This window comes from Dasypus novemcinctus, chromosome 18 (genome assembly GCF_030445035.2).
Source record: "Dasypus novemcinctus isolate mDasNov1 chromosome 18, mDasNov1.1.hap2, whole genome shotgun sequence".
Lineage (NCBI taxonomy): Eukaryota > Metazoa > Chordata > Mammalia > Cingulata > Dasypodidae > Dasypus > Dasypus novemcinctus.
Genome location: NC_080690.1, coordinates 53469088 through 53585160, shown reverse-complemented (window position 1 = coordinate 53585160; position 116073 = coordinate 53469088). Strand labels below are relative to the sequence as shown.

Here is a 116073-nt window from a genome sequence, read left to right as displayed (position 1 = left end):
TAACATAAGGCAAAGCATCGGCAACATCTGAAAACATTTCTAATTTAGGCTTAGTAACAGAAAGCAATTCAGTAGGTGCAGAGGGTTGTACTGGATACACAGAAGATATTTCATTAGGACATTTCACTGAGCTTTTATTGATGAGAGGGTTAATATCAGGATGAGGGAAAAAAAACCATGATGGTTCCCCTCAACCTCCTGTTCTTGTTCCAATTTACTTTCTTTCATTTCAAATTTACTTATGGGCTTAGAAAATATAGTAATTTCATCTTTCTCTCCTTCTTCAGACAGTAAAGGATCTAAGGTGGCAGCAATTTGCTGGCACAAAGCCAACACAGATAAAGGAATGGATTCCCCTCTTTGATATACTCTTCATAAAGCTTTCTTTCTTTTTTTTTTTTAAGATTTATTTATTTATTTAATCCGCCCCCCCCCCCCTTCCCCCCTTGTCTGTTCTCTGTGTCTTTTTCCTGTGTCTTGTTTCTTTGTCCGCTTCTGTTGTCGTCAGCGGCACAGGAAGTGTGGGCAGCGCCATTCCTGGGCAGGCTGCACTTTCTTTCACGCTGGGCGGCTCTCCTTACAGGGCACACTCCTTGTGCATGGGGCTCCCCTACACGGGGGACACCCCTGTGTGGCCCGGCACTCCCTGCGCGCATCAGCGCTGCGCATGGACCAGCTCCACACGGGTCAAGGAGGCCCGGGGTTTGAACCGCGGACCTCCCATGTGGTAGACGGACGCCCTAACCACTGGGCCAAGTCCGTTTCCCCATAAAGCTTTCATTACACATTTCCACTGTTTCAAATTTAAAACATTACACCCCTGAGGCTGAAACCAGTAACAATGTTTCTGAATTAAGGCAAAAAGCTCAAGTAAATCTGCTGTTTTTATTGTGACACCAACCGTATATAAAAGCATTTTTAAAACTTGTGAATATTCTTCCAAGTGTCCTGGCTGATTACCCATACCCTGATGCTAGCGGAAAGCAAAACTTAGTAATATGAAGCAGCAATCTACCCAGGTTAACTAATTTTGATGCTTCTTACCTTAAAAAAGGCTTTTCAGCTTTCATGTTCCCGATCCAGAGGTGGAAGATTCTACGCTGCCATGTCTTGATGAATCCTCTGCCTCGGGCCTCACGTTTGGGTGCCACCTGTCGGAGTCAGAGTTGGTGACCCAAGGGTATCAGGAATGAAAGACAAAGAAAGATTGGGTTCTCTACTTCTGCATGTATTGGTGCACTTGATCATGTTCAATCCATAGTTGTCTGTTTGGCTTCTTTTAGGAGGCACCACAGATTGAACACAGGACCTCATACATCGGAAGCAGGCATTCAACCAATTGAGCTACGCTGGCTCCTCTTTACTTATACCAGAGGGTCTTAACCTTTTCTGTTCCACAGACCCCTTTGCCAGTCAGGTGAAAACCATGGACCCCTTCTCAAAATGTAGTGGCAGATAGTTTTATGACATTCAACATCAAAATGTCTTTACATTAAATATTAGGATTATTCAAAATTAATTCAAGCTCACAGACCATTGGTTAACTGTGGACCCTAGTTATGAACCCCTGACTTAGACTCTCATATTGCTCATCCTTTGTTTTCCTTATACTCTTTAGTTCTTTCTCCATACTTTCCTTCATCTCCTTTAGCATATTTTTAAAGATTTATTCTATTTTTCCCCACCCCCTTGTTGTTTGTGTTCACTGTCTGTTGTGTGCTCCTCTTCCTTTTGTGAGACACTGGGAACTGAACCTAGGGCCTCCTATGTGGGAAGCTGGCACCTAATCTCTTTAGCCACCTCCACTCCCTGCTCTGTTGTGCCTCTCATTATGTTTTACTCTTGTGTTTCTTGTTGCATCAGCTTGCTGTGCCAGCCCATCACATCAGCTCACTGTCTTGCTCGTCTTCTTTAGGAGACACAGGGAAGCCAAACTTGGCACTCCCATGTGGTAGGCGGGAACGCAATCGCTCGAGCCACATCTGCTTCCCCCTTTATCATTTTTAAGATGATTTTTAAAAAATGATTTGTTCAGTATGCCCACATTCTTATCCTCTTAATTGCTGTTTTCAGGATTTTTATCCTCCTTTGGACCATAATTTCCTGTTTCTTTGTCTTGTACTGTTTTATTACACACTGTACATTTTAATATTTAAAAATGTTAACTCTGGGATTTGTTCCCTGAGATGTCTGTTTCTTGGTTTTGTAACAAGCTGGTTGATAAGATGGATTTTCCTGAGCTTCAGTCCTCCTATCAGAAAATTTTGCCCAAGGTCAATGCAATATGCAGGTTTTCTCTTTTTGGGCCTCTGTCTTGTCCTGGGCTTTTGCCTGTTACTTGTTTTGTAGTCCCCCTGTTTACAGGAGTTTGGTTGTCCCATCTGTTTCCTAATAGACCTCCCTTTCCTGGGTGTTTTAAGCCAGCAGTCTGTCCCTATAGTGTTTTACATTCCTTTTGTTGTCTCAAGCTGCTTTGCCTGGGGGACAAATACTGGGAGAAAGGCATAACTGAGAGCAACTTCCCAAGTCAGTCTTTCCCAGCCAAAACAATTCCAGGAACCCACTGATGGAGTACAGACTGGCTCCAAAGTGCCGTGAGGAGGGGATCAGGAAGGGCACCAAGCGTTATCTGACAGCTCCCCAAAGCTGAGCTTTCCTGGTCTGCCCAACAAATGTAGCTCTCCAAATAACTTTCTCCCTTAAGCCTGAGGAAGCGCTATGCTTTTAAATCTCCACTGCCTTCATCCCTATCCAGAGCAGGTTGAAACAATAGCTGCCTCTGAGCTGGGCTCCCTGTGATCAGAATTTACTAATCAAAAGCTGAATCAATGGTAAGCTATGCCCACCCCTGTTGTTAGGGAAGAGAATTTTCTGTCACCAGACCCCAAGCTGGCCTGCCACGACAGGGGTATGAACACCAGTAGCCACCATAGGGAGAGACATTTTACTGTTCTTTATCTTAATTTATCAGCTGCTGCCTCCTGCTTCTCTCTGGACTCTGCAGCATTCTTCTGGACTCTAGAGTTTCACAATAGTTGTTTCAGATGGTTCCTACCTGTTCAGTAGTTCTGTGGTGGAAGGACTGAGTCTGGGGCTCACTACTCTGCCATCCTCCCACAATCCTCTATCCCTTTTTATTTCTTTTCCTGACCTGATTACTTTGGCTAGAACTTGCAGTACAATGTTGAATAACAGTGGTAACAATGGACATCTTTGTTCTCTTCCTGAGAGAGGGAAAACTTTCAGTCTTTCACCATTGAGTATGATGTTAGCAATGGGATTTTCATATATGTTCTTTATCATGTCAAGAACATTTCCTTCCATTCCTGGTTTTTTTTTAAGTACTTTAACTAAAAAGAGTGCTGGATTTTGTCAAATGCCTTTGCTGTGTCAGATGAAATGCTCAGGTTTTTTCCTTTTTTCTATTATTGTATTGTATTACAGTAATTGATTTTCTTATGTTGAGTCAACCTTGCATACCTGGGGTAATCCTACTTGTACATGGTGTATAATTCTCTTAATATACTATTGGATTTGGCTTGCTGCAATTTTGTTGAGGATTTTTGCGTCTATATTCATAAGGGGTATTGGTCTATAATTTTCATTTCTTGTGATATCTTTACATGACTTGATATTAGGGTGATGTTGGCCTTATTGAGTGAATTAGGGAGTATTCCCTCTTCTTCAATTTTTTTGGAAGAGTTTGAGCAGTTTGCTGTTAATTCTTGTTGAAATATTTGTTAAAATTTACCAGTGAAGCCAATCTAGTCCTGGACTTTCCTTTCTAGGAAGATTTTTTTATTACTGATCAATCCCTTTACTTCTTATTGGTTCCTGAGATCTTCTGTTTCTTCTAGAGTCAGTGTGGGTTGTTTCTGTACTTTAGGAATTTGCCCATTTCCTCTAGATTATCTAATTTGTTAGTGTACAATTGTTCATAACATCCTTTTATGATTCTTTTTATTTCTGAGGGGTCTGTAGTAATGTCCCCCCTCTTATTGCTGATTTTAATTATTGGCAGTCTCCTTTTTTTTCTTTGTCAGTCTTGCTAAAAGTTTCTCAATTTTTTTGATCTTTTCAAAGAACCAACTTTTTATTTTAATTCTCTCTCTTGTTTCATTTTTTATGACTTACTTTCCTTTATTTTTCTTTATTTTCCCTCCCTCCCCCAGATGATTCTCTTGTCTGTCTGCTCATTGTTTGCTTATCTTCTCTAGGAGGCACTCAGAACCAAACCCAGGACCTCGTACATGAGAGGTGCGTGCCCCATGGCCCGAGCCACATCTGCTTTGGGTTTTCTGTTCTTTTTCTAGTTCCTTCAGGTGTGCTGTTAGTTCTCTAATTTGAGCTCTAAATTCTTACAATAACAAGAAAGAGGTCAAGTCAAAATCTTGACTGGGCTCTGTTCTTGATTCTGAGAATTTTTTCCTTTCCTTTTTTTAGTTTGGAGGATGGGTTGCCCATGAGCAAATATTTGGGTTAATCCTAACCTTTGTTCATTATCCATTCTTGCCATTCATAGAGGCTGTTCCATTTATTAAGTAACAGTGTAATAAGTATTGAAAACACCCAAAACAAAAGCTATGACTTTAATGAAAACTGAAATCTCACGATAATCTCCTCTCCATCTACTCATCCTGTTGACCTTCACTTGATTTGGTATCTGTGTTTATTGCTCTCCTGCTTTCTTTTTTCAAAGCAGATTTATTGAGGAAAGAAAATAACCTACCATATAATTCACCATTTAAAGTTGTACAATTGAACAGTTTGATAGTTTATTCATAGTGTGCAACCATCACCACAATCAATTTTAGAACATTTTCATCACCCACAAAAGAAACTGTATGCCCATTAGCAATCACTCCCTATTTCCACCCAACCTTCCCAGCTCCAGAACACTACAAGTCTACTTTTGTCTCTATAGATTTGCCTATTATGGACGTTTTACTTAACAAAATATATGTAAGGTTATCCATTTTGTAGTATGTATCAGTACTTTCTTCCTTGTTATAGCTGAATAACCACACTTTATCCATTTATCAATTGATATGCAATTGGGTTGTTTCTCCTTCCTGGCTATTACGAAAAACACTGTTATGAATATTTGTATTCACGTTTTTTGTGGACATACGTTTTCATTTCTCTTGGGTATATACCTAGGAGTGGAATTGATGGGTCATATGGTTACTCTGTTAAATATTTTCAGAAATTTTGGAGAATGTATTCTAAAGAAGTTGTTATATTTACCTTCTTATCAGAAATATATGAGGGTTCTTATTTCTCCACATATAACTCACCGACACTTGTTATTCCCTGTCTTTTTTATTATAGCCATCCTAGTGGGAGTGGGGGAAGTGGTCTCTATGGATTTGGTTGCCTATCCCTAGTTACTAATGATGGTGAGCATCTTTTCATGTGCTATCTCTCTGCAAAGTCTTTGCCCATTTTAATTGGTTTGTCTTTTGTGGGTTTTTTTGTTTTTTGTTTTTTGTCTTTATTTTTTTAATGTTACATTCAAAAAATATAAGGCTTTCATTTTGATGAAGTTTAATTTATTTGTTTTTTTGTTTTGTAACTTGTGCTTTTGGCACTGTATCTAAGAAGGCTCTGCCGAACCTAAGGTCATGAAGATTACTCTTGCATTTTTTTCTCTAAGATTTTGTAAATTTGTTCCTTATGTTTGGAACTATAATCCACTTGATTTCATTTTTGCCTGTGGTATGAGAAAGGGGTCCAACATCATTCTTTAACTTGTGGATATGCAATTATCCAAGCACCATTTATTGAAAAGTCTTTCCAATTCTTTTCCATTGAATTAATTTGGCACCCTTGCAGAAAATTGCTTTTGTTTTTATGTAGTTTTCTCATATCTGTATGTTTTGTTGAAAAGAAATTTCATTTGCTTTTAACTCTTTGAATATATTACATGTTATGTAATGTCTTATGAGGTATGTAGTCTTTTGAGACCCTCTTTCCTCCCTTAATATTTGCACCAGCTTAGTGGTGGGTGTGGGTTTGAATTGGCCATCAGAGTCATCTCATGGCTTTAAGTACCACCTCTAAAATGGAAATGTCAAAGTTTTAGCTGAGAACAAGTTGGTAGGTGGTGTCACAGGTCCCTAGCTTAGAAAGGGCTTCAGGAAGGAAGGGGCAGTCGGCCAAGTCAGTACTGCTGAGAGAGGAGGACAGGGGCTTGAGCCGTGGTATTGTAAAGAGAGCTCACTGGCAACCTTGAATAAAGCCGTCTTAATGGAATAGTTGGGGGAAATATCCAAGCCCTTTGATATGAGAGGAGGGAAGGAAGAGGAGATAGCAAGAGTAGGCAGCTCTTTGGAGTTTGTTGGGAAGGGATAGAGCAGCCGAAGGTGTCTTTTGGGTCAAGGGAGTATTCTTTTTGGGTGGGTGAAGCCGAGGCATGCCTGGGGCTCATTTACCCTGCTTCTCTGTGTCATGACACCCACCCACAACTTGGGTAACCCCAAGATCATCTTCCCTATGAGACCTCACCCTCCTTAGAGCTGAGGCTGAGGCAGTCGTCACTGCTGTGCCCAGCCCCTTGCCCAGCACCTGGCTCCTCCTAGGGACCTGGTAAGGAATGGTTAAATGAATGATTCAATACAGGGAAAGCACCTAGAACACTGATGGTTTGTGCTATATGCTCCAGAAAAGTGAGTTACTGTTATTGTTTAGATGAATAAAAGTGGGAGAAATCATCTGTGCCATTTGTACACTGTCCCTGTGTGGGACAGTGTCACTTCAGCAAGGACGGGTGTGACCCTGCGTTTGCCTCACCCCCTATGTCTATGATATGTATCATTATCCACCCAAGGTCACCAACTGAGGTGGGTCACACATCTCAGGAACAGGGCCCAGAGCGTGAGAACCCCGCTTCATGTCCCCAGGTGGGTGGTCAGGCGTCTGTCTGGCTTTGAGGTTCACAGCAGTGTCCCCAACTCAGGGCCTCCTCTTCCCCAGAAGGGGTCACTGAGCCAGCCGCACATCCTCTGCATGGTGCTCCCCAGAGCCTTGTCCTTGTTGAAGGTGGATATTTGTGGCTAGGACCCTCTGACCAGCCACGCACCTGCGTCACAGGCTCTTTTCCTGCCTCTCTGTCCTGCTGGGGCTCAGCTCACTGCTAAGGAAAGGGACAGTGTGCTCTCCAACTCCCAAGTCTGCCCTCAGCAGCATTTCCTGGTCCTGGTAACCTCCCCCTCCTCCTAGGCCTGCAGCAAGAACCCCCTGCCTCCAGCCCCTCTACCACAAAGTAAGGAAGGGCCCTGACTGGGGAGCCCCTCTGCTCCTTCTGTGATGGGGTATGATATAACTATGACATAAAGGAAATATTGTATGGCTCTCTGTATTTGAGTCTATGTTTTTGAAAATGACAAGATGTGAGCTTGTATATGTGCAAATGTCCTTTTGAAGTATGATGTTTAGTGTGAGTTGGTTTAGGGTGTAGTTGTGAAGGCACAACCTGTGTGTCGTGGGGCTGCATGGCAGGAAGCGTGTGTCTAAGGGTATCTGTGAGACGGCACGGGACAGTGACGGTGTCTATTGTTGTGTGTGGCCACGTGTGAGTCTGTGAGGATGCAGGATAGTGAGGTTTCAATACATCTTTGTGTTTCTTTGTGGCTGTTTGCAGTAGTGGGCATGTGAGTCTCAGAGGCTTTGTGTGACCGTGGGCAGTGGGTGTGCATGTCTGAGAAAGTCTGTGCTTACAGGTTTGTGTGTTTCTGGATGAGTCTCCTTTCCTGAGTGTATCTGGATAGCGGTGTGTGTTAGGTGTGTGTGTGATCAGTGTGTTTGTGTGGCTGTGTTGTGACAATGTGAGTGTGCTCTTCTAGTGTGAGCATTTGTGGTCATATTAGGTAGTGCATGCCTGACGAGTGGCTCTCTCAGTGAGATAGCAAGAGTGACTGGAAGTGACAGTCAGTGTGTGTTTTACGGTGTCTGTCTGATAATTCCTGACAACCAGTGTCTTTCTGAACGGGCCCCTGGGGCTGCCTATGTCAGGGGTGCTGTCTGTGTGGACAGTGCCTGTGTGTCTGGCACTGCTGGGGCAGTGAGCCTGGATCCGAGCACATCTGGGGGACCCTGGGGCCGACAACCTGTGTGCAGGTGCCTGACCACGAGCTGGGACTGAGTCTGTGTGACTGTTTGTCCGAGGGTATCTGTGTGACTGGGCCGGGCAGTGGGCACTTGTCTGAGTGTGTCTGTGTGACCGCCTGGGCTAGGGAGAGTGTGTCTGTCTGGTTGTCTGTGTCCTGCCCTCTGTGAGGCCGGGGTGCATTTGTGCAGCAGGGGAGGTGGGCTCCACTGCAGCGTGGGCCGGCTGGTGCCGTGGATGCCGTGGGGAGCACAGTTGCAAAGGGGAGGGGTTGGAATAGAAATCTTGCAGCTTGAAGGATTCCGTGGTGTAGTTGCTGGCTCGAACCCTCTAGTGTGCTTTCCAGCCACTGTCTCAGCTTGGAGGACAGGCTCATCTGAGATGCTGAAAAGCCAAGCAGGCATCAGCTGGTGACGTGGGCAGAGAACAGACACACAGACAAGCCTGGTGAGATGCGAGACAGGAGGAGGAGAAGCAGGTGAGGGGGAAGGGCCCAGGGAGGGGCAGGGACACTGGCTGAGGAGCTGCGGGGAGCAGGGGTGGGGGTGGAGGGGATAAAGCCTGGGAGGGGGAGGGAGTCAGTATGAGGACGTGGAGGGACCCCTGCACCCCAGTGCCCCTTTCCGCACCCAGCTGGACGCTCAAGACCAGCACGAGTATCGTAGCACGTGAGTGTCAGCTTCGTGGTGGTGGAGGCTGTCCCGGGTGCTGGCGTGGAGCCACCTGGCCCCTGGAGAGCTTCTGTGTGTCCTCGGACCCGCCCACGCCTCGCTCAGGGCCGCAGAGGACACAGAGCCCAGGGCTGCCAGGGGCAGCAGGGCAGGAAGCCCGGGGCCAGGTGGGAGGGCTGGGCCCTGGCCCTCTCCCTCCCCGTGGCAGCCTCTGGGCTGGGGGTGCACGCTGAAGTAGGTGGGTGTGTTCGTGTGTGCTCGTCGCCTGGAGCCCTCGTCCAGGGAGGGCCTGGAATTCTCACCCCTGGAACTGTTCCCGTCTGTCCCACTCTGCATGACGTCCCGGCCTGCCCAGCAGAGGCTGATCCAGTCACTTGGGGCTTTTCCTTTGGGGGGGGGGGGGTGTTTTCAGTTGCAGGTAACAGAAAACACAACAGATGGTGGCGGTGTTTTCCTCACATATCAAGAATTCCAACATTGTTGGAGCGTATGAAAATTGGAATATAGACTGTCAACTTTACATCAACATTAAATTTCCTCAACTTGACAACTGTGTTTAAGGGGGTTATATGAGTGAATATCCTTGTTCTTAGGAAAAGTGCATAGAAATATTAAATGTCCAAGAGAATGATGTACACAACCTACTCTCAAATGCTTAGAAAAAAGACATATAGATAGACTGGCAGTTGAATGGATAGATGGACAGATAGAAAGATAGACTGAATGATATGGCAAGTGTGGCAAAATGTTGGAACTGGTGTATCTGTGTATCTGGAAATGGTGTATGTTGGAGTTCTTTCTATGGGTTTTGTATTATTTTTACAATTGTTCTGTAAGTTTGAAATGATTTTGAAATAAGAGATAATTAAACAGAAAACCAGAGACTCCAGACCACCCAGAGAGTGCACTTTCCTATGAGTCTGAGGGCCTGAGATTTCTACCCTAGCTTGGCCTTTCTTTGGCGGCATGTCCTCTTCAAAATCCTGGGGGCTCTGTCGATTGTCCTTTCCCCTTCCAATGGGGACTCACGACCCCCGGTGCTCAACACTCAGTGAGCGGAGAGGTGGTCCACCTTGACTGAGTCTAAATAATTCCTGGCATTGACCTCGATCTCCAGCACTTCCTGCCCCCTCCTCACCCCCATGATTGCCACCTGCAGCATTTCAGTGACCCGCTCTGTGCGCGTCACTCAGGTCTTTTCTCCTTTCCCTGCTCCCTGTGAGTGCCTCCAGCTTCCAGTGGTCAAGTGCTGTACCCGTGAAACCTCCGTGTGCTGACAACCGCACCCCTTCCCCAGGGGGCGGGAAGAGCACCTGTGCTGGCCACTGCCCCTAACCTCTTTTCTCTGTCCTAAAAGGACCTTCCCTGGCTGCTTAGGTATCGGCATGTCTGTGGTGCCATGCCAGGTAAAAAAGGTGTGGACGGTCTAGCATCTCACTGGGAAGGTATGCCGTTTCCTCATTCTAAAGGACCATGTGTGACATGGACACGTGAGACCATGGACACTCAGTATATGTGATTCCCCACCGCACCCCCATCAGAGGAGGGTGCATTGCTCCTGAGTCAGGTGCTTCTCCTGTGACCTGGACGCAGACAATGAGGGTCCTTGAATGACGAGCAAGAAGTCTGCATTTCATCCAGAGAGAGGTTGAGCAGGACTCCCTGAGCACGTGCCCAGATGTGGGCTTAAGAAAGGTCACTCTGGCCGCTCTGGCGAGTGACTTGTGGGGATTTGAGCATGGAGGGAGGACCCAGGTGCCATAATCCAGCCATAGTCAACAGTAACATCAAATAATATGCTTATTGTTTGCTCATTTCCTCATCAGAAATTTTCTGAGGATGTCCTTGGAACCAAGCCCTGTGGAAGGGAGTGTAAGCAAGGCCCCATCTTAGTCTGAAAGTGGTTTTGAAGGAGGGTGTCCCTGGAACACACCCTGACAGGCCCCACCTAGTAAACCCTCTCATATTACCTAAGAGGGGACTGAAGTTCACAGGGGCAAAGAGAACCTACCCCAGCCAAGGTCCTGCACAGATCAGGAGGCCAGGTCTTGGTCAAGGTCCCATGTGTCCTTACTTCCTGCCCAGCAATCTTTAAAGTGGACTGTGAGTCTCAACTGGATTCTCATTGTACATCCATTTATCCATGTCCCCACCTACTCTATGGTCACATTCATAAAATCCTACACTTCTACAGGGTTAAAAATCAAGTGTGTTTCTGGATCTCTTCTCTTAGTGTCTGTAGGAGACATCCTCAAGAATCCTCATATGTGTTTTCAAATATTCCTTCTCTCATTCCAGTTATAATTAAGTGTATGATCTATACATTGAGGAAAATAAAAGTTTTCATATCTTCAAATGGATCTACACTGGTCTTTATATTGGTGCATTTAATTATAAGATAATCAGTGAAGCTATAGTTAGTAGTGGCTTAAATATTACAAGGTTATTGCATAAATTCAATTTTATTTAACTGCAATGGTTGATCTTCTATTACTTTTTTTCTTCTTCTATTACTTTTAATTATAGGCTATTTGTTTCATGTAGAAAGCCATGGCTATTTATTTTTGTCCAGGAGAGCAAGACCTGGCCAGGGTAGGTTTCAAAGTGATGACTCAGGAGGGGTCCTTGGCTGGAAGGAGGTTAGACCCAGGCAGAGCAAGAGAGCAGTGGGTGAACAGGAGGGAAGGGGCAAGTCTGCAGTGAATAATTGACAAAATGTGGGCATGACTGCTTGTGGGAGGAGAGAGAAGGAATTATCAAGGGCAGCATGAGCTGATGGGCATGGGGTGGGACCACTCCCTAAAAGGTCCAGAGGTGCCTGCATGCAAGGGCATGAGATTTGACAGAGGATCGCTGGTCAGGGGAGAGGCTTGAGCCTTGTCAGCATATGGAAGGCAATAAAACCAATGAGGATGAAGCCACCAGAGGTCTGGGGTGAAAAGAGCTCTGCCCAGTAGTGATGAGCTTAATACATCTGACCTGAATGACCTGATACCACAAAAAATGGCCACTCAGACCCACAGCCTCACACCAACTCTAGTTCCCAGAGCTGAGCAGCAGGTGTTTAAGGGGAACTCTGAGGTTGTGACTGAGCCTGGTTTTCACAGGCTGGGTTTCCTGTCCTCTAGCTTCAGTAGCACTGGGGAGCCCTGGGGGTGGGGAGGTGTCAGGAGGGACGGGAAGAGCAGGAGAGGACTGCTTGGGGATTTATTTCCTGAACTCAGCACGTAAGCATTTCCAGTGACTTCCTGCTTCTTCCTGTGGTGCCTTTTCTGACTCACTGCAACCAAGTTCTGCGTAAAAAGGACTCCAGCAGTAAGGATTAAGACCCATCCTGATTCAATTGGGACATACCTTAACCGTACATCTTTGGGGGTCCTGTTTACAAATGAGTTCACATCACCAGGAACACAGATTAAGGTTAAGAACGTGCCTTTGGGATACATAATTCTCTATATCACACCAATCCATACAGAGAACATGTTCACAATTGGTGAGGATCCCTCCAGATATAATTTCATTTCTCTCCACATATTTAGTCACACCTCTGAGAACTCAGCTCTGCTTGACCTACTGCTGAGGGAATTCCTTCTCCCCATTCCCTTTGCCAGATCTTGTATTTGATGTCCACGGAACACACATGATCACTGCTACTGGCATTAGCAATTCCACTTCTAGGAGCTGCCACCAGTTGATGTGGATGCTAATCAAGAGTCAGTTTTCTTTTCCAAAATTATAGTTACTTGAATTACCTAATTAAGTTTATATAACAAAAACAAATGAAATGAGTTTTTCAAAAAGATTTCAATTCTATAGTTTGAAGTAAAATGCTTTAAAACATACACCTCAGATTTCACAATGCTCTTATAGTAAAAGGGGGAGTGGGGGTCGTTCACAATGTTTAAGTTTAAAGAACGATACAACATAAGCCTGTGCATTGCAACATGGGTTAAAACATCTTCTAATTTTTAGGCAATCTTGTCTGCAATTTGTAAGTCATATTTGATTATTCATGGTTTATAATAGAATAGGCTATTAGTACTGATTTCTCAGTTGTCTAAAAATATTTGTTCTTGGAGGCAGATTTATTGTAATCAGGATCTCAAATGTATCCTATAGCTTTTAGTAGGTGTGTCTTAGAAGTCTCTTAACCTACAGGTACAACTTTCTTCTTTTTCATTCTTAATATTTGTATGTTGAAGCTATTGGGTTATGTGTCCATTAGAATTTTTGACATTCTAGATTTGGCTTCTTCAATCTCACTGATGATATTTAACAAGCTCACCCATTGCCAAAGTTTCCTGTAAACTGGATACTGATGGCATGTATGATTGAGGTCTGGTCCTGGTGAACAGGTGCAGGACAGTGAGACACACAGGAGGTGACAGTGTTTCGTGCTAACCTGCAGCAGAGCCTGGAAACACAGCAATACCTCAGATCCTATGTGAATAGGTGGGTGAAGGCAACACAGCACAGCACAGCCTAGAGACACAAATATTTCAGGTATGCTCATGACAAGTGTGTGACTGTGACACCCTTATACCCACAGGGTAAGATACACACTAGCACACTGGGACTAGGCCTGGAAACATACACAAATATACACAAACCACAATCCTAGTACATCTGGACCATCTGGACCAGGTGTGTGAAGGTGACACACTTTGACACACCCTGGAGACACACAAGGGACTGTGTGGCAAGTGTGAAATGGTGACACTGTAGCAGTCTAAACACTCATCTTGAGTACCCCATGTGACAGGTGTGTAATGTTGACACAACTTAGCACACCCTGGAAACCCTCCCTTATACACATCCTGGGAACATTCTATACCAAGTGTGTAAAGGTGACCTACCCCAGCATATCCCCATATCCACATATCCACATACCACATCCACAACAGAAGAGGTGTGTGGTGGACATGAGACACAAACAACCCATATGTGCAAAGCACACCAGGAACCTGAGGGACGGGAGTTCGAATTTGCCACAACAGATGTGGTAACCCAAACGTCCAAAGACACTATGGAGATTCGTAAGACAGGTGTGCCACAGTGACCCGCCAAAACCTGAAAGCCTGGTTTGTGGGGTGCGCTGGCAAAGTCGAGCACGGTGCACACACACACACGTACGGCCCCGTGGACTGAGGCCGGAACAGCCAAGTCTGGAAAGACCCCCATCTCTGCAGGTTTCATGCTGCTCTGCTGGGGGTGAGAACATGAGTGCGAGTGTGTGGACGGGGTCCCCATCTCTTTCGGGTGAGCCTCTGCAGACTCTCTAGGCGAGTGTAAAGGTCCTTATAGGGACCCAGTGCTCTGCAGGTTCCCTGCTGTGAGGCAGCCGCCCTGAGGGCTCGGCCGGGTGGGTCCATCCCACTTTTCCTGAGTCTCCACTCTGGGAATGGCTCTGCCACGCAGAGCAGTCCCCGCCACGCAGATGTGGGGTCCTGGCTCGTGCTGCCCACCCTCACCCCCGCATCGAGACGTTCAGGAAAGGAAGACGGAGGTCGGGTCTCCAGAACCCCTCTGCTCGCCTCACCACCTCCGCGCGCATCCTGTCCTGACTCCGTGATATTCACCCCGGAATCCTGCAGATCCCGCCTCGGGCCCTTCTTCAGAAGAGACATCCCTGGCCCATACCGTCCCACCGTGTTCCTGTAATCCTCCCGGGGCGCCGCCCTTGTCCTAAATCGTGGTCTGGGAGGTCTCTGCGCTCGCAGACTGCGTTAAGAGATGGCTCCGCCCGCGCGTGGAGGGAAAACGCCTGTTGCCGGCCCCGGGTTGTGCGTAAAGAAGTTGCGCAAGCGACGTTCCCTCCGCGAATTATGGTGGGAAGAGCAGATTCGCGCATTACTCTTTGGTGGTTGCTTGTGAGCCCTGGACGACACTTGGTGGGAGCAAATCAGCCCCAGCCCGGGGAAGAAGCTTTTAATCCCACACACCAGCCAGGAAGGCCAGGACTAAGCGGTCTGACCCGGGCAGAAAAGGCTTTGCCAGGACTGCAGGAGGGGTCCGCCAGCGCCGGGCACGTTCGGAAATGGTTAGTGCAGGCTGTTTCCAGCATGCAGAGGGATTTATCCTTGAAGGATGGGAAGGAGCAGGCAGGGCTAAGGCCACGCGAAAGAGGGGGAGGGAAGAAGAGCGGCAGGCGACGGCCACGGTGGAGATTCTCCATCCACAGTGGAGGTTCTCACACCGTCCACTGTAGTGACAGTGAGAACTGGGTGACAGCGGAGCGGAGGTGACAGGCGGGAGCGCTATGAGGAGGGAGACCGCCAGGACCTTGGGCACGAAGCACTGCGTGTGGCCCTAAGGGCCAGGATGCATCTGGGGTGATCTGTGCCCCTGCCGCGGTGCCTTCGCAGGCTTCTGCGGTCCAAGGGAAGCTGTTTGCCTGCGAAGCGCTAGGAGGGGCTGCCGCCGCCGCGTGGCGCTGTCGGGCTGTGGCAGAGCAGCGCCTGGGGGTCCGCAGACTGGGCAGGAGAGGGGGCTGGTGCCCGCCTAGAACCCCTGGCACTTCCTGTTCTGGAGAGGTCTGGAGGGAGCACAGCCAGCGGCGCAGAGCAATGGAGGGGGAACCATTTACCCCGCTCAAGCCCCTGGGAGCCGTGCGCCCTTGTGGGAGTCACCCACCCTCCCAGGGGCCTCAGAGCCCTCCTTGGAGAGACGGAATAATAATAGTTCCGGGGGATACTAAGTGAGGCAGTAAGTGAGGCCATCCTCAGGAGCCCCGTCAAAGTTAGCCCCCTGTAAAGATGCCTTGGGGCCACCAGCGCCCAGGGGATCTGCAGGGAGCGCTTAGGGGGCCAAGAGGCCTCCCCGCAGGGAGAGAACCAGAAGGGAGGCGCGTTCTGCAGCCCTGGGGGCCCGGCTGGCAGGAGGGGGAAGCCTAGACGCCGAGCCGCGCTGCCGGGGACTGAAGCCCGGATTCCCCTCCTTTTCTGGAGGCTCTCAGCAAGGTACATCGCTGCCTAGACTCGATTCCCTCCGGTGCAGTAGGGGGATAAGTAGCGGACCTGTCCCCCGGGCTGCTGGAGGCGGTAAAGGGGAGAATCCGGTGTCCTGCGCACCCGGGGACGTCTCCCGCGAGGCGGCCGTTGTGGACCGCGGAGTCCAGGGTTTGAACCTGAGACCTCGAAACCCGGAAGCCGGCGCTCAACCACTGAGCCACTTCGGCTCCCCTGGGTCGTTTTTTTCTTTGTTTCCTTGTTTTAGGAGGCAGTAAAGACCTAATAATAGACCTGCCATGTGGGAAGCAGCAGCTCTACCGCTAGAGCCACATCCTCTCCCCCAGGGGTGTTTTTAGGGTCCTGATTGCCCTGGTGGGAGAGCTTTAAGGTCAGGGCCCTTGGTGGGGCTGGGGAGCCTTTGATTGGGGGGGGGGGCACAGAGAGGATGGGGGCTTTTCACCTCCAGCCCTCTCCACAATGCGCTCCTGTGGTGGCTGGGACCAGCCAGGGCCGCGGCAGCCAGGGTGGCACGAGGGCAAGCCCGGCCCTGGGACGCCGCAGCCCTGCAGGGGGGTCGCACGTAGGCGACACCGAGTCTCCTTCCGCGGATTCTCTCCAGAGCTGCGCGGCGGCTGTGTCCGCGTTTTCTTCTCGACTCCTTTATCCCTGGCCTGAGTGAGAGAGAAATGGAACTTCTCAGAATCTCCCTCACTCGCGCCGCCCTCTGCAACTGCGCGGCAGGGAAATTACCGCCATCTAGTCTGGTGGATTTCCGCCGTGCGGCTTCCCGCGGCTGTGACTCTGCAAGCCCCCTCGCTGCCCTGGGACACATTTCCTGAGACCTAAATGGGGCTGAGGGGACCCGGAGCGGGCACATGTGGGGCGTGACTGCCACAGGGCCCAGGTGTTGCTTGCAGGAAGCCTCTCCCTGAGGTGGGTGAGGAAGGCTCCACTCCTCTACCCATGTTCTTGGAAGTATTTTCAGGGGAGGCTGAATGCATTTACGCCCACAGCTATTGGAGATGCTTTTCCTCTTCATTACTGTGGATTCACCAGTTGGTGATGGGGGCCGGGCGTGGAATCACACAGGCCTGGACCACGGGGTCCTCGGGGTCCTCGGTTCAAATCCCACCTCTGCTCATTAGCCTGGAGGCTCTCAGGCTGACTTCCAGGAGCCCCCTGAGCCTGAGGTCTCTGACTGGACATGGAGGCCTGATCACTCTTACTTGTGGCTGTGGGAGGCTCCGGAAGAGCAACAAACACACAGGGCACTTTCTTTTTCAATTCTCACAACATCTGGTGAAGTGGGAACTAGTCCTGCATTGATGGGGAAATCCAGGCTCAAGGAAATGAAGATCACACAGAAGGCAAGTGTGGATTTAAGAGGCTAAATTCAAAACCTGGCAATGTGGCTCCAGAGCTGGGGACATTTAATCCCTTTAACAAGGCAGGTAAAGGCCTCAGCAGGGTGCAGGCACAGGGGAGGCCCAGCCAGGTCAGCTGCTGCTACTGTGAGCCTTCCTGGAATGACCATGTCTCCATTCTTCTGACATCCCAGAGCACTTGCTCTCAGTGCCATCCAGTGCACACTGGGTTGTCCCAACCTTGTGTCTTTTTCAATGGCTTCCCTCATGAGAGGTGTGTCCCTGCATCTTTACCAGTGACCCACTCTAACCTCTAATCTCACCCAACAACCCTAAGGCCAGCACTACTGCCTCTGTTTGACTTTCCATGCATTGGCAGCATTTGGAGACGTTGCTGTGTCCTTCACTTGGGAAGAGTGGGGGCAGCTGGACCTGGCCCGGGGGACCCTGTGCTGGGAAGTGATGCTGGAGACCCACGGGGTCCTGGTCTCAGTGGGTAAGGCCTCACCTCTCCTCCACGGGGACCTGCAGCCTCTTCCATTCTGTCCTCTTTCCAGGCCTTGCTAGTGGAGAAGGCCTCCGGAGCCTGCCCCCTTCTCTCCACAGCCCCAGTTTCCCTCCAGTCCCACATCCTGCCACCTGGTTCCCTCTGTCTGCATCCTGGATCACTGGGCAAGAACCATAATCCTTCTAAACACAAATTCTCACCTCATTGCCCAGCAGTCTGGCCTCTGTCTGATTCCAGATTCTACAAGAGTGACAGTCCTGGGTAATGGACGCTCCAAGATGACGGTGAGTCAGGCAGGACACCCAGGAGCCATTGGCTACCAGGTATCTTGATTTTTTTTTAAAAAAGGCCCTGGTTCCTACAAGATTGTCCCTCCTTTCCTCAGGCCTGGGCCATACTTTTCCACTGGTGTGGGAGGTTATTTTAGAAGGTGCACAGAAAAGCCATCAAATTACATAGATGGACACCCTGAGAAAGCCATTCCTTTCCTCCTTCTCTTTTCCACTGATTGTTGTCAAGAGAAAGTGTTAGTTCAGTGCTGTATCTTTAACACCCTCCCCACACCTCCTGTTCCTACCCTCCCTTTGCAACACAGGGAGCAGCCTTCTACTCACAGCCCTGAGCAGGCCAAATGAGCTCCCTGGGTTCTAATAGCTTTTTTATTTCATTGGTGTATTTTCATGATAACCTTCCATTTATGGTAAGTGAAACTGGTTTTCCCATTTACCAACAATTTGAAACCCCCTTTTGGAATAAATCTGTTTATTTTTTAATTATCTTTTTTTAAAAGATACATAGATCACACAAAATGTTACTTAAAAAATATAAGATGTTCCCATATACCCCACTCCCCACCACCCCACTCCTCCCACATCAACAACCTCTTTCTTTAGTGTGGCACATTCATTGCATTTGATGAATACATTTTGGAGCACTGCTATACAGCATGGATTATAGTTTACATTATAGTTTATTCTCTTTCCCAGTCCATTTTGTGGGTTATGGCAGGATATATAATGCCCTGCATCTGGCCCTGTAATGTCATTCAGGACAACTCCAAGTCCCAAAAATGTCCCCATATCACACTCTTCTTTCCTCTCCCTGCCCTCAGCAATACCCATGGCCACTGTCTCCACATCAATGATAGTTTCTTTCATTGCTAGAGTCACAGTAATTCTATAGTAGAATACCAGTAAGTCCACTCTAATCCATATTTTATTCCTCCATCCTGAGGACACTGGGATGGCAATGTCCACTCCACCTCTAAATCAAGAGGGAGCTTAGATCCCACATGGCTGATGGATGTGATTCTCCTGCTTGCAGCTGTAGACTCTCAGTTCCCTGGTGTGGTGGTAGACCATCCTCACCTCCCTTTTAGCTGATCTGGGTAAGTCCAACAAACTGGAGAGTAGGAGTTGCAACTCTGCAGATGCTCAGGGCCCAGGTGGCACATGGACAGCCCAGAGATTCAAGTCTCCTGAGTATACACCAACCCCAGCACCAACCACAGGTTCAGGAAAAGTGACAGAAGAGGCATATGTAAAGAGGTCACATCTAAGTCTAACTCCATCACACTCAGGAGCACAATTTCCAGAGTAGGGCCCACTGGCAAGGCACTGAACTCCAGAGCCATCCATCATGACTGTAGGACCTGGGTGTCTCCGTAGCCCTCAGGAGTACCACTACCTGGGGTCGTATCTATTTAAAATAAATCTATTTAGAAAAATAAAATGTGGGTGTGTTTAAAGAGAAGCCATTAGTTGCAGTGGTCAAGGCTAGTGTCCCCTGTGCCGTGACCATGTGCTGGGCTGTTCCCGGCACTGTTCTAGCTTCACCCATTCAATTCTCACAACACGCCAGTCCTCATGAAGTAAGGAAAATACAGCCATTGCAGAGTCTTTCATCAAGTTAGACTTCTCTTCTTTGTGAGAGGCTGTTCTCTGTCTTCTTTGGTGGTACAGCCCTTTCTCTTCTGAAATGCTGGTGAAAGTGGATGATTCGTGATGTCTACAAAATGTCCTTATTAGACCAAATCACTGTGTAGATTTTTTTAAAAAAACATTTTAGTGGTTCATGAAATGCCGAAAGTTGGAAATTACCAAGTCATCACTTTCCTCCAGCCCCACTTCACTGCAGGTTAAATCCTCCCACTCCCCTCCCTGGTGGCCTCCCCTCCTACCCCCAGGACCTACCTTGTCTGAAGCCACTGGCCCCCACAGCAGCCAGGAGCAGTTTCCTGTTTATTGTATTCAGGAGCCCAGCTCTGGAGGCAGGTGGTCTAGTTCTGGATTCCAGCTCTGCCATGTAAGAGGAGTGTAGCCCTGGACAAGTTACCAAAACTCTATTTCAGTTTCCTCATTGCTCAAATGGGTGCTATTGCTAATCCTCATGGCTAACATGGGATAATAGTATCTACTACCCAGGACTGCTGGACTGGTAAATGAGTCATGTCTGCAAAGAACTCAGAAGTGTGCCTGGTGCTCCTGTGCATGGGGGGGGGTGACGACCCTGCTGCCATCACGACTGTTACTGATACCCTCACCAGCACCAGCAGCACAGCAGCTTCAACAGGCCTGGACCCAGCACCTACAGGAGCAACATTTTGTAGCTTTCGAGTTAAACAGCATATATGTCAGAGATCACTAATCAGGGTTCCCATCTTGAATGAACTGCCCATCAGTTTGATGTCCTTCAGCAAATCAGTTGAGCTTCCTGAGTCTCAGTTCCTTCATCTATGAAATGGCGCCTATTATGGCACCTCCTTCCTGGGGTGGCTGTAAGGAAAACCCAAAGTAGAATTGTCACAGAAGATGTTACTGGGCATCAATGAAGGCACGGGCCAGGTTGCTGAATGAAATGACTCAATAGTCATTTTTTTAATTTATTTTTATTTTTTATTTTTTTTTAAGATTTATTTTTTATTTATTTATCTCTCCTCCCCCCCCCCCACCCAGTTGTCTGCTCTCTGTGTCCATTCGCTGTGTGTTCTTCTGTGACTGCTTCTATCCTTATCAGCGGCACCAGGAATCTGACACTTATTAGCTGTGGGACAGGGGACACATTACTGAAACCTCTGGGCCTCAGTTTGCTCAAGTGTACACCAGGGATAATAAATAATAGTACTCACCTCATAGTGTTATTGTGTGGGAAAAAATACACTCAGAGATTAAAAAAAAAAATTAATGGAACAGAATTGGGCATATAGGAACTGATGGACACATATTTGTCACATAAAAAAATGAATCCCCCAAGTGTTCTTGTACTTGAACCTTGGCATTTAGTTTAAAGGAAAAAAAGTCTGAATAGAAACTGAATGAAGGCCCAAGGGCTCTTTGTATTCAGAGGCCCAAATGGCCACCACTGGAAGGGCTCCCTGGCCTCTGACCACATGGGCCTAGTAGGTCAGAGCAGAGGTCTCCACCTCTTATGAGAGTAACAGGACACCTTTCACTAATTTCTATCAGCACTGCCACTATTAGCTGTGTGATATGTTATAAACTGTTCCCTGGCTGAGAGCGTCCATATCTCATCCTCTGTTCTCACTGCTTCTGGAACTCCATCCAGCCAGGCTTGTCCAGCTGCCCACTGGGCATCTCTACCTTGATGTCCCACAATTCCCCTCACATAGAAACCAGCCACTTTCCCCACATCTTTTCCTCCTTTCATCTTCCTTTGGTCCCCAGCCTACTTTCATGTGACAAGCCTTCCTTCAGCTCCTGCTCTGTGGCATGCACACCCATCACTCAAGTTCAATTAGGAAGACAGACATCAATCTAGTAAACACACAGTTCCTTAATGACATCCATGATACACTGTAGAAAGGGAAGTGCTGGGAATTTTAAGAGTATTTATAGGCAGAGGGAGTAAGCTACCTCGGTGCTTCAGAGAGGAGGTCTCAAGTGACTTTGGAGTTGAGACTCAAAGGCTGAGTAAGAGTTAGAAGAACTGGGGAAGAGGAACAGCACTCCATGTGGAAGGATCAACGTGTTCTAAGGCCCTGAAGTGGCTGGGAACTAAACTGACAGAGTTGAAGGAACCTAGGACTCACCTTTTTTTGCTGTCCCATCACTGAGCTTGGGGCCTGGCACGCAGCAGACATCAGTGGACGTGTGCTCAGTGAAGACCCATGAATCCTGGGCTGTGGTTTGGGATCAGTCAGTTGAGCTTACATGTGTCCTGATGTTCAGTCATTGGCTCCTCTCCAGAGTCCTCATGGCTTTTTCCTCTGCATCTGCTGAGATGTGTTTGGCTGCACATAACAGAAAACTACCTGAAACTGGCTTTACCCTGAAGGAAATGTTCTACCTTACCTAATGAGAAGCCTGAGGTGTGACTAGCCTCAGGCTTGGTGGCTGCAGGGATGTCTCTGCTCCCTCTCTGTGGTCCAGGGATTTGCCTTGTCCTCAGGCTGGCTCCCTTGGAGGGGTCACAAGGTGCTGCTGTAGCAAGTGGGGCAGTGGCCACCTGTTCAGGCCTGTCCTCCCACCCCAGAATAAAGGGTTTCTCTTCAGAATGAGTGTCCAGCTTTTGTCACCTGCCTACATCAGACTACTGATGATCAGATATGCCACTTGAAAATTGATTTAGACCAGTTCTTTTGATCCTCTCTGGGCACCAGAATCACCTGGGGTAACTTCAAAAGCTGATGCTAAAGCATCACTGCCAGATGTTTTCCTTCAATTGGTCTGAGGGTGGAATAGGGCAACACAAATGCCTAAGATAAATTACAAAATCCCTTCTGGAACAAGGGTCGCTGTTCTTGTGTTCTAGGGCCGTATGTGAAAAGGCAGTGCAACCTGAACAGTGTTGGAAGTCCAGGAGAATGGGCGCTGTGTAGTCAGCCAGTACCACCCTCTACAGCAGGGAGCCAAGGGATGGTGTTCGTGCCTTTGATTTCAGGTTCCAAGTCTGCATTTCCCTTACTTTGTTAGGAGAAGGTTCATTCAAGGTCTTCTCTCAGTCCTGAAGTCCCAGACTGGTGAAAAGAGGCTTCTTCCAAAGCACCCGTCTAGCTAAGCAGCCAAGAGCCCCTCAGGAGGCATCATCGCAGGCTGCAGACCGCAAGGGGCCACATCTTTAGACTTCCATGGGGAGCTTCTCATTGTACCTCCCTCGGGCTTGGCTGTTTCTTACTCCATCAAGGTCCAGTGAGGTTCAGTGGGGAGCCCTCTCCTACAGTTATCAGGGACTCAGGTGTCTTGTACGCGTTGCTTTAAGCTTGCTCTCTGTCATAATACAGCTGGTAGAGCAGACATGAGAGAAGAAAGGGAGAAGTCATACCCCCTTTCATACATATCCCTTTCTCCAGAGATTTTTCCACACTGGGTGTTCAGTACTGGAAAATGGGGGTAGCTGTGTGAACAAGGAAAAGAGCAAATGGCTTGATTTACGTCACCTTACTCTGCTGCACCCAGACTACTTTTGAAAAATGAGAGTAATATTAGATTCTGTCATTGGGATATTTGTGGATATAATCAGATAATGCATAAAATTGCTCAGTAAATGCAGTGGCTGAATCATATTAAGTAGCTAAACAAAATTTAGCTATTGGTATTAACCATGTGATAATAATAATCATAATAAAAAATGTAATATCACACATTTCCTTCTAGACTCATTAAAAGGTGTCTTTATATCTCCAGATTACTATATTTGTCTATACTCTTTATCTCCCCCTTTCCTACCTTCTCCATCCATTCATCTATCCTCCAATTTACCCTACAGGTACTCAAAAGTGATCCTAGAACATGATGGCTTGGGAAGACAAGATAGTCCACAATCAAGAAACTTACAGGGGAAGCAGATGTGGTTCAGGCAAGTGAGCTCTTGCCTATCACATGAGAGGTCCCAGGTTCAGTTCCCAGTGCCTCCTGGATAAGACAAGCATAACGAGTTGGCACAATGAGCATGCACAGTGAGCTGACACAAGATGATGCAACAAAGGAGACACAAAGAGGAAAGACAATGAGAGACACAAGAAAAGCAAGGTGCTGAGGTGGCTCAAGTAATTAAGCACCTCTCTCCCACATGGGAGGTCCCAGTTTCAATTCCTGGTACCTCCTAAAGAGAAGACAAACAGACACAGAAAGCACACAGCAAATGGACACAAATATCAGACAGTGAGTACAAACAAAGGAGAAAGGGCAGATAAAGAAATAAAATATATCTTTTAAAAAAAAAGACCTTACATGAAATGCTCTCCACGAATGTGGCCCCCACCCGGCAGGTAACGACCCCAGGATCCATGCACAGAAGAAAACCCAAGATTGCAAGGAACACAGGAAAGGGTTTAACACGAACAAGGACCTTCTTTGACATCAGCACTTTCATACTGGAGTGAAGCCCTATCAATGCAACAAGTATGGGAAAGGCTTAACAAGAGCTCAGACCTCATCCACACTGGGTAGAAGACATGCAAGTACAGTGGGTGTGGAAAAACATTCAAACAGGTCATACCTCATGCAGCACTATCAGATTCACACTGGGGAGAAGTCCTATGAGCACACTGAATATGGAAAGGCTTTCACTTACCACTCAAATTTATCTTGTGTAATAAGACCTACAGTGAAGAAAAACCCTTTGAGTGCAAAGAATGTGAGAAAGGCAGAATGTGAGAAGTAGAATAGACCTCATTCGACTCTACATCATCCACACTGGGGAGAAGCCCTATGATTGCATCAAGTGTGCAAGGCCTTCAGATGCAGGTGAGAACTTGCATGGCACCAGCAGATTCACACTGGAACAAAGCCTTGTGAATGCATCCACTTTAGGAAAACCTTTTACTGGATCATATCCCTCCTTCAACACTCCATCATCCACACTGGAGAGACACCACAGAAGTGTATCAAGGGTGAGAAAACCCTCCACTGCAGGTCCCACCTCGTGCAGTATCAGTGGATTCCTACTGGTGAGAAACTCTACAAATGACGTGACTGTGTAGAGCCCACTGGTCCACTTTTTTCTTGCATAATAGGAACTGGTGAAAAGCCCTTTAAGTGCTAAGAATGTGGGAAGGCATCCTGTGACAGATCATCTTTAACCCAATACAGGTGGATTTATAGACTAGAAGCCTTTTGAGTGCCATGGGTATAAGAAAGCCTTCAGCAGCAGCTCAATCCTTAATGAGCATAGAAGGCTACATACTGGAGAGAAACCCTATCTATGACTGTAAGCGATGTGGGAAGGCCTCAGGTTAATGGGCCCACCTCCATAGACATCAAAGAATTGACCCTGGTGAAAGACCTTCTGACTGTAAGTAATGAGGACAAACTTTAGCAAGCATTAAAATATTACTTGCCAGAATTTATGCTGAAGATAAATCTCGTGTCAATACTGTGAGGAAACTGTCTGGAGATCATCACTTATTGTCATCTGAAGAATCGTTATAATTTGACTCAGCTTGCATTTTACTCTTCAAGTGAGAATTCATTCAAATGAGGGACCCATTGGGTTTTGTGAACTAATAAAAACCTTCGGTCATGTATTTCCCCTTGGTTTACACTGGTAAGTCATCTCAGGAAAATTTAAAAAGAAGAGGAAGCTGAAGGGGTGGAGAAAGAGAAAGAGTCATAGAAAATAAAAAGGAATGCATGCGTGAGCTCTTTCAGACTTTTCTGCCAAGCTTATGAAAATTTGTCATCAGTTTTTATTTTATGGCAAGGTGGGGGGGTGGAATGTATGAGAACTAAAATGGCCAATCCTCTTTGTGTGTCTGCTATATTTCACGGCCATCCACAGTCAAGAGAGCTAGACAGTTAAGGGTATCTCTATGAACATGGAAAATCATTTTATTCCAAAATATTGTCTTTAAACATGAGGAACAAGTCTTTGTGAGAAAGATGAAGGCTTGAGTCATGAAATACTTGAACTTTTAAGACATTAGGATACTGAAAAGAGCACATGACACTCATTTCCTATTTTATATCCAAAGAGAGTAGGATACACATACAGATAGCTACATTTTGCTGCACAATTTAAAACTATATTTAAGCCATTGGTTTCTATAAAAGAAACCCTTTCTGTGTGTGGTTTTAAATGTCCAACACTCACTTTTGCTGGATCTCATTCTTCTGTTTTCTCTTTGGCATGGGGATCATTGTATAGGTGTGCAGCCTTCCCAAGTGGACCCTAATTCATTTTCTCATGGGTGTTTCTCAGTTCCTTTAATTCTTTGTGAAGGGCACAAGTCTATCTCAGCAGTTTTATAGCTTATAAAACACAGCTAAGTTAAATTCATCATAAACTCAGAAAATTAGAAAAGGAAGCATGGAGAAGGAATCTTATAGAACCCCACTGATTTTTAAACTTGTGTGAAAAGACTTTCTTTAAAAAAAACTGCCGAGAATTTTGACAGCCAGAATGGCATGTGGACATGCAGGTACACGTGGGTTTCACAGATAACACCATGGACTTATTCCAGAAGTGCTGTCAACAGATGGGGTGTTTTGAAATTCCTCCACTGGGACTGTCTCTGAGGCTAATTTCCAAATTGTATGAGATAATCAATGTTACAAATGTATTATACAGAAAGATATAAAAATAAACCTGTCCTCACTTTCTGCCCTCCTTAGAGTCTTTCAAATGATCACATCCATACCTTATGGTGCCATTGGGGGCACGTACATTTTAGGTGGTGCTTTAACCACATATTATTAAACACGTACCCCTCAGTGAGTCAGTAGAGTCTCTATAATGTTTTAAGGACTGCGTGTATGGTTTTAATTTGTTAGGAAAGGCATTTGCCTCCTGAGGATGCCATCCCCCTTCATCCACTCTCAGGAAGGCAATCTGAGCTGTAGCCATGGCCGTATGTAGCCAAGGCCCGGGGTCCAGGCGAGTCAGAGCCCTCTCTTATGAAACACCTCTTGGTTCAGCACAGGTTCCTTTCCAGGTCTGGGAGGTCTTTGGTACAATGTGTTCCATACGAAGCAGAAGGGAAGTGCATTTAAGAGGGTAAAGGACTGGTTTGTCCCTCACCCAGGTCTCACCATCCCATCTTCACTTCTGTGGATAGCCAGAGGGGCCTATGAGGGGCTTCCTGCTGTTTCATAAAGATCCCTTGTTCATTCACAGAGCCACACACTGGGTAATGGGGACACATGGATACCTGAGACATAGGTCCTGTCCATGAGCAGAATGGGAGCTCACCTTCTATGGTGGGAAACAAAGACCAAAAGGTGCAATAAAGCAACTCTGCTGTTATGACAGAAATGTGTCCAGTGTTCATGAGAGACAAGGCCAAAATACTGGGGACATGGGCGAGGGGAAGTGTGCCTAGTGACCAAGAGCTTGGATTTCTGAGGACAGGTAGGAATTCAAGTCCTTCTGAGCGGGGCTGAGGAGCCAAGTAACTGTGGTCATGTTATTTTTCCCCAGACCCCAGTGTTCTCTGTAAAACTAGGAAGATGGATATTAAGATGTAAACCATAGGGAGGGGAACAGACATAAGTAAATGGTGACATGCAGACTCCTGAAGGATTAAGGAGCCCCAAGTGGATTCAAAGGTGGGGAAGCGAATTTCTAGCAAAGGGAACAGGATGTGTCAAACCCTAAGGTCAGCAAGAGGCCCTGTTGGAGGAACAAGCTGAAGGCCATTGTGGGTGGAGGGGTCAGAGTGGTAGGCAGGGAAATGGTGGCAGGAGTAGAAGCCACAATAAGAAATTTGGATTTTATGTGACCTGCCCTGGCAAGTTATGAGAGGGTTTTTAGCAGGACAGTGAGATGATTGTTTTTAAATCTCCTCTGGCTGCTGTATGAAAAATTTACAGAGACAGGTCAATAACTTACATGGGAGAGAGGGCTGCTGTATAGTCCAGGAGGGTGTTGATTGTGGACTGACACAGGGAAGTGGCCTTGGTGGGAAGAGGACAACCTGGGACATGTTTGGAGGAAGAGCTGACAAGGATGTGTGGGTGGTTCGGAAGACAGGGTGAGGCCCAGGCAACTGCAGTTTCCTCTCACACCTCAGGAGATCGCCCTATCCATCCGTGGGCTGTGGGTCTGGACCTGTTTCCCTGTTCACATTTCTTGGTCAGTCCCCAGCAAATACATGCAGGTAAACAAATGAAAACAAAGTAATTTCTGGGACATATACAAGGCAAATCTACTCCCTATAGTTAGGCTGATTACACAGGTAGCTGGATTTTCCCTGACTGTTTCTCTGACAGAAAGGACCTGCTTTGCCCAGATTACATGAGGCTGGGTGGGACAGTGTTTAGAGGCATGGTCTGTGAGCTCCATTCCTAGCTCTGCCAATTACTAGCCATGATTGCTGCCAATTGAAGGACTTTTGGGGATCTCAGAAAAAGGTTTAAATATATTGTGCAGCCATTTAGAGAAAGTGATGATGGATAGGGCAAGCAGCAGACAGACAGAAAAGTCTAGGAAGTAGGAGCCTAAGAAAAAGGTACATGGTGGAATAAGGTATATGAATGGATCCTACATATAACAAGGAACCCACATGCTCAGGAGAAAAACTAAGAAGGCCCTAAGCAAGCACCCCCAAGTGCTCTGTGGGCTCCATATAAGCAGGACATAAAGGATGAGGCTGAGCTGTAGGTGGCCTAGTGAAGCACTGAAGGGGTACCCCAGCTCAGGAAAGACAGGAAAAGCATTTTGTTCTTTCTCTGTTCTTTTAGGTCTAGGAATCTTTTAAAATTTTTCTGTCAAGATACTGGTTGACCAGGAAGTGGCTGTAGCTCAGTGGTTTGAGCACCTCCTTTCCATGTATAAGGTTCCAGGTTCAATCCCCAGTAACTCCTGGAGAAAAAAAAAAAAAAGACACTGGTTGACCAGTGAGATAATGGAATAGAGACTTCAGTAACCACACGCAAAATGAATACACTTCTGAAAAAAAAAAACAAAAAACAGTTGTCAAAGTCACTAAAATAGAGATAACTACAGCCCACAACAAGCAAACACAGCAAAACCTAGGTAGAATCTTATTTCAAGGGTTACCACATTATAATATTCAAAATGCCCAATTTCAACAAAAACTCACAAGAAGTGAAGAAACAAGAAAGTCTGACTCATTCATAGGAAAAAAAGAAATTGACATAAAGAGTCCCTGAGTAAACACAGACAATGGGCTTACTAGAAAAATTCTTAAAATAAACTTTATTAAGTATGCTTATAGTGCTAAAGGAAACCATGGTAAAAGAACTAAATGGGGAAATGGACTTGGCCCAGTGGTTAGGGCGTCCATCTACCACATGGGAGGTCCGCGGTTCAAGCCCCGGGCCTCCTTGACCCGTGTGGAGCTGGCCCATGCGCAGTGCTGATGCGCGCAAGGAGTGCCCTGCCATGCAGGGGTGTTCCCCACGTCGGGGAGCCCCACACGCAAGGAATGTGCCCGTAAGGAGAGCCGCCCAGCGTGAAAGAAAGTGCAGCCTGCCCAGGAATGGCACCGCCCACACTTCCCGTGCCGCTGACGACAACAGAAGTGGACAAAGAAACAAGACGCAGCAAATAGACACAGAGAATAGACAACTGGGGGAGGGGGGGTATTAAATAAATAAATAAATCTTAAAAAAAGAACTAAATGTCTTAACAAATGGAGAATATCACTAAACAGGCAGAATTTTTTACAAAAGGAACCAAATAGAAATTACTGAGCTGAAAACACAATATCCGAAATAAAATTTTTAAAAATTAGAGGGAAGCAGATGTGGCTCAAGTGATAGAGCTTCTGCCTACCATATGGGATGACCTGGGTTCAATCTCTGGGGCCTCCTGTTGAAAAAGAAGAGAAAGCGTGCCCAAACGGTGAGCCAGTGCCCACATTGAGTGCCCTTATGGTGAGCCAGTGCCCGGCACAAGTGAGCTACACCACAAGATGATGACACATCAAAGAGAGACAAGGGGAGAGTCAAGGTGAAGCACAGCAGAAACCAGGAATAAGGTGGCACAATTGTCAGGGAACTTCTCTCCCCATCAGAGTTCTCCAGGATCAAATCCCGATGAATCCTAGAGGAGAGAAGACAACACAGACAGCAAAAAAACAGGAAAGGAGGAGAAGGGGGGAAATAAATAAATAAATCTTTTTTTTTAAATTACAGAGTTTCAAGAACAGATTTGAGCAGGAGAAGAAGAAACAGCAAACATGAGGATAGGAAAATTGAAATTATCTAGTCTGAGGAGCAGAAAGGAAAAAGAATGAAGAAAAAAATGAACAGAGCCTAAGGGACTTGAATTGTTAAAAGCCAAAGAGAATCTGGAAAGCAGCAAGTGAGATGTGATTTGTCACATACAAGGGATCCTCCAAAAGATTAACAGCTAATTTTTCATCAGAAACCATGTAATTTTACATCAATAAATAACCAATACAACATCCTCCAGGGAGCCTTCCCTACTATCTTCTCTCTCCTACTCAGGCTACATATGTTGTCCCCATTATTAATTTATTTGCTAGTTCCAAATTCACCCTTCAATACCCAGTCTATAATTTATGCAAATTAAAGTGTTTCTTTCTGTCAGGATTTAGTCAGTGAAACATCCTCAGGGTAAGTTTTTGCTTGCGTGTTTTATATTCATAGATTTTATATTTTCACTTCAATCTGTTTTTACTTGATTTTACATTCAACAACGTCATTGGTTTTGTTGTTGGGAAAGGTATTAAGGACAAAAATCAAGTGTCTACTTTAACCTCCTCCCCCAAAACTTATTTATAAGATGGGAAAAAAAATAGATGCTCTTAAATTGTGCCTTCTTAGTTATCTTTTCATATTACGGAGATATGGAATCAACTGACCTTTTATCCAAGTGTTAATTACATCTACTCCAAACATGAAAGTCACTCACCAATTTTCATGTACAATTTTAAACAATCAAAGTTATGTCTTACATGTATATGTGTCCTTTCTTCAATTAAAAGGTCTCGGTGAACAAAATAGAATTTGATTCATGTTAAACTCAACATATGGACACTAACCATTCAGCACTATTAATAGACTTTGCTGATATTTAGCAACATAAACATGAAAAGAACATTTTAAAAGTAGAAATGCAGGGAAGCAGACGTGGCTAAACCAGTTGGGCACCTGCCTACCACATGGGAGGTCCCAGTTTTGGGTCCAGGTGCCTCCTAAAAGATAAGGAGACACTGGACAACCCAGCCAAGCAAGCTAGACGCCATACCTGCTTGGGTGAGATGCTGAAAGCCAGCTGATGCCACAGCCTGTGGGCAGCAGATGTCACTCAGGCCTTTGGGCACTCGCTTCCCATGTGGGAGGTCCCAGAGTTGGTTCTTGATGCCTCCTGGAGAAGATGAGCAGACACAGTGAGCAAAAATAATGAGCAGACAGACAAGGAAACCATGAGGGCTCAGAAGTGGGTAATAACTTTAAAAAAAAAACATAAAAATCAACAACAAAAAGAAATGCAACAAATAATTGCATTAGAGTAGATTTCAATCCAAGAGTATTCAAGCACTTTGAATTTTTCAGTTTTCTTAATCAATTAATCAGTTTCTTAAGTATCGTCACATTATAGGAAGCACTCAATATATAACAGATATAGTGCCAGACCCCAGGAACTCATAAACATACAACAAAAGATTCCCTCCCTTTCAGAAGTTTGTGGGCAAACACAGAAAAATAGCAAATATAAGACATTGCAAGAAGTTTGTAAAAATCAAGCACAGGGTGCTAAGCCAATACAAAGAAAGTCACCAAAACATTCCTGGAGATTCCAGGAAGGCTAAGTAGAAGAAGTGATGCTGGAAGTGATGCTACAGTTCTTACCTTAGGCTTGGATAGAGTCAGTAAAGAAAGTGAAAGGACATTTCAGGCAGGTGGCACAGCCTATGCCAATGCACAGACCTTAGCATCAGCCTGAACTGGCCCTGCTCAGCACAGTCTCTGATCCCAGACTCTCACCATCACAGTCCTCTTACTAAAATACTCACACAATAGCACTTCCTGGACTTTACCTAAATTTTCACTTGGCAGACCCTTCCTCTGTTTCTGCCCATTAGCTCTATCCTGTTTTCAGATGTTTCTTTCTAGACATGGTTTGTATTCTTTATCATGTCAACTAATATTTTGGCAAAGTCCTCAATTCCGTCCTTGTGTGCCTGCATCCCACCCACATGGAGAAACAGCGAATGCTGACTGAGCCTGACTGTCCACCTCCCCTAGGCCTCTGCTGAAGATGGCTGCCTGTGCTGCTGGATTCCATCCTACAAGCAGGCAGGTGCAGGCCACCCCCTCCCCACCACACATCCCACCTTCTGTTTTTAAAATCCAGCATTCCCATGTTTCAAAGCCCCTCTTTCAAAGTTTATCCATTACCCATAGCCCTATGAATGAAAATGAATGAAATTTTAACAATTATAGTAATGATTATAGTAATCATTATAGTATAATTAACAATTATAGTAATGATGGCATTAGCAAAGTTTATCATCAACAGTTAACTAATAGTGATGATGATGATGAGTCCATTAAATTATAAATGTAATATAATTTATCATTTATAACAACTTTCTGAGGTGCTGCTCATTTTTTCCTCATTAGGCATGTGAGAAGACTGTAGCACAGAGTGAATACTTTCTTGAAAAACTGAAGTTTGAATTATAGTAGCCAAGTGTTAAAGACACTTGGAGCAGACACTGTTTTTTTAATCACCTTCCTATTCTGCCCTTCAATCCATCATCAGGTGTCAGACTGCTCACCTTCCTGACATGAAACCAATATGGCTATCCTCCACCAGCATCCAAACCATCTCCCTTCCCTGAGGAGCTTTGCTGGCAAGGGCCCTTACCAAGAGAGGCCCAGTATGCTTCTGCTCATTTCCCTCCCAACGCTGCTCTACAGGTTCCACCCATCAACATTTTTTTTTTTTAAGATTTATTTATTTATTTATCTCCCCTTCCCCCCCACTCCCCTACCCCGGTTGTCTGTTCTCTGTGTCTATTTGCTGCGTCTTCTTTGTCAGTTTCTGTTGTTGTCAGCGGCACAGGAATCTGTGTTCTTTTTTTGTTGCGTCATCTTGTGTCAGCTCTCCGGGTGTGCGGCGCCATTCCTGGGCAGGCTGCGCTTTCTTTCGCCCTGGGCGGCTCTCCTTACGGGGTGCACTCCTTGGGCATGGGGCTCTCCTACCCGGGGGACACCCCTGCGTGGCAGGGCATGCCTTGCGCGCATCAGCACTGTGCATGGGCCAGCTCCACACGGGTCAAGGAGGCCCAGGGTTTGAACTGCGGACCTCCCATGTGGTAGACGGATGCCCTAACCACTGGGCCAAGTCTGCTTCCCTTCATTTACTTATTAATTTTATTTGGTTACTTTGTTGGCTTCACTTTTGAAGAAGTTTTTTTTTAATTATTTTTAAAGTTAATGATCACAAAGAACGGTACATTAAAAAACATAAGAGGTTCCTACATAACCCATTCCCCACCTCCCACCCCCATCATTTTTGTAAACTGCATTTTTTTGAAGATATATACATCTCAAAAAATGTTACATTAAAAAACATAAGAGATTCTCATATATACCCCCCAACATTTAAATATACGAAAGTCTATTTCCATCCTAATTGAATGGTCCTTGACTCCATTCATCTTTACTCATTCTGTCTCTATACTCCTTTCAGCTAAACTGAGTCATAAAATAGTCTACACTTCTTTAATTTGTTCCTCTGATCCTCTCAACACTGTCAACTGGCTGATATCAGAGGAAGTAGATTTAAACTTCTGCCTGTTTTTGCCTTTTCTTTCTCTGCCGGGAACAGCACACAAGTACACCTGGGGACTTGTAATCTGTAATGGAGATTTGTAATCTGTAAATCTGCCCTTTTAGCACTTTTTCTCTCTGCCTGGATCAACCCACAAGTATACCCGGGACCCATAATCTGCAATCTGTTATTTTCTCCCATTTTTCTTCTCTCATTTTCTTAAAAAACTACTGTGCTAACAAAAACAAAAACAAACAACAAAAAAACTTCTATTGTCCCTATATCAACTTCTTACTCTGAAATTTAATATTCATCCACAAAACCTAATTTTCTCTCCATGATATTTTTACATTATATGCCCTGTCCTCCTCCTCGTCCTCCCCCTCAAAATGGGTTCCATGACAACACGGGCTCTCATTCATTACTATCTTTCTGGGAGAGCCTCTACTTGCTCCTTTGGAGACTCTCGTTTTCTCTGGTACCTTCAACACTAAGGAAAACATAGGGAATCATCTTTCTAGGGATAGTACCCTCCCGAGCAGTTTAGAATCCAAACTAACAAAATTCTAGTTTCTATCCCATCACTGCCAAGTCTTCCTCAGTTCACCTGTGGATACGCCAGGATCATTCCACTCTATGAACATATTAAAAAAGATTTCAAAATATTCCCACGTCCCCTTAGAGGTGTTCCTGCTACAGAGCAGTTAGCAAACACCCAGAGCTATCTGAGCTAGCTGAAGCACCTGTTTGGGGGCTCCAGGAGACCAGAAGAGCATCCTGAAACATCCTTGAAGGAATGAAATGAGGAGACTGCCCATCTGCAGAGAAGACTTATAAGTAGAGCGCTCCACACCACGGAGGCCGGTGCCCATCCTCCACTGGAAGCACAAGCCGCCTCGGGAGCTATTTCACAGCTGGAATAGAAAGCTCCACTTCCCCAAAACGGTGGAAGAAGAGACAGTTGGGCACCAATTTCAGCTATTGATGAGGAAATTCAGTGGGCTATAGTATAATCCTAAGAATAGCTAAAGCTTGAGCCTGCCCAAGTCAGAAAGAGGCCAGGAGATGCCATCTTAACTGCATGCCTGGCACGCGAGGAAGCGGGGCAGACTGAAAATCCCAGTGCTGGTGGAGACCAGCTTCTTCCCATCCAGACCATATTGCAGGTCAAGCCTAGGCCCCAGTGCCACCTCCAGCAGGGAGGAAGCTGTGGGGACCTGCACCAGCCTCTCCGGGAAATTACCGGCCAAGGCACGGAGGCTGGTGATTATCCTACTCTGGATGCACAAGCCGCCCCAGGAGCTATTCCATAATGGGATTTGGAAGCTCCGTTTCCCAGAAACAGGAGAGGAGGAGATGGTTGGCTGCTGATTTCAACTACTGATTGGTAGACTTGGCTGGCTAAGAGATAACCCTGGGAACAGGGTGGTATGAACCAGCCCAAGTCAGAAAGTAGCCACCATTTTGACTCCGTCCCCAGCCTGAGGAGAAGTCGGGCTGACTGAAACTCTCAGTGTCAGCAGGAAACAGTTTCTTTCATGTCGATCAGCCTGCAGCCCTAGCCTAGGCTTTAGTCCCACCTCTGGGAGGGAGGAGGCTGAGGAGCCCTGCACCAGCTTATGCAGGTAACTGCAGGTAACTTTGGCTGCCATAGACTGAAAATCAGAAGTCTACAAGGACAACTGTGGTCTGCCCACACCTGCAGCTCCAACCCTGCCCCAGGCAGGGGAGAAAGGGATGTGAAGCTTCATCAGTCTCTGGGCAACTACATCTAGGCCTGCACATGGATTATTCCACATAGCTGTGACTCTGTACCTACCCCTGGCAAAGGAGAAAGTTGGAAGAAGCTTCATTGGTCCCTGGTACAATGAGGGCAGCTTGAGCATCCACAGCGTACAGCACCAACAACATGCTTGGCTCCTACTGCACAACCAGCAAGAGAGAAACAACAGGAAGACCTAAACTACAGAGAAAAACTGCACCCAGAATAAATACTCTAGTAAACCAGATGTGAAGACACCAACAAAAAATTACAATCCACACCAAGAAACAGGAAGCTATGGCCCAATTAAAGGAACAAGATAAGCCTCCAAAAGACATAAAGGAGTTGAGACAACTAATTATAGATGTTCAAACAAATCTCCTTAATAAATTCAATGAGATGGCTAAAGAGATTAACAATATTAAGAAGACATTGGATGAGCACAAAGAAGAATTTGAAAGCATACATAGAAAAAGAGCAGATCTTATGGGAATGAAAGGTGTAATAAATGAAATTAAAAAGACATTAGAATCATATAATAGCAGATTTGAGGAGGCAGAAGAAAGGATTGGTGAGCTTGAAGAAATGGTCTCTGAAAGTGAACAGACAGAAGAAGAGATGAAGAAAAGAATGGAAAAATTGAACAAGGTCTCGGGGAACTAAATGACAGCAAAAGGTGTGCAAACATACGCGTCGTGGGTGTCCCAAAAGGAAAAGAGAATGAAAAGGGGCAGAAAGGAATATTTAAAGAAATAATGGTAGAAAATTTCCCAACCCTATTGAAGGACATAGATATCCCTGTCCAAGAAGCACAATGTACTCCCATCCAAAAAAATCCAAATAGACCAACTCCAAGATACATATTCATCAGAATGTCGAAGGCCAAAGACAGAGAGAATTCTGAGAGCAGCAAGAGAAAAGCAATGCATAACATATAAGGGATATTCATTAAGATTAAGTGCTGATTTCTACCAGAAACCATGGAGGCAAGAAGACAGTGGTCTGATATATTTAAGATACTACAAGAGAAAAACTTCCAGCCAAGAATCTTATATCCAGCAAGACTGTCTTTCAAAAATGAGGGTGAAATTAGAATATTCACAGATAAACAGAAACTGAGAGAATTTCTATGCAAGAGATCAGAATTTCAGGAAATGCTAAAGGGTGTGCTAGAGCCGAAAAAGAAAAGACAGGAGAGAGTGGCCTGGAAGAGAGTCTAGAAATGAAGATTATATCAATGAAAGTAACTAAGAGTGTCAAAGAGTGGTGAAAATAAAATATGACAGGTAAAAAATAGTGAGGAATAAACTTTTTTTAAAAATTAATTTATTTATTTCCCCCCCCCACCCCCAGTTGTCTGTTCTCTGTGTCTATTCGCTGAGTGTTCTTTGTCCGCTTCTGTTGTTGTCAGTGGCATGGGAATCTGTGTTTCTTTTTTGTTGCATCATCTTGTTGTGTCAGCTCTCCGTGTGTGTGGTGCCATTCCTGGGCAGGCTGCACTTTCTTTCACACTGGGCGGCTTTCCTTACAGGGCGCACTCCTTGCATGTGGGGCTCCCCTATGCAGGGACACCCCTGTGTGGCACGGCACTCCTTGCACGCATCAGCGCTGCGCATGGGCCAGCTGCACATGGGTCAAGGAGGCCTGGGGTTTGAACCGCGGACCTCCCATGTGGTAGACGGACGCCCTAACCACTGGGCCAAGTCCACTTCCCAGGAATAAACTTAACCAATGATGTAAAGCACTTGTATTCAGAAAACTGCAACCCAATGTTAAAACAAATAAAAAAACTCTAACCCCCTAAATTAACTGGAAGAACATTCCCTGCTCATGGATGGGAAGACTAAATATCATTAAGATGCCAATTCTACTCAAATTGATACACAGATTTAATGCAATCCCGATAATAACACCAGCATTAAAGAAAAAATTGAAAACATGATCATTAAATTTATTTGGAAGGGTAAGGAGTCCTGAATAACCAGAAACATCATAAAAAGGAAATGTGAACCTTCATCTCCAGACTTTAAATCATAATACCTACCTATAGTGGTAAAAACAACATGGTACTGGCCTAGAAAGATATAATAGACCAATGGAACCAAATTTATGGTTCAGAAACAGACCCTCACAGATATGGTCAAGTGATTGTTGACTAGTCTGTCAAACTCACACAGCTAGGGCAGAACAATCCATTCAACAAATGGTGCTGAAAAAAATTGGACATCCACAGCTGAAAGAAGGAAAGAGGACCCCTATCTCACACCTTTTCCAAAAATTAACTCAAAATGGATAAAAACCTAAAACTAAAAGCAAGAACCATAAAACTTCTAGAAGAAATTGTTGGAAAATATCTTCAAGACCTGGTGGTAGGTGGTGGATTCTTAAAGGAGATAAGAGAAGGACTGAGTGGACTACTCATGTTTAATGTATGTAAAAAGTTTTAATTAGCTTTACTGTAAAATTGTGGAAATGTATAGAGTGGATGGTAACACACAATGAGTAACAGCTAGTTTATAAATGGGGATGTGACTGAAAATGGTAGTCTAGTTATGTAAATGCCAGTTGACAGAATGCTTGATAATAATCTAGGAAATGGATAGCACAGTAAACCAAGAGGTGGGTGAGAATTGTAGTTGATGGTACAGATGCAAGAGTATCCTTTGTTAGCTGGAGCAAATGTATAGCACTACTGCAGGGTGATGGGAATGTGGAGAAGCATGGGAAAAATACAGCTAGAGTGACCTATGGACTGTGGTTAGTAGTAATAATATAATATTCTTGCATCTATGCAAAAGATGTACTGTATTGGTACTGCGGCAGTATGGAAAATGTGAGCCAAATGTACACTATGGACATGGTAACAATCAGATGATATTGTTATCTGTAGCAATGACACACCACATCGTGGTGTGTTGATGGAGGGGTGTTGTTTGGGAATTTTGTACATGTGCATGATTGTTTTATAAGCTTACAACTTCTGTCATAAAAAAATATATTTAAAAAATAATAGGGAAACGGACTTTGGCCCAGTGGTTAAGGCGTCCGTCTACCATATGGGAGGTCCGCGGTTCAAACCCCGGGCCTCCTTGACCCGTGTGGAGCTGGCCCATGCGCAGTGCTGGTGCGCGCAAGGAGTGCTGTGCTACACAGGGGTGTCCCCCGCGTAGGGGAGCCCCACGCGCAAGGAGTGCACCCATAAGGAGAGCTGCCCAGCGCGAAGGAGGGAGCAGCCTGCCGAGGAATGGCGCCGCCCACACTTCCCATGCCGCTGACGACAACAGAAGCGGACAAAGAAACAAGACGCAGCAAAAAGACACAGAAAACAGACAACCGGGGAGGGGAGGGGAATTAAAATAAATAAATAAATAAATAAATAAATCTTAAAAAAAATAATAATAATAATAGGATGGGTTGGGGGATGGGGGGAAGACCCGAAGGATCTCATAGACTGCCAAAGTAGCTACTACCCCAAATAGTGGGGTTCCTGAGGGCTCTGGAGACACCCAGGTCCTATGATCATGGCAGATAGCTCTGGAGTTTTGTGCCTTTATAGTGGACCCTACTTCAGAATTTGTGCCCGAGTGTGACAGAGTTGGACTCAGATGTGACTTCTCTCCACATGCCTCTTCTTTCCCTTCCATTTGAATCTATAGTTGGTGCTAGAGTTGGTAGGTATATGTCCAAGAGACTTGAATCTTTGAGCTGTCAATGTGCCACCTGGGCCCTGAGCCTCAGTGGAGTTGCAACATTTGCTCTTCAGTTCATTGGACTCATCCAGGACAACTAACAAGGAGGTAAGGATGGACAACCACCACACCAAGGAACCGAGAAAGTTTTCAACTACAAGCAAGGGAGTCCCATCCACCAGCCATATGGGATCAAGGCCCCCTCTTAATTAGAGATGGAGAGGGCATCACCATCCCAGAATCCTCAGGATTCAGGAAAAAAAAATATGGACTAGAATGGACTTACTGGTATTCTACTATAGATTTATTGGTATTCCAGCAATGGAAGAGATTAAATCATTGATGTGGAGACAGTGGGCACTAGAGGTGCTGAAGGCAGAGAGAGGGAAAAAGAGGTGTAATATGGGGCATTTTTGGGACTTGGAATTGTCCTGTATGACACTGCAATAACAGATAGAGGCGATTATATATCCTGCCATAACCTACAGAATTGGGTGGGAAAGAGTGTAAACTACAATGTAAACTATAATCCATGCTTAGTGGCAATGCTCCAAATGTGTTCATAAATTGCAATGAATGTACCACACTAATGAAAGAAATTGTTAATGTGGAGAAGGGTGGGAGGTGTGGGGAGTGGGGTATATGGGAATCCCTTATATTTTTGTTTGTAACACATTTTTATGTAATCTATCTTTTTAAAAATATTTTTTAAATTAAAAAAATACATAAAAAAATAAAAAGACCTGAAGGAAAGCCTATGAGGCTCAGTAGTTGAGCACTGGCTTCCCACATACAAGGTCCTGGGTTCAATCCCCAGCCCCAGTACCTGAAAAAAAAAAAAGACCTGAAGTGCTGACGTACGCATTGTCCATGCATCATGTTTGAATCTGAGCTGGGCTTCTGATGTGCCACTGCTCCTTGTACTCAGCTCTGACATTTCCCATGTTCTCTCACTCTCTTGTTCTCTTGATGATGACAAGGAGACACCCCACCCTACTGGAGCCACTAGCTTCCTGCTCAGCACTGGGGTGAAGCTCAGAGCTATGGTCAAATTCTCTTGCCTGTCAGAGTCCAGACCTTAAGGAAAATGTCTGCTCACTTCTTGTTCAGACCCAGAGCCTGCACCTAGGACCTGACTCCACTGATCAAGCTGCCTCTTCCCTGGCATTTGTCTGAACATTTTGTGTGTGTTCTTCTCTCTCCAAATGCACACTAGGATTCCCATCACTAACCCTCTTTTCTGCCCTCTGATTGGTGCTCTCCAGCTGCCTGCCTCAGGCAAATGCTACTTTTCAGTGGCCAGGGGTGCACTCAGACCCCCTTGCTCAGAAAATCAAATGCACATGCAGCCCTGACAGTGAATGTGCTGCCTCTCAGTCCCCAGGCAGCCCTTGCCCTGGGCAGCTGTCCATCTGGATTTGTCAGGGATTTCCATGTTTGCCTTCATTTTGTACACTTGTCTGAATGGTCTCTGGTTGGCTTCTGCTTCTATGGACTCTGCCTTGTTGTATGACCCTACACTTTCTTCCATGCCACCTAAGTCTCTGTTTTAAAATCATTCTTCCAGTCTTGGTATTTGAAGCTTACATTTTAACTCTTTCCTACCTCTCCTCTCCATCTCATTGTTATCTGGACCATTGGAATGACTGACTACCACTTCCCTCTCCTAAGACCTTGTATACTTCATGCTTGGGTTTACACGGAGAGCCCTTTCTTACTTTCCAGGGTAGCTGTGCAATATTCTCCTTGCCTATATCTGTGGGTAGCCACTCCCCTCTTTCAGCTTCAAATGAGATCTCTATTAGAGCAACGAGTCCCCAGTATGGCCCCACACTGCTGTTCTAGGGTCCACACCGAGCTCACCTTCTCCCTAGGTAGCTGCTCCTTTGTTGTTTGTGATGCTGCATGCAGTGAGGCTGTGGAGAACTCCTTGCAGTGGGGAGTGAAGGTTGTATGCCACCTGGAGCCAAGGCCACAATGACTTGGTCATCCTTTGCTACATGAGGGACACGAACAAGACCTGGGTCAGATACTCCGGGGGTATACTTGACTTCTCAAATTTTCTTAGTGGTCCTCTAACAGTTTTGAGATTCTGTTCTGTAGTTATTGGCTATTATAGCTGCCCTTTCAAAAAAAAAAATCTGTTTTTATTTTTAAAGGCAGTATTGCAGGCAACTTGGACTTTCTCCTCCATGAATGTGACTATGAATAAAATTTTTTAAAAATTTCTCTCCCCTTCCCACCCCCCAGCCCCAGTTGTCTGTTCTCTGTGTCTATTTGCTGCGTCTTCTTCTTTGTCTGCTTCTGTTGTCAGTGGCACAGGAATCTGTGTTTCTTTTTGTTGCGTCATCTTGTGTGTCAGCTTTCCATGTGTGCGGCGCCATTCCTGGGCAGGCTGCACTTTCTTTCATGCTGGGCAGCTCTCCTTACGGGGCGCACTCCTTGCGCATGGGCTCCCCTACGCGGGGGACACCCCTGCGTGGCACAGCACTCCTTTCGTGCCATCAGCACTGTGCATGGGCCAGCTCCACACGGGTCAAAGAGGCCCAGGGTTTGATCAGCTCCCTCTTTTCTGGCAGACCTTCCTTCCAAGGGGCAGTTTCAGGACTCCCACTAGGAGAATGTGGTGTCTGATGGAAGCAATTGTTTTCTATAAACTCCCTTCGTGGACAATGGAAGATCCCAAATCTAGTCTCCTCTTTAGAAAGGGAGAACATATTTAAGAATTAGGTGATGAGGGCTGTAGGTTTCATGGAGTTGGAATGACCAGGGATATCAATAATTTGTCTTTAGACTTTTCACACTCCTGAAGTCTTATTTTGGGGCACACAGAGCTCAGGTGAGGCTAGGAAATGAATTTATAGCAGAGTGGCCATTTGTCTACATGAAAATTGGACATCTTTTTATCATAAAAGAGAAGAAAGCATACTGGGCACAACTTGTCATTTCTGTCCACTAATAAACACTGCCATATTCTGACTCTGGAGAAAATCACTTACATATTGATTTCTCTGCAGCTTGTTAGGGTCCAAAGAAAAGTATCATCCATGGATAAAAACAGACTGAAACATTGTGACTGGACAATGGGGATTATTTTCCTATTTCAGATTGGAATTGGGATTCTCAGTAATTCTTCATTCCTTTCTCTCAACCAGGGGTTCTTAAACTTTTTGTCCCATGGAACCCTTTGCCAGTCATGTGAAAACCATGGACCCCTTCTTAGAATGTAGAAGCAGACAGTTTTATGACACTCAATATCATCTTGTCTTTAAATTAAACTTTAGGATTATTTAAAATTAATTCAGGGGAGATTCCAGGAAAATAGCTCCATTGTAGGTAGACAGTGCCCAGCTCTTTTACAAAAAATGGCTGACAAGGGGCAAAACCCTACCCAAGTGAGCTGTTTTGGGAATCCATAGAGCAGGAGGCTCAGGACATAGATCTGGAGGGAGCTGGACAAAGAGATAAAGAGCCCAAGGGAAAACCATGAGTTGCCCACCCCTGTAGCTGGAAACAGTAGGTGGCTAAGCTCCATCCTCAAGGCATAGCTTCCATGGAATCCCTGGCTCTCAGCAGCCAGCTGAGTAGGAGGGAGCATTCCCTGGGAGGAAGAGGGGTCTGGCAAAAGGTAGAGAGTGGTTTCCTTTCCAGGGATGTGGACACCTGAGCCCCTTTTGAATCTCGGGAAGGATACCTGCCAGCACTGAGGTGGCACCAGGGAGAGGGGGCAGAAAATTTGCTCAGGTAGGCTGTCACACCAAGCCACCCAGGGAGAGAGGAACTTGGTCAGAGAGGGCACCTAACTAGCCTAGCTGCGGAAAACTATTAAAAGTTCAACTCGCCTAAGTGAAACGGGGACAGGAAGAGCCTGATAAGTTTTCAAAAGCCTGTTTGGTCTATAGAACTGCTATAGTGCAGTGGGGGGATGCCTGTTGGAGATTTGGACCCGAAGGGTATCGGGAATGAAAGAAAGAGAAAAGGAGAGAGTGAAACAAAGAGAGAAAGAAAGAGCTGGGATCAGGGGGTCTGCGAGTAGTCACTCCTCAGACAACTTTATTTTCTACATGTGACATTATATATACTCAAACAATCGAGATAACAAGCAGTGTAACTACCCATTCACAAGACTGGTAAATTAAAGAACTTATCTCTAAGTACAAAGATTTAGTATTCCTTTCAAACTACAAAGTGTGTTTACTCGTATTTCTCCCTGCCCCTACAGCTCTGTCCTGCTGACTGGAAAGGCTTAATTGCTGCATTCCTATGTTAAAAGTGTAGCCATGGAAACAGCACGTCTCCCTTTGTGAGACCACCATGCCTCAGTTTCCAACAGATGCCAGCCTTGCAAATGCTGGTGGTCGCTGGTTTGAGTCCTGATACCTCCTAAGAGAAGGGATCCAGGGAGAGTTAAGGTATGCAGCTAGCACCTTATAATAGGGAGCTCGTAGACTAAGTTGCCACTGTTTTGTTTTGGGGGTTTTCTTTGGATTTTTTTTCTTTCTTTTTCCTTTATTTTATTTGCTAAAACTGGATATATCACCTGCAGAGGACAGGGGATTAACTGATGAGCACTGGCAGCCTGAGAAGGTTTCTAGGGGCCTAAGAGGGAAGGCTGTTTTTCCTGGGTTGTTTCTTTGTTGCTGTTTTGTTTCTTGTTTGTTGTTTTCCCTTTGTTTCCTTTCTTTTCTTTTACTTATTTTTTCAATCTACTTTATTTCTCTTCTTTCCTTCAATCTTCTGTCTTCTGACTTCTGTTGCTTTTCTTCCATTACACCACTTCTTGTTTTGTCTTCTCCTTTTTAAATTTTTTTCTTTCCTTCTATTCTCTCCTTATCTGTCCAACCTTTTAATACATTCTTCTTTTTTTCCTATTTTGTCTCTTGTTTTATTTTTTTCTACTCATCTATCAGGCCTTTTAATTCATTCTATTTTTTCCTCTGTTTTGTCTCATTTTATTTTCTTCCATTTCACCTCTTTTTATTCTTACTCATTTGTATTTTTTATGATTTTTTTTACTTGTATTATTTAAATGCCTAATTCTTGCATAGTTCCTCTTCTATCTTCTTTGTATTATACTTACTATTATCCTCTTCCTTATCTTTTTCCTTTTCTCTGGTCCTAATTTTTTTTTCAAAGGTACACATACAACTGCAAGGATATAGAATAAGAGGAACCAAGTGTCAAAAATTAACCTTACTAATTGCATTGTTGGTGCTTGGTAGTAATCCCTCAGTGACTTGACCAAAAGGGGGAAAAGGTAAGGACAAATGAGTTTATATGTCTAAGAGACTTCAAAGGGATTTGGGAGGTCATTCCAGAGGTTACACTTACGCACATCTCAGCAGGATCTCTTTGACTGCCAAAGAATATACTATCCCAGATAGCAAGGCTCCTGAGGGCTCCAAAGACATCTAGACAATATAGTCAAGGCAGATAGGTCAGGACATTGGTGCCTTGCCAGTGGGCCCTACTTTTGAATTAATGTTCACCAGAGTGACAGAGTTGGACTTAATTGTGATTTCCCTACATATGGCTCTTCTGTCCTATTTAACCTATAGTTAGTACTAGAGTTGGTAGGTGTACATTCAAGAGACTTAAATCTTTGGCCTGTGCATGTACCAGCTGGGCCCTGAATCTCATTGGAGTTGCAACCCCTACTCTCCAGTTCATTGGTCTCTCCCAGGACAACTAACATGGAGGTGATGATGGACACCTACCACACCAAGGAACCAAGAGAGTCTACAACTGCAAGCAAGAGAGTCGTATTCATAGGTCCTATGAAAACACAGCCCCCTCTCAATTGGAAGTGTAGTGGACATCACCACCCCAGAATCCTCAGGATTGGGGAATAAATCATTGACTAAAATTGACCTACTGGTATTCTACTATAGACTTATTGTGATTCTAGCAATGGAAGAAATTATATCATTGATGTGGAGGCAATGGCCACTGGAGGTTCTGAGGGCAGGGAGAGGAAAAAACAGGTGTAACACAGTGCCATTTTTGACAGTGGTGCAGTGATGCTTTTCAGTTGGGCAGTGCTGGTTTGTGAGGGGGTTTAGGGGAGGGGGAGGAGGGAGACTTGGTTGGACGGTTGGACTGTCCATGGAACTGGGGGGGAGGGTTGGGGGAGGGAACAGGTGAACTTTGGGGATTTGCAGATATGTGGTTGAAACTACAATGTTGGGAATGTTCTTTTGGCAAGTATGGCAGGGGAGGGTTACTGGTTTAGGGTGTTGGATATTGGGGACATGAAGGACAGGGTACACCAGGTTCAGGCCTTTAGGGAGTATGTGAGTGTTCATCTTGTCATAATGGATAGTATCAGCAGGTGGGGACCCATATAATGAGCGGGAAGCTGTTGGACTCCTATCCTGGGGAGTCCTGCTATGTTCTCACATAGAGGGGCAGGAATCTCTCGAGAGCATAGGCAGTGCCTAATAGGGGAGGACAGGCCAGGATGTCAAGGCCTCAAAGTTGTTGCAAGTAACTATGAATCTTGCTCTTCAAGGAGTGAAGTTTGATGGTTGCCTTGGGTCCCAAGGGGGGGGGGAAGGGAGGAATAGAATAGATGGAACATGGGGCATTTATAAAAGTGTATGGTCCAAATTGTAAACCATAATGTTATTCATTGACCATGGTTAGTAACAATGTTTCTGTATTTGTACATCAATTGTAGCAAATGTACCACTGTAAAAGGTTATTGATAGAGGAAAGGGGAAAAGGGGAAGATGTTGGGTATACAGGAATCCTCTATATTCTGTATGAGACTTTTCTCTAGCCTAAAGTATCTTTGAAGATAAAATGAAAAAAGTAAGACACTGGAGGAATAAACAGAAGAAAACGTCACTGAACATATTTGGGCAAAAGATCTTAAAGTGATGAAAGACATAATGTCAAAAAAAAGGTTTTTATATTTTTTCATTATTTTTTATTAGTCCAAAATTTAAAAAAAATTCTTTGTATTTTATTCCTTATTTTTAAAACAATCATTATTATTTCATTTTCTTATCAGTTGTATTTGGTTATTTTTTTTACTTCATATTTGAAGAAGTTTTGGATCACAGAAGGGTTACAACAATGACAGGGGAGGATCATTGGTGTGGGGTATCAGGGATGGGGGATACATGGGAGGATGTTCGCCTGGGGCACACTTACAAGGCATATGAATGTGTTCAAGTGTTCATGGGGCATGGTCACGGTGGGTGGAGATCCACACAATAACTGAAAGAATATCGAATCCCCATCCTGGGGAGCTCTGCCACATTCTCTAATGGGACAGCAAGAATCCCCTGAGTACAGGAGCAGTGACTACTGAAGGAGGATGGTCCATTGACATGCCCTTGATATTCATAAGTTATGAATATTTACCTTTGAAATTGAAACTTATCCTAGCATTATAGGATGCCTTTTAGCCCTCTCTTGTTAATTGGCAGAGACATCCAAGTGTCCAGGCCTACTTTACTTGCTAGGGGACAAAAACAGTTTAAAAAAAAAAGTGTCACTGGACTGTGACACTTCTGGATCTGCAAATAATTTATTTGCTCATTCAACACATGCTGTCAAGCTCCCATTAGATGCTCTTCTCATCCAAGGCCTTTTCCTCCCAGATATTTGATGAACATGTCACAAAACACTCTTACTATTCTAGAATTTAAAATCTATCATAGAAGAAACACATCTTTTAGTAGAGCATATAACATTACAGTCATATTAGAGCACTATGAGATGGTGATTTGGGAAAAAAATGACTTAGTCTAGAGACAAGGAAAAGATTCCCTGGGCTGTCAGTTTTTGAGTAAAGAGTAATGGAGGGATTCAATCAGAGGTGGCAGACACATATTCAGGTCCAGGTAAAAGGAAGCAGATAATCACATGGTGAGAATTTTAAGAACATGGACAACAGGGGTGCAGAAGGGACTGGCTTCCTTCGCTGTAAATCCACAGACAAGTCTACAGACATCCAGATCAAATATAACACTTTTTCAAAATTTCATCCTTGAACTACAAAGAAAGATAAAGATATCCAAGGGAACAGAAGGAAATAAACACCTAATTCAGTGTGGTGAGCTGAAGGTGACATCACTGCAACCCATGGCTGCAGAAGCAGATACCGAGGGAGTTCTTGGGTCCAGAGTTTCCTCATGCCCAGGGCCAGGGTTCACCTACTTCAGGAGTTGGCAGAGCTAGAAACAAGACTGCCATAGGGAGCCCTCAATTCAACAAGGGCTGCATTTGTGAATGTGGGATTCACTAAACACCTACTGGCCCTGAACAGCAACAGGGAAGCAGGCCAAATTCTCAAGGCCCTGAGAGGTATCAAAAATAGCTACCACCTTTCCAGCAGTGATGACCTCCTAATGAGAACATACCTCTGGCAAAGGACCTCCACCATCCCTCTCCAGAAGAGGAAAAGAGGAAACACAAGAAGAAGCACCTGGTGCAGAGCCCCAATTCCTACTTCCTCAATGTAAAATGCCCAGGAAGCTATAAAATCACAGTCTTTAACCATGCACAAACAGTAGTTTTGTGTGTTGGTTGCGCCACTGTGTTCTGCCAACCTACTGGAGGAAAAGCAAGCTTTACAGAAGGATGCTCCTTCAGACGGAAGCAGCACTAAAAGCACCTTGAAGGAAGATGAGTGGGATACAATAAATATTTTAGATACCAAAAAAAAAAAAAAAAAAAAGAATAGCTACCAGTAGAAACCCCAAAGCTCTACTGCAAGAATGTGTGAAATCCAAACTCTTCTATTGAAAGGGGCTGATAATCAAACACTGGTCCAGGACCAGCACCCCTTCTCAGCCACAGCAGAAGCAAATCAGAAATGTTCTATGGAACATTATTACAACTTGGCAGATATACAACTTTCATAGGAAAATACATCTATTTTTGCTGAAAATAACACTAAAACTTAAAAATCTTTAAGCCACTAAAAAGGAGGGTCAAAAGACCATTTCATAGGAAATTAGCAGTCCCCAAAAGAAAGCAAAATTAGAAATGATGTCAAAGAAGATAAAAGATCAGAAAGTTTTTAGAATTAAAAAGAGAAAAGAAGGAATAAGAAACCTTAAAGAAATATTATGGCTAAGATAAAACAAAAGACCTGACAAGGCTAAAGAAAGAAGTAGGGAAAAGTAAGATAGATCTAAAGAAAACATTCTGAATTATACAATAAATATTTAAAAATTGAAAGGATAAGAGTGGTTTAGAGAAAAAGAGGATAGAGTATGTAGCCCCTTCAGGTGCCCCAAATTAGGAGAAATGAAAGAAAACAAATGCCTCACCACCAGAAATTTCATTTTGTTTGGTCTGAGAGTAGAATCAGGCAATCCTAGGGAGTTCTGATACACAGGGTATTGGGAAATATGAATTTGCAGGCAGGTTAAATAACACATCCACTCCTAGACCCCTGAAGCTAAAACTGCAGATCACCAATGCAAAATATAATTTTAAAAGCAAGCAGGCAAAAAATGAAATGGTGATTTTGGTGACATCAGGATTTGATCATCACAAAACATTTGAAAAGTAATATTTCAAAGTTGTGAGGCAAAAAAAAAAAAAAGTTAACCAAGAATTCTTTATCTAGTTAAACTACATAATTCAAGTATGGGTCAGCTTTCCAGGGCTATTTTCATTAAAGTAATAAGGGTTGACTTTCATGGGCCTTCAGTGAAAGAACCAATGAAGGATCACATAAAAACAAGTAATGTAGGAAGCTGTGCTGGGGGAACACACTAGGATCTGGGTGGCCAATCAGCACAAGCTGGACCTGTACAAAGACTCATGTGGGGAAGTGAAAACACGAATGGTTTAATTGGATGAGACAGAGGTTGGGAAGGAATGAGAATTGAGTTGGTTCAAAGTTGCAGCACTCCATGGCCCTATGCAGCCCACTGGGTTTAAGGGGGGAGCAAGAGAAGACAATACTAAGTCAGGCAACACTCCTTTCTTTTGCCACATATATTCATATGGAGGTACTTCAGCTAGAGTGACTTTCCTGGCCTCCCTCTGCCTTGTTCATTCTCCCCAGGGAACAGAAGTGATTTATCTAATTGGTGGGTGTCAAGGGCCTCGTCTCTGGTGGGCCATTTTCATCTGTTTGCACTGATATCAAATGGCTACAAACAGGAAAGATTTGTTATCTTTTCTTGGCATGATGCCTCTGAGAAGGATGAGGCAGTAGCACTGGCTAAGCATGCAGACCCTAACTTTCTCTCTGATGGGTGGCCAAGATCTAGGGGATACACAGGCCACATTCTTTCCTCAAAGCCACATTCTTCATATGATTGGTTTAAGTAATAATATTAATCTGCTGATATCCACTTCCAGAATCTGGAGTCTATTTCTCATTTGGTTCTAAAACACAAAACTCTAATTTCAGAACAAAATTACTATATAAATACAACATATCCCTTCATCTTTCCAGCAGAAATTTGATGTTCTTCTCAAGTACACAAAAACATATACAGACACTGAACAAGTTCGAGCCTAAGAAGGAAACTGAAAATATGGTAGGGTGGAAAGAACAAACTGACCAAATGCTCTTGACACTGTAAAACAAAATTCAAAGTAAATAAAAATACCCAAAATATAGAAAGCTATATATTTGGAAACAAAAACTCTACTATCTAAAACAATGCATGAGGAAAACAAAAGAACAGGGAAATTAGAAAATATTTTAGAAGAAAATGCATGATAATCATAAAGTATTTCTTATAGAATAATTTTTAGCTTTAAGTACATGTGCTTGAAATAAAATTTGAAACTTAATGAGGTAAAAATACAAATCAAGAAGTTATAAAAAGTAACTACAAAATAAACCCGAAGTAAATATTAGGAAGTGACTAGTAAACATAAGACTATGAAATATAAAAAAATAATAATAGAGCAATCCAGCCATATTAAAATCTTCCTCTTTTGAAAGAATAGAAAATTCTGGATGTTTGTTCAATAGAAGGCACGAATAATATACAGATAAAAGGAACATAATTGGGAAGCAGATGTGGGTCGAGCAATTGGGCTCCTGCCTACTACTTGAGAGGTCCCTGGTTCAGTTCCTAGTGCCTCCTAAAGAAGACAGTGAGCTGGCACAACGGACAGAGGCAGCGAAATGATGCAACAATATGTTGCAACAATAGGCACAAGGAAAACTTAATGAGAGACACAACAAAGCAGAGAGCAGAGGTGGCTCAAGTGATTAAGGGGCTCCCTCCCACATAAGAGGTCCTGGATTTGGTCCCTGGTTCTTCCTAAGGAAACAAGGAAGATAAACAGATACAGCAAGTGCAAACAACAAGTGGGCAGAGAGAAATAAATTAATTAAATAAATCTTTAAACTTAAAAAAAGGGATATAATTACTATACCTATAATAGAAAGGAATACAATGCACATATTTATGATAAATTTGAAAACACAATAAATGGATAATTCGATAGGAAAATATAAATCATCAAAATTAACTTAAGGTTATATGAAATATGCAAACATTCATGGTAACACATACTTGACTCAATGGTTAAAAAATACCCAAAAATATAAATACCAGGCCAAGATAATTTATAGCTTAATTCTTCAAAAGCAACAAGTAGCTGTTTATCAGTATTTTGTACCAACTATTCAGAAAAATGGACTATAGAAGGAAAACAAAGACTCCTTTTAAGAAGCAAATATAACTCTGGTATGTATCCAATCCAAACAAGGGGAGTGTTACGGGATGAATTGTGTCCCCCCACAAAGACATGTTCAAGTCCTGAACCCTGGTCTTGTGAATGGGACCTTATTTGGAAACAAGGCCTTTAAGCTGTTTGTAGATACCAAACTAGAGCAGCGTAGGCCCTAATTCAGTATGGTTGGTGTCCTTCAAAGAAGGCAAGAACTGGACACAGACACAGGGGAGAAGGTCATGTGATAATTAGGCAGAGACTGAAGCCCAACGACTGCCAGCCACCACCAGAAGCCAGGAGGGAGCATGGGCATGTTCTTCCCTAGAAGGCTAGGGGCGCGTGGCCCTGCCAACATCCTCATTTCCAACTTCAGGCCTCCAGAACTGTGAGACAGTAAATTTCTGTTGTTTGAAGCCATCCAGTTTGTAGTACTTTGTTACAGCAGCACTAGGAAACTAGACAGATAGCAACTGGAGGAAAAATAAAAAGCCAATTTCACTTAGGTACACAGATGGAGAAACTCTAAAGTATTAGGGAACTGAGTTCAGTAAAACACCTGCACAAACATAACGAACCACATCGTGGACACTCCTTCTGAGTCAGACAGATTGCTTTACATCTTGACTCATTTCTTTCTCTTAGCAACCTAGAAAGAAAATACAGTAATACTGCCATTTCATAGATGAGAAATCTCAGCAGAGAGAAGTGATTTATTTTACCCCAAGTTATTAACAAATAGAAAAGTTGAGATGCAGACAGGCAATCTGATTGCAGAATTTGAGATCTAAACATAGGTTTTATGTATATGAAATGGTGACCCTAAATATTTTATCCCCCAGTGCACGGATTTTCAATATTATAAGTCAATTAAAGAAATTCACAACACTAATATGTTAAGAAAAAAAAGCACAATGATTTTCCATGTGCCCATGTTACATATGGTCACACTAGTTCCCAAATCCAAAAATAAAACAAAATAAGAGCATTTTATTTCTTAATCATGCGATTAAGGTATTTCTGGGTATTTCTGGTTGGCAATGGGCCCCCCTTCATGTGGTGATTCAGGGAACTAAGCACATTCCATTTTGTGGCTTTGCCATCTGGGCCTTCAGACACACTTGAATTCAATTATTGGAAGAGGAGCAAGGATGTTGAAAAGACACTGATTATTTAAAACCATGGGCCAGGAGTGACATTCCTCATTTCGAGTGTGTTGGGAATTCTAAGAGCAAAGAAAATCAGGCCAGAGGTAGGACTGAACTGATAGAAGTGGGTGAAATTTTGCAGGGCAATGCAAGTCAGACTAAGAGATTTGAAGATGACCTTCTAATTAATGGCAGGCCAAAAAAAGATTTAAGCAGGCAGGGTCAAAGGATCCAAGTGTATATTAAATAGATCTCTCTGGCAAAGTGAATAGAATTAATGGCAGAAGACTCACAGTGGCCACTGGAAGACAGGTCAGGTTTCAGAAGTGAGGATGGATTGGATCACATTTGTGATGTAAATGCCATCAAGTGGATAGACTTCAAGATGTTTAGGAGACAGATTTGACTAGACCAGACAAATGATTTAGTGTGGGCTTTGGGAGTTTACTGGGTATATAAAGGTGGCATTTGCTGAGCCTAGGAATAATGAAGGTGAGACACTTGAGGAGTTGGCATCCTGAGTTCAGTTTAGGACATGTGGAGTCAGTAGTGCCTGTAAGACATCTTAGTGGAAGATCATCACATTAATCATATTGCAGAACAGGGCCACAAAAGTCATGCTGCTTGCGTTAACATTAGGGAGTCACCAATATCATACACATGTGAATCCAGCTGCAATAAGGAATCTGCTAAGGTCCTGAGGCTGCTTCTGCTACCATCCTTGAAAACATGTGTTCTTGCACTGTATGTCCTATATCCTGGCTCTCAGCACCCATGAAGTTCCTTGACTAAAGTCTAGTGCTTCCTGAGAAAAACTAATATGTATAAGCATCTGATTAGCTGAACTGAAATGACATCACAAACCAATTGCAAATGAGTATGAATACTTACCAATAGAATCCAACAACATATCAAAAGACTTATACACGATGAGTTAGTGGAATTTATTCCTGATACGCCAGGGTGGTTCAACAAAAGAAAATTAATTAACTTAATATGTGACACTAACAAAAGGAAAAACCCAAAAGATCATTACAATTGATGCAGAAAAGTCATTTGACAAAACCCAGCATCCTTTCCTGATACACACTTAGAAAGAGCAGAATAGAAGGGAAATTCCTCAAAATGATGAAGGGTATATATGAAAAAAATCACAGCCAAACATCAAACTCTATGAGGAAGGGTTGAAAGCTTTCCCTCTAAGATCAGAAAAAAGACAAGGATGTCCTCTATCACCACTGTCATTCAACATTATGCTAGAAGTTCTACCTAGAGCAACTGGGCAGGAAAAAATAAAAGGCATCGGTTTGCCTCCAGAAAAATAACTAGAGGACAGGTTGAAACACCCTAGAAAAAGGTCTTCTAGGGATTGGGTCACCAGGTGAAGGCTTGACATTGCCCAGAGAAGAGAGGGGAAAAGGAGGGAAATTGTGACGACAGAACCATGAGTTGAAACCAGCAGCTGCTGCTTCCGGCACCATTCCCCACACTAAAGACACTCCAGAGTTCTCAGGACTCTAGGCCTGCCTCTACCAATGAAGGAGACTCCAGGAACCTACCACCCCGGGAAATGGGAGAGAGAGGAACATAGCCTAAAGCTAACTCTACTTCTGACCCACAAATTTGCCCTGCTATGTCCCACCAGCCCTTCCAGTCTGGGTGAGGCCACACCATTGCTTGCTTTGGGAGCCAACAAGAGGCTAAAGATTTATGACCCTCCTTCTCTACTAACCAGGGCTGATTGTTGAGGACTCAGATGGGAGTGGAAAGTTTGTAATTCAAACTTTCAAGACTCCTAGCCTTGAGACAGGAAGCTCTATCTCATTAATCCAGTCTGTGTTGCAACATAGACACTCTGACCAGGCATTGAACTGAAAGCTGCCAAAGAGCACCATCTACTGGTAGATCAAGGAAGTGCATGCAAAAAAATAAAAAGTAGGAAAGGCTCTTTCCAGCCTCTATACACTCTCTCCCCAAAGCCCATGGACCAATTACTGGGTCCAGTGCCCAGTTTTAAGCAACCAGCAGGGACAATCCTAACAATCCAGGTCAAGATAAGAATCAAAGAGCAGTGATAACACACAGCCTCCTGCCACTAAATCCCTACAAAAGAGAAAAAAAATTGAGCATCTGAGTAAACTACATCCTAATCAGATGCCTAGACATCAGCAAAAAATTACAAGCCACACTAAAAAAATAGAAGACATGGCCCAAGAAAAGAAATATATCAAAGCCCTAGAAGAAATGCAGAATTTGAGAGAACTAATCAGTGAGATGTGCACAAATTTCCTAAATCAAATTAATGCCTTGAAAGACAATGTGGTTAAAGAGATAAATGACATCAAGAAGACATTGAGCAAGCACAAAGAAGAATTTTTAATCCTCAACAGAAAAGTAACAGCTCATGGGAATGAAAGACAAAATAGGTGAGATCAAAAACACATTACTGTGAATAACAGGAAAATGCTGTGTGTGACTTTTGGATGGATTTGTACTGAGCTATTCTCTCCACATCCAGTTCTCTTACTTAATTCTATTACCTTTTGACCAATATACACAGTTAGTTAATAAACACACACACACAAAAAAAAAAACATTAGAAGCATAAAACAACAGACTCAAAATTATAGAAGAAAGAGTAAGTGATTCCAAAGACAGAAGAGCTAAAATTAAAGAAAGAATGGAAAAAAATGAGCAGGGGCTCAGAGAGTTGAATGATAACACAAAACACCACAACATATGTGTCATGGGAGTTCCAGAAGAAGAGAAGGGAAAATGAGCAGAAAGAGTATCTGAGAAAATAATAGCTGAAAATTTCCCAACTCCCACGAAAGAAACAAACTTACATGTCCAAGAAGTGCAATGTACCCCAGTCAGAACAAATCTGAATAGACCTACTCCATGCCACATATAACTCAGAATGTAAAATGTCAGAAATAAAGAGGAAATTCTCAGAGCAACAAGGGAGAAACAAACCATCACTTAGAAGAGATGCCCAGTAATACTTCTGTTAAAAACTAACAAAAGAACAGCAAACCAATCCCAAAGCAAGCAAAAGAAAAGAAATAATAAAGATTAGAACAGAAATAAATGAAATTAAGAACAAAAAAAAAAAAAGAAAATCAACAAAACAAAAACGTGGTTCTTTGAGAAAAGCAATACATTTGACAAAACCCTAGTTAGACTAACAAAGATAAAAAGAGAGAAGATACAAATAAATAAAATCGGAAATGAAAGGGTGGAAGTTACAACTGAACCCATAGAAATTAAAAAGAATCATAAGAGGATATCATGAGGAACTTTATGCCAACAAACTGGACAACCTAAATGAAATGGACAAATTCCTAGAAATGCACAACCAACCTACACTGACGCTTCAAGAAATACAAGAACTTAACAAACCAATCACATTTAAAGAGATTGAATCTACCATCAAAAATCTCCCAGCAAAGAAAAGTCCGGGAACAGATGGCTTCACAGGGGAATTCTATCAAGCATTTTGAAAAGATTTAATAACATCAGTTCTGTTTAAACCCTTCCAAAAAATTGAAGAGGAGGGAAAATTACCCAACACATTTTATGAAGCCAACATCACCCTAATACCAAAGCCAGATAAAGATACTACAAGGAAACAAAATTACAGACCAATCTTTCTAATGAACATAGATGGAAAAATTCTCAACAAAGTACTTGCAAATCAAATCCAACAGCATATCAAAAGACTTACATATCATGACCAAGTGGGATTTATTTCTGGTATGCAAGACTGGTTCATCATGAGAAAATCAAACAATGTTAACACACCACATTAACAAACTGAAGGGAAAAAAAACACATGATCATCTCAATCAATGGCAGAAAATGCTTCGACAAAATCCAGCATCTTTTTTGATAAAAACACTTCAAAAGATAGGAATAGAAGAAAAATTTCTCAATATGATAAAATATGAAAAACCCACAGCCAACATCATACTCAATGGGGAAAGATTGAAAGCTTTCCCTCTAAGTTCCAAAACAACACAAGGATGCCTACTGTCTCCACTGTTATTCAATATTGTTCTAGAAGTTCTAGCTAGGGAAATTAGAAAAAAAAAAAAAATGAAGTCATCCAAATTGGAAAAGAGGAATTAAAACTCTGTTTACAGATGACATGATCCTATGCTTAGAAAATTCTGAAGTATCAACAACAATGTTACTTGAGCTAATAAATGAGTTCAGCAAAGTGGCAGGATACAAGATCAACAAGCAAAAAAGAGTAATGTTGAAAGCTGCTCCTCCTCTTCTGAGGCAGGTCAAGGCTGGGCAGATGGGAGCAGGGATTTTGAGAATGAAGGGTGCTTGCAGGGTCAGAGTTGGCCCCCGGCCAGCACCATGTCTTGCAACCTGGCCACCACGCATATTTTTCACAGCTTTATATCCTTGCTCAGCATCGTCTTTTACCCCTTCTACTTCCTGCTCCTCATGCAGCTGGAAGAGTACCAGAAGGAACAAGCCATAAATCGAGCTGGTATTGTTCAAGCAGATGTGCAGTGTCCAGGGTTAAAAATACAGTCTGATCCATTTGGCAGGAAATGAGAACACCGTCACCAATTCTGATTGTGAAAGTAGACACCTTCATGTTTTCGATTCTGTGGCAAGTATTGAATTCTCCTTGTGGGACAAGGGCTGGAGAAGAAAACTCTGTAATGCCATAGATAAGAGTACTTGTGATGAAAGACTGCACAAGGATTAATCTTCTTCTTTCCCTTCTTAAATATCAAAAGAACTGCGACGGTTTGCTCGGTCGGTAGAGGTGGGGTCTGGCTGCAGACGAGGGGTCAGTCCAGCTTGGGACGAGGGGTCAGTCCCACTTGGGACAAGGGGCCGGTCCGGCAGCAGACAAGGGGTCGGTCTCACAGGGGTTGCACGGTTCGGCTGACAGGGTTGCCCAGCGAAGCCGGCGACAAGGGGGTCGCCCGGAGAAGCAGGCGACGAACTGGGGACAAGGGAGGCCAGGACCTTGTCGGGGGCTCTCAGGACTGGAGGGCGCACGGCAGAAGAACTACCGTGGAGACAAGGTAAACACGCAAGTCCAACTTTATTGAGGGAGAGGCAACAGTTTTATAGGGGCTGGGGAAGGCTGATTGGTCGAAGCCACGCCCTGTTCTGATTGGCTGCCGGAGAAAGGTCAGTGGGAGGTACTGGAAGGGGGAGGGGTGGTGATTAGGGATTGGCTGTTGCTGTTGCCGGGGGAAGTGGCAGGGTTTAGTGATTGGTGGCTGCTGTTGCTGGGGTAGAGGGCAGACTTGAGTTTCCCGCCTTGTGCCTGGCTGTTGCTGCTGTCGGGGGTGGGGGGGGGGGGAGGCAGACTGGAACTTTCCGCCCTGCGCCTGCGCAGGGAGAAAGAAGAAGAAGGGCGATGCCTCATAAGGCATCATGTGGCACTATCTGGGAGGAGGGGCAGCTGCGGAAGCATGGCCACCGAGAAGGGGAGACCCGAGGGCACTCTGCGCCCATGCCGAGCTCCCTTCAGGGGTGGCGGTGAGTCCAACCAGCCACCCTATTATGGGGGCAGCGGCTTGGAATTAGGCCTACCGCGGCTGCTCCCCCGCCAGGCCAGCAAACCACCTTCAGCCCGAGGGGTGACCGCATTAGAACTCTCAAACGAATCACACCATTAGGAAGTTTCATGATTTTGGTTGACTTTCTAAAAATGAAGTTATCTCATCCTGCTGTGCTTGGAGTAGATCTGCTTATTATTCAGTCTTTACCACTTACCCAACCAAGCAGTGATATGAAGACAAGCAACTAGGGGCTCAGGAAGATCCAAGTCTATTTACATCTTCCAAATAAAAGATTTCAATGCTAAACCACCATGCTGAGCTGCCTCATAGGGCACTTTGAAAATAGTAAACTTGATAAAACTCTTTGAGGGCAAGGTACTTCGTGTTCTTTAAGAATCAACAGTTCACCATCTCTTGTTGAAGATTGCTCTGTGTTGGAAAATAAATACATATGAAATAAGTCAAACTAAAAAAAAATCAGTAAGGTTTTTGTACACTAGTATTAAAAAAATTGAGGAGGAAATTGGGGGAAAATTCCATTTTCAATAGCAATAAAAAGACTCAAACACCTAGGAATTAATTTAACCAAGGAAGACCAGGACCTATATGCAGATACCTACAAAACAATGCTTAAAGAAATTTTAAAAGACCTAAACAAATGGAAGGACATTCTATGTTCATGGATTGGAAGAATAAATATTGTGAAGATGTCAATCCTACCCAAACTGATTTATAGGTTCAATGCAATACCAGACAAAATCCAACAGCTTACTTTACAGAATTAGAAAAGGTAATTACCAAATTCATTTGGAAGGGAAAGTGCTCCCAAATAGTCAAAAGCATTCTGAAAAAGAGTGACGTGGGAGGAATTTCACTGCCTGGCCTTGAAACATATTACAAAAATACAGTGGTCAAAACAGCATGGTATTGGCATGAAGACAGACACATCAATCAGTGGAATAGAATTGAGAATCTAGAAATAAACTCTCACCTATAAGTCAGCTGGTTTTTGACAAACCTGTCAAGTCCATGTTAAAGGACAAATCTGTCTCTACAGCAAATGGTGCTGGGAAGACTGGATATCTATAACCAAAAGAATGAAAGACAAACCCTATCTCACTCTCTATACAAGAATCAACTCAAAATGGATCAAAGACCTAAATATAAAAGCCAGGAACATAAAACTACTAGAAGAAAATGTAGGGAAACATCTTCAAGACCTTGTAATAGGTGGTGGTTTCTTGGACCTTACAACCAAAGCACATGCAACAAAAAGAAAAAATAGATAAATGGGGCCTCCTCTAAATTAAACACTTTTGCACTTCACAGGACTTCATCAAAAAGGTGAAAATACAACCAACACAATGGGGGAAATATTTGGAAATCACATATCCAATATGAGTTTAATACCTAGGATATATAAAAAGATTTTACAATGCAACAATAAAAAGACAAATGAACCAATTACAAAATGGACAAAAGACTTGAATAGACATTTTTCCAAAGAAGAAAAAGAAATGGCAAAAAAACACATAAAGAAATGCTAGGGGAGGTGGGGCAAGATGGTGTCTAAGTGAGTGCACCTTATAATCTCTCCTGCAAAGAAGTGGCTGAGTAAGATTGGAGTCCTGCTGGACCGGGCTGTTTCGGGTGTTTGCAGGACAGGAGGTGTCTGTACGCCAATTTGGTGGGACGGTGACAGAGGAAATTCTTCTAAGAGGTAGAATTTTGGGTCTCTTTCATGGAGGTCGGGCCTGTGCACAGGACCCTTCCACCTAAGGCTGGCAGCCCAGTGGCAGCAATTCCTGGAGGCTTTGCTGTGATGGGGAATTCCCAAGCTCTGAGCAGGCTGTTTCAGGGGCTTGCAGGGTGGGAGGTGTCTGGAAGTCGATTTGGTGAGACAGTGACGGTGGAGATTCTTGTGAGAGGTGGAATTTTGGGTTTCTGACTCGGAGATCACAGGTTCTGGGTGGAGCCCCTCCCCCTAGGGCTGGCGGCCGGGCCGCAGCAATCCCTGGAATCTTTGTTGAGGGGGGAGTTCCCAAACCCTGAGCGGGCTGTTTCGGGGGCTTACAGGGCAGAAGGTGTCTGGATGTCGATTTGGTGAGACAGTGACAGAAGAGATTCTTGCAAGAGGTGGAACTTTCAGTTTCTGACATGGAGGTCAGAAGTTCTAGGAGGAACCCCTCCACCTAGGACTGGCAGCCCATCCACAGCAGTCCCTGAACTCTTTGTAGTGCAGCAGCGCCCCCAGCAGGCTGTTTCCAGGGATTGCAGGGCAGGAGGTATCTGGATGTCGATTTGGTGAGACAGTGACAGAAGAGATTCTTGTGAGAGGTGGAATTTTGGGTTTCTGACACAGAGGTCAGAGTTTGTTGGCGGGACCCCTCCCCCTAGGGATGGCGCCCAGCTGCAGGGATCCCTGAAGGCTGTGTTGCACTGCGGTGCTCCCAGGCCCCCTGTTAACTGGATGCATGGTTTCCAGGTCTGTGTCCCCTAAACCCTGGTGATCCACACTCCAGAGACTCACACACCTTGAGTCTGCAATATCACAGACTTCCCATCCCTGAATCCACCGCGCCCTGAGGTCCATCTGAGGTCCTTGATTATTCTAGCCCTCAGCGTTTGTGTATTTTATTTCTTTTTTCTTTTCTTTTCTTTTTTTTTTTCTTTTTTCTTTTTTTTGTCTTGGTTGCTAATATTGCATTATCTCCTGGTCTTTTCTCCCATTTAATCCCCCAAGGTCCTTTTTCATTTATTTAGGTATTTTTCTCCTTTTCTTTTTCTTGCTTGTTTCCCTCCCTTTTCATTGCCCACCACCTCTTCTCTTTTTTTTTCTTTTCTCTCTTTTTCTTATTTTATTTTATTTTCTTTATATAATAGGTGCCGCAGGGAGCGCTTCACATTTGCTGTGTTTCCTCATCCTCCATTTTCTCTTTTCTGTGTGCATTGATTTTGGCCACCTACACTATCCCCTTCCCACCACATCTTGCTATCCTCCATCATCTACTATCTCTCTTACATTTCATCTACCTTTCATTGGCCCCCAAATTGTCTGACTTTTAATTTCTAATATGTTTGTTCTGTTTTCTGTCTTATATCCACTCTTGATATTATTGTCTTTCTTTACTCTTTCCCTCTCTCATGATAACACTGGCTTTTTAATTCATACTACATTCCTCCCCATATTCAATTGACTGTCTCATTATAGGTACTCTACTTACTGCTGTAACTCTACACAACTTACATGAATCTAATATCCATTCTCCCAGATCTCACATTGCTGCTCTGTTAACATTTATTACCAATACTACTTTACACATTTTCTTTTCTTACTCATTTTGCTTTCCCTGGCCCTAATATTTTCCTTCAAAGTGAACTTAGCTAGCAACAAGAAAATAGAGTAAGAAGAACAAAGTGACAAAGAGAAGACATAACACTTACGCAAGAACAACAACTAATTAATCCCCAAGACTAGACAAAGAAGCTAAGGAACTGATTAAACTCGTCAAGATAAAATGATGACCAACAGCAACAAAAAACTACAAACCAAACCAATAATCAGGAAAACATGGCTGAATCCAATGAACAAACTAAAAACCAGGAAGGGGAGCAGAACATCGGATAAGTAATTAAAGATCTCAAAACATATATTAGAGACCAACTTAATGAAGTAAAGGAAGAGATTAACAATATGAAGAAAACACTTGGAGAGAAACTTGCAGACATATGCAAAAAGATAACAGATATGATGGAGATGAACACCACAGTTCAAGAAATCAAAAATACACTCTCAGCAAATACAGATTAGAAGAGGCAGAGGGGAAAATTAGCAAAGTGAAAGACAGTACATCTGAAATCAAACAGATAGTAGAACTGATCAATAAAAAGATAGAAAAAATCCAGCTAGGACTTAGGGACCTGAATGACAATGCAAAACAAACATACGTATTATAGGCATCCCAGAAGGAAAAGAGAAGGGAAAGGGGACAGAAGGGGTGTTGGAGGAAATAATGGCTGAAAACTTCCCAAATCTACTGAGAGAGATGGATATACATGTCCAGGAAGCACAATGCACCCCAAACACCACAAATCCCAACAGTCCCACCCCAAGACATATACTTGTCAAATTATCCAATGCTCAAGACAAAGAGAAAATTCTAAAAGCAGGAAGAGAAAAGAAAATGATCACATACAAGGGAGGCTCCATAAGATTAAGTGCAAATTTCTCATCTGAAACCATGGAGACAAGAAGGCAGTTGTATGATATAGTCAAGTTACTAAAAGAAAAAAATTTCCAACTGAGAATACTCTACCCAGCTAAACTAGCATTCAAAAATGATGGACAGTTCAAAATATTCACAGATAAACAGAAATTGAAAGAGTATGCCAACAAGAACCCTGCCCTTCAAGAAATAATAAAGAGGGTTCTGCAGGAAGAAAGGAAAAAACAGGACAGGCAGAGTTGGAGGAGAGTGTAAGAGCAATAAAAAAGACAAAAAGCGAAGGAAAAAAACAAACAAAATATGACAAACACAGGTCCAAACAAAATATGGCTAACATAAATAATTCCTTGAAAGTAATAACACTGAATGTCAATGGATTAAACTCACCTATCAAAAGATTCAGACTGGGAGACTGGATAAGGAAATATGGCCCATCTATACACTGTCTACAAGAAACACATCTTAGACCCAGGGATGCATGGAGGTTGAAAGTGAATAGTTGGAAAACAATCTTACAAGTAAAAATTAACCAAAAGAAGGCAGGAGTAGCTATATTAATATCAGACAAAATAGACTTTAAATGCGAAACAATTGTGAGAGACAAAGAAGGACACTACACATTAGTGAAAGGGACAATCTCTCAAGAAGAACAAACAATCAAATATTTATGCTCCTAACAAGGGCACCTCCAAATACATGAGGCAAACACTGGAAAAACTAAGTGAAAGAATAGCTGCCTCTACAATTATAGTGGGAGATTTTAATACACCATTATCAACTTTGGACAGGACATCCCAAAAGAGAATCACTAAATAAACAAAAACTTTGAACAGTATATTAGAGGAGCCGGATCTAATAGAAATATACACATCATTACACCCAAATACAGCAAGATATACATTTTTCTCAAGTGCACATGGATCATTCTCCAAGACAGACCATATGCTAGGCCACAAAAAAAGGCTCAATGAATTCAAAAAGATCGAAGTCATACAAAATAATATCTCTGACCACAGTGGAGTGAAGTTGGAAATCTGCAAGGGCCAGAGGCCCATATTTCACACCAAGATATGGAAATTAAACAGCACACTCTTAGAAAAACAGTGGGTCAAAGAGGAAATCTCAAAAGAACTTAAAAACTACCTTGAAACTAATGAAAATGATAACACAACATACCAAAACTTATGGGATGCAGCAAAAGCAGTACTGAGAGGGAAATTAATAGCCATAAATTCATACATCAAAAAAGAAGAAAGAGCAAAAACTGAAGAACTAACTGCACATTTACAGGAATTAGGAGGAATTAGTAAAAAAAAAAAAAAAAAAACAAAATAAAAAACACACACACACACACACAAAGTAACCCCACAGGAAGAAGAAAGAAAGAACAAAGATAAGAGCGGAACTAAATGAAATAGAAAATAAGACAGCACTTGAACAGATATACAAGACCAAGAGCTGGTTCTTTGAGACGATCAATAAAATTGACAAACCCTTAGCTAGACTAACAAAGAAAAAAAGAGAGAAGATGCAAATACACAAAATAAGAAGTGAGAAAGGAGGTATCACCACTGACCCCACAGAAATAAAGGCTATCATAAGAGGATACTTTGAAAAACTATATTCCAACAAAAATGACAATTCAGAGGAAATGGACAAATTCCTAGAAACACATAAGCAGCCTATATTGATGAAAGAAGAAATTGATGATCTCAACAAACCCATCACAAATAAAGAGATATAATCAGTCATTAAAAACCTCCCAACTAAGAAGATCCCAGGGCCAGACAGCTTCACAGGTGAATTCCACAAAACATTCCGGAAAGAACTAACACCAATCTGCTGAAACTCTTCAAAAAATCGAAACAGAAGGAATATTACCTAACTCATTCTATGATGCCAACATTACCCTAGTACCAAAGCCAAACAAAGACACCATAAGAAAGGAAAATTACAGACCAATTTCTCTAATGAACCTAGACCCAGAAATCCTCAACAAAATACTTGCTAACAATATTCAACAACACATTAAATGAAGTATACACCATGACCAAGTGGGATACATTCTGGGTATGCAAGGATGGTTCAACATAAGGAAATCAACCAATGTAATACACCATATAAACAGATTGAAGGGGAAAAAATCACATGATTATATCTATAGATGCAGAAAAAGCATTTGACAAAATACAGCACACTTTCTTGATAAAAACACTGCAAAAAATTGAAATACAGGGAAATTTTTTGAACATGATAAAGAGTATATATGAAAAACCCACAGCCAACATCATTTACAATGGTGAAATCCTAAAATCCTTCCCTCTAAGATCAGAAACAATACAAGGACGCCCACTCTCACCCCTTCTATTTAACATTGTCTTAGAAGTACTTGCTCGGGCACTGAGGCAAGAACCAGGTATAAAAGGCATTCAAATTGGAAAGGAAGAAGTCAAAATTTCAATATTTACAGATGGCATGATCCTATACATAGAAAACCCTGAAAGGTCTACAACAAAGCTTCTAGAACTCATAAATGAGTTTAGTAAACTCACAGGTTATAAGATCAATGCGCAAAAATCAGTAGCATTTCTGTACACCAATACTGAGCAAGCTCAGGAGGAAATCAAGAAACAAATACCATTTACAATAGTCAATTAAAAAATGAAATACCTAGGAATAAATTTAACTAAAGATGTAAAAAACGTATACACAGAGAACTACACAACACTGTTCAAGGAAATCAAAGAAGACCTAAATAAGTGGAAGAATATTCCCTGTTCATGGATAGGAAGACTAAATATTATTAAGATGTCTATCCTACCAAAACTGATCTACACATTCAATGCAATCCCAATAAAAATCAACACAGCTTTCTTTAAGGAACTAGAAAAACTAGCTATGAAATTTATTTGGAAAGGAAAGAGGCCCCGAATAGCCAAAGACATATTGAAAAAGAAAAACGAAATTGGAGGAATCACACTACCTGACTTCAAAACATACTACAAAGCTACAGTAGTGAAAACAGCATGGTATTGGCACAAGGAGAGACACATGGACCAATGAACCGAATTGAGAGTTCTGATATAGATCTTCATATATATAGTCATATAATATTTGATAAAGCCACCAAACCCTCTCAACTGGGAGAGAACGGCCTATTCAACAAATGGTGCCTGGAGAACTGGATATCCATATGTAAAAGAATGAGAGGGTTACCATCTCACACCTTATACAAAGATCAACTCAAGATGGATCAAAGACCTAAATATAAGAGCCAAGCCCATAAAGACTTTGGAAAGCAGTGTAGGGAAGCATCTACAAGACCTTGTAATAGGAAATGGCTTCATGAACTTCACACCAAAAGCACAAGTAGCAAAAGAACAAACAGATAAATGGGACTTCCTCAAAATTAATGCCTTGTGCATGTCAAAGGAGTTTGTCAAGAAAGTGAAAAGAGAGCCTACACAATGGGAGAAAATATTTGGTAACCATATATCAGATAGGAGACTTATAACCTGCATATATTAAGAACTCCTATATCTTGAAAATAAAAAGATAAACAACCCATTTAAAAATGGGAAAAAGATTTAAACAGACACTTCTCCAAAGAAGAAATACAAATGGCTAAAAAGCACATGAAAAAATGCTCCAAATCTTTAGCTATCAGGGAAATGCAAATCAAAACTACAATGAGATACCATCTTACTCCCATAAGATTGGCAGCTATGAAAAAAACAGAAGACTACAAATGCTGGAGAGGATGTGGAGGAATGGAAACAGCCACTGCTGGTGGGAATGCAGAAGGATCCAACCATTCTGGAGGACAGTTTGGCGGTTTCTCAAAAAACTAGCCATAGATTTGCCATATGACCCAGCAATTCCACTGCTGGGTATATACCCAGTAGAACTGAAAACAAGGACACAAACAAATATATGCACACCAATGTTCATAACAGCATTGTTCACTATCACCAAAAGTTGGAATCAACCCAAATGCCCATCAACAGATGAATGGATAAATAAAATGTGGTATCTACATACAATGGAATACTACCCGTCTTTAAGAACAAATACACTACAAACACACATGATAACATGGATGAATCTTGAGAACCTTATGTTGAGTGAAGCAACCCAGGCACTGAAGGACAAATACTACATGACCTCAATGATATGAAATAAGTAAACCAAGCTGCCTCAGAGAGCTAGAGACTGGATGATAGGCTTACAGGAAATTGGGGGGTAGAGGAAGGATGTAAGCTGACACCTACATGGGTAAAATCTATGATAAGCTGGAGGTATTTGTACAATGAAGGGATAAAATGGGGGCATAGGGTTACCTTTAGGTGGGGCTTTGCAGGCTTGAGGGAGGCTAGGGATGGGAGGATGGGTAATATTGCCCAAGAAATTGGGGAGAGGGTGGGGCAACATATGAACATAGGAGATTGCCAGGTATTTGGTTGAGAGTATAATGCTGAGAAAACCTTTTGAAAAATATAATAAGGGAAGTTACCTGAGAAAACCTTTTGAAAAATATAAAAAGGGAAGTTACCTGTTTAAGATGCGTAAGGGGATAATCTGACTCAGGACAGGCTTCTAGGGAACATGTGAATGCTCATTTTGCCATAGTGGGTTATATCATTGGATAGAGACCCATATAATGAGAGTGAAGGTATATCCTGGGGAGGACTGATGCCCTCAAATAGAGGGAACCGTATCTCAAGAGAAATGGTGGCTCCCAGTGCATTAGGGCAGTCGAGCATGTCAAGCCCTCAACACTGTTGCAAGTATCTCTGAACATGGCCCTTCAAGCAATGAAGAATGATGGTCACTGTGGGCCCTAAGGGGAGAGGGAAAGAGGTATTGAATAGACGGAACCAATGTAACTGTGTGGGCAATGGAAGTGTTTCACAAGAGTATGCAAGGATGGATATAAGACATGTAAAATTACACCAAAAACATATAGGGGCTGATACACTAAAATGTAAATCATAATGTAAAACATAAGCTAACTAAAAATTTAGAAATTTGTATAGTCTAAAATATAAACCACAATGTAAACACAAATGTTACCTTGATTGAAAGCTATTGTCTCAATATCTGTACATCAGTTTCAGTAAATATAGTATGAATATGTAAAAAGATTATTGCTATGGAAGGAAAAAGGTTTTATGTTGGATATGTGGGAGTGCTGTATATTGTATACATGAATTACTGTGATCTAAAACTCTTGTGAAGATAAGCTTAATAATTAGAAAAAAGAAAAGAAAAAGATAGGATGTAGACACTGAGGAGAAGACGGAAGTAGTTGCCTTGCCAATTTGCATACAGGGCAACACTTATTGTAGTGATGGAAGGCCAAACATCAAAAACAACGCTTTTGCATTTTTTAATTTTTTGATACCCCAATTTATTTTTACCATAATTTTTCCAAATTAATATGTATTCTATATATAACCTTTAAACTCATCGCTATATTCCATTTTACTATTAAGGGAACCTGGCAATATATTGGGCTTCACTTTTCAGGAGGTTTTGGATCACAGAGAGGTTCAACAATGGCAGCAGAGGAATACTGGTGTGGGATGTTATTGACAGGGGACACATGGTTGGCAGGGAGTTCTACAGGGCATATATCCAGGGTACATAAAAATGTTTGGATATTTTCGTAGTGCATACAATTAAAAACAACAACTGAGGGAGTGCTGAGTTCCTAGCCAGGGGAGCTCTATCACAGTCCCTAAAGGAACAGCAACAATCCCCCAAGTGCAACAGCAAAGACCAAAAAAGAAGGAAGGTCCAGCAATGAGCCCTTCATACTAATGACTATGCTTGTGAGCCTGTGCACCTGAAATAAGAACAAGGCCTAGAGCTGCGGAGTGCCTAAGAGTTACCTCCTGATAGCCTCCGTGTTGCTCAAATGTGGCCAGTCTCGAAGCAAAACTCAGCATGTAAATCTGCTGCCTTCCCCCAGCATGGGACATGATTCCCGGGGATGAGCCTCCCTGGCCCTGAGGGATTACTACCAAGTACCAGCTGATGATGTAACTAGAAAATGACTTTGAATAAAAGGGTCAACTCAGACCAGCAGAATATCTCAGTCTACACATAATACCAGGAGTGAAAAATGCTTTTTGACCTGAACCAAGGGGGAAATGGAAAGGACAAATGAGTTTATATGGCTATGAGTCTCCAAAAAGAGCCGGGAGGTTATCAGAGGGGTTGTCCTTATGCACACCTCAGCAGAGCCCCAGAGACAGATAAAGTAGATACAACCCTGGGTATTGGTTCTTCTGAGGGCTAAAGAGACCCACAGGTTCTATGGTCATGGCTGATGGAGTTCAGTGCCATGTCAGTTGGCCCTTCTTTGGAGTTTGTGTTTCTGTGTGATGGAGCTGGACTCAGATTTGGTATTTTTTCACAAGCCTCTCCTGTTACTCTTACCAGAACTGTAGTTGGTGCTGGGGTTTAATATATACCCAGGGATCTGAATCTCTGGACTGACCACTTGATAGCCAGGCCCTGAGCCTCAAAAGACTTCAGCTCCTACAGTCTGGTTTACTGGACTTACCCCACTCAGCTAACATGGAGTTGAAGAAGGTCAACCACCACACCATGGAGCCAAGAGTGCCTACAACTGAAAGCAGGATTGCATCCAGTATCCATGTGGAATCCAAACCCCATCTTGATATAGATGTGGAGTGGACACAACCATTCCAAGGTCCACAGGAAGAAGGAATAGAATATGGATTAGAGTGGACTTACTGATATTCTATTCATGAATTATTATGATTAGTAACGGAAGAAAATGTGGCATTGGTGTGGAGAAAGTGGCCATGGTGGCTGCTGGGTGTGGGGAATGGGAGGAAGAGATGAGATGTGGAGTCATTTTCGGGACTTGGAGTTGTCCTGGGTAATGCTGCAGGGACAGTTACTGGACATTGTATGTACTCCCATGGCTCACTGTGTGGAACGTGGGAGAGTGTGGGCTATGATGTGGACCATTGACCATAAGATACAGTGGTGATCAGAGATGTATTCACCAAATGCAATGAATATCTCATGATGATGGACGAGATAGTTGCTATGGGGGGAGGAGTGGGATGAAGGGGATAGGGGATATATGGGACCTCATATTTTTTGAATGTAATATTAAAAAAATAAAGACAAAAAAAGATTAAAAAAAAAGAAATGCTAAACATCACTAATGGTTAGGGAAATACAAATCAAAAACTACAATGAGGTATCATTTCATACCTATCAGAATGGCAACTATTAAAAAGACAGAAAACTACAAGCGTTGGATAGAATGTGGAGAGATAGATCCATGTATTAACTGTCAGTAGAAATGTAAAATGGCACAGCCACTGTGGAAGAATGTTTGGCAGTTCCTAAAGAAGTTGAATATAGACTTGCCATGTGACCCTGCAATACCACTACTGGGTATATACCCAGAAGAACTGAGAGCAGCAACACAAACATCTGCACACCAATGTACAGAGGCATTACTCATGATTGTCAAAAGTTAGAAACAACCCAGGTGTCCATCAACAGATGAATGTGTAAAAAAACTGTGGTATATTCACACAATGGAATATTATGCAGCTGTAAGAAGAAATGAAGGCACAAAGCACACAATAACATGGATGAATCTGGATGACATTAGGTTGAGCAAAGCAAGTCAGACACAAAAGGACCAATACTATATGACTGCATTACTATGAACTAAATATATTGTGTAACAATGTATGACTAAAACAAAATTTTTCTATGTATCCAGTATATCTGAGAAATGCATATTTTTATTCCACCATATTTTTTATATTATTGTTTATATTTCTTATTATTAAATATACCAAATAATGTTTTTTTTAAAAGTTATCCAAATTGGAAAAGAGGAAGTAAAACTCTCACTATTCACAGAAGACATGGTGTTATATTTAGAAATTTCTAAAAAGTCTAAGACAAACTTCCTTGAGCTAATAAAAGAGTTTAGCAAAGTGGAAGGATACAAGATCAACATGGAAATATCAGTAATGTTGGTCCACACTAGTACTGAACAATCTGAGGAGGGAATCAGGGGAAAATTCCATCTACAAGAGTAACAAAAAGACTCAAATACCTTGAAACCAATTTAACCGAAGATGTACCGGATCTATATTCAGAAAACTAAAAAACAATGCTAAAAGAAATGAAATACCTTAACCAAAGGAAATATATTCCACACTCATTAATGGGATGATTAAACATCATGAAGATGGCAATCCTACCCAAACAGACTTATACATTCAATGCAATAACAATCAAAAGTCGAACAGTATGCTTTATGGAAATAGAAACAGTAATTGTCAAATTTATTTGGAAAGGAAAGTGAACACAAATAGGCAAAAGCATTCTAAAAAAGAAGTGTGATGTGGAAGTAATTTTACTGCCTGACCTAGAAACATCTTACAAAGCTACAGTGGCCAAAACAGCATAGTACTGGCATAAAGATAGACACATTGGTCAATGGAATTGAAGTGACAGTCCAGAAATAGACCCTCACCTCTATGATCAAAAGGTTTTTTGTTTGTTTTTAAGCTAATGGTCTTTTATGGGAGGAAAAAAGACTAGCATTTACAACTTGGAACGGACGGAAATTGTAATTTCATGAACAGCAATGCTGACAGTTGTGCTCCAGTCCACAGCCTACTCTTCTGGCTCCAAGTCATGGTTCAAGAGCTTTTAAAAATATAGAGTCCAAAGATGCTCCTTTAGTAAAGATTTCTTCTTAAAAAGATGTGATAGTGAAAGCCTGACCCTATTACATGCTAGTGCAATGCAGGCACTGCAAACCCCACACACGCAGGCACGCCCTCGGCTGCGTCACTGTCACCACCAGTTGGATCGCAGGGAAGTACTTAAAGACTGTTTTACCAGATGGGCTAGATCATGACAGTTTATCTTTCACCCATTTTTCTGCACATTATCCTGAGGTAAACCAATTTCAGAAGTTGTTTTCAGTAAACCAGTTATGACAATTTTAATTTTTTATTTATTTTTCTCCCCTCCCCCCACCCCGTTGTCTGCTCTCTGTCTCCATTCACTGTGTGTTCTTCTGTGACCACTTCTATCCTTATCAGCAGCACCTGGAATCTGTGTTTTTTGCTGCGTCATCTCGTGTCAGCTCTCCGTGTGTGCGGCGTCATTCCTGGGCAGGCTGCACTTTCTTTCACACCGGGCGGCTCTCCTTATGGGGTGCACTCTTTGCGCGTGGGGTTCCCCTACGCGGGGCCACCCCTGCATGGCAGGGCACTTCTTGTGCGCATCAGCACTGCCCATGGGCCAGCTCCACAAGGGTCAAGAAGGCCCGGGGTTTGAATCACAGACCTCCCATGTGGTAGGCCAATGCCCTATCCATTGAGCCAAGTCCGCTTCCCTAGTTATGACAATTTATGCTAATGAATTGAATAGAACACATTTGAATAGGTTTTGAATTTGGTTTTTCATTTTTCATTTTTAATACCGATGCCTGACTGTGATCAATCGTCAAGCTGTATGCATGAAAATTTGGCCAGTCCAAACAGTGTATTAATCATTAGCAAATGGAATTTTAAGGAGTCCACTAAATGCTTCCTTATCATTAAGGTAGTACAAGTATTTATATTGTAAAACTGATGTGTAACTTGATCTTTAGGGGACAGGACCACTAACCAATACATGCAGATTTTGTGTGTGTGTAGACAGAAGGTACTTTTGACATTCAGTTTTGCTATACAGAAACAGAATGGATAAATGAATTTTTTTTTTAGACAAGAGGTAAGTAAAAGATTCAACTTGATTCTTCCGGTAGAGGGAGGAGTTGAAAGTAGGTCTTCATTTTGCAGTAATCATCTGTACAAATTCTTCATAGTTGACTTGCTCATCCCCATCAATATCTGCTTCTCTGATCATTTCATCTACTTCTTCATCTGTTAGTTTTTCTCCTAAATTTGTCATGACATGATGCAGCTCTGCTGCACTGATGCAACCATTGCCATCCTTGTCAAAGACTGGAATGCCTCACGGATTTCTTCTTCACTACCTGTGTCTTTCATTTTTTTGGCAATCATGGTCAAAAATCCTGGGAAGTCAATGGTGCCATTACATCAGCATCCACTTCATTGATAATATCCTGTAATTCGGCTTCTGTTGGGTTCTTACCCAGCTACCTCATGATGGTTCCAATTTCCTTTGTTGTGATGGTGCCATCTTTATCAAATAGGGAGAAAGCCTCCTTGAATTCAGCAATCTGTTCTTCTGTCAGCTGACCAGCCATCCTGGGAGTGAAGGGAGGAAAAGCAGAGGGAGCAAGGGCGGCTGCAACAGCACAGGGACTGTGACCATGAGGTGCTTCCGCGGTTGCGGTGATGGCTGCTGCTGCTGCTGAGGCTCGCAGGGAGCTGGGAACTTGGCTACCACCACCGCCTGCGCCGCTGCCCAACTGCGAGTAACGCGCAGAAACCACGGGACTCCCAGCACCACACCTCAACTGCTTTTGACACCCTACCAAGTACACTTTACTGGGACAAAACAGTCTCTTCAACAAATGGTCCTGGAAGAACTGACTATTCATAATCAAAAGAGTGAAAGAGGACTCCTGATAAACAAAGTCAACTCAAAATGGATCACAGCCAGGACCATAAAACTACCATAAGAAAATGTAGGCAAACATCTTCAACATCCTTTGGTAGCTGGTGGTTTCTTGGCTCTTAAACACAAAGTATGAACAACAAAAGAAAAAATAGATAAATGGGACCTCCTCTAAATAAAACACTTTTGTGCCTCCAAAGACTTGGTCAAAATGGTGAAAAGGCAGCCATCTCAATGGGAGAAAATATTTGAAAATCACATGTCTGATAAGGGTTTAATATCCATAATGTATAAAGAGATGTTACAACTCAACAATAAGACAAATGATCCAATTAAAAAATGGAAAAAAGATTTGAATAGACATTTCTCCAAAAAATGAAGTACAAATGGGAAAAAAAAACCACATGAAAAAATATTCAACATCACTAATGATTAGGGAAATGCCAATCAAAACTACAATGAGATATCATTTCACACCTATCAGAATGGCCACTATTAAAAAGACAGAGAACTACAACTTATTCACTGTTGGTGGTACAGCCACTGTGGAGGACTGTTTGGCAGTCCCTAGAGAAGTTTAATATAGACTTGCCATGTGACCCTACAATACCACTACTGGGTATATATCCAGAAGAACTGAGAGCAGTGACACAGACAAACACCTGCATACTTATGTTCATAGCAGCATTACTCATTACCAACAAAAGTTGGAAACAACCCAGGTGTCCATCAACTGATGAATGGATAAACAATGTGAATCATACATTCACATGATGGAATATTATGCAACTACAATAAGAAATGAAGTCGTAAAGCATTATGACAACACGGATGAACCTGGAGGACATTATGTTGAGCAAAGTAAGCCAGACACAAAAGGACAAATACTGTATGACTGTGTTACTATTAGCTAAATATATTGTGTACCATAGTATATGATTCCATTTATATAAAATGTAAATACAAGTCAATAAGAATGAAATTTGGTGTTTATGTACAGCTATGGAAGGTATGCTAAGGACTTGTGGAGTTTTTCTTTTTGGAGTAATGAAATAATTCTAATTTTCTGTGATGAATGCACAAAACTGTGACTATACTAAAAACCATTGATGATACACTTTAAATACACTGTATGCCATGTGTAAATATATCTCAATAAAAATGCTTAGTAAATGAATGTGAAACAAAGGCAGAAATAGAAGCTACATACTGCAGGGTAAACAAGAGAATGAGTGCTGAAGACTTGTTTATTTTTATTATTGAAACAATGAAAATGCTCTAATAACGACTGAAGTGATGAATGCACAATATGATTATACAAAATACCATTGATTATACACTTTGAATGTATTGAATGCTTTATTAATAAAGTTGATTTAAAAAAAAAAAAAAAAGCACTGCAGAAAAAGAGAAAAAATTCTGAGAATGCCTGTTTCCAGGAACAGCACACACTTAAGTTATTTGGGTCAACAATCTAGGGAAAAAAAATTAATTGCATGAAAATAAATCTGTTGGAAGATCCTTTAGGATCTCATCAGAAGTAATGAACAAATAGCAAAATTTGAAGAGAAAGGAGGAATCTGGAATAGTAACTGGACATTAAATACTTTTTTTCTGATGGCATGTTTTTACTTCAGAGAATCTGAACTTTTGAGCCTCAGTGAAGGAAGAAATTAAAACTCAAAACTGGGAAGCGGCTGTGGCTCAAGCAGTTGGGCACCTACCTACCACATAGGAGGTCCCAGATTTGGTTCCCAGAGCCTCCTAAAGACACTGCTGTCACCACAGGTTGGTGTGGCGAGATGATGCAACAAGATGATGCAAGGAGGAATCACAATGAAAGTCACAACAAGCAGTGAGTGAAAGTGATTCAAACAATTGGGCACTTACCTCCCACTTAGGAGGTGTCAAGTTTGGTTCCTGGTGCCTCCTAAAAAGAAGACAAGCAGACAACGAGCACAAACAATGGGGGAGGGCGATAAACTTAAAAATCTTTTTAAAAAAACACAGAAAACTCAAAGCCTAAAGCTTTCACAAGGTTATCAAACCTCAGAAAATCTCTTTGGCATTAACTAGGATCTAAAAAAATCCCTTAGCCTGAGAATAAATGGGAGACTCATCTACACATAAAATTATCCAATTAGAAGGGCTGAATCACTTAATGAAGCTCAAGCCTTATAAGTAGGTTAAGATGATCCTACTTTGAAAAAGTCCCTAGTAAACAAGAAGCAACTATAAAATCATGTCTAACAGGAAACTTAGGAGTAATAAATGTTCACTTTCCAGTAGACAGCCAAAGAAAACCAAGAACACAAGAAAGTAGATTTTATAAGTGAAAAAGGGAGTAGAGTGTGGTAAGCCAATGCTCAATATGGCAAACCTGTGATAAGGTAGTTGGCAAAGGATAGGGGTCAGAGCAGTGCAGGGATGTGAGTGGGAGTGATGGTGAGCCAGGTGGGGGTGTTGGGTTGAGTTATCCATTGAACTGGGGGGGATGGGTGGAGAAAGAAGCAGGTGAACTCGGGATTTGTAGGTCTGTGATTAAAACTAAAATGGTGGGAATGATCTTTTAACAAATACCTAAGTGGAGGGTTACTGGTGTAAGGCATTGGGGTTGTGGGGCTATGTGGGAAAGGGTGCACCTGGGGCACACTTCCTTGGAAGATGAAACTGTTCATCTTGTCATAGGGTGTTATTGCAGGGAATGGAGATCACACGATAAACAAGAAAATATTAAACTCCCACCCTAGGGAGTCCTGCTATGTTCTCAAATAGAGGGGCAAGAGGCTTGAGAACATTGGCAGTGCCTAATAAAAGAATACACTCAAGTCCTCAATATTAATGCATGTATCTATGAACTTTATTCTTCAAAAATTGCAACTTAGTGGCTATTATGAGACCCAAGGGAACTCTCAAGGCTTCTCTTTGAACTATAATATTCTCATACTCAAATAGGGACAATATATGACTCGAAGTATTGCCACAAATATTGCATTCCTGGGCTTTACCTCCAGCACGTCTCATATGTAAATTAAGTGATATTGTCTTAAGGCTTTTCCATATTTATTGCCTTGTAATGTTTCTTTCCATTAGGAATTCCCCTGGATATAAGATTCAAATCACTGCTAAATACGTACCCACATTCATTGCCTTTCTCTCCAGCAATAATCTCTGATGAACAATGAAATTTGAACCACTGCTAAAACTTTCCCACATTTAAGGTTTCTCTTGTCTGCTATGCACAGTTAAGTTTAATTTGTAGTTAGTTTCTCCCACATTTAATACATTCATCAGATTTCCCACCTGTATGAACGCTCTTAAACAATGACCTACGACTGAAAGCTTTCTCACAGATACTTCAATGACAATGTTTTGCAGTACTATGACTTCTTTTTAGGATTCAAGATGGTTCAAGGTTTTCATGCATTTATGATATTCATCAGATGTTTTTGCGAGTATTAGTTTTCTAATGTAGCAAACAGAATGTGTAACTCAAGGCTTTCATGAAATCATTGCATTCATAGCATTTTCTCCAGACATAATTCTTTGTTCAAATATAAATGATAAGAAGAGGCCTTTCATGTTCATTGCATTCATATGGCCTTTCTCCAGAATGATGTCTTGTTGAATGACTTAAGGGAAGTGGATGTGGCTCAAGTGATAAGGCCTCTGCCTATGATATGGGAGGGCCCAGGTTCGATCCCTGGGGCCTCCTGGTGAAAAAATAAAAGTGTGCCTGCGCAGCAAGCCAGTGCCCATACAGCAAGCCAAGTGCCCATGTGAGTGCCCATGTGGTAAGTCAAGTGCCCACGCGGCAAGCCAGTGCCTGCATGGTGAGTCAAGCGCCTGCACAAGTGAGCCACGGAGCAAGATGACGCAACAATAGAGAGACGAAGGGGAGAGTCAAGGTGAAGCACAGCAGAAACCAGGAACTGAGGTGGTGCAATTGACAGGGAACCTTTCTCCACATCAGAAGTCCCCAGGATTGAATCCCAGTGAATCCTAAAGAGAAAGACCAGAAGAGAGGACAAAAAGAGAAACAGATAAAGATCACACAGTGAATGGACACAGGCAGCAAAAACAGAAAGGCGAGGGAGAGAAAAAATGACTTAAGATTGAAGGCCTTCACACCTGTACCACATTCATGGTTTCCTTATTGTTGATGGATTCTCACGTTTAATGAAATGTGAGACACAGCTTAAGACCTTCCCACAATTGAAAAATTAATGTGGTTTCTTTTCAGTGTATTTGATGATTAGTAAGCGCTAACGCATAGCTAAAAGACAACTCATTTTTAATTTGTTGTTACAGACTATTCAAGAGCATCGTCAAACTATTACAACTACAGTCCCTATCTTCCATTCAGTGTATTTTCCCCCAAACTATCCTATTTTTTAAAAACATATTTTTATTACAGAAGTTGTGAACTTACAAAACAATCATACAATGAGGTGCAGAGGTGCCCAAAGATGTACTTACCAAATCCAATGGATGTGTCATGATGATGGGAACGAGTGTTGTTGGGGGGGGGGGGGGAGAAGGGGGGTGGGGGGGTGGGGTTGAATGGGACCTCACATATATATTTTTAATGTAATATTATTACAAAGTCAATAAAAAATAAAAAAATTAAAAAAAAAAAAAAAACAATCATACACATGTGTAGAATTACCATACAACACCCCTTCAACAACACACCACACCATGGTGGAAAATGTTACAGATTATGAGATAATATCATAAGGACAACTCATTTGTAATACATCACAAAATTTTATCTCCACTGATTCATCTGATGTTGAATAAGGGATTATTATTAGCCAAGGAAAACTCTACATAGCGTTTACTATATACCCCATACTGCCCCAAGTGCTTTTTTTTTTCATTATTTTTTTGTTTTGAAGATACATAGATCACAAAAAATGTTACATTAAAAAATATAAGAGGTTCCCATATACCTCACCACCCACCACCCACTCCTCCCACATCAACTTCTTTCATTATTGTGGCACATTCTTTGCATTTGGTAAATACATTTTGGAGCACTGCTGCACTGCACAGATTATAGTATACACTCTCCCCCAGTACTTTCAGTAGGTTATGGCAGGATATATAATGTCCAGCATCTGTCCCTGCAATATCATTTAGGACAACTCCAAGTCCCGAAAATGGCCCCACATCACATCTCTTCTTCCCTCTGCCTGTCCTCAGCAACTACTGTGGCCACTTTCTCCACATCTATGCTAGAGTTTCTTCCATTACTAGTCACAATAGTTCTATAGTAGAATACCAGTAAATCCACTCTAATACTAAGTACTTTTTATATATTAACTCTTTAACTCATTTCAACTTCATAATAGCTTTGTGCCATTATTATCAGCATTTACAGATTGAGGATGCTAAGGCACACAGCAGGGAAGTAATTTGTATAAGAGCACACAGAGCATCATGTGTTACCCACATAGCAAGACCCCAGACCCTATGATGTTCATACATATACACACATACCCCTTTGAGCACTTAAAAACTATGGAATATGTCTTACTAATACTCAAAAGGATAACGGATATGTCGAATAAAGTAATATGACTTTGTCAATAGCATCCTACCATTATTATAACCTCAATCCATTCATCTTAACAATATATATTCTTTCCACCCCACCTTCATTGTTTGTGCTGTCTGCTCTGTGTCTGCCCGTCTTTTAGGAGGCACTGGAAACTGAACCTGGGACCTACCATATGAGAAGGGGGTACCCAACTGATTGAGCCACATCCACTCCCCTAATATAATCTTACTGCTTTCTTAAAACTTTCATTATTTTCATTGAAAAACCTGGCTTTCTTTTCCTAATTCAGTGTTACTGTGAAGGCACATTAGCTCAAAACTTGTAAAACAGAATCCTATATATGCTCCTGATAACGAAATGACAAAGCATTAGGATCTGGATTAAACCTCTCATAAAAGAGCAACAAGATGGCAAAAAAATTTTTTTTTAAATGAAAAATATCTGTAATGAAAGTCAAAGAAATCCAGGGATTACACAATGACTTCACCTTTATAGTAACAGTTCCAATCCTTGGGAGGGCAGAGTAAGGTTAAGAGGATGGGAAAAACAGAAAGCTACTGCCATGGTAGTATAACTACTAGTTAGTAGTCTACCCACAGTTAAAAGTGTTCTTGATTCTTCTCTGATCCCATACCATGCCTCCTAAATGTTAAATCTCACAAAGATCCTTCAACATTTCAAACAATTGCAAAATAAGTATCACGACCAAAAACAAGAGAATACTTACTTAATATTGAAAATTCACCACCACACTCTAAATTCATCTTTCAATTCACAACTGTTACTCACATATGCCTTCACCCTTTGCTTTCCATTAAAGTAGCACTCGTACTGACGTAGGATATTCTTGGATCTAACATCCACTATCATTATCATTCCAAACCAGGATTACTGTACCAATGAAATAACGTTACCTTAAAAAAATGACAAAATATCAATTTACTTACAACAAAAACTTTTAAGTTGACTGAGAATGAACATTCTCAAATAGAGAATAAATTTTGAAATGAGCCATATAACCATTTTTTACATACATGTGCCCATATGAACCTAATCATATCAATCTATATTACCTTTCTAGTCACAAGATACACAGCCAGAGACTGGCGAGACTATTCCATTTCTTACCTATATTTTAGATTATTTGGAGCCAATCAACTCACAAACCATAATTACCCATAAAATTCAATGCAGGAAAACACTCTCAAGTATTTGAAGACATTTATTGCTTGAAATTAATGCTTTTAAAATTGGTGTGAAGCCAGTAAAGGATGTAATGGGGCACTGTCAAGACTATTAATTTCAAGGTAATTGCACCGTAACTATGATCCACGGGGAAAAGTGATTGTTGTTGTACCAAGGATGCTGCCAGCACCATCACCTCAAAGTCACAGAACTTGGGACTGGACATTGGATCATAGGGTCCAGCTACAGCAAAAACGACAGAAGTAATGTTTTGCCCACAATGATCCCCACCCACACTCACTGAGTCCTATGTATTACTCATCCTATAGAACTCAGATTTAAAGGCACATCCGAAACTAAACCTGGTCTGATGTTTCAAATTATGCTGTTTCCTGGTTATGCTCTCATAACAACCCATAGTTTCTTCACATCATTTTTCAAAATTATTTCACACTTATTTACCACCTATCTCTCTTGGAAGACAAAATCTCTATAAGCAAAGGACAGTACTTGTTTTATTATTACAATGGTTATCAAAAGATGCTTTTCGGGCACACATTCGTTTTACCTGGGAACTTCTGAAAAATGCAAATTCTTGGGTTTCACCTCAAACATATTCTATCAGAAGGTGGAACACACTAAACAGAATTTTAACAAGCCTCGTGATGATTCTGACATACACTAAAAGCTGAAGCACTGAATTATTATATCTAAGCACAAAGCACTATGAAATACATGAATGAAGATTAACAAATTTTTTTTGAAATGTGTGAATGATGACCATTAGAAACGGACTAGGGAAGCATACTTGGCCCAATGGATAGGGCATCTGCCTACCACATGGGAGGTCCGTGGTCCAAACCCCAGGCCTCCTTTAGCCACGTGGAGCTGGCCCATGCACAGTGCTGATGTGCTCAATGAATGCCCTGCCATGCAGGGGTGTCCCCCGAATTTAGGAGAGCCCCACTGGCAAGGAGTGTGCCCTGTAAGGAGAGCCGCCGCAAAAGAAAGTGCAGCCTGCCCAAGAATGACACCGCACACACGGAGAGGTGACACAAGATGAGGCAACAAAAAGATTCCCAGTGCCACTGATGAGGATAGAAGTGGTCACAGAAGAATACACAGTAAATGGACACAGAGCAGACAACTGGGGGGGGGAGGGAGGAAGGGAAGATAAATTTTTAAAATAAATAAATCTTAAAAGAAAAAAGAAATGAGGTATTAAATATCCTCACCAAAAGTTTATCAGCAAAGTGACCGGGCCATTTTTTCTAGATTTGCTAGTCTTCCACAAAAAGCTAAAGTTAATCTTCATTCTTCAAGAGTAAAATACTGAAAAATTTTCTAAGAAATATGTCACAAAGCAAAAAAATTACTGCATACAAAATTATTTTATTAGAGATCAAGAATTTTACTCACACACCTTCTTCTGAGGTTGTTTTCAACTTTACCATATTTACTGCATCTGAGTAACTGAATACATTTAAATGCTCATTAGCTAAAAATAATTTCTATGGAGGAGTCATGTTGAGTAAAACTGCTGCTACTATAAAAAATGCATATTGATTTACATGCTTGTTTGCTCTCCTACGGGTTTACTGAAAGCTAAGTCGCAAAGATTTCTCCATAAGTCCTTCATCCTTCAGGTAGTTCTAGCATTAATCTCCTGATATATAACAAGACCCCTTAGTGAATGCTGCTATATTTCTTCCGTTAGATTTTTCTCTGACGTGAGTTCAAAGATGTAAAACAAGGGATGAATTTGAGAGATGTCCCAAAATTATTATATCTGGAGGACTTCTTTCAAGTATGAATTAGTACATGCTTTATAATGGATTCTTATTGCCTTGGTTCTTTCTCACATTTGTTACATGTATAGGACGACTTTTCTCCATGTAGATTTACTTATGTCAGTCAAGGAATTCATACTGGTAAAGGCTATCCCATAATAACTGCATGAGTAGCGTTTCTCTCCAGTATAAACTGCTGATGGGCAGTTTAAGGTTTACATTTTTGCTAAAAAACTTCCAATTCACTACATTTATAGGACTTTCCCATAATAAAAATGTTCTGATGGCTAAAATTACTATGACAAATACTGCAATCATCTGGTTCTCTCCAGGATGATTTATCACATGTAAATTGACTCATATGACCTAAACTCTTTTCCACACTTACTGGGCTATGAGGTTTTTCTCCACTATATATTCCCTTATGGACAATAAGATTTGAACCTTTACTAAAAGCTTTCAGAAGCCAGTTTAACTCACTGGTTGAGCACTGGCTCCCCACCTATCAGGTCCTGGGTTCAATCCTGGTTGCTGACACCTAGTTTAAAAAAAAAAACAACTTTCCAACAATCATCAGATTTATATTGCTTTTCTCAATTATATACTATGATATATGGTAAGGTTTGCAGTATAAGTGAAAGTTTTCCCACATTATATACATTTTCTCCAGTATGAATTCTATGATGTTGAAATAAGGATGACTTATGACTGAAAGTTTTCGTACTTATACTGCAATTATAAGGTTTCAATTCAGTGGGATTTCTCAAATGCAGATTGAGTGATTCAGGCTGGTTGAAAGATTTTCTGTATATCTGACATGGAAAAGATATGTTCAGTATGAACAGTCTGCTGTTGAAGAAGACTACTAAAGACTTTCATATATTTCTTGCATTCATATTACTTCTCTACAGTATGACTTCTTTGATGCCGAGTAAGGTGTGAGTTGCAGCAAAAGGCTTTCCCACATTCACTACATCCGTAAGGTTTCTCTCCTGTATGAACTTTCTGATGGTGAATGAGAGAGGAACTATGAATGTAGGCCTTCTCACATAAATGACATTCATAGACTTTTTCTTGAGTATGAATTCTCAGATGCTTAATGAGATATGTAACACGACTAAAAGATTTCCCACATTCTATGCATTCATATGGTTTTTCTCCAGTGTGAGTTCTTTGATGAATAGTAAGTGATGAGACATGCTTAAAGGCTTTCCCACATTCAATACATTTGTAAGGTTGCTCTTCACTATGACTTATCTGATGTCGATAAAGGGTTGAGATATGGCTAAATGTCCTCCCACATTCATGACATTCATAGGGTTTCTCTCCAGTATGAATTCTCCAATGGCGATTAAGGCTTGATTGATTGTCAAAGGCTTTTCCACATTCACTACATATAATGATTTTTTTTCTAGTGTAAGTCTGGTAATGGGAAAGAGATTTGCTCTGGCTGAAGGCTGCCACACTTTCATTAGCATTCAAAACTTTCTCTCCATTACTGATGTTCTCATTTTGTGTAATTGACTTTTCGGGTAAACTGTTCTCAAACATATCATATTTATGTGATTTTCCTTCAGAAGCCATTCTCTGTGGTTCAAAATGAATAGCCTTTAAGTGGAAGATGCTACTAAACCTATTGTATTTGTAAACTTTCCCCAGTGGGGCTTCCTCTAAAGGTGAGGGCCAGTGTTCTGAAATGTTCTTTTGATTTCTGTGCTTCCTCTCCAAATTCTCTCTATATTTCCAGTCCTTGTTAAAATTTGAACATTCAAGATATTCTTTATAACTTTTTCTATAAAGGTCTTTTGTGATGAAACATCATCTTCCTTTGTTGATAATTCCTTGTTTCCCCATCATGGTTCCCAATCTGAAATACACCAAGAAAGAAAAATTTGTTTTTTTTTTCTGTACTCCTTGAGAGAAATGTCTATGGATAAAAAGTAAGGCTTCCAGAAACCAGAGGCCTCTAACAACTCTCATATAGTTCAATGATTTCTGAACAATGCTGAAGTGGAGCACAGAGAGATAGCTCAGAGAGACAGAAACAGAGAAACAGAAAAGGATAGGGTAAATGGTTTAAATATAGACAATCAGTATTTGAAAAAATGAAACTATCCCAAAGAAAATATGAAAGGTATTTTGGATTCCACAACATCATTGTGCGTCTATATTCACGTGAAAGACCACTGCTTTGGTTGTCCTACTTTCAATTTGTCTGAATTTGCTGCCAGATTAATATGCTTAAAATGCGTTATTGCACTACATTAAACAGCAACAACTACAATGACAGTAAAATGAACTAAATGCTCTTAATGGCTCTCAAAGATTGAAGGTAAACTCACGTAGGGTTCATGTGAAACCATATGGTTATTTACTTGACATTAGAAAATTCTGTTCCTGGAAACCTTATACATTCCTTACATCCCTTAACACTTATATCCATATTTATTCTCTGAAGTTCAGCTTTGGAGGAAAACTGATACTGCCATCTAAGTGGTAGTTTTTATTAGCCTAAAACCATCGGCATATTTTTTCTTAACTGGACTTAGAAAAGAATAATTTGTCATATTTTATTTCCAATGAAGTATCAGTTTGAATTATGATGATGATAAACACCTATACCTTTGATTAATGGCATATGTAACACAGACAGGAATGAAGGAATGGTCCTTTTAGAATCTAACCCGAAGAGCCCTCAGTTTTCTCTAAAGACAATATCCCTACAACATCCCAAAATTCTTCCACACCTTCTATAATATCCTTACTACAAAATCTTCCTTAGCCTGATTCACCATGACTCACTTGGAAACATACTCTTCAACAATTTTTGCATTACCAGCCAGGGTTCTTTGCCTTCCTCCAATAATGTGATCACACATGGCTTAGGTATTGAAAGACCTCCTTGCAGGAAAAATACAGAACTTGCTTAAACTGTGGTCCTCAGGGAGGTGAGGCCATTAGTAAGGAACCAGAGAAGGGATGGAGGATATTAATATTTATTGAAATGGGAAGATGAGATTCAGGCATGACACAAAAGAGTTGTACTCTGCCTTGGGAACACTGAACAGAGATTTACCACTTACTGAGGAAGATCCCCAGCAATTAAGAGTAACAAAAGAAAGACCTCTCCCAAGAAGCAGGTTCATATAATTCTGGACTATCATATCTTTGCACAAATCCCTCTGAGCAAAATCTACCCATCCCCACTCTTCATGGTAAAAGTCTATGGCCACATCATTAAATGCTACCTCAACCTGCAAAAATATTTAGGCTCATCCATGGCCTAGATCTCTTCCGTTGGTAGACAAAGGGTAAAATTACCCAGTTGTGGAAAAGAGTCAATAAATTTCAGAGTTACAACAATGATCAGAAATCTCATCTAAGTCATGGAATAATGAACCTGGCTTTGTTATGCAATAAGGGTGGGAGACAAATGGAAAACCTCTGCTTAAGGAGAGTTAATTTTATCCAAGAGAATAAAATGATAGAAAAGTTAAAAAATCAGCATTCAGTATTTGACTGCATATAGTCAAGTGCTGAGTTGTGGTAGGTAAGCAATAAAAAATTAGGCAAAATTAATTGTCTCCAAAACAGAATGCTCAAGATGATTCACTAAGGTTCAGAAAAAAACAAAGAATGACACATAATTTATTTTTTAAAAGGAAATATAGATTTATGGTATACATTTAAATTCTGTATTGATAGTCACTTGAAAATTAAAATAATTTGAGGCCTCTGGGCAAGAAACACTGAAGAACTGCCATTAGTAGTCCTTCAGTAGAGCCTTAAAATAAGAACACAGAATTTAAAAAAAGGACACATCTCAATAAAAATATTCTAAGGAAAATTCACAGATATAATTAGAGATTTCTTCTGTGTAGAACTCATTCACAGTTTTCAAAACAACAAAGGTTTAGAAAAAGATTAAATGTTCCATAATAACTTACTGGTCAAATTATAATGTATGCATAAAATAAATGTACTGAAAATGCATGGTAATTATCTTTTACTGATGAAACAGACATTTCCTAGTTGTAGTAACTTTTTCTCTCCAAGTGTGGTTGATTCAATAATCTAATACATTATCTAGAAATTCTGCATGTATGTTTATGAGGGAAACTGGTTTTTGGTTAAAAATGGGTACTTCATCTTTGTCAGGTGTTGTGGAAAAAACTAAAAATTAAATCTCCTGCCAACCCAGACTATCCTTTCCCCACAAATGTAGAAAAGAAAAGTTTTATTATTGAAAACCCATTAAACCAGATGGTGATGTGCAACACACTTAATCACTAATGAGACTGCAAAGACAAAAAGAAAATCTTACTCTTTTACAAAGCCAGGCAGATTCAACCCATTATATACATGTTTCAAAGTAAACAATAATTTGTTCTTAAGTAACAGAACTTGACAGAACTATTTGCTATATGCAGTTTATCCTAAATTCTCCTGGTATAGGGAGTGGACTTCCGTGCTAGTTAATTGCCTTTATCCAAAAGAAAAACAAAATTCTGGCATCTTTATGACAATCAGGTAGTTACAACTTGGAGCCAAGTGCTTATGTTAAACTGTGATAGGAGGAGGAATTTAGGGGAAGATCCCTGATGTTTCCTTTCCAGAGATGGCTCCAAGGTCCTTAAGACATTACTGGGTCATAAAACTGGCAAGAGGCTCCCTGGTTTTTAAAGAGATTTACACGCATCTCAAAGGGATAAGGAAAGAATTTACAATTTTAAGTTTTCCTGAGGAATTGCTCTAAGAAAAGGGAAGTGAGGTGGGGGGTTTTTGGCACCAGGGAAAAACCAGTTTCTTTGCAAGTGTATTTACCCTTACACAGGAATTTATTTGGGTTATGCCAATCTCATCTCATTAACTGAAGTTTGTCCATGTTTTCCACAATGGTTTTAAAATGCTTTGCTTTTATAAATCTCATCTGATAAACCAAATAAGGAATCAGTAAGATGTTAAGTATAAAAATACTCTATTAAATTTAAAAACACTATGTTTTATTCCATGAATGGAAAAGTTTTGAGTTCTTTGGACTACCTTCTTAGGTCTCTCTATCTATGCTCAATATTTCTCTCAGTTCAGTTGAACTTCAATTCCACCTGTTCCTCCCTGATACTGCAGCTCATCAAAACCAAGCACGATGGAAGTGGATGTGGCTCAAGCAATTGGGCTCTTGTCTACCATACAGGAGGTCCAGGGTTCGATACCCAGGGCCTCCTCGTGAAGGCAAGCTGGCCCACATAGAGTGTCACCCTGCGCAGGAGTGCCGGTCAATGGAGAGAGCTGACACAGCAAGATGACACAAAAAAGAGACACAGAGGAGAGACAATAAGGGACACAGAAGAACAGAGAGCTGAGGTGGTGCAAGAGAATGATCACCTCTCTCCCACTCCAGAAGGTCCCAGGATGGGTTCTTGGAGCCACCTAATGAGAATACAAGCAGACACAGAGGAACACACAGCAAATGGACACAGAGAGCAGAAAATGGAGGGAGAGGGAGAAATAAATGAATAAATAAATCTTTAAAAAAACACACAGAAACCTACCACCAGCCTTGCTTTCACAGGAATTGCCTTTTCCTTACATGGGCCCCCTGAGGTATTCACTCAGGATGGATAATATCTATCCATCCTACCACTTTTTTCATTTTTTGTTTTCTAACTTTTCTACCAGTCCTGCATTATTCAATACAATACCCACTAGCCACATTTAGCTATGTAAATCTAAATTAATTGAAATTAAATTAAAAATTCAGTTCCTAAATCACTCTAGCCATAGAGTTAAAGTGCTCAACAGTCACATGTGGCTGATGGCTACTGTACTGGACAACACAGATATAAAACATTTTCTGCACTGCAGGAAGTTCTCTTAGACAGCAATGCACTAGATTATAATGTAATACATGTCAGTGTACACACAGCCCAGTGAAAGGTTCTTCCTAAAAGATTACCTTATTAGCTAAGAAAACCAATAAATGAATTGCTGTGACAATTAGTTAACTTAAATTTTTCCTTTAAAAAAGCCCTGCCCAGTGGGAAAAGACAAACTGCATACATTAAACATATATATAGAAAGAAAAAAAAAACTAAGAAAAAAATAAAGGAAAACAACAACAACAACATATATCATATCAGCTAGTGAGTGATAAGTTCTAACGAAAACAATAATGAAGGACTGGAAGAGAAGGGCGAGAAAAGATATCTGCAATTTTAAGTAAGTGTTTAGGAAAGCTTACGGAAAGGGAGTTAAGCAAAGATATGAAAGGGGTGAGAGCACAAGCTTGTGCAGATATGGGGACGGAACATTTCAAGTAGACAGTACAGCAATTTCCAAGGTCTGGAGGCAGTAGCCTGTGTGAGTGGAGCCCACAGGGAACACAGTAGAGAGGCTGAGAGAGGCAACACAAAGCCTATTTGTACAAAGCTTTATAGGTCACTGCAAAACTCTGGCCGCTATTCTGTGTCAGAGCCACTAAAAATTTTAAGCTGAGGAATGATACGGTTATATTTTACAACAGGATCACTATGACAGCTACTTTGAGAACAGACTGAAAAAGATGTAAGGGCTTCAATTCACTACAGTAATCTAAGTTCCTTGGACCAGGGGAGCTGTGGTGATGGCAAAGACCAGATAACCAATGGCCAGATTCTGTATATAGTATGAAGGTAAAGCCAAATAAAGTGTCTGACCAGGAATTATAAGAGAAAAGGAGCAACAAGGATGATGCCAAACACCTTCTGACCTGAGCAACTTGAAGGATATATACCCACCATTTATTAAACCCGCAAAGCAAATAACCTAACATTCCAACTGGACATTCTGAGTTGCAATAAGTTTTCTAGCTCAAATCACTGAAGGACTTCTAGAAGAAATCTAAGAAATCTTTTCCATTTGTGGTAGAAAAGAAAGGCACCGAGAGAGTAGGACAGCACTTGGAGCTCTGTGTGGGCTCCACTCACTGCTGTCATAAAAGGAATTGTAGATCCAGTCTGTAAATGGAATTTGTTAAGATAACTGTCAGGAGAAGCAAACCAAACACTCCAGAGTCTAGATTTTTAAAAAAGGGTTTCAGGAAGATTTGGGGACAAACTGACTCACCTGGGACATGACTTGGCAATTTCCAACAGCCAACATAGTCCTCTTTCTAGGTTCCCATTTTAGACAAGGGCAGTGTCCTGAGATGGTAGAGCCAGGGGAAGCAAAAGCAGTCAGGAAAGCAGGTTTACCTTGCAGCTTCTGACACATGTGCATGGAAAAGCCACCTGGGAACCACTCTTTGGGGCTCCAATGTTTCCTTAAACTAAAAGTGAGCACAGGATTACCGTTTACCAGGTGCTACCTGCGTGTAAATCAACCATTCTGTACATAAGAAAAAGACCAAGAACACAATTGTAAGACCGTGAATCAGCTCATTCAATCTTACCCCTCGGCATGGCGGGTATTCCTATTATCCTGATTTTTTTTTTAAGAATGAGTAAACTAAAACTGGAAGATAATGAAGCACTTTGCGAAAACCGTGGGCGTCAGGACCGGACTGCATAAAAACAGTTGTAGATGATATTCGCTTCGAATACCAAGTGAGGTCCTTTCTCCCCTTTTACAGAACAGGACACAGGCCCGGAGAAGCTAAGGCCCTGTCCTAGGTCACATAGCGGGGCACACCCTGGGACCAGCAAGGTTCTAGCGGCCGCGTCCAACGCCCAGGATCCGCTGGCCTGAGATCCGCCCGCCACCCCCCACCACCCCCGTCCCCACCGGCCCCTGGGAGCTACACTTGCCGTTATTCTCGGCGGTCGGGACCCCCACCGGCGCCGCGGGACTGCACTAGCACCGAAGTCCGCTGGGGCCCTTTTCCTGAACCCGCCGCGTCCAGAGCTGGCGCCTCCGCGTACGTACTGCACGGGTGGCCGGTGAACGGACGCGGCCGTCGCCCTCCCGGAAACAGCCCAGCCCAAGCACCGCCCCAACTCCAGAATTCTACCGCCAGACCGGAAACTGCCGGGGTCGGGGCGGAGCCAGTACGGAGCCTCATTTCCCAGACTCCTCCGGGACAGAGACCAAAGTAACTGACGCCGACAGGAACAGTCGCCTCTCAGAAAACTACATTTCCCAGAAGTCGCTGCGACCTCTCGGCTCCGCGCGGCGCTATAGCAACGGTCTCGGCTTCCCAGAAAACTACACAACTTCCAGCAGTCTTCACGCCATAGGTTAACTAGGGCACAGATGCAAAGAGTCGAGAAGCGCAAATATTTTTTGGTGTGCTACTCCTTCCAGAAACGAAGGCAATTTTCTATTGTAAGGACAAAGGCACCGAACCATGAAAACACACTTTTTGTAGTGTTTGGCGTTCACATATCCGGGACTATATTTCCCAAAGTGCCCTGTCGCTGGACTGTTCCTTCTAAGATGATCACGTGGCCCCAAGTAGTTTGCTGGATAAAGACATTGCCCGGAAGTCACGCGTAGAGGTCATTGCTGTTGGATCTATGGCTACCATGCTGATTGGCGAGTTGCGTGCTCAAAGATGGCATACTCGAGTGAGCGCTTTGAAGACAATAACCCTTGTCCTGGAAAAAAATCACTCCTCCCCGAACTCCCAGAGCTGACCCGCTTCGATCCCCAGAATTGCCATTTAGGGTGTCTTTGCCCAGCTAACCCAATGGGGAGCTGGCCATCACTGTATATAGGCCAGAGCAGCCCAGCACATTCGGGTTTCCTCTTTTCCTTCCTTCCTTTTATTATAATTTTAATTTTCCTTCTATTTTAAAAATTAAAAGTAAGCCAGTGAAGACGTGCTAGAGCCTCGAAAAGGAGAATAGAACAAGAGGGCAATTAGGATGGTGAAAGGAAAACACTTTACAGGCAATACTGAACCCACTCCCATCTGCCAACCCTGTGTTGCCTTCTTTCCCTTTTCTATTAGGCAGTATTTATAATCAATTATTTTGTTATAGGAATTAATCTGGTCACACATTAGATTGTAAATTGGGAGAAGAAAAGCCAACTTATGTTGGTGTTAGTGCTGAAATTTTTCAAAATTCAGAGGGAAAGCTTCAGATCATTAACTTCCAGGGAGATGGAAATTCATATATATCTTGGAGAGGGAGAAACTCTTGCTGAGACTTCTGGTAGAGCTCTTTATACTTCTTCCTGTTTCATCCTCTATCTAGCACATAACGCCACTCTGAAGGGTGATCTCAATAGAGTGCATCAGATGTGCATATGTGTGATCAATAGTGTTTGCTTAGTCATTTTAAAAGATATAAAACAAAATGGAAGTTACTATGTCTTAAGAGATTCAAAATGGAGTCAGGTCACTCTAGATGTTACTCTTGTGCAAATGGCAGCCATATATCACAATCTGCCAGAGGTTACAAAGCCTCAAGCAACAATATTCCTCAAAACCCTAAGGACATCCAGACGTCATAGAGACCACAAGATACAGAGCTCAGTTTACTATCCAACCTGAAGGACAATTAGATTACCCCAAATATCCACCAACCACAAACAACCTGTCTAAGCTTCTTTCCTTTAAAAACTCTTGCCTGGAAATGAAAAGACAGAAAAGGAATTGGGCTGCTACCCAAATTCCATTTCTAAGGCCCCAAATAAATGCCTTTATTGTTATTTCTAGGTTGACAATCACTTGACTGGTAGATTCTGAATTCATGAGGAGAACTGAGGACTGGTGTCAGGAGCCCTGTTTGTAGCTATCATGGGGAGAAGGGTGCCTCCTCATTTATTTTCCTCCATGAATTGTAATAAGCCAATGAAAGACCAATCTCAGAACATCAGGATTTCAAAAAGAGAGTCTTTATTCTGTTGTGCAAGTCAGGAGAATAAGAGCGAAAAATGTCAAATCTATTTTGCTTGAATTAGAGAAACTTTGGGGTTTATGAAAATGAAACAAAGTAAGTTTGGATAGTGGTTTTGGCATGTTCAGGGATTCTGAATCATTTAATTGGAAGTGTGTTAGCAAGGGCTCCAGAGGTTAATTGGGGTAAGTATGGTGTTTACAGGTTACAAACTGTGTGGTAAATTGCTTAATTACCATCCATTAGGAACTGACAAAGTTTGGCTAGAGTAAGACGTAAAATTGTAAATAGTTCAATCCTTACAAAATATTGAGTATGGATACTTAAGCTAAACATTTGTAAATCCCTTAGACTAAACTAAACAAAAGAGGTTATCAAGAGGCTGTTAAGAATTGACTAACTCCAGGTCAGTCATAATTATGAGTTAAAGATTACACAGTGATAATAATAAAACATATTATTAGAATCAAAGATATGTTTTAGATTATTTGTCTCTAGCTACTTGTAATAGTTAACATATGTCATGGCCATGATTATAAGAGGGAAGTCCTTCTAAATTATACTAAAAGTAAGCAATCCTCTATATTATAATTCAGTGACTATAGTTATTTGTTAATGCTCCATACTCAGCTTCACCATCATGTGCATGAGGGCCACTCTGCCTCTTCTGAAGCTAAGACCAGGGACCTGCACTGGGAGTATGGGCTGGCTCCATATAAAGACAGTCAAAGTTAAGGAAAGGGCCAACCAGGGTCCCACAAGATCCTACCATTTTATGAAGAACTCCCCTGCCTAAGATGGCTCCCTCTCCTGTTCGCTCATTGTTGTTTTGTGCTCATTGTCTGCTGGTTGTTTGTTTGTCTTCTTTAGGAGGCACTGGGAACTAAACCCAGAAACTCCCATATGGAAGGTGGGTACGCATCTACTTGAGCCACATCCACTCCCCAAAAACATTTTCTTGATTTAGTGCTTGCAATATAACTTCAGTGCTTTAACTGTTTTCTACAACACTGGGAAAGCTGTTTCTGCCAGTTCTTGCTGGTCGTTCAAAGCTTCTATGGGATGACAGATCCCTGAAGCATCTACATATGCCACTGTTAGAGTTTAACATTATTATTTGAGTCCCAAAAAGAAAAATAATATGTTCTTAAACTAATCTGTTCCTGTGGCTATGGTACCCTTTGATTGCATAAAATTCAGTTGAGGGGACTTTAATAATTACTTGATAAGATCGATTTAGGGATTTTGAGTGGAGTTTTCAGTGAGGGGTGACTCAAGATGAGTCTCTGCCTCCTTGCTGGGTCTGATATAAATGGAGACACAGGGAGAGACACAACCATAGGTGAAAAGGAAGCTGCCATATTATATTTTTTCTTTTAACAGATCAATTTTATTGATACATATTAATAAAGCATACAATTCATCCAAAGTGTACAGTCAGTGACATTTGGTATAATCACATAGTTGTGCATTCATCACTTCAATCACTATTAGAGCCATGTGAGAGAGGACCGCATCACCTACAGCAGAGATCGGCAGCCTCTTCACCACATGGCAAGACCCCAGAATCAACTGTAGCTGACTTTGGTGAGAAAGCATCTCTGATGGTAATATGGATAATCATGGCCTATAAGCTTTTACCCTAAATAAAATCCTCATTATAAAAGTCAACCACTTTGCATCGGCAGTGATTTGGTAAACTAAGACAGCAATCTTGATTGGGATGGGATCCTAAATTAATTTTTTTATTATTTCAAAAATTAACAACTGAGTTGGTATCATGTATTCTTTTTATTATTTTTTTTCACTCTTTTTGTTTGTTCTTTCTTTGTTTTTCTTTGTTTTGTCATGTATTCTTGATTATTCCAGGATGTATGGGGTTTTGAACTGGTAAATATTCATGATGTGTGAAAAAGCATGATACATTCTGTGTGATATCAACCACCTAAAAATGTATACCCAGTTGTGTATAGACACACAGGACTTAGAAGGATATGTCAAACTGTAAACTGCTTGTGATTTTGGATGAAGGTTGTATTCTTTCCTTCTTGTATTTTTCAGTTTTCTACATTATAAAATGAACTGAAGAGTTTGAAAATAAGTTTTATTTTTAAAACCTTGAAACTAGCAATGGTGCAAAATTAGTGTGAAAAGAAATAAAACAAAATAGTATATCTATGGTGAAGAGATTTAAAATGGAGTCAGGAGGTCATTCTGGAGGTTACTCTTAGGCAAATATCAGACAGATATCACAAACTGCCAAAGTACCCAAAGCTTCAAGCCACAATGTTCCTCAAAACCAAAGGATATCTGGACACCATAAAACAAACCATAAAGTAAAGAATTCAGTTAGCTATCTAACCTGAAGGATAATTGGAGTGCCCCCAAATATCCACCAAATAAAAACTTGTCTAAACTTCTTCTGTTCCTTTAAAAACCCTTGCCTGCAAATGCCAAGATAGGGCACAATTTGGGTTGCTGCCTGGATCTGGCACCCAGAACTGCAATTCCGAGAATCCAAATAAATGTCTCTGTTGACTTGAAATTTAGCTGGTTATTTCTCAGTTGACTTTCAGCAAAAACAAGGAAAATAGGTAACTCAGTCTGTATACCTATAGGAAGTGACTTTAAGCATAATTTATTGAAAGTAATCTACATTGTCAGCATATGTACACAGTATTCTATATTAGGGAATATAATATATTTGAGCAATCTCCCGGTGATGTGCATCTGCATTGTGTTCAAATTTTTACTTAAAAGTGTCAATATCCTTATACGTACATGCTGTGCCTGTATTTTTTTTTAACCGTGAATCTCGAGGTGCTATATTGCTTGTCAGAGAATATGTCCATTTCTTGGCTTTGATACATAGCAACAGACTGCCCTTAAGAAGGGCCATGTTGTTCCATAGTTCCATCCTTTGGTCTCTGGGAGTAAGTCTGGGACTTTCTGGAATTTATTCCCAATGTATCAGGTAACTGAGGAAGAAGTCTGCCTCCTTTGAGAACTCTCCCCAGTGTGTTCTCTAACACCCAAATCGTATTGGGAAAACAGCATATGGGTGCTAGACCACCTGCACCAAGAGGTGATTGAGGGCCACACCCACAGGGAGCAGCGGCCTGGGCTTCCTCGCCTACGAGCTGCTGGTGGCTCTCTGCCACCCAAGAGACCCTCCTGCTGGAAAACCTAAGAGCCCTAGAGGTTCGCCTGGTACATAACGTGAGGCTGTGGTGATCTGTACCGATGACAGCCAGTCAAGCATCCTCCCAGTTCAGCACAGTCCTGAATGGGGAGAAGAACAGGACGACATTGTAAGAATTTGCCTCTTTTGTCAGTATCACCAAGAGTATAATGTTCCTCCATCTTTCTCTGAGATGTACATATCAGCCTTCAATTCTTCATATCCATTTCTCACCTGAAACACTGCAAAGGCAGTGCTCTCCTTGACTGTTCTCCATGCTTTCACTCTTGCATCCATACCTTCTTCCACTGACTGGAGGGTGGCTGGGCCCATAGCAAATAGACAACTCTCACTAGAGGTAACAGAGGATACCCTGTTCAAAACTGAAGATCCTTCCATATATATTTTCACTTATTTACACATATCTAGTAGTATATCTGAAAATTCATCTCTGCTTGACCTATGGCTGAGTGAATTCCTTCTCCCCATTCCCTTTGCCAGAATTTGCAATCCATGTCCATGGAATACACGTGAATTACTTCTTATGGGATTAGCAATTCCACCCCCAGTGTCAGTTGACACCAGTTTGCGACGGTTTGCTCGGTCGGTAGAGGTGGGGTCTGGCTGCGGACGAGGGGTCGGTCCAGCTCTGGACGAGGGGTCGGTCCCGCTTGGGACAAGGGGTCGGTCCCACTTGGGACGAGGGGTCGGTCCGGCAGCAGACGAGGGATCGGTCTCACAGGGGTTGCGCGGTTCGGCTGACGGGGTCGCCCGGCGAAGCCGGCGACGAAGGGGTCGCCCGGAGAAGCAGGCGACGAACTGGGGACAAGGGAGGCCAGGCCCTTGTCGGGGGCTCTCAGGACTGGAGGGCGCACGGCAGAAGAACTACGGCGGAGACAAGGTAAACACGCAAGTCCCCTTTACTGAGGGAGAGGCAACAGTTTTATAGGGGCTGGGGAAGGCTGATTGGTCGAAGCCACGCCCTGTTCTGATTGGTTGCCGGTGAAAGGTCAGTGGGTGGTACCGGACGGGGGAGGGGTGGTGGTTAGGGATTGGCTGTTGCTGTTGCTGGGGGAAGGGGCAGGGTTTAGGGATTGGTGGCTGCTGTTGCTGGGGTGGAGGGCAGACTTGAGTTTCCCACCCACGCCTGGCTGTTGCTGCTGTCTCGGGGAGGGAAAAGGGCAGACTGGATTTTTCCGCCCACACCTGGCTGTTGCTGCTGTTGGGGGAGGGGAAAAGGGCAGCCTGGAATTTTCTGCCCTGCGCCTGCGCAGGGAGAAGGAAGAAGAAGGGTGCCGCCCTACAAGGCATCGTGTGGCGCTATCCGGGAGGAGGGGCGGCCGCGGAAGCATGGCTGCCGAGAAGGGGAGACCTGAGGGCACTCTGCACCCATGCCGAGCTTCCTTCAGGGGTGGCGGTGAGTCCGACCAGCCACCCTATTATGGGGGCAGCGGCTTGGTCTGCCGCGGCTGCTCCCCCGCCAGGCCAGCAAACCACACTTCAGCCCGAGGGGTGACCGCACCAGTTGATGTGAATGTTTTTCAAGAGTCAGTTTTCTTTCCCAAAATTTTAATTACTTGAATAACAATTTATTTTATATAATAAAAAATAAATGAAATAATTTTTAAAGTAGATTTAATACTCTTAATTTGACTTAAAATGCTTTAAAACATACAACTCAATTTTTCACAATGCTGCTGTAGTAAAAGAGAACCTGAGGGCAGTTCACACTGTTTAAGTTTAAAGAAAGATACAATATAAACCTGTGCATCTCAAAATGGATTAAAACACCTTTTAATTTTCAGACAATTTGTAAATCAAACTTGATTAATTATTGTTTGTAATAGAATACACTATCAGTGCTGTTTTCTCAGTTTCCTAAAAATATATTTGTTCTTTGAGGCGGATTTGTTGCAATCAGGATCCAAAATGTATCCTGTGGCTTTTGGTAGGTGTGTCTTAGAAGATCTTAACCTAAAGGTACAACTTTCTTATTTTTTATTCTTAATATTTATATGTTGAAGTCATTGGTTTGCATGTCCATTATAATTTTTCACATTCTAGATTTGGCTTCTTGCATCTCTCTGATCTATTTACCATGCTCACGCATTTCCTATAAACTAGGTATTGATGGCATGTGTGATTGAGGTCTGGTCCCTATGAACAGGTGTGAGAGTGATACACTTCAGATGTGACAATGTTTTATGCTAACATGCAGGGGCACAGCCTGGAAACAACAAATACCTCACAGATCGTACATGGGTAGGTGGGCACGATACACACTAGCACACTGGAACTAGCCTGGAAACACATACAAACATACACGAACCATGGTCCTGGTACACCTGCACCATGTGTATCACATATGTGAAGGTGACACACTTTGGCACACCTTGGAGCCACATACAAGGACTGTGTATGTGAAATGGTGACACTGTAGCACAGTCTAAACATACATCTTGAGGACCCTATGTGACAGGTGTGTAATGTTGACACCCCTTAACACAGGTTGGGTACCCTCCATTACATACATCCTGGGAACATTTTATAACAAGTGTGTAAAGGTGACATACCTCAGCATATCCCCATATACACATATGCATACACCACAACAGAAGAGGTGTGTGATGGACATGAAACATACACAACCCTTATAGCAAAGCACACCAGTGAGGTGTGGGACAGGAAGAAAGTTAGAATTTGCCACAACAGATGTGATAACACAAACGTCCAAGTACACTATGGAGATTTGTAAAAAGGATGTGCCACAGTGACCCTCAAAAGCCTGAAAGCCTGGCTTGTGGGGTGCCCCCTCCCCCAATTCTAGGGACGCAGACAGCGACAGCTAAGCTTGAAAAAAACCCTGTCTTTGCAGGTTTCATGCTGCTCTGCTGGGGTGAGAACACTAACGCCGGTGCGTGGCTGGGATCCCCATCGCTTTCGGGTGAGCCAGTGCAGGTGCTCTAGTCTGGTGTTACGGTCCTTCAGTGGACCCCGGGTTCTGCCACTCCCTGCTGCGAGGCGGCCAGGCCTGAGGGCTCAGCCTGGAGCCCCCACTTTTCCTGAGTCTCCACTCTCGGAATGCCTCTGCCGTCCCCAGCGCGCAGAAGTGGGGTCTTCGCTCCTGCTCCGCCACACGGCCGCCCGCCTCCCACCTTCAGGAAGGGAAGCCCGAGGGCAGCTCTAGAGCACCTCGCCCGTCTCGTCTCCCTTTCTCTTCCACTCTGCGCGCGCTGAGTTCTGACTCTCCAGGTGTCTCCGGTGGCCTCCTTAGCTCCTCCTGTGCTCACTGCTCTCTGCCCAGCAGCCAGAGGTTTCCTAAATACCAACATCAGGTAATGTCATTCCTTCTCAACCCCTCAGGGACCCTCTCGTCTCCCCAGCGCTTTCCTCGGACCTGCGCGTGGACCTCCCGGCTCTTCCCTGCACTCCGCTGTCGCTCCATCCCCTCCATCCCGGGGCTTCCCAGGAGATCCTTCCTTTCTCTCATAAGGCTTTGCTCGGTGATCTTCGCCCCCAATCCTGCAGATCCCTCCTCGGTCCCTACTTCAAATTATACTTGCCTGATCCACCCCACACAGCCGCGTTCCTGTCCTCCCCCAGGGCGCCGCCCTTGTATCTCGGGCGTGGCCTGGGAGGACTGCGTTAGTGGGTGTCCTTAGGCGGTGGCTCCTTAAGCGCAGGGAGGGAAAAGGCTGTGTCACTGGCGTGTCGCCTGCCCCGGGCCCAGCACTTAGGAGCTGCACAACCGACGTTCACTCAGGGAGTGATGGCGGGAGGAGTGGGTTTGTGCTTTACTGTTTGTTGGTTGATTATGAATGCTCGAGGACACGTGGTGGGAGCAAATCAGCCAGAGCACGGGCAAGAAGCCTTTGCTCAGACAGGCCAGCCGAGAAGTCCAGGACCAAGTGGGCTGACCCGGGCGGAAGGGGCTGTGCCGGCACTGCAAGAGGGGTCAGCCCGTGTTGGGTCAGTTTCGGGAATGGTTAGTGCAGGCTGTTCGCAGAATGGGGAGGGATTTATCCTTGAGGATGGGAAGGAGCAGGCAGAGCTAAGGTCACATCTAGAGGGGGTGGAAAGAAGAGCTGCGGGGTGCGGGCAGGCGACCGCCACGTGGGGGTTCTCGGTCCTTCAGGTCCTCACACAGCGCACTGCAGAGAAACGGGTGACAGCTGAGCTGAGGTGACAGGCTGAAGCGCTGAGGAGGAAGACCGACAAGAATTTGGACACGAAGCACTACATGTGGCCCTAAGGGCCAAGATGCGTCTGGGATGACCCGTGCCCCTGCGAGCGTTGCCTGCGCAGGCTTCTGCTGTCCAAGGGAACAGCGTTCACGGGAGAGAAGTGGTTTTCGGGCGAGGCGCCGTGCCCGTGCGGGAGGGGCTGCCGCCGCCGCGTGGCGCTGTCGGGCTGTGGCAGAGCAGCGCCTGGGGGTCCGCAGACTGGGCAGGAGAGGGGGCTGGTGCCCACCTAGAACCCCTGGCACTTCCTGTTCTGGAGAGGTCTGGAGGGAACAAAGCAGGCGGCGCAGAGCAATGGAGGGGGAACCATTTACCCCGCGCAAGCCCCTGGGAGCCGTGCGCCCTTGTGGGAGTCACCCACCCTCCCAGGGGCCGCAGAGCCCGCCTTGGAGAGACGGAATAATAATAGTTCAGGGAATACTAAGTGAGGCAGTAAGTGAGGCCATCCTCAGGAGCCCCGTCAAAGTTAGCCCCCTGTAAAGATGCCTTGGGGCACCAGCGTCCAGGGGATCTGCAGGGAGTCCTTGAGGGGCCCGAGAGGTCCCTCCCCGGGGAAGGAACCAGAAGGGAGGAGCGCTCTGCGGCCCTAGGGGTCCTGTTGGCGGGAGGGGGAAGCCTAGACGCCGAGCCGCGCTGCCGGGGACTGAAGCCCGGATTCCCCTCCTTTTCTGGAGGGTCTCAGCAAGGTACATCCCTGCCTAAGCTCGATTCCCTCCGATGCAGTTTGGGGATAAGGAGCGGACCTGTCCCCGGGGCTGCTGGAGGCGGGAAAGGGGAGAATCCGAGCCCTGCGCGCTGGCACCCGGGGAGGTGTCCCCACAAGGGGGCCCTTGTGGACTGAGGGTATTTTTGTTTTCTTTTGTTTTTGTTGTTTTATTTTGAGGTACTGGGACCGGGATTGAAGTCTGGACCTCGTATGTGGGAACCCGGTCCTCAACCACTGACCCACCTAGGCTCCCTTGTGTTGACTTTTTTGTTTGTTTCCTTGTTTTTTGTTTATTTTTAGGAGGCACCAGGGACTGAACCTGGACCTCCCATATGAGAAGCAGGTCCTCAAACGCTGGAGCCGCATCCGCTCCCCCGCGGGTAGTTGTGTTGTGGAATTTAAGAGAAGTTCAATTATTTGAGTATAGAGAGGCCAGGACTCAGCAATGATTTTGAGAAGGAAAAATGGTTTATTGACGGCCGGCCGGACTCGGGAGCTTTCAGTTTGAATCCCGAGCCCCGAACAAGATTTTCAAACGTCTTTTATACAGAGAGGAAAGGCCAAATGGTCCCTTTGTTTCAGTTCTCAATAGGCTTCAATTAGCATATATCTTCCACATCTTAGGTAAGCTTTTAGCATGGACTCCAGACATTCTAGATAAGCCTTTAGCGTATTTGGTTTTTGCATTTCCCCTAAATACTTAAAGTTTATAGCCCTCGCATTGTTAAACATTTCCTGGGACTGGAGCCGCTGCTGGTCCCTAAGAGCAGGACTGCAGCCTCTTACCGTTCCACACCCACAAGTCAAACAACTTAGTTATCTCTGAAGAGACAAAGAGCCTTCCACCCATAGCCCACATCAGTTGTAAGGCCCTGATCGCGCTGGTGGTTGCGGGCAGTGTCCTTGGTGGGGTGGGGAGCCTTTGATGGGCGTGGGGCACAGGGACCCTCGGGGATTGGGGTGGGCGCATTTTCAACTGCAGCCCTACAGAGGATTCAGGACTCCCAACCCTCTCCCCACTGCGCTCCTGTGGCCTCCGGAACCAGCTGGGCAGCTGCAGTCAGGGTGGGGTGAGGAAGAGCCCTGCCCCGGGACGCCACAGCTCCGCTGTGGGGTGCACATAAGCCACGACCGCGTCTCCTTCCCTCTGCAGTTGTGCCCGCATTCTCTGTCCCTCGCCTCTTTGGACCCTGGCTGGAGTTAGAGAGAAATGGGACTTCTCAGAACTCCCCTCACTCGGGCCATCCGATTAAATTGGGCAGAAGGAAAGCTGCAGCATCAGGACTTCTATAGTTTGCTGCCCTAAGCTGTGACCTTGGAAGTCCTCTTGCTGCCCTGGGCCCCATTTCCTCAGATCTAAATGGGAATATTAACAATGCTGTCCCCTCAACTGAGGGAACCTGTGGGGTGTGGGTGCCATAGTACCCAGGTGTTGCCTGCAGGGTGCCTCTCCCTGAGGTGAGTGAGGACGGCTCCCCTCCCACGTCCAGGGAAATCTTTTCAGGGGTGGTTGAATGCGTGTACACCCACAGCTATTGGAGATTCTTTCCCTCCTCATTACTGTGGATTCACCAGTGGTGAGGGGGTGGGGGGTGGAATCACACAGGCCTGGGCCCTGGGGGACCCTGGTTCAAATCCCTCCTCTGGTCATTAGCTTGGAGACTCTCAGGCCGACCTCCTAGAGCCCCCTGAGCCTGAGGTTTCTGACTGGACATGGAGGCCTAATAACACTTATTTGTGGTTGTGGGAGGCTCAGTAAGAGCAACAAAACACATGGGGTGTTTTATTTTTCAATTCTCACAAAACAGTGAAGTGGGAACTAGTCCTGCATTGATGGGGAAATCCAGGCTCAAGGAAATGAAGATCACACAGAAGGCAAGTATGGATTTAGGAGGCCAAATTCAAAACCTGGCAATGTGGCTCCAGAGCTGGGGACATTTAATCCCTTTAACAAGGCAGGTAAAGGCCTCAGCAGGGTGCAGGCACAGGGGAGGCCCAGCCAGGTCAGCTGCTGCTACTGTGAGCCCTTCTGGAATGACCATGTCTCCATTCTTCTGACATCCCAGAGTACTTGCTCTCAGTGCCATCCAGTGCACCCTGGATTGTCCCAACCTTGCATCTTTCTCAATAGCTTCATTCATGGGAAGTGTGTCCCTGCATCTTTACCAGTGACCCACTCTAACGTCTAATCTCACCCAACAACCCTAAGGCCAGCACTGCTACCTCTGATTTTCCAGGCATTCATAGCATTTGGAGACGTTGCTGTGTCCTTCACTTGGGAAGAGTGGGGGCAGCTGGACCTGGCCCCGGGGACCCTGTGCTGGGAAGTGATGCTGGAGACCCACGGGGTCCTGGTGTCAGTGGGTAAGGCCTCACCTCTCCTCCACGGGGACCCGCAGCCTCCTCCATTTTGCCCCTTTCCAGGCCGTGCTAGTGGAGTAGGCCTCCGGAGCCTGCCTCCTTCTCTCCACAGCCCCAGTTTCTCACCAGTCCCACATCCTGCCACCTGGTTCCCTCTGTCTGCATCCTGGATCACTAGGCAAGAACCATAATCCTTCTAAACACAAATTCTCACCTCATTGCCCAGCACAGTCTGGCCTCTGTCTGATTCCAGATTCCACGGACAGTCCTGGGTGATGGAACTCCAAGATGCTTTGGAGTTAACAGCGTAGATGTCAGAGATCACTAATCAGGGTTCCCGTCTTGAATGAACTGCCCATCAGTTCAATGTCCTTCAGCAAATCAGTTGATCTTCCTGAGTCTCAGTTTCTTCATCTATAAAATGGTGCCTGTTATGGCACCTGTTTCCTGGGGTGGCTGTAAAGAAAACTGAAAGTAGAATCATTGAGTGCAGGGCCTACAGGAATTGTCACATAACATGATACTGAGGATCAGTGAAGGTACAGGCCATGTTCCTGAATGAAAAGACTTGATAGTTTTAATATGTCCAAATTAGTCCATACATTTTACTTGATTTCAAATATGTAATGCATTTAAAATGTTTGGACAGTCCTAATAGCCCATGTATATTACATCTGGTCCTACTTTTAAGGTTCACTGTCGCTTGGCACAGGGATGGAGCACCTGGACTCAGGAGCCAGTATACAAGTCCCAGCACTGACACTTATTAGCTGTGGGACAGAGGACAAGTTACTGAACCCTCTGGGCCTTAATTTGCTCAAGTGTACACTAGGGGTAATAAATAATAGTACTCACCTTCTTATTATGTGGAATAAAATACACTCAGAGCTAAAAAACATTAATAGAACAGAACTGGGCATATAAGAAATGTTGGACACACATTTGCCACATAAAATAATGAATCCCCAAATGTTCTCATTCTTGAGCCTTGGCGGTTAGCTAAAAAAAAAAAATCAAAACAAAACAAAAAGACCAGAATGCAGTCCCAGTGACCACTGGAATTCTCCCTGTCCTCTGTCCACACAGTCCCAGTAGGTCAGAGCAGAGGTCCTGGCCCCATCATGGAGTAACATGTCAGCTTTTACTCACTTCTATCAGCACTGCGCGTATTAGCTGTGCGAAAATGCTATCAGCTGTTCCCTGGGTGCTGAGAACTCCACATCTCATCCTCTGTTCTCCCTGCTTCTGGAACTCCAGCCAGGCTTCTCTGGCTGTGCACTGGGCATCTCCACCTGAATGTCCCACAATCCCCTTCAAACAGAAAGCAGCTGCTGTTCCCCCACATCTTTTCTTCCTTCCATCTTCCTTTGTCCCCAACCTACTTTCATGTGACAAGCCTTCCTTCAGCTCCTGCTCTGTGACATGCACACCCATCACTCCGAGTTCAGTTAGGAAGACAGACATCAGTCTAGTAAACACGCAGTTCCTTAATGACATCCATGATACACTGTAGAAAGGGGACATGCTGGGAATTGTAAGAGTCTATATAGGCAGAGGGCTAAGCTATCCTTGGTGCTTCAGAGAAGGGGTTTCAAGTGACTTTGGAGTTGAGACTAAAAGGCTGAGTGGGAGTTAGAAGTGGGGACGGGAAGGGAAGCGGGTTTGACTCAAGGGATAGAGCATCCGCCTCCATATGGGAGGTCCAGGGTTCAAACCCAGGGCCTCCTGACCCATGTAATGAGCTGGCCAGTGAAGGGCTGATGTGCGCAAGGAGTGCCCTGCCACACAGGGGTGTCCCCCGCATAGGGGAGCCCCACGCGAAAAGAGGGCACCCTGTAAGGAGAGCCGCCCAGCACGAAAAAAAGTGCAGCCTGCCCAGAGTGGCGCTGCACACACGGAGAGCTGATGCAGCAAGATGACACAACAAAAAGAGACACAGATTCCCAGTGCTGCTGACATGAATACAAGCAGACACAGAAGAACACACAGTGAATGGGCACAGAAAGCAGACAACTGGGGGGCGGGAGGCAGGGAAGGGGAGAGAAATAAATAAAAAACAAATCTTAAAAAAAAAAAAAGAAGTGGGGAAGGGGAACAGCACTCCATGTGGAGGAACCAGCGTGTTCTAAAGCTGGGAACTAAACTGACAGAGTTGATGGGACCTCAGACTCACCTTTTTTGCTGCCCCATCCCTGAGCTTGGGGCCTGGCACACAGCAGCCATCAGTGGACATTTGCTCAGAGAAGACTACATGAATCCTGGGCTGTGGTTTGGAATCAGCCAGTTGAGACTTACATGTGTCCTGATGGTCAGTCATTGGCTCCTCTCCAGAGTCCTCATGGATTTTACCCCTGCAACTGCTGAGATGTGTTTGGTTGCACCTAACAGAAAACCACCTGAAACTGGCTTCGCATTGAGAAATGTTCTACCTTACCTAATGAGAAGCCCCCAGGTGTGACTGGCCTCATGCTTGGTGTCTGCAGGGATGTCTCTGCTCCCTCTCTGTGGTCCAGGGGTTTGCCTTGTCCTCAGACTGGCTCCCTTGGAGGGGTCACAAGGTGCTGCTGTAGCAAGTGGGGCAGTGGTCACCTGTTCAGCCCTGTCCTCCCACCACAGAATAAAGGCTTTCTCTTCAGAATGAGTGACCAGCTTTTGTCACCTGCCCACCTTAGACTACTCATGATCAGGGATGCCATTTGGAGGTTCATTTAGGCCAGTGCTTTTAATCCTCTCTGGGTGCCAGAACCACCTCGGGGAACTTAGAAAGTGATGCTAAGGTGTTTACCACAGGGTAAACTATGATCAGTGTAGTGCAGCAGTGCCCCAAAATGTGGTCACTGAGTGTGATGAGTGTCCCAGAATGAAGAGGGAGGTTGTTGTGGGATGCGTGGGGTGGGGGGTTGGGGTATACGGGAACCTCTTATATTTTTTAATGTAACTTTTTTTGTGTAATGTATATATCTTCAAAAAAAATACAATTTACAAAAATGATGTGGGGGGTGGGGAGTGGGTAATACGGGAACCTCTTATGGTTTTTGTTTTTTAATGTAACATTCCTTGTGATCTATTAACTTTAATTTCAAAAAATAAAATTTAAAAAATTTTTAAAAAGGGTATGCAACCTAACTGTTGGAAGTCCAGGAGAATGGGTGCTGTGTAGTCCGCCAGTACCACCCTGTACTGCAGGGAGCCAAAAGATGATGTTTGTGCTCTTGATTTCAGGATTCAAGTCCGCACTTTCTTTACTTTTTTGGGAGAAGTTTCATTCATTGTCTTCTCTCAGTCCTGAAGTCCCAGACTGAATGAGAAGTTTTAATCATCTCCTCAAGACACCCATAATCTGTTTTTCTCTGTTAACAGGGCACCCAATTACCAAACCAGAACTGATCTGTCTACTGGGGCCCAAAAAGGAAATGTGGATGGTGAAGAGAGGCTTCTTCCAAAGTACCTGCCTAGTAAAGCAGCCAAGAGCCCCTCAGGAGGGGGTCATGGCAGGCTGCAGACTGGAAGGAGGTCACATCTTTCGACTTCCATGGAAAGCTTCTTGTTTTACCTCCTGAGGGACTTGGTTGTTTCTCACTCACATCAATGTCAAGTGTGGTTCAGTGGGGAGTTCTCTACTACACAGTTATATTAGGCCCCAAAGCTGAGCCTTTGTCGATAACCAGAGATGCAGAGAAAATACTTTAACATGAGAGTTAGGCAGAACTTACAGTTATTGCTTCTGCAGAAACAGGAGCCAAGGTCAGTCTAAAGTGACTCAGACCTGACTCCCGGTGCTGCTGTTTCATTCTTGCTTAAATACCCAAGTTTCTCCTTAGCATTTGCTTTGATTATGCATTTGCCTTTGTGCATAGGGATGAACATCCATAGTTGGTTTTATAATTGTATGATTAGTATGTTCAGGAAATCATGCTAGTGCATACATTGCATGATCAAAAAAGAGGTGGGTAACTCTATCCATGGGTAAGAATTTTACTATGTTAATTAAGCAAGTTGAAGTGAGATCAGTCAGTGGCTTTTTCTGTGCTGATCCAGCCAATCAGTTGAGGCTGGTGTTCATACTTCATTGCTTCAACAGGATATTCGTGACCTTAAGTAATAGAATCTAGCACCAAAGGAGAGTGGCATCTTATTACCTTGTAATTTACATCTAATTCTTCCCTTCATATCCTAGCACCAGGAAACAAGTTACTTTCAGGTATTTGGTCACCATACATATATTGGTTATTCAGGGACTCAGGTGTCTTCTAGGGTTGCTTAAGGTTGCTCTCTGGTGTGATCCAGCTGGCAGAATAGATAAGCGAAAAGAAAGGGAGAAGTCATTCCCCCTTCTTACACATCACTTTCTCTAGGGATTTGTCCATGCGTGTGTTCATGACTGGGAAATATGGGGTAGCTTTGTGGCTATGGAAAAGAGCAAATGTGCTCTTTACATCACCTTACTCTGTTGCACCTAGACTACTTTTGAAAAATGAGAGTGATATTAGATTCTAATGTAATCAGATAATGCATGAAATTCCTTAGTAAATACATTGGCTGACACACAATTAGTAGCTCAACAAAATTTAGCTATTGGTATTAACCATGTGACTATAATAATCATACTGAACAATGTAATATTACACATTTCCTCCTAGACTCAGGAAAAGGGGCCTTTATACCTCCAGAATCTATATTCATTTATGCTCTGTATGTCCCCCTTTCCTTCCTTCTTCATCCATTTATCTATCTTCCAATTTGCACGATCACATGTTCAGAAGTTGTCAGTCCCATGCCCTAATCTCCCTGTCCTTTTCCTGAGGAGAGCCCAAGCCATCAACTGAGTAGATTGGCATCTCTGCTGAATCATGGTCTCTTCTCTCTGGTAGTCCCTCAGGCTGCTAAGGCGGCTGGTGAGGGTATCTAGCTGGTCACCCTCAGCCCTAAGAGTCTGTTCCATATGATCCCCATCTCCCCAATCCCACATCTCCACTTGGATGTTTAAAGGCAATGTGCATAAGAAGAAACAAATGCTCTTGCTCACTCATCTGACATCCCTAGTTTCAGAGCCTGGTCCTGCCATCCAAGCAGGTTAGAAGGCTAGAAACAATCTCAGGCAACCCTTCTACACCTCCATCTCCTTTAAACTCAACATCCATCATTCATCCATTCCCAACTCGGGACCATTTTACTTCATTTGTGTTCGTCGAATCCGTCTTCTCTACCACTCTCATTGGCTCCACCACCAACACCCTAGTCTGTGTCCCATTTAGCAGGTGTCCTGACATCTGCTCTGTGCCTCTCTGCAGTTGTCTCCTGAGCCAGATCCCCCAGTCATTCAGACATTGTTCAAAATCTTCACCGCTCCCCTAGCTGCTGCTGTCTCAGCATATAACCAGTACCATGTTGAAAAAGTCTACATACTTTTATGTCTTGTTCTTCAGTCCTTACAGATTCACATATGACTGTCTCACCTAAAGCTTCCCTTCTTTCCTCTGTAGAAGAGGTTGCATCTCTGGCCATGGACGAATCCCGCACCAGTCTATGTAATATCTTCTAACTTTTCAGCAACTTTGCTTCTTCACTTACATCCTGTCTCTTCTGTTAACTCATCCTCTTTCTACTCTGCTTAAAAATGTGCTCAAGCTGGGAACTGATGTGGCTCACGTGGTTAAATGCCTGCTCCCTACATGGGAGGTCCTGGGTTCAGTTTCTGGTGCCTCCAAAAACAAAAACAAAACAAACAACAAGCAAAACTAATGAAAAACCAACTTAGGGGAGCCAAGGTCATGCAGTGGTTGAGCTCTGGCTTCCCATGTACAAGGTCCTGGGTTCTTTCACTATCCCAGGAATACTTCAAATAAAATAAAATAGCTCAAATTGCTTATACTTGGAAAAAATAAAACAAACAAAAATGTTCTGGGTCTGCAATTGTCTCTAACTTGTATTGACTCTACTTGTAAAACCAAGCTCCTTGAATGAATTGGCTCATTCTTATAAGATGTATTTACACTTGATTTCCATACTTACCCTTTATTTTTATGTATTTCATTTTGTAACTTATGTGTACAGTGATGTAAACAAAGCTTAAGGAATCTTCCTAAATTTTTATATATGAATGAAACCTATTATTCCCCATTCAAGTACAATTTTAGAATATCTCCAGCACCTCAACCTATCCTCATCAATAGCTCCTCCTACGATGATAACCACTATTTAGAGTATTACCATCTATTAACTTGTTCTTGGATATAAATGGAATCCCCTCAGGATTTTCTCTCTGTGTCTTTCTTCTTCTTTTTTAAATTTTTTAAGATTTATTTTTTATTTATTTCTCTCCCCTTCCCTCTTCTCCCCCCATTGTCTGCTCTCTGTGTCCATTTGCTGTGTGTTCTTCTGTGTCCACTTGCATTCTTGTCAGCAGAGTCAGGAATCTGTGTCTCTTTCTGTTGAGTCATCTTGCTGCGTCAGCTCTCCATGTGTGTGGCGCCACTCCTGGGCAGGCTGCACTTTTGTCGCATGGGGCGGCTCTCCATACAGGGCACACTTCTTGCACATGGGGCTTCCCTATGCAGGGAGCATGCCTGCATGGCATGGCATTCCTTGCACGCATCAGCACTGTGCATGGGCCAGCTCACCACACGGGTCAGGAGGCCCTGGGTTTGAACCCTGGACCTCCTATGTGGTAGGCAGATGCTCTATCAGTTGAGCCAAATCTGCTTCCCTCTTTCTTCTTTTGATTATCATTATGTCCAGGACATTTGTTTATTTTGTAAACTGTATACTCTTTCATTTCACAAAAAGACCACAATTTATTTATCCATTCTTCTGTTGATAAACATTTGGATTGTTCATAGTACTTGAATAGTATGAAAAATGCTATAAATGTCAATATTCTTTTCATAATTTTTGGTGGATATAAGAACTCATATGTGTCAGGTATATATCCTGGAGAGGAATGGCTAAGTCTTGGGTTAAGTTCAACTTTAAGAAATAATGCCAAGTATTGTCCCAGAGTAGCTGCATCATTCCACACTCCTAACAGCCATATTTAAGAGTGTTTTCTCTAGATCCTCAGCACTCAGCATCCTCCCCTTTACCTTGGACACACATTAGTGAGATTTCTCATCACCACACTATGGAAATTGTTCTTACTGAAGAAACTTCTGGCATATTAATTGCCCAATGCAAGAAGCCTAATAATAAGGACAGTGGCCTACAATTTACTGAGCATTCTCACTGTGTCAGGAACTGCTGAAAAAGAGAAAAGAAAAAACAAAGACAAACAACAATAACAAAACTCTGCTGAACATTTTACAGGCAATTTCTCATCTAACTCTCATGAAAGCCTATGAGGCAGGAACTATTATGTCCCAGTTTTTCAGATGAGGAAATTAAGACCTAGAGATGGAACTAATTTGTCTGAAATCAGCTAGCTCAGTAGACGTGGAATTTGAAAGGAGGCTTTGTATTTCCAGTGCTCACACTTTTAAGCACCATTCTATATGCCTTTCTATGCAGCAGAAACTTGTCACACTTTATTGTGCTTGAGTTTTCACCATTCGGCACTGTTTGTCCCTCTATCTGTCTTTTGCTGGGAACTTCATTTCTTCTCACACTGATCTCCCCTTCAACATAGGTTTCATCCAGCATCTTGTGACTCCTTCTTCGTTTACATGCTTAATCCTTCAACGTCCACCCAACTCCCCCTCCCACTTCCTCTAGCAACTCCTACTTCTCCATTAGGACTGAGCACATAGGGCATCCACTCCAGAAAGCCTCCACTGATCTTTTTCTCTCTGTCATTGAGTTAGGAGCCAGTTCTTTGTGGTGTAGTAGCACCACAAGATGTCCATTCTTAGAGCAGATGCCCCACAGATCATGTCATCACTTCTCAGACCTTCCCCACACTCATCTGTTAAGAGGGGTCCCTACTACAGATTCTGTGTTTCCATCCCCAGGCTCCCCTCCAGGGTTCCCTTTAAAGGTGCCCAGAATATAAGGACCAGAAAAGAAAGAATTGAAAACCTGGGTTCAAGAGACACAGCAGGCATGAGAAAGGCTTGATTTTCATCTTCATTTCCCCTATAAAATAGTGGTTTTGTTTCATCTGTGTTACTGTCACTAATAGGCCCCTTTCATATATTGGATTCCAGTCAAGCGACAGAGCAAAACTGGAGAGCAGAGAGTCAACTGCCTCTCAGCTGGTGTTTTCGAGGGAGTATTACTTACTACAGGGATGCCTGACTCAGAGTTCAGAGGACTGCCGGTTAGGGGAAGCCAGAGATCAGGAAGAGCTTTTAGAAATACAGAAAAGACCATTAGGGCTACAACTAGAGCCCCAGAAAGAGACCCATCCTGGGAAAATAAGCCTAGAACATGATGGCTTGGCAACAGATGGTAGTCTACAGTCAAGGACCTTACAGAAGCCAGTTTTTTCAGGACATAATCTCCACCAACATGGCTCCCACCAGGCAGATAAAGACCCCAGGATCCATGCAGGGAAGAAAACCCAAGATTGCAAGGAATGTGGGAAAGGGTTTAACAGGAACAAGGATCTTCTTTGACATCAGCATTTTCATACTGGAGTGAAGCCCCATGAATTCAACAACTATGGAACAGCCTTTAGCCAGAGTTTGAACCTCATTCACACTGGGGGGAAGCCATACAATCACTGTGGAAAGACATTCAAACACAGGTCATACCTCATGCAGCACTATCATAGTCACAGTGGTGAGAAGCCCTGTGAGTGCCCAGAATATGGAAAGGCTCTTATTTACCACTTGGTTTTGTCTTGCATAATAAGACCCACACTGAAGAAAAACCCTTTGAGTGCAAAGAATGTGAGAAATGCACAATGTGAGAGGTGGAAACAATATGAATCAACACTACAGTGTCCGTGTTGGGGAGAAGCCCCATGATGCATCAGTTGTGCAAGGCCTTCAGCTGTAGGTGAGAACTTGCATGGCATCAGCAGATTCACACTGGAATGAAGTCCTATGAATGCATACAGTGTAGGAAAACCTTTTACTGGATCATATCCCTCCTTCAACACTCCATTATCCACACTGGAGAGATACCATACAAGTGTATCAAGGGTGAGAAGACCTTCTACTGCAGGTCCCCCCTAATGCAGTACCCAAAGAGTCACATTGGTGAGAAGCCCTACAAATAACATGAATGTGAAAAGGCCTTAGCCCACTGCTCCACTTTTTTCTTGCATAATAGGAACTGGTGAAAAGCCTTTTAAGTGCCAAGAATGTGGAAAGGCATTTTGTGACAGGTCATCTTTAATCCAACACAGGTGAACTCACACTGACAAGAAGCCTTTTGAGTGCCACGGGTGTTAGAAAACCTTCAGCTGCAACTCAATCCTTAATGTACATAGAAGGCTACATAATGGAGAGAAACCCTATGACTGTAAGCAATGTGCGAAGGCCTCAGTTCAGTGGTCCCACCTCAAGAGGCATTAGAGAATTCACACAAAGGAAAGAGCTGACTGTAACTACTGAGGACAAACTTTAGCAAGCATAAAAATCTTATTTGCAGAATTTATGCTGATGATAAACCCCATAAGTGTCAATTCTGTGAGGAAACTGAAGGTCATCATCACTTATTGTCATCTAATGAATCATATTATAATTTGACCCATAACTCTACAAGTGAGAATTCATTCAAGAGAGAGACCCATTAGGTTTTGTGAACTTATTAAAAACCTTCAGTCGTATGTTTCCCCTTGGTTTACACTGGTAAGTCATCTCAGAAATACTAAAAAAAAGAGGAAGAAGGGATAGGGAAAGAGGAAGAGAGTTGTAGAAGATAAAAGAAAAAGAAATGCATGCATGAGCTCTTTCAGACTTCCCTTCCAAACTTATCAAAATTTGTCATCAGTTTTTACTTGTTGGCAAGGTGAGGGGTGGGCTGATCCTCTTTGTGTATCTGTTGTATACAGTCATGGCCATCTCCTGTCAGGAGAGCTGGGCAGTTGAGAGCAGCTCTACAAACACTGAAAATCATTTTGTTCCAAAACATTGTCTTTAACCATGAGGAGCAATACTTTGTGAGAAATACGAAAGCTTGAGTCATGAAATACTTGAACTTTTAAGACATTAGGATGCTGAAAATATCACATGACACTCGTTTCCTAACTTATAGAAGAAACAAGGATCTACATACAGACAGTCACATTCTACTGCACAATTTAATACTGTGTTTAAGGCTTTGGTTTTTATTTAAAATAAACAAACAACAACAACAACAAAAAAAAAAAACCCAACCATTTCTTTGTGTGGTTTTAAATGCCTAACACTCACTTTTGCTTGACCCGTTCTACTTTTTTCCCTTTGGCATGGGGATAATTGTGTAGGTGTGCAACCTTCGCAGGTGGGGCCTAATTCGTTTTTGTACCAGTGTCTCAAGCTCTTTTATAATTCTTTGTGAGAACTACAAGTCTACCTCAGCAGCTTTATAGTTTATAAAACACAAAGCTAAGTTAAATTCATAATAAACTCAGAAAATCAGGAAAATAAACATGGAGAATGAATCTTATTGAATCCTATTAATTTTATAAGTTTGTGAATTCTTACTATAAAGAAAACTGCCTAGAATTTTTAAAAAATCAATATTATTGTACATATTAATGTCATTCAATTCAGCCAAAGTGTATGATCAACAGTATTTGGTATAATCACATAGTTGTGCAGTCATCACTTCAGTATTAGTAGTGCAATTTCATTATTTCAATAATAATAAACAAAAAACAGGCAAACAAATATTGAACACAAATTTTAAAAGGCAGACTAGGATGTGGATGTGCAGGCACATGTGGGTTTCACAGTTACCACCATAGACTTATTCCAGCAATGTCATCATCTGTTGGGATGTTTTGAAATTTCTCCATGGCAATTATCTCTGAGGCTAGTTTTCAAGTTGCATACGATAATCAATGTTACAAGTGTATTCTACAGAAAGATATAAATACAATCATTCCCTCACTTTCTGCCCTCCTCAGAGACTTTCAAATGATCACATGCATACTTTATGTTGCCATTGGGGACACACATCCTTTTTGGTATTGCTGAATTCGCATATTATTGCACACATACCACTCAGTGATCAATAGAGTTTCTATAATTTTTTTTAACAAATCAATTTTATTGATACATATTAAAAAATATACAAGTCATCCAAAGTATACAATTAATGGTATTTGCTACAATCACATAGTTGAGAGTTCATCACTTTAATTAGAGAATTTTCAATATTTCAGTAATAACAATAAATAAAAAACAGGCAAACAAGAAAATTCCTGTCCTCTCAATCTCTCTATGCATTCCCCACTGTACATAGTTGCTATTTCTGGCTATTCTATCTAAAGTGTATAATCAATGACTTTGAGTAAAATAACAGTGTTGAACACTCATCATCTCAAAAATTTTAGAATCATTTCATTACTCCAAAAAGAAAGAATCCACACCCCTTAGCATTCCTTCCTCAGACCTACATAACCAATAATCTCCATCCATCTTTATAAATTGATTTATATTTAGATTTTATATAGATAAAATCATATAATATGTTGCATTCTTTGTCTTTTCTCCTTCACTAAGAATAATGTGGGGTTTTTTTGTCTCATATTAACATTTAGTACTATTAAGATACATTTGTTCAACTTCAAAGAAAAACAGTCTCATACATGCAATTCTATGCATATTCACATTTCACACAATATATTTATATTTCACATATATATTTAGTTCATAATAGGGCAATCATACAATATTTATTATTAGGAAAGGCATTTGCCTCCTGAGGATGCCATCCCACTTCATCCTCTCTCAGGAAGGCAATCTGAGCTGTAGCCATGGCTATATGTAGCCAAGGTCCGGGGTCCAGGCGAGTCAGAGCCCTTTCTTATGAAACACCTCTTGGTTCAGCACAGGTTCCTTTCCAGGTCTGGGAGGTCTTTGGTACAACGGTTCCATACAAAGCAGAAGGGAGGTGCATTTAAGAGGGGAAAGGACTGATTTGTCCCTCACCCAGGTCTCACCATCCCATCTTCACTTCTGTGGATAGTCAGAGGGGCCTATGAGGGGTTTCCTGCTGAAGATCCCTTGTTCATCCACAGAGCCACACACTGGGTAATGGGGACACATGGATACCTGAGACATGGGCCCTGTCCATGAGCAGGATGGGAGCTCACCTTCTACGGTGGGAAACAAAGACCAAAAGGTGCAATAAAGCAACTCTGCTGCTATGACAGAAATGTGTCCAGTGTTCATGAGAGACAAGGCCAAAATACTGGGGATATGTGCGAGGGGAAGTGTGCCTAGTGACCAAGAGCTTGGATTTCTGAGAACAGGTAGGAATTCAAGTCCTTCTGAGCTGGGCTGAGGAGCCAAGTAACTGTGGTCATGTCATTTCTCCCCAGGCCCCAGTGTTCTCTGTAAAACTAGGAAGATGGCCATTAGAATGTAAACCATAGGGAGGGGAACAGACATAAGTAAGAGGTGACATTCAGACCTCTGAAAGATTAAGAAGCCTCAAGTAGTTTCAAAGTTGGGGAAGTGAATTTCTGGCAAAGGGAACAGGATGTGTCAAACCCTAAGGCCAGCAAGAGGCCCTGTTGGAGGAACCAGCTGAAGGCCATTGTGGATGGAGGGGTCGGAGTGGTAGGCAGGGAAATGGAGGCAGGGGTAGAGGCCACAATAAGAAATTTGGATTTTATGTGACCTGCCCTGGCAAGTTATGAGAGGGTTTTTAGCAGGACAGTGAGATGATTGTTTTTAAATCTCCTCTGGCTGCTGTATGAAAAATTTACAGAGACAGGTCAATAACTTACATGGGAGAGAGGGCTGCTGCATAGTCCAGGAGGGTGTTGATTGTGGACTGACACAGGGAAGTGACCTTGGTGGGAAGAGGACAACCTGGGACATGTTTGGAGGAAGAGCTGACAAGGATGTGTGGGTGGTTAGGAAGACAGGGTGAGGCCCAGGCAACTGCAGTTTCCTCTCACACCTCAGGAGATCGCCCTATCCATCCATGGGCTGTGGGTCTGGACCTGTTTCCCTGTTCACATTTCTTGGTCAGTCCCCAGCAAATACATACAGGGAAATGAGTGAAAACAAAGTCATTTCTGGGACACATACAAGGCAAATCTACTCCCTATAGTTAGGCTGATTACACAGGCAGCTGGATTTTCCCTGTTTCTCTGACAGAAAGGACCTGCTCTGCCCAGATTACATGAGGCTGGGTGGGAAAGTGTTTAGAGGCATGGTCTGTGAGCTCCATTCCTAGCTCTGCCAATTACTAGCCATGATTGCTGCCAATTGAAGGACTTTTGGGGATCTCAGAAAAGGGTTTAAATACACTGTGCAGCCATTTAGGGAAAGTGACAATGGATGGGACAAGCAGCAGACAGACAGAAAAGTCTAGGAAGTAGGAGCCTAGGAAAAAGGTACATGGTGGAATAAGGTATATGAATGGATCCTACATATACCAAGGAACCCACATGCTCAGGAAAAAACTAAGAAGGCCCTAGGCAAGCACCCCCAAGTGCTCTGTGGGCTCCATATAAGCAGGATGTAAAGGATGAGGCTGAGCTGTAGGTGGCCTAGTGAAGCACTGAAGGGGTACCCCAGGTCTGGAAAGAGTAACAATGATTTGTTCTTTCTGTCTTCTTTTTGGGTCTAGGAATCTTTTTAAAAATCTCTGTCAAGACATTGGGTGACCACTGAGATACCATTATTTCAGATACCATTACAGAGAAAGACTTCAGTAACCACGTGCAAACTGAATACAATTCTGAAAAAAAAAAAATGTGGCAAAGTCACTAAACATAGGGACAACTACAGCCCGCAACAAGCAAAAACAGCAAAACCTAGGTAGGGGGCAGAATCTGATTTCAAAGGTTACTACATTATAATATTCAAAATGTTCAATTTCAACAAAAAGCCACAAGACATGTGAAGAAACAGGAAAGTCTGACTCATTCACAGGAGAATAAGGAATTGACATAAAAAGTCCCTGAATAAACACAATGGACTTACTAGACAAGACTTAAAATCAACTGTATTAGGTATGCTTAAAGTACTAAAGGAAACCATGTCGAAAGAACTAAATGTCTTAACAGAGAATATCACTAAAGAGGCAGAAATTTTCAAAAAGAAACCAAATAGAAATTACTGAGCTGAAAAGCACTAGAGCAGGGAAACAGATGTGGCTTAACCCATTGAGCTCCCGCCTACCATATAGGAGGTCCAGGGTTCGATGCCCAGGGCCTCCCAGTGAGGTCAAGCTGGCCCATGTGGCAAGCTGGCCCATGCGGAGTGCTGGCCCACACAGGAATGCTGCCCTGTGCAGGAGTGCTGCCCTGCATGGGAATGCCACCCAGCATAGGAAACCTGCCCCATGCAGGAGTGCCGTCCAACATGGAGAGCTGGCACAGCAAGATGACACAACAAGAGATACAGAGGAGAGAAGATAAGATGATGTAGCAGAACAGGGAGTTGAAGTGGTACAAGAGAGTAACTGCCTCTCTCCCACTCCAAAAAGTCCCAGGATTAGTTCCCAGAGCCGCCTAATGAGAATACAAGCAGACACAGAACACACAGTGAATGGACACAGAGAGCAGACAATGGGGGCAACGGGGTGGGCAGAAGGGAGAAACAAATAAAATAAATCTAAAAAAGAAAATTCCAGAAAAAAAAGCACTAGAGCAGAAATTAAAAACAAAAATTACTAACTACAGCATTCAACAGCATATTTGAGCAGGTAGAAGAAAGAATCAACAAACTTGAGATGGGAAAACTGAAATATCCAGTTTGAGGAGCATAAAGGAAAAACAATGAAGAAAAAAAGGAAGAGAACCTAATGGACCTAATCAAACTGTTAAAACCCAAGGAGAATCTTGAAAGGAGCAAGAGAGATGTGACTTATTGCATACAAAGGATCCTCAAAATGATTAACAGTTGATTTCTCATCAGAAACCATGATATTACACATGAATAACTAATAGGGACTACCGGGAATATGGCAGAATAGAAAGACACATCTCCAGAAAAATAACTAGAGGAAGGCTGAAACAGCCTAGAAAGAATCTTCTAGGGTTTAGAACACCAGATGAAGGCTGGAAACTGCCCAAAGGAGAGAGGGAGAAAGGAGGGAAATTGTGACCATAGAACTGTGAGTTGAAACCAGCGGCTGAAGATGCCTGTACCCCCTCTCCCCCACTAAAGACACTTCAGAATTCTCAGGCCTCTGGGCCTGCTGATACAGGGAAAGGGGGCTCCAGGGATCTGCCACCCCACAGAAGGGGAGAGAGAGGGAC

At 43.0% G+C, this 116073-nt stretch overlaps 1 protein-coding gene, 1 long non-coding RNA gene and 1 pseudogene across 7 annotated transcripts; all 3 read right to left on the bottom strand.

Moving 5' to 3' along the window:
* Window positions 1-18345: 18345 nt before the first annotated feature.
* Window positions 18346-88406, bottom strand: LOC101411168 (uncharacterized). Of its 6 annotated transcripts, XR_011646424.1 has the most exons (8): window positions 88238-88406; window positions 87558-87759; window positions 30735-30854; window positions 23393-28358; window positions 22524-22952; window positions 21649-21849; window positions 19793-19921; window positions 18346-19636 (listed from the first exon to the last, which is right to left on the bottom strand). It is a non-coding gene; the product is annotated as an uncharacterized lncRNA (long non-coding RNA). The 6 variants fall into 6 exon arrangements; XR_009181368.2 differs by having other exon boundaries at window positions 21649-22952; XR_009181369.2 differs by having other exon boundaries at window positions 21649-22839.
* LOC131274187 (calmodulin-like) lies at window positions 69665-72307 on the bottom strand (annotated as a pseudogene).
* Window positions 78683-82268, bottom strand: LOC139436170 (zinc finger protein 181-like; the record flags this gene model as incomplete). The annotated part of the gene is given in 1 exon segment (XM_071209516.1): window positions 78683-82268. A coding segment is annotated over 1 exon segment (1032 nt), but the record flags the coding sequence as incomplete, so codon positions are not given.
* Window positions 88407-116073: the final 27667 nt, after the last annotated feature.